General features: G+C 42.3%; 1 protein-coding gene across 2 annotated transcripts; it reads right to left on the bottom strand.

Annotated features, from left to right (window-relative positions):
• Window positions 1-27,808: 27,808 nt before the first annotated feature.
• Window positions 27,809-139,407, bottom strand: LOC148016295 (intraflagellar transport protein 57-like). 2 transcript variants are annotated; one of them, XM_087663763.1, is made up of 18 exons: window positions 139,191-139,407; window positions 139,041-139,107; window positions 138,871-138,956; window positions 138,713-138,800; window positions 138,512-138,596; window positions 125,704-125,765; window positions 125,501-125,601; window positions 125,367-125,403; window positions 124,865-124,944; window positions 124,648-124,732; window positions 101,838-101,894; window positions 77,791-77,834; window positions 77,513-77,591; window positions 67,874-67,921; window positions 67,604-67,684; window positions 67,382-67,462; window positions 67,033-67,089; window positions 65,248-65,925 (listed from the first exon to the last, which is right to left on the bottom strand). In XM_087663763.1, exons 2-18 carry the CDS (start codon window positions 139,053-139,055, stop codon window positions 65,836-65,838), a joined length of 1,176 nt encoding a protein of 391 aa, XP_087519889.1. In that variant the 5' UTR covers window positions 139,056-139,107; window positions 139,191-139,407; the 3' UTR covers window positions 65,248-65,835. The 2 variants fall into 2 exon arrangements, with proteins under 2 accessions (XP_087519890.1, XP_087519889.1); XM_087663764.1 differs by lacking the exon at window positions 65,248-65,925 and adding an exon at window positions 27,809-28,374 and having other exon boundaries at window positions 139,041-139,407.
• Between the last annotated feature and the right edge of the window lie 4,772 nt (window positions 139,408-144,179).

Here is a 144,179-nt window from a genome sequence, read left to right as displayed (position 1 = left end):
GCCCATGAGCACCTCTTTATTTAGGTTTAAATGAAGCTAGCCTAACTAGGGAGGGAGCCATGCAAACTAAGGTTAATGAAGCATGTGGGAATTTGGCTAGGCGAACCTTCAAATATTATATGAGGGATGTGAAGCAACAACCTATTCTATATGAGTTATTACTTTTTCACGGGTCTATTGGGTGAAGAAAGAAGATTTATTTACTACCTACTCAGAGGTCCCCTTATTATGGGGCGGTGGTGGAAGCATCCCTCTCAAGGAATCATAGAAGTCAATATCATGAGGGTTTGCTAACTTCCCAAGCATTGGCCTCACACGAACTTATTCTTCTTATGAGTCTAGTAAAAAAAACTCTTACTAGATAGCTTGGGGACTCCTCTTAGCCTAAAAAATAATGGCTAAACATACCATAAATTTGTAGACTGATTAATTTTTTGACGAGAATATATCTAAATTTTTTGTTTCAAGATTCGAAGTTAAATGGCCCATTAAAAATTTGCAATTTTTTTTCGTAATTTGATATTACATGTTGAATTTTATTAAGGTCACATGTGATTAACAATGTGGAAATGCAACAAGAATTAAAATTTTAATAATAGATTTAGTTGGTAAATATTTTTTTACATATTAAGTAATTTTTTTAAAGATTCGTGTTGTTTATTAAATCGAATTATGCATTGGAGACATTATATCCTCTCCCCCCTCCCCCCCAACCAAAGAAATCAAGATATCCTCATCTTGAGAGAAATTGAGGGTGCTCTTTTATAAGAATTACTTTGTTGATCCAAGTGGCATTCCCTTCATGGTAATCTTTCCATTATACAAGGTGTTCTCTTAGGAACTTCTTAAAGGTTTTTCCCTTGTCTCCAAGATTTGCTCGCATTTGCCAAATTCCTTGGGTTGATATAACTTTTTTCCTATCATCATGTACATGTTTCAGATTAGATACATAGATGTTGAGTAGGCTTACATGAAATATGCAATCGATTTTAAGGTGGGATGGAAATTTAAGCTTGTAATCTTACTTTCTCATTACCTTGGACAACTTCTTATATTTTCCCAAGCATAGTGAGCTCTTTTTCGATTTTACCATTAAGAAAACCATGTTACCTTCAAGCTTGAATATTTGTATGGATCTTTCAAGGTTGGCATACAATTTTTTTAATTTCGGGTAGCTTTAATGTCATATTGGATTGCTTGAATTTTTTGGTCCATTTCTTCAAGCATAGCATTGGATGCTTCTACCTTGTGGGGTCCAAAAAATTCAAGGGTGTATGCCATTATTGTCCATGTAAAGCTTGGCATGAGGACATCTTAATTGTGTATTGATAAGAAACATTGTAAGTAAATTCCACAAGATGTAGATGCTCAATTCTCTTTCATGATAAGATCTTAAGATAACCTCAATAGTTTGATTCACTCTCTCACTTTGACTATCATTTTGTGGATAATAGGTAGTACTAAAGCACAATTGAGTTCCAGTGGCCTAAAATAAGAAAGTCTAGAACTTTAAGGTGAACACAAAGTCTCTCATTAACTATTCTTCTTGCTAGTCCATGTAACCTAAATATCTCGTTGATGAAAATCCGGACAATATCAAATGATTTGTATGTAGTCTGGACCGAAACCAATGATGCAACTTTAGTCAATCTATACACCACTACCATGATAGAATCATGTCCATCAATAATAGTAGGTAATCTAACTACAAAGTCCTTATAGTTCTCCAAGAATTTTGATTCTTTTGATCTTAACCCTTTGACAAGTTGGGCATTGTGTTACATAACGTAGAACATCTTTTTAGTCTTGGCCAATGATAGCTTTTTCGAACTACATTAGGAGTCTTAGCATAAACTAGACATCTAGCAATTGGGCTATCATGAGCCTCCCATAAGAATTTGGCCTTTACATCTTACTCTTTTGAGACACAAAGGCAATCTTGATAATATAGACATCTGTTGCTTGCATCATAGTCCTTTATCTTGATTCATTCCTTGTTGGAACTTCCATCTTGGAATATTGTGGCCAAAATTATATCATATTCCTTGTCTTGAGATATACCTTGACATACAAGCCCTAGGATGGGATTATCAAGTATTGACATGATTATCATGCATTTAAATTCAACAATATTATTGAGGAATGCTTTTTAGCTTAATGCATTTGTAATAGCACTATCCTTGCCTAGATGATATTTGATCTCATATTCAAACTCTTGTAATGTTTTCATTCACATTCTCTATCTCATGTTTAGGTCAGATTGGGTGAAAATCCATTTAAGACTCTTATGATACGTCACTAGAGTAAACCTTCTTCCCAATAAGTAGTACCTCCATAGTTTTAAGGCATGGATTACTATGAGTAACTCAAGATCATGAGTAGAATAAGTTGACTCATAGGGTTTTAGCTTCCTTGAATTGTACCCTCCAATTACTAGTCTACTTGCATTAATGTCAACTCAACTGGTTGGGTGAAGTTGATGAGCTTTAGTACTAGGATACTAGATACAACTTCCTTAAGGTTATCAAAGCTCTTTTGATGTTCAATTACCCATATGATCACAAATTCTTCTTCAAAAGATTAGTCAACGATATTGCTATGGGAAATAATCTTTGGTGAAGATTTGATAACATCCTCTCAATCCCAAGAATCATCAGATTTCCTTTATTGACTTAGGTATTAGCCAATATAGGATTTCTTTCACATTTAGAAGGTGTGATTCCATCACATTAGAGAAAATATATCTTAATTTCTCAATTTTGTTGATTAAAAATATACATTTTGCTTTTTTTTTCATGGATTTGATTTTCACAAAGGGTTTGTAATATTCTTCTTAGATAATTTTCATGGTCCTTAAGTGCTTTGGATTAAACCAATACAGCATCAAAGAATACCAAAACAAAATCATCTAGGTATGGTTGAGATATATCTTGAATTAGTCAATTGAATATTACCAAAGTATTAATCAATCTAAATGGTGTGACCAAGGATTCCTTGATTTGGATTCGATAATGTCTAGATCTCAAATCTATCTTCAAAAAGACATTTGCTCTGCAGACAATATAGGAGTTCATCTACCTTGGGTATAGGATACTTGTTCTTAACCATTACTTGATTTAGCCTCTAAAGTCAATGCAGAGACTGAGCATCTTTCTTCTTTGGAAAAGAATAGGTATATCCCAAGATGAATTACTTGGGCGGATGAATCCTTACTCAATCAATTGCATTAGCTATTCTTGAAAGGTCAATGTCTTCATGTATGGACCTTTTGTACAATTGTTTGTATATGGATTCAAATCCTAGAATTAGTTTTATCTCATGGTCAACTTCTTAGTTTAAGGGTAGTTAAGTTAGCTCTTCTAGAAAGATATCATTAAATTCATTGATCCAAGAAGGTAATGCACCTTCTTTATTCTTTTTTACCTTATTTAACTAGACCACAAGATTGGTTACCTTTTTCTCGACCTTTCCAAAGTCAACTTGCCTTGCTAGTTAACTTTGCTCTAGTTCTCCTAGCTTTACATATGCCTTTGCAATGTCTTGTTCCAAGTCTTGAAAGATTACCTCATCTTTAGCACATAGAATTTAAGCTTTATTTTTTTAAGCTAGTCCATTATGAAAATATAGCCATAGCATACCAAATGTAGAATTTGGACCTTTACTTTAATTACTTAGCTAGCTCAATAAAGACACTTCCTTCCTACTAGCCAATTCTACTATCATTTTCTTAATTTCCCTACATTCTAGATGTAATTGTAACTATCTTTGTGCAAAAGCTCTAGCCACTCTTTCACATCATGGCCTTCGTTGTTGTTATCGTTTCCATGGCTTCCTTTGACCATTGGATTAGTATTCTGAGGATAATTTAGGTAATTAGCTTTTGGATGTCTAGTCTTTCAACACTAGTAGCACAACCTATTTTCTATCACATTCCATCCTTGAGTAGTGGAATTAACCTAACCATTTCCTTTTGCGTTGCCCATATTAGTTCCACAATTTGGATAGTTCCTTCCATAGTTGTTCGTAAGGTAGTTCCTCTAAGCATTCTAGATAATTTCTTTGGTTATGGGTTTTTCTCACATTAAGGAATCCTCAAGGATTACTAGTCTCATCAATTTGAGACAAGTGTCTAGAGGTGGATTTAACCCTTGGAAGAATCTATTTAGTTGTTGCTGTTGATGGTCCATAGTTGCAAAGACTCACAAACTTTGAGTAATATCTTTCCAACGTCATGTTAAGTTGACAAAGGATATAGAATTCATTCATTTGGCTATATTCAAAAGATGGGGGTAGATATCACCCTTTTACTACTTCTATTTTCTCCCCAAGTCTAGAAAGCTTTTATCACTTCCTTATCTCGACACCATTATTTTCACCAAAGTTTGGTATCATCATTGAGATGAAGATGTGTAGTCATAGATTGATTAGCAATTGTAGTTTATGAATTAGCCAAAATGTAATCATCCATGGCTTTGATCTAGCCTTATGCATCTTGTTCCTACCTTGTATCCTTCTCCATCATTAAACTTAGATAGTAGAGTTTGCTTTAGAAGAAATTTCTTCTTTTATAGCTCTTTGCAAATGCCATCAACCCTTAGGTGATTCTGATTAGCACACAAGCCAAATATTACGATTTGATTTCTCAAGGATTTAAGGCCTTGTAAAAAAATATTTTTTCAATATTTATTATCAAAAATATGTTGAACATATTAGATTCTTAATCATGGTCTTCATATAATGGTACACTTACAAAAACAAGGGGTTTTTCCACCACTTCTAAGACTATAAGATATGGACAAAGAAGGGTATCCTCTGATAGCATATTCATTTTGGGCAAGTATTCGATGTACCATTATATGATCAAAAGGTACAACTCGAGTGACAGAATCATATATCTAACAATGTAAGATCATCATTTCTTCATTGATCATAACCGTATCATAAGTCCTCTATCCTTTAAATAAGAAGCAATAAAGTAACTTCAGCTCTTCCATCCATTGAACTCTCCTAAGGTCAATTTGGAGCTTTCTAGTTTGATTAGAATTGATTGTGAATAAGTTACATGAAATTCTCCATGGCATCCCTTCTAACCATCCCATTGGATTCAAGTATAGCATGGATTTGACATATTCTCAAGGATCATCATCATGGTCATAGAACTCCATGTTCAGAGATTGATAAGTAGTTATGTACATTACTTTGAACACTATTAAACTATTATAAGCACAATCATCATTCTATAAGATCATAGCACATCTTTATTAACTTGGCCAAGTACAAGTATTTAAGAATGTATCTCATCAAGCTCTTTTCTTGCAAAGGAAGGTGGATTAGCCATAGTCTCTAGAAATCAATATAAGGTATCAAGCATGCTCAGGGAATGTATCTATAAGAAATCATCTATATAATGTGTGTTCAAAGGGTATTAAGAAATACCCTTTCTTTACATGCTATAAGACTATAAAATGACCCCTTTTACTTTAGTAAACTTACATTTTTTTTAAAAGGAAATTTTCTTCAACATTAAAGAATGTGGAGAAGAACCACATCCCAAATCAATGGAGTTAAGGTATTCACTTGTGCAAAGGAAGGAATTTGCATTACTCTAAGCTATAGTATCACCATTATGACATACATGAGAATCCCCAATCATTTTATGCAAGGGAGTGATGTTTAATGCATCAATATCTTTGTTTCTTAGGGCTAAAATAGAATGATCATTGAAGAATAATGCAAAATCATGCACAAAATGGATATTTATATAAACTTACGAGATGAGATCTTCCATAGTAGCATATTGCAAAACCATGTGAATTGGAATGGCAATGCATTCACTACTATCTAAATAATTACAACCATTTCCAAGATAGAGAAGTCATTTAAAAAATCAGAATTCTTAGTGTTCGCACCTTGCTTGGCCACTCACATTTTCTAAAACAATCAGAATTCTTAGTGCATTGTTTCTATGAAGTTGAATGACAAAGCATTGCATCAACTATCTCTTCAAGACTACCCTTTTCACGACCACTAGTAAAATTTGACAAAAATCACCACAAAAGAGAATCACATTTCCTCCAAATGGCATTTTACATCCTATTATATTCCTCAATGCTCTATCCAATGCCTTAAAAGCATAGTGATGCATTATTGGCACCTCTTCCCAAATAATAAGAGGCCACCATTAACAAGTGCACAAGCTGACCTAGCATAAGAATGTTGTAAGATGAAGTGCTCTTAAGCTCACGGGGAATTGTAAACCTCCAATGTGCACTTTGCCCCTTCAACAAAAACAATGTAACAATACTTGAGGACACAATTACCAACACAAATTTTTCCTCCCCTCACAATCTTGCTAAGAAGCAATTGTACAAAGTGTTGTCTAAAGAGGTTACAATATCAAGCACATTCACATACACCGTCTTTGGTAACCATTCAAACAGGAATCCATTTAACATGATGTGTTTTGTTGACACACAATGTCAATTTTGAGCTCTTAACTAACCAAAGGATTGCCAAAACCCAACACCAACAATCAATCTATTTCAAGCATTCTCTCAAACTAGACCAAACTTTGGCCATCCTAGCATAAGATGTCTTCCAAGTGCATCAATCTCAAATTCTAGGCTAAATCTTGAGTAGTCAAATTATGACAATGGGAAGAAACTAAGCCTTACGATATGTGAGGTGTCCACCAGTCTCAATCCAAGGCACACCTTTTAGTAGTCCATAAGTAGGTTTTCCTTCATGTAATTTATCTCACAGGTTCCTTCATGTATTTTATCTCAAGGATACACATACAATTCAAACAACCCTTGAATAAAAACAAATTTCTTTCTTATATTGGAAGTTTATTACAATTTCAATCTTTTTAATCCTTCGAAAGGTATACAAAATTCCATGAGGGTATTCTACTCACCAAGATTCCTCCCTTGTAACTAGTATTAGGGTTCCAGGATTCCATCCTAGGTCGCGAAGGGGCTCGTCAGATTATTCTAGGAGTAATGCAGAATTTACGGGCAGAGCCCCCCTGGCATTCACATTTTCTACTGCTTGAGACTATCCCTATGGACAGACCTTTCTGCTATGGAGCCGATCTAAGCCTCTCAAAGCGATAATCATGACCCCCTTGGAGTAGGGTCTCCAAGCTAGCTTGGGGGTAGCCTAGCGTGATCTTTCCTTTTATCATGTTTGTCGATGTTTTTAATCAGAGATCTAGATTCTAGCAAACACAAACAATCATTTCAAATAATGACAATCATACCATCATGCAGTTCACAGCTTCACATAGCCAAAGTAGATCCTTGACCCACGGCAACCTTACATTCTCATGAGGATTGTTCTTCCCATAAGGAAGTGTTGAGTACAAATCTTTCAATGTTGTTAAGCAAGACACGAATTTCCCATTTAGGGCTAACTTACCTAACATAAGCGAATTTCCTTTAGTTGGTACTTAGAAAAATATTGTGACAATAATTTAACGAGATGATTTACAAGATTCTTTAAATATACTTTCACTTTTTAAGTGTTAATCAACTCCTAACCATTGTTGTGCTTGGCAATAAATATATCGAGTTATTTTACTAATCTCGATGCACATAACATCCTTTACTCATTTCGTGCAATAACCTCATGCAACTATTTCCATTATGATTTTGTGAATTATAATCTTGATTAATCTATCTACAAATCATAGGTAGCAATTAACCATTTGTGCATGTATTAATAGGCTCTCTAGATGAAGCTGACATCTCAATAGCTGTTCTTTGACTGATTGGGGTGGATTTCATGGTCTTTTCACCTCGTTGCTTTGGAGCCATCGTTCGCGAGTAGGTTCGAGAGATAGAGAAGGTGGAATGAATTCGCAATGGAAGAGCGTGAGAGCAGCTTGCCGAGTTGAAGATCGAGACAGGAGGAGGTTGAGTTAATTCGTTTCCTCTCTAACCCCCTCTCTAATTCCCTCTCTTACAACATCTCAGGATTTTCTTCTCTCTTTCTCTCTTTCTAATTCTCCCCCTCTCTAGCTCCCTCTCGTAGCCTCTCGAGATCTTCTTCCCTCTCTCTCTACTCCTGAGAAGGGCCTCTCCCCTTTTGCTTGGACCTCTCTCAACTGCTCCCCATGCCTCTTATTTATAACTAAATTAGAGGAGAAGGGTTGTGGCTAAGAAGAAGAGCTCTTTATGGAGGGGATCTTGGCAAAATCAACCATCTAAAGCTTCCAAGATGCAATCTGATGTTCAAATCGCAAATATGATGGTTCTGTTGGCTCCAAAAGGGGGGTAAAACCCTATGACACCTTCTCAAAAAACTTCGAGATCACTCCTTCTTATTCTCCCCGTTCAGAGTGTTATTTGTTGCCTGTAAACTGCGATTGTGATGAGCATGATTTCTCCGATCCTTATTTTTGCATTAAACCTCCAAGACTGGCTAAAAAAGCCACTTGCTTTTTTTTTACATGACACCCTATTCAAGAAGTTTCCATAGCTTTTTAGGATATTTACAATAAATAATATCCAAAATATTCTAGTTTTATCTAAAAATCTAGTATTTTTGGACCATCCATACTATAGACACTGATATTAATGACTAATATGGCTCATAACTCTTGTTCAAGTGGTAACTTCCGATGGGTGGCTACAGTCCTTATCAATCTGAAAAAAATATCGAGTTATGATTCTTGGGTTTTTTTGCTCGAGATCTTCTCTATTTAATGATTTTAGAGTTCTTCAAGTCCATTTTGGGAGAAGTCGAGAAGATTTTAAATCAAAGTCGGGATATCACATTGTCTCCCCCTTAGAGGAATCAAGATGTCCTTATCTCGAATGAAACTGGGAATATTGGTTACATAGTGACTCATGGTCAATCCAAGTGACATTCTCTTTAGGGTAGTCTTTCTATTGGAGGAGATATTCTCTAAGGGTTCTACTCCTCAATTTTCTCTCCCTTACATCAATTACTCTATCAAGTTGTAGCTCAAGGACTCCTTGATTAGGTATCACAACTTTTTGGTCATCAAGGATATGGTTAGGGTTAGCTACGTATGCTTTCAATACGCTAACAAGAAATACATTGTGGATTTTTATATTCTAAGGGAGTTGTAACTTATAAGCTCTTGGTCTAAGCACTTGAGAACCTTATAGGATCCACAATATCTTGGACTTAGCTTCTTAAATTCTCCTAAAGACAAAGAACTCTTCTTTTGATTGACACGGATGAAGACCATATCTCATTCTTTGAAGATTCGTTCTTGCATTTTTAGATCAGCATACTCCTTTTGTCACGGTCCTTGGCAGCTTGAATATCTTGTCTAATAATCTTGATTTGATCATCCATTTCTTCTAACATTTTTCTCGAAGATTCTACCCTTAGAGTAGGATCGAAAAAATTAAGTGGCATACGACAATCTTGACCATATAGTGCTGGAAAAATTAAGTGGCATACGGCAATCTTAACCATATAGTGCCTGAAAAATTAAGTGGCATACGGCAATCATGACCATATAATGCCTGAAATGGAGTCATCTGAATACTTCGATGATCAGAGGCATTATAAGAAAATTCCACTAAGGGTAGATACTAAATTCACCTTTTAGGTTCCTTGCTGCAATATGCACACAGAATGTCCTCAATCACTTGATTAACTCATTCTATCTGCCCATCTGTTTGTGGATGATAAGCAGTGTTGAAACAAAGTTGGTCCCAATGGTTTCAAATAAAATCTTCTAGCAATGTGATGTGAAAAGAGAATCACAATCACTGATGATCCTTTTAGGTAACCCATGTAACCTAAAAATTTATTTTATAAAAATTCTTGCAATATCTGAAACTTTGTAATTGGTTTTTGTTGGAATAAGATGAGCGGCCTTTGTTAGCATGTCTACTATTAGTATTATTGAGTTATATCCTCCTTGCATTGAAGGTAACCCAACTACAAAGTCCATACTAATAAACTCCCATTTCATCTGGGGAATGTCAAGTGGCTGGAGTTTTCCTAGTAACTTGACACGTTCAAATTTTACCCTTTGCCAATTTAGACATTTAGTGACATACTTAAGTACATCACCCTTGAGTCTTTGCCAATAATAGCTTTTCTTGACAGCATTAAGAGTTTTTGCATACCGTGGGTGTCTTGAAAAAGGAGAGTCATGTGCTTCCCAAAGTATCCTTCTCTTGAGAGTCTGACTTGAAGGAATGCATAGCCTCATTCTTAAATAAAAAAGTCATTTGTCTTCATCTGTAAATAATTCTTTATACTTAGTCTTGAATTTGGGATCTTGTTCCTTATTCTAAACTTCCCAAAAGAATTGTTAATAGTCTGGGTCCTTATTTGCTTCATCCTTAGTCAACTCGATAATAGGATTAGTTGGCATTGATACCATTGTAGCTAGAGGTTCCTTAGTCAACTCGATGATAGGATTAGTTGGCATTAATACCATTGTAGCTAGAGTTTCTGCCCTAGATGGTTCTTCAACGATAAGAGCATTAAGGAAGGCTTTACGACTAAGGGCATGTGCTACTATATTTTCTTTATTAGGTCTGAACTTAATGTCAAAGTCATACTCCTGTAGAATTTCGATCCACCGTCGTTGCCTCATATTAAGATCAAACTGAGTAAAAATCCACTTAAGCAAGTAGTGTCTCCATAATTTGAGAGCGTGAATCACGACTAACAACTCTAAGTCATGAATAGCATATCTCTTTTCATGGGCTTTCAATTTTCTCGAAGAGTAAGCTACAGGATGACCTTCTTGCATTAGTACGCATCCCAATGCAAGAGAGCTGGCATATATGACAACTTCAAATTCCTTGCTTAAGTCAAGTAGCCCTAATATAGGAGAGAAATTATCAAAATGTGCTTTAGTTGTTCAAAGCTAGATTGTTCAATTGGCATCCAGATAATGGCAACTTGCTTTTTGAGTAGGTCTATAAGAGGTGTTGCAATTTGGGCATAGTTTTTTATGAATATCCTATACCATCCTGTTAGACCTAGAAAATTTCTCACTTCCTTGATAGTGGTTGGGGATGGACAATCTTGAACATCTTTGACCTTGGTAGGATCTATTGATATACCTTCAGCAAACACTATGAATCCCAAGTACTCAATCTTTCTTTTGAAGAAGGCACACTTCTTCTTCTTGGCATACAATTTGTGTGTTCTCATCGTCTCCAAGACAATGTGAAGATGTGATTCATATTCTTCTTCCTCCTCAGAATAAGTTAGAAAATCATCAAAGAATGCAAGAACAAAATCATTGAGATGAGGCCTAAAAATGTATTGCATTAATCTATTGAAGGTAGCTAGGGCATTTGTCAATCCAAATGACATCACAATGAATTCAAAATGACTATATCTTGTGTTGAAGGCGGTTTTAGGAACATATTCATCCTTGACTGTGATATGATAATATCCTGACTAAAGATCAATCTTAGAAAAGATCCTTGTTCCTTGTAAACCATCAAGAAGCTCATCTATCCTCGGGATTGGGTACTTATTCTTCACTGTTACCTGGTTTAGCCCTTGGTACTTGACAGAGAGTCCCATCTTTCTTCTTTTGGAATAATATTGGGGCTCCCCATGGTGAATAACTTGGCCGAATATACCCTTGTTCTAATAGTTGTTTGAGTTGCTCTTTTAGTTTGATGGCTTCAAGAATAGACATTTTGTAAGGTCTTTTTGCCCACTGGAGCAGCTCCTGGAACAAGTTTGATCTCATGATCGACTTCTCTTTCCAAAGGAGGTAACTCAGTTAGCTCTTTACGGCGTATTCTTTTAACCAAGATGGTTCTTCTTCTATCTGACCATCTTGATTTACCTTGTTAAGCTTGATCAAGTAAACTGGTAATCCTTTCTTCAAGCCTTTCACAATTTGAGAAGCTTTTGCTAATTGAACTTTAGGTTTCCTTGTTTTTCCTTATGTAGTTGCTATTTCACCTTTCAAATCTTATATGAGCATCATTAGGAATCATCCAATCCATTCCTAGTAAACATTCATAAGCTCCTAAGCTCATTACTCTGAATCTCATACTTGAAAGGTTTCCTCCTAAGTTAAACTCTATCTTGGTGGTCTTCTGTGTAGAAAGAACTTCATTTCTATTTGCTAATTCCACAAGCAATTTTGATGCATTTACTGTATCTATTCCTAACTTCTTAACACACTTGGGAGAAATAAATGACTGTGTACTTCCACAGTCAATCAAAACTATAAATGATTTACCTCAGTGACTAGCTAGTGTCTGTATTATCGAATATTGATGATTTGGACCCTTCTTGTGGAGGAATGCAGCATAAACACTTGCTTGCTTTTTCGATATCTTCTTCCATAGTAGGGCCTTCCTCCTTATTAATCTCTTTAAGGGTAATATTTGACGTTCTTCCTCTTGCCATAGCTATTTGTCCACGTCCTTGGGCAACTTTGCCTTGACCTCAAAATTGGCCTAGGCAATGGTTTCCACCTAGCTTTGGACAATCTCCTCCTAAAATGTCATGGCTCATTACAGTGAAAGCACCTAAGACCATCCATGTTTCCCTAGGTAGGAATAAAATTTCCAACTGCATTGGATTTTACCTTTTTCTTTTAACCTTGGTGAAATTGGCCTTGGGTTCTTTTTGCTTGACCTTTGAATCCTCCTTTGTTTTAGTTATTGTAGCTCTAGAACTTATTATTTTTAGGCTTTGATTGTACTTCCGCACAGTGGAGCAGCTCGAATCAAAGCATCTTGGAGGTCTATTACGCATTGATTCCAAACGAGTGTTCAAAGGAGAATTTAGCCCATTGTAGAACTTGGACACTTGTTGAGTAGTATCCATGGAGGGTGCATATTTAAGAAGTGAAACTAACTTGGAATAATACACCTCCGGGGTCAGTCCCATTTGCTTCAAATTAAAGAACTGATTTATCTTCTGGGTGTGATAAGCTAGAGGTAAATATTTTCCTCTTACAACTTCTTTCGAAAAAATCCCAAGTAATGATATTTTCAGGGATACCTTGATCGCAACACCACTGCTTCCACCAGAGTCGAGCTTCGCCAATTAAATTTAGCTTAAATATCGTGGCTTGGTTGGCTAGGACAGTTCCAACATCAGTAAAATAATCTTCCATGGATTCGATCCAAATTTTTGCATCGGCTTCCACATTCTCACCTTTCTCGTCAAATTTTGGAGGTTTGACTTGCTTCAAAAGATTCCTTTTCTCTTGGGCTTTGTTGAAATTATTATGGGTGCAAAATTTTGGGAATTTTTGACAATTTTGAAGTTAAACTTTACAAATTTTATATACTGTTAATATTAGAGTTTGATACTCAAATTATTTTTTGCGTAATTTATTGAAATAATTTCAAATAAAACTATTTTTCCATTGCTAAAGTTAAACTACAATTTCAGAGATTCCAAGGGAGAATAAGGTTCCATTATTTCTCTGATTGATAAAGTATCAATCAATCTTTATTACAACAGATGTACAAGGTAAGAAAATGGGAAGAAATACATTATTTAGATAGCTCACAAGCTTGTAGTTGCGAGATATCTAGGAATCTATATTTTTGAGAGTAGATATCTAGGAATCTATATTTTTAAGGGAGTTCAAGAAATCCGCCCTTTTTGTAGTTACGGTGGCTAGAGCGACCTATGACTTTTATTCCATCAGCTAGAAGGATCTTTGTAACTTCCTCATAGATATACGAGTTTAGTTTGATCTTCTTGCCCATAGTGTACAAGGTTGAGTTTACATTGGCTTCATAGAATAGATAGATCTTGACAACTTTAAGGTCTTCCATCCATTTTACCCTTTTTAAATTATTCTAAAGATAAGCTAGACGACATGCATCGATATATCAGCATCCTCCACTAATCATCCACCATCTTACACGATATAGAGGCGAGGGATTGTACAACTGATCTAGTATCCGCATCATATGATTCCTCTAAGAAAGACTTAATGAATGCATAGCTGACATAAACATTACTCAGAAGATCAAGAATCGTTTCCAAGATTTGTTACTCTGCCATACTTCAAAAACATACATTTACAAACAGAAGAAAACATGTCATGGGCTATATTTACCATCCAATAAATTTTTTTCTTAATCTTATGTCGTATTCTATTCGAAGTCCATCAGTAGGTTTTTCAAAATGATGCCTCTCAGTGCTCCCTTGGAGTATCACAAGGTTTGTCACTTGGGCCCTACTACTGAGTCTACATCACAAGGGAAGAGTTCTAGGCGAACCCACTAGGATCGACCTAAATTTCCAGGTTCCTAAAATCAAACGGGTCTCCTAACAACCAGCTAGCATTAGTAATTTCGAGTTCCCATTTTCCACAGGATTACTCAAACTAAAGAGGACTTGCCATTGCACTTGGTTCAAAGAGAATGGGGGAGACGAAGTGGAGTGTGGTACATCAACCCTCCTATCCATAACGAAAAATCCCATTCCGGCCCCCTAAAACAATGCAAGTCGGTTCTACCTAGCAACTAGTTGGTCAATTTATTGTCTTCCTATTTCTGTCACTGATTTAGAAAAGCTCCTAGATAACCGGAACCATCCTACCATTGGATGGACCTGTTGAAGGTCACATCCATCCACTTTACTTTCAATTACCTACAGCACATTTATTGAAATATATACAACCAACTTCCTTAATTAGTCTGTTAAATCACGAGTTTCTTCAAGTAATTTATCTCACAGACACACATACAATTCAAGCAACCCTTGAATAAAAACAAATTTATTTATTATATTGAAAGTTTATTACAATTTTCATCTTTCCGACCCTACGCTATATAGAATTCCACGAGGGTATTCTGCCCACCAAGATTCCTCCCTTGTAACTAGTATTAGGGTTCTAGGATTCTATCCTAGGTCATGAAGGCCCCCCGGCATCCACATTTCCTACTACTCGAGACTATCCCTATGGACAGACCTTTCCGCTATTGAGCTAGTCTAAGCCTCTCAAAGTGATAATCATGACCCCCTTGGAGTAGGGTCTTGCAACTAGCTTAGGGGTAGCCTAGCGTGATCTTTCATTTTATCCTGTTTGTCAATATTTTTAATCAGAGATTTAGATTATAGCAAACACAAAAAATCCTTTCAAACAATGACAATCACACCATCGTGCAGTTCACAGCTTCATATACCCAAGGTAGATCCTTGACCCAAGGCAACCTTACATTCTAATGAAGAATTCCATAAAGAAGTGTTGAGTATAAATCCTTTAACGTTGTTAAGTAAGACACGAATTTTCTTTTTAGGGCTAACTTACCCAACATAAGCGAATTTCCTTTAATTGGTACTTAGAAAAATATTGCAACAATAATTTAATGAGATGATTTACTCTTCTTTAAATAGACTTTCACATTTTAAGCGTTAATCAACTCCTAACCATTGTCACATTTTGCAATAAATATATCAAGTTATTTTACTAATCTCAAGTGCAGATAATGTCCTTTACTCATTTCGTGCAATAACCTCCTGAAACTATTTCCATCATGATTCTACAAATTATGTAATGTAACCGCCCTTGATTATGTGACGGATAACGTTTTAGTAGTTGCCCAGAGTTTACCTTTTAGTCATCGCCATCCGTATTCTAACCACAATGATTGGGGATTTTGTTCCAGCTAGTTAACCCTAGGTCTACCCCGCAGGGGAAGCATTCTGTCATTACCCACAAAGGACCGACCTAAAGATTCCTAATTGACCTACCAGTCTCCTACCAACAACTAGCTCACATCCGGAGGTGTCCTTCGAGAGGCTTCTTATCTGGAAGGAGCGACTTCCATTATCCTTGGTTCATAGAGTACAATATTCTTTTCTAGTAGTAGACTAAGGATTTATGAAATCCCTCGCAATGCTCTAGCATAGCCATCATACCTTTCCCCTAAGATAATTTACAATTCAGGTGTTCTGAGACCAATCCCTAGAGTTTCTTCCTAGCATTTTTTTTGGGGGGAAACCTCTTGGCTAGCCAAGACCACCCTACCATAGGACAGGATTTATCGGGAATCCATCCACCCACTTCCCTCTATGGAAGTTCTTAGTTATCTAATTACCTACCACATTATGTGAAACATATAAAAATAGCTTCGTTAATTAAAAATAATCCTTTTATGCATAGTTATTCATTTGTGTAATTTACTCACGAATATACAATCACAATAAAATAAATTCATTAATTATGTTCCATAATGTGTGTTCTCCCACCCATACAAGAGAAAAATTACAATTTCACGTGCTGCCTCATCCGCCGGATCTACATGTCACCAAGATCAAATCCACCTAGCTAGCATTTTTAGGTGTCCCAAGTAGAACTTGGGCCATACATGGAACCAAGTAGTTCCTAGGTGCATAAAGGATTTACTATAGCCAGAGCCCCCCTGGCACCCTAACCACCTCCTACTTAATGTGATCCCTGCTGGGAGACCTCTTGCCATCGGAGTTGGCCTCGGTCCATGCTTCTACAATGGTAAAAGAAATCCTCTCTTGGTATGGGGATTTAGCACCTACCCTTGGGGGAGATATAGGGCTCCTCAATTTTTATATATTCCAAAACTTAATTTAATCAGGATCTAATCTAGAAAATCACAAACAAGATTGATATCTTCAAGCAATTATGACTTCAAACAATTGTGCAGCTTTCAAGTGATGATTAATCCCGTAGCAATCGACCTTTGAAATTCACACAATGAGCTCTTCCCCGAAAAGAAGAGGTGCACAATAAATGTGCCATAACCAAGGATGGACTACATGGGTGTAGTCCAGCTATAGAATCACTAGTGTACCCTCATGTCGATCACCTAACATGCTTGCGAATAATGCCATGCCATGTCACTAAGGTATGTAGCGGATGTCAGGTCATGTAGAGCTCAATATCTCAACACACCCCCTCAAGCTCAACATGAGCTCGTGAACTCCAAGCATAGTACTTGTCTTTTACTTTACCTTGTTAATTATAGTAGTAATTCACTTGTTTATTTGCCTAGGCTTATAACAATGGCTCATATCTCTATTTATAAGTGTTGAAGCTTCTTAGCTCTTCCCAAGGCCTTGGTGAAAATGTCAGTAGCTTGATCCTTTGTGCTAACATAAACCAAGCCAATTGAATGCTACTAAGATTATCACAAAAGATGATAGCCTTATCATCCATGTGCATCCCCAAATCACCAAGCAGTTTGCGTAACCAAGCTACCTCACATGCTCAATTGCAACATCTCTGTACTCTCTCTCTATAGTACTAAACAAGGCAACTGTTGATTGTTTCTTACTGCTCCAAGTAAGAGCAACACTCCTAAAGAAAAACATAAAAGAACTGGTAGATCTCTTGTTCGGCATACTATCAGCCCAATTTGCATCTGTGTAACCATGAAAATCTAATGGTACACCTGCACCTAGAATAAGGCATAGTCCAATGTGGATTAATATAGTGCAATGTGTGTTGTACTGCATCCAAATGTGGCTTCTGTGGAAGCTACATAAATCGACTCTCCGAACCAACTATGTACTTTAGGTCTAGCCTAGCAATCATCAAATAGATAAGGCTGACCACAATCTTTTGGTACATAGTGACACCCTCAATCAAGTCACCCTCATGTGCACTAAGCTTAGCATTAACATCCAAAAGTATAGAAATAGGCTTGCAATCAGCCATACCATACTTCTTCAACATATCTAATGCATAATGTCTCTGTAACAACCATATACCCTCTAGAGTCCTAATTATCTCTATGCTATGAAAATAGCGTAGGTCTCCCAAATCCTTCATCTCAAATTCAGCCTTGATAAGACCCTTCACATTGCCAATATCTGTCTTAATATCACTCACAATGATCAAATCATCCACATATATAGTAATGACCACAATACCTGCATCACTCTCACATACATGGAATGAGTGATTAGCTTGTGCTCTATGAAATTCAATGCTGATAAGATATTTTGCAATCCTGTCATGACATGCCCTAGGTGCTTGCTTCATCCCATACAAGGCCTTACAAAGCCGACATACATAATCTGGGCGATTTTCAATCACATAACTAGATGGTTGTTGAACATAAACTTCCTCTTATAACTCCCCCTGCCAGAAGACATTCTTAATATCCATTTGATGCATGATCCAAACTTTTGATGTAGCCACTACTATGACATCCCTTATAGCGGTTATTCTAGCCACTGGAGCAAAGGTCTCCTCATAATCAATACCATGAGTCTCTACATACCCTTTGGCTCAGCCATTTAAAATGCTCAATAGATCCATTTCCTTGACCTTGTAAATCCATTTATAGCCAATAGCTTTCTTGCCTTCAGTTAAGGGCACTAACTCCCATGTGTCATTATCCATAAGTGCTGACATCTTTTCATCCATAGCATAATCTCAATACTCATTATCCAATGCATCCTCAAAACAAGTGGGTTCCACATCTTGCAAAACCTTAGCCATGTATGCATAGTGATGAGCTACATAGCTGTCACATGTCTATCACATATCAATCGCTGCATTGGCTTTTTCACTCTACTTAACCTATGTCGACCTGGATCACTAGCATCTGCTTTAGCATCCTCTTGTGCCTTCCGCACACCATGTGTTTTAATAGATGGAATCCCAAACTCCTCATCCAAGCTTTGCTCAGAGCCATCTAAATTAGCATCGACATGAGAGAAACTTGATTATACATTTGTCACAATAGGTGAGTCTCCAACTTTCTCTTTACCTTTTCTCGATATCTATGATTTACTTGGTGAAGTAACATTTGACCTCAACCTGCAAAATATCAAAAAACTCATTGCAGAGATATTCTCTCCCACCATCAAATCATAGGCATTTTAAAGTGAGTGAACATCTCACTTTTATCATGCATAAAGTGAACCCATACTTTGTGAGTATGATCATCAATGAAAGAAACATAATACCTGCAACTGCTTAAAGTTGCAGTCTTTGTAGGATCCCATACATAGAAATGTATCAATTCAAGTGGCTTCTTGCATACATGCTTTTCATGTGGAAACTCATGCGTTGCTTGCTTTACAAATTGACATGCTTCACATACTGTATGCATCATCCCATCAACCTTAAACTTGGGCAAGACATCCACAATCTGTTTTGACTACATATCTTTCAATTGTAGCGCATTCACACGACCAATTCTCGTATGCCAAATTTCAATATTAGCCACAATACTTGAACCTTTTGCAAACATGGCAACATCCATTTTAGGTAGATTTACATCAAGAGTAAACAATATGCCATTATATTTTCCTTTAGCAATCAATGTGCAATCATTTTTGAGATCTTCTACATAACAACCTTTAGATGTGAACCGAGCATGCAATCCCTATTCTACCATCTGACTAATAGAACCCAAGTTTATTATAATATTTGGTACATGAAGCACATCAACCAAGTACTTAGTTTTTCCATCATTCTACATACTGGAATGAACATTTCCAACATGAGTAATGGGGCGAGCTATATCATCCCCTGTCTCCACATAGGCTGGAGACTCTGAACTGTGCATCTCTCTAAACCATTATCCATGAGAAGCCATGTGGTTAGAGGCAACTAAATCTACATACCATACATCATTCTTTGATGAACCATCAATAGTCATAATGTTTATAAAGTGCTACATAATAAACAACTGTTCACTTCTGTCATCATTATTTCTGCTACTAGATGCATAATAACCTTGTTGCTTTTTCCCGTTTCTAATTTCAGCTTTCTTTTTTAAGCAATTTTTAGAAATGTGACCTTTTTTACTACAATGCCAGCACTATCTACTATCACCAGAATTCTATTTCCTATTAGAATTTTCACCTTGCTCTCTTTGGCTTCCCCTATCTCGAGACTGTCCTTCTCTATTTTGATGTGTATCATAACCTTGGCCACAACCACCACCTTGGTCTTTGCCACGACCTCTACCTCTACTAGTAGAGTAAAACACCTATTCAAACTTGTTTTTGCTTTGAGAAGAAGAGGAATCTAAGTCAAGATTCTTCTCCTCAAGTATCATCATAGAAATCAAGTATGCAAAATTAGGAATATCATCCCTTATATTCATAGATGACCTAAAGCTCTTGTATTCATCTCCAAGTCCATCTAAGCATGCTCATATAACGACATCATCATCAACTACCACACTGATAGATCCAAGAGCTTCCACAATACTCTTGATGCATAATCATTAATGGTCCCTCTTTCACTTGATTTAGCTCTCACTTGAGATGTAGCTTTCTAACCTTTGATTTACTGTGAACAGCCTTGCCAAATTCTTCCATGCAATAGCGGGGGTTTCAGATTCCTACAAATAGCCCATCATGCTATCTTTTATACTGACAGATAGCCAATACATGACTTTACTCTGTGTCTACTCCTAATCTTTCTTAACCTTTAATTGTTATGCAATAGCATTTCATACAAGATCTTCAAGTGCTACTGTCATGTCTCCTTTAATGTAATTCCAAATACCTTTAGCCTTCAAGAAATTTGTCATCCTAAACCGAGTCCTAAACTTCCATGCATGATAATTATTATTATCAATCTTCTCACTAATAATCCAATTGAAGTTGTCAAAAATGTCAATAAAACAGAAAACCTTGTAAAAACTTGCAGTATGCAAGCAAGCTGATACCACGTGCACCACAACTAAGCATGTAGCCTTTTTCACTAATTGCACAATAGTAGCTGCAATTTGCAATCTGTGTACAAATGCCTTTTGTGTCATCAACCCAAGAAATCCATGAAATCTTACATATTTGAAATCTGTAACTTGTGCATCTTTAAACTGCGGACATAGCCAAAATTACAATATACCCAAAAAAGGTTGTCGGGACCACTTGCATGTCCAGAATGGAGGCTAAAATGACCTAAGAGGCCAAAAGAGCGAGCAAGGCCTAAATGACTTATGTACAGTATATATACCATTCTTCCTGCTCAACAAGTTCCACTACAATTGCATCGGCTACCAGCCTCGGGAGCCTCATTCAACTATAATCTAGCACAAATCAAGCAAGGTGGAGGAGCTTCTTACCTGTTGCTTGCTTTCTTGCTTTTGTGCTCCAACCCTTTACCTCAACCTTCAATCAAGCTCCGTGCAGCCATGGGACAGCTCTGATACCATGAAAACCGACAAGAATGGAGAGAGGTGAACCACTCAAAAGTACACACACATACACAAAAACAATGGAGACTTGAGGACATAGAGAGATAGGGTTGAAATCTTTTTCTTCTTCCACACAAAAGAACTTAGTCTACAACATGATAAAATACTAATGTGAAAGTATCACAACATAATGTGCACACGGTCACTAAGTGTGAACTCACTAGGAAAGAAGAGGTGGCACAATAAATGTGCCATAACCAAGGATGGACTACATGGGTGAAGTCCAACTATAGAATCACTAGTGTATCCTCATATCGGTCACCTAACACACATGTGAATAATATTGTGCCACATCATCAAGGCACGTAGTGGATGCCAACTCATGTAGAGCTTGGAAGTTTTTATCACCATGCTTGGAGGGAAGGCACAACCATGAGTCCTAAGTGCATCACCATGATTGCACATAGAGGTTACTTAGAGCCTGGCCCACTATCTTGATGACCACCACCTTGATTTTGTGACTTTACCTTGATGGAAGGTGGAAGACCAACACCAAAATTGATGCAAATCACCACCTCCACTAGGAGGAACCCCCTCCACCATGACTGTGTCCATCTCCACGCTGATGGTATGCTACCACAACCACCATGACATATAAACTACCCTAATCCTTGTGAGCATGACATTGAGTCACACAATTCCCTCTTGATTCTAAATCTTGATTTTTCTTGATAAAGTATCTTGCTTGATCACTTCCACATATGTTAACCCCCTCAAAATCAAAAAGATAAAGGCATAAGTGCTAAAAGTTGCTCTTTAAAGGATTTATTAATTTTTTGAGCCTTGCCAATATTATTTTGGGCACTTGTAATTTTTCAAGGTTGTCATGTTTATAGTTATATTTTTAGAGGGAGAGCTCGAATTTGTTGGGATGTACAATGCTAATAAGGAGACATTTGATCTAGAAAACTAGAGCTTTAGCTAGAATCTGCTAGCAATAGCTTAATTACCCCATAACTCACTTGAATTGAAATATTATCCTTCTTGTAGACTTCATTGATCATCAAAGTAAGATCTTTTCCATAGATATCTTAATGTTGTTAAAATAATTCCACAAGGAGGCCATACTTCTTGGAGATTTAGTCTTCTTCATTATCCCAACAACTTGATGGAGTTCACTCTTAGTAAGAGCCATATCTAGCACTGGTGTAGTATGAGATCGGATGATATTTGGCATTGCCTCGATCATGGATAATCACAAATCAATGCATAATAGAAAATACAAGAAGTGCTTAATCAAGTAGGTCGTTGTCTGGATGGCACAAACTTGACTATTGTTGTTCCACTCATGGGATTGAGTCCTATTATAGTTGATCATCCTTAATAAACATGGTCCCAATGGAGTGCCTCACATATGTCAATATCCAAATGAACTCGATGATTTGCTTCACCTTGCACTCCTCTTTGGTGGACACAACCCAAGGAGCACAAGATAGGTGTGAGAAACAACTCCCTCCAGGCATTAATGAATCACTCATAACATGATAAAGTTAAATCTATCTTGGGACCGCATTTCTCTTGAAGACAAAGGATATCATGCCCATATAATTTCCCAAAGACTTAGCACTTTCATTCTTGTCGATGGAACACAAACTCCAAACATTCTAGGACCAATCTCAAACTTATGCATGAGTAGTAAATTCATAGCCACTCCCAAACCCTCTAATAGGCCATACAAATTATTGAGGCTGAAAGATCCTCTTGCAAGCTTTTTAAGAGAGATTTTACCTACCTTCATCTTCTCTTTATTTTGATTCCTATATTTTCTTCTCTTTGTTCATCCATTTTTATGTGGGAGAAATGTTTTCCTTATTTGCAATAGCAATCTATTTCTTATTAGAACTTCTTTGGTGCTAGATAATCTTATCCACATTTGAACCAACACCTACATTAGGCTCCTTTGGACAAAGTGGTTGCCTACTCATGTCAACAACTAGCACATCCTTCCCATTTTGACATGTAGGAGGAGCTTTGGGATCTACAAACATATTAGTGGCCTCTACCTCCTTATTCTCTTTCTCGTTTGCCTTCTTAGGGCATCCTCATAGGAGGAGCTTTGGGATCTACAAACATAGTAGTGGCCTCTAACTCCTTATCCTCTTTCTCCTTTGTCTTCTTAGGGCATCCCCTTGCAAAGTGTCCCACCTTGCGACACACATAGCATGCATTCAGAAATAGGAAAAATAGCAATTCAAAGTCTCTAGGGTGATGAATGTATACGACTTTTGGTGGTTCCACACTATGGTCCGAAAGGATGTAGGCCTTGTGATCCATTAAGATTGACCAGCATAAGGGAAACATATAGCACCTTCCCAAGTGCACTTGCGATCTCCTTAATTTTAGCATTTGAAAAAACATGTAAGCATGAAAACGAAACTCAAAATACACCTTAGAAGAGGACAATCTTTAAGGGGAAAACTAGTAGACCATGGCATTGTGTGCATCGGAATACCCTAGAAGTCGTGGAATGCGAAAGAATCCAATCACATCCCATTTGGACACCCACCAAAACTTGGAAGAAGTCCCTCCCAAAAAGCTTGAAATGGATCAAAGCACACTTAGAGTGAAAATTAGCAACAAGTCACTTGGGGAATCACCTTCAAATGGTAAATATCCCATTCAAGCCATAAATCATCCAATTGTGGCAAAATCAAAGTAGCATCCACATAGAACTTCCATTGGTAAGGTGATAGCAACCTTTTGGATTTTTTGTGGAAACATAATAGGGAAACCCTCTTTTATACATTAAACTTTTGCATGATTGTTTCCAACAACTTGAGCACCGCTTGAGAATCAATTTGTTCATCTTTAAGTTGTTCAACATAGGTATCAACAGCCACCACATATAGGGCTTCACTTATTTCTATGCCGTACCTACTTGTTACATCCTCTTCCTCAATGCTTCTCTTATTTTGCATGCATGTCTACCTTTCTATGGGCCTTTATGCTCCCACCCACGACGTCTAGACTTATTTTGCATGCATGTTTACCATTCTATAGGCCTTTGTGCTCCCACCCATGACATCTAGACTTTGTCCATGACTTTGCCTCACACTAAGGAGATGTAATGTGTTGGATTTGCCATGTTATTCATTGCATGTAATAAATATTACTTTCATTACTTTAAAGTGGTTTTTCTCTATAGTCTGTATCACAGTGAATGGATGACTTCATCATCATCAAGTGACCCCTGAGGCCACTTTGTAATCATCGAATTGGAGTTGTCTTAAACATTATCTTCTCCTTTATCCAAATAGCATGTTGGAGCTTTAAGCTCTTAATCAAAGGTTTGAATACTTGACTATCAAGTAATATTTAAGCTTTTGGATATGTCTATGGATAGCCCAAGCCAAAGTTTCAAGTTGCCCTTATGAGTCTATTCATTAATACTAGAGTTGTTATCGGGTTAAATAAAAAATAGCATGTGCATATGACATCAAAATTTTATGTTACTTTAGCAATATTGTTAGCTAGTAGAATGAAAGTTCTAAAGCTTTCAAGTAGAAATACATTGTGGATAGGCATTGAATTTTCAAAAGTGTGTGAAAATTGATCAAAACAACATTATGCAATATTATTTGGGAGCTATTGAAGATGTTGACAATGTTTGTGAAGTTTTTATCATCTTGATGAGAATTGATCGAGGATATATTAGAGTATTTTGCATCAAAGTTTCAGCCAAATCAATTTATTCTTGACATATTTGATTAAGAATAATAAAAATATCCTAATCTTTACAAAAATATCTTAAAATTTCCCAAGAAGGTATATACTCTCTAGCCTATTTTGACCTCTTATATATTTTTTAGTTTGACTACTTTTTATTAAAACAACTTTTTCTTACTCTTTACATTGAGCTAGAGGGCCTTGATTGCCACAAAAGTGACTTTTCCCCTATGGGACTTATTAAAAATCAATCCATGAGCTTATTTAGGTCTTCATCTTCAAGTGAGATATATTTTTACTAAAGCACATTGGCATGTTGTAACTTGGACATCTTTTTAGTGTTGAAATTTGTATAACTTCTATTAGAGATATATTTTCATCATCCCTAATTTGTCATCCAAAGTAAGCTTCCAAGTCAAAATCTGCATTGTCGAACAAAAAACTTACAATTTGACCATATTCTATATAGATTTGTTGTGAGTGTAAAAGTTAGGCTCATGAGATGGACTATTAGACATTTGGCTAGACACTAAGTTTCTTCTTAGAGTAGATCTTGAACTTCACATACTAAATAGAATATTAACCAACTTGATCATAATTGAATCAATAAGTTGAAATAGACTTGTTTTGCATAACAACTAATTCTTTACTAAACTAGTTTTATATTTCTGTTAATAAAGAATTATCATAATCAATCATTTTGTCATTGATTTGTTTGTTATATACTTTGAATCATGAATTAGTAGAGTTTTAGTGTAACATGAGAGTTCTATTACTTCTCTTATCAATCTAGGCTCTTAAAATCCAAGTATAATAATCTGTTAAACAAAAGCAACACTTCCTTAAGAGGTTTTATTTATACTTGGTATTAATTGCAATATATTTTAATAAATTTCTTGAAATTTAGATCCATTGGATAAGAAAAAATACTAATCTCATGTTTGTTCTATTATTGTAAGATATTTTTCATAAACATTGTTTTCTTGTAAACTACATCAAATATACTCTTGCAAGTCAACTAGAAAAGTAACTTTTAAGTTTTCTATGCCATTAGATTGATAACATCCATGACTATGTTTATGAACAAGATGCTAGCTTTATTGATCAATTTGTTGAAGACAAATCAAAATGTACTTGACAAAATTAGACACATTATCAAAGATCACAAATGTTGCACAAATCAAGTTAACACACATAGATGTGGCCAACTATTTAGTAAAGGAGAATATCTTTGGTTTAGAATAGAAAAGAGAACAATTAAGAGCATTAGAAGAATCCTCTGTTAACTTGATGACTACATTGTATGGTTTGAAGACTCTACTTCACCTCTTGAGATTACTATTACTTTTCACATTGTTGGGATTGAGTGGAGGGAGTAGAGTTTATTCAAAGCTAGAGCATGAGTCAAGGCGAGTGGTAAATTGATCCATGAGGGAGTGGAAGCTCTTGAAAATTGCAACATCGAACACCCAAGAAAAATTGCAACCTCTCTCTTTAAGTTAGATATCGAATTCTTAAAATGTTCATGGTTAATGTTCTTGCAATTGAGCACCAACCAATTCAAATGCTTATACACATTGTGACAATGGTAATTTGAAGTTTGCCCAAAAAAAAAGAGATCTCGGCACTATATACATGCTATCATGCAAACCTAGATTCGATACTATATTATAATGTATAAAAGCATGTACTCTAAGAGTGTAACCATTTATAGCAAAAGACTAAAGATTATCAATATTAACCCCATGTGATACAAACACAAGAGCATCATTATACATACATATTGCTTTCAAGAACCATGTTGTAAATGGTTGTCGTGGACGTTAAAATTTTGGAGATATAACCTTTCTAGTTTTCTTGTTGAGGCCTTTAAGCTCAATAAAGTTGCAGGAAACTTATTACTTCTCCATAGCTTTACAAGATATAATCTTTCTAGTTTTCTACCCGGGAGTATAATCTTTCTAGTTTTCTACCCGGGAGTAGGCAAACCCACCTCTCCATAGCTTTACAAGGTATCCAACGCCCTCTCTCTCACCGATTCTCCCTAGGCTCTCAAGGTATCCAAAACTCTCTCTCTCTCTCTCTCGGATTTTCCTTAGGCGTACTCCAAGAACGCAAGAAAGCTCGTGAGAAGACTGGCCATTGCATTCGCCTCCATTATTGTAGTCTAGGCCGAAGAGGAGAGCCTCCCCTGATCCAAGCGAAGGTTGTAATGGTGTTCTGTTTGATCGATGATCTTCGCTCTTCTACCAAGCTCTTGCAAACAAGAAGAGAAGAGAAGGGACAAAGGGAGTGCTGAAGTATACAATCGAGATCTCTCTCTCTCTCTCTCTCTCTCTCTCTCTTTCTCTCTCGTTCAATGGAAGATTAGAGCTCTCAAAGTTGCACACACAAGTCCGAGACTGGCTTTTCCTTGAGGACTCCAACGCAGGCCTTTTACAACGTGCATGTAGGGTTTTCTAATGTGGTGTTCGATGCCTGGACGCAGGTTGCTCAACATGACTTGTTGCCAGCACCCACTAAAACGGCCACACAGTACTTTCATGCATGACAGTAACTCCTGCACTGCGTTCTCGAAACGTCCACAGACACAAAATAGAAAATTTGGCATACCAAATATTCCTGAATCCTCAGAGCACAAAAGCTCGTACCTACTACCATCTGCCAAATCTCTCAATCTTCCAGAGCGAGGGCGCCTCTACCCCTAAAAGGGCCTGCTTGTAGGTACTGCCATGCTTTAATTCAACTCTTTTAAACAACCGAGTCACGAAATCCATTTAGATCATCTGTTGTCTGGCTGCTTTCATGAACTATTTTTGCTACTGCAGCATTGCAAGCGCTGCCATATCCTCCAGAGATATGAGAAAATTTGTCCCTGCACCACATTTTTATCACTATCCTGGCACACTTCATTGCGGAGATCACAGTTTTTGGAAATTTCCTCACATTAACGGTGTACTAATTGAAGTGGTCGATATTTGCAAGTTCCAAAATGTACAAAAAGCAGCACAAGTTTCATAACAAACAGTGAAGCAAATGAATTTACTGGCACGCCCAAGATGTGGAGAAATGAAGACGATGTCTATAACAAGCAAAATTTTTGTAATACAAAACTGAAGTCCTTCACGTCCCTTTGATATGCCCTCAAGGCCTCTTCTTATGGTCAAAGCTCACAAAGAATAAAGATAGTCCAACATCTCATAAGATCTTATTGATCTCTGTATCATGTCAATTTTGACATGTGTACACTCCATCAGGTGGCTTGTAGCATGGCACCTGACTCAAAAGTATCTGTGAGGATTACATGGTTGGGTTGACACCCCTTTTTCCCTGTTAATAATTTTCAGTCACAACCTCAACTGATAATTTATCTGATCATGTTTCTGGTTAGATCCCACATTTGGACTGGTCTTTTTCTGACAATAGACAAGAGAGCCATAACGATCTTGCCAGTGTGCTATTTGACAAGATTCCTTTGGACAGCAGATGTTCACACTCGGCATCAGATTCCCCTTGCACTCAGGTTGGTATTTGTCATTGTGATGCTCTGGTTGACTTGGTTCTGGGGAAAACACAAAACAAATTAGGGCGTAATGCAGCATAAATTTCAAAGGAAACTCATGACTTTGCTACAAACATCAAATATAATTCATAGATAACGCTTGTTCAATAAAGGATTGCTTTCCCTCTTAAATCAGGCCTCTTCATTGGCCGCCCTAGGGCAGCATTGTTCTCTCAGTGACGAAGAAAATGCTTCATCTCTCTCCTTTCCTTTGTGTCTACCAGATGTTGAGCAGATGATAGGTACAGATTCCATGGAATACATGCATGGAAACTGACCCAACCACAATCTTCAATCTTCTCTTTACAGTGTATGCTGAGTATGCTGATCACAAGAAATGCACATCAGCCGGGGTATTCAGCTTGGTGAGGCTGGCCATCTCTCAGCTCAGGGACGACATACCACTGGACCAAGGGCCACTAGTGAGGTCCATATAATATATTTGAATTGTACAAGCTGAAACCCCTCTCTGTTGCTCCTGATATGCAGGCACTGGCTGTAAGATACTCCAAAGCCTCAGAATGGTATCAATATGTATATGTTAATAGAGGAGGCCCTGGAAGAAGAAGCATTCATTTGAGCATGTTATTGGTGCTACCCATTCTCCATTCCCTCCTGTCCCTCCATCAAATGATCAGATAGGTTCTCTTATTTATGCTTTTAGGAGCTTAGGATTTGATCCATTAGAATCCACACAAGTACCTTCTACCTTAGGTGTGATTACTTCTATGTCTAGCACATTAGGCTTAGGATTTTATGTTTCTTCTTAAGGCTCTTTTTTCATTCCCTCAGGTTAGCTTCAATTCTTCATGTCGTCAAGTCTTCGCTAGGTTTTCCATCTTACCCATAGGTGCATGCCACTTTGCACCCTAGTAGTCCCTGGCCAAGAATGCCACCCATGCACACTGCACCTCCCATCCATCTACAAGTGAGCACACCTACTTCATAGCGTGGCTTTGTTGGATAATCCCCCTCATGTCCCTTGGATCTCTACCCTTGGCCACTTAGATACAAGGATATCCATCCCCTACATATGGTGCATCGATCCACACTCAGGCGGCCACTCAGGCATAGAATATCCATCCCTTGCCTATGGTGCACCGCTCCACACTACTTGGGCCACTTGCTTTTAGTGAGCCTATCCACTCTCCCTAGACTACTCGTAAAACAATCATGCCTATGCCTAGTCCAACTTTAGTCATGCAACTCGTTACTCGATCCATTGTACCTACCTCATCGATATATGGTGGCACTTCAAGGCTAACCCCAAGTGTACTCCAATCCCGAACCCTACCCTTCCTATTCATCATTCAACACTAATAGTCCAATTGCTACAACCAAGAATGCTTTTAGTGACAAGACTTGTTTTAACTGGTCAGATTTTTTCACTTGGTTGAGCCAAGAATGCTTTTAGTGAGCCTATACACTCTACTACTCGTAAAACAATCATGCCTATGCCTAGTCCAACTTTAGTCACGCAGCGCAATCCATTGTGCCTACCTCATTGATATATGGTGGCACTTTGAGGCAAACCCCAAGTGTACTCCAATCCCCAACCCTACCCTTTCTATTCATCATTCAACACTAAACAGTCCAATTGCTATGGCCAAGTATGCTTTAAGTGACACAACTTCTTTTAATTGGTAAAATTTTCCAACTTCGTTGACCCTCGTGCAACAAGTGTTGGATTCTCGAGGTCTTTGGGACCTACTTGTTGGTCTAGATGCTATGGGGGACCCTCAACTTGCCCGACTTGATCATACCCGTCTATGGAAGACTCCCAATGCTACAACAAATGTCAAGTAAACGCAAGGATTACTATCCAAGTTTAGTCCCAATGACAATACTTCTCCCTTGCACCTGATTGTTGGAGTCATCTTATTGACTGCTATGCAATGGACATCAAGCCCAAGGAATCAATCTCAATCTCCATTAAGGAAGAAGATGATCGAAAAGTCAACATGGACGAAAATAGGCATTTACTCACCAAGTTCACCACCACTAGCTTCCTAAAGTCAAGTGACAACTACGTCACTTCACTTTAAAACAAGCTACCATCTAAATACTTTCACTTACCCTGACTACCAATCTTCATGAATTCGAATACCAACTATTGCATTGTCTCAACTACATGATCAAGTCCACTAAAAGATATCCTTATTGCCTACTTTTGAGGGGCCTTTGGTTTCCACTTCTCCAAAGAGGAAGTCTAGAGGTGGCAAGAACATGCTCCTCTAGCCATCCTCTTACTAGGGCTCGTGATGCATCCACGGTCCATGTGGCTTCTCACCCTTGCCACGATTTCCTTTGGTAAATATCTATTCAAGGGCATGTGTTACACTGGCCATGCCCATCAGCTAAATTCTTCTAGGTCCTCTAGGATAAGTTAGGCTAGTACATCATTAGACTAGTTAAACACTTTCATCTACTCTTAACTCTTTTAGACTAATAAAGTTAGGCTCATGGGCTAATTTGTCCTTAGGCTTAGCGCATGTAGGAGTAGGAAATTTCCTTCCCTTACCTTAGCTTTTGACTTCTTATCTAGAGCTTTATGATCTTCATTTGAGTGAGAATGAGTCCCTTTGGGCCTTGTGAAGAAAACTGTGGAGTAGCTGCTAGGGTTTGCACTGAGGAAACACAGAGTGTACGACCACGAGTAGGAAATTTTCTTCTCTTACCTCAATTTTCGTCTTCTTATTAGGAACTTTATGATATTCATTTGAGTGACAATGAGCCCTTGTGGGCCTTGTGAACAATAACTGAGGAGTAGCTACTAGGGTTTACACTAAGAAAACACGAGAGTGCACGACCACAATAGAAACACAACAATACACACATAGACATGCAAAACTCAAACCCTACAAGCAAAACTCAAAACTCAAACATAGACTGTGATCACCAATCAAAGTGTCATGTAGGGATGAGTACACAATGGAATGCAAGACACAAGTAGAAAATTGTTGAGAGTGAGAGTGAGAGTGAGAGAATCCCAAGATGAGTGTACCCAAAAAAAAAACACGGTACACAAAGAATAAAATGTATTTATATGTTAGGGTACAAAGAAGGGTGTTCACATCCATATATGTTTATACACACAGAGATTAAGGGACTTTACACCTGAAGGGACTTTACACCCAACAACCTCCCACTTAAATGCCCAAAGTGGTACCTTTAAGCTAGCCAACTCCCACTAATTGGATGCAATGCTCATGCTGAGCCTTTGCAAGACTCTTAGTGAGAACATCTACAGGGTTATCTTGGGTGCATGAAAATGGCATTTTTAGCCAGATATACTGCACTTTGGCTATCACAACCAAGCATTGGAGTACGTGAAGAGAGTCCAAAATCCTTGACCAAACAGTCAAGCCAAATAGCTTCCTTAGAAGCTTCTGTGGCTGAAATATATTCAGCCTCTGTAGTACTCAGTGCCACAATCTTCTGCAAAATTAAACACCAAGAAATAGTCCCACAAGCCAAAGTAAAGACAAACCCACCAGTAGATTTTCTAGTGTCAAGATCTCCTGCCATTGTTGAACCACAAAATCCCTACAACTCTAGTGTACCCTTTCCATAGCATATACACTTCTCTTGTGCGCCTTTTAAGTATCTAAAGGTACATTTCACTACTTCCCAATGTGGCTTGCCAAGGTTAGACATGAATCTACTGACAACTCCCACTACATGAGCAATGTCAGGGCGAGCTGCAACCATGGCATATATCAAAGAACCACAAGCTGATGCATAAGGTATGCCCTTCATAGCACTAGCAACTGCATCATCCTTTGGGCAATCAACTTTGTATGTGGCGGTAAAGGCACACCAAGAGGCTTAGTATTAACCATATTAAATCTGTCAAGTACATTGCTAATGTACTTGTCCTGTGAGAGAAACAACAAGTGTTTCCCTCTCTTATCTCTTTTAATCCACATGTCCAAATGTGTTTAGCTGCCCCCAAATCTTTCATTAAGAAGGCTAAACTCTGCTGCCTTTTAAGAGTATTCAAAGTACTCTTATGCTTTCGTGCAATCAACATGTCATCCACATATAAGACCATCCCAATAAGGCTTCCATCATTAGCCTTTTTAGTATGTAATTAGTGATCTGCATGATTGCATTTAAATCCACGGCTGAGCATGAAGATATCAAACTTTTTATACCACTGTCTAGGGGCTTGCTTCAGCCCATATAAGCTGTGTTTCAGCTTACAAACCAAATCCTCTTTCCCTAGAATAGCAAAACCTTTGGGCAGTTTCATGTACAGCTCTTCATCCAGGTCACCGTGAAGAAAAGCAATCTTCACATCCATCAGATCCAACTCTAAATCCAAGGATGCATTGAGAACAAACAAAACACGGGGCATAGTCATCTTCACCACTGGTGAAAAACCTCCTAGAAGTCTATGCCTTCCTTCTGTGTATAGAAATTTCACCTATTGGAAAACACAAGTATGGCAAGTACTTGTCCAAAACAAGCAAGTTAGGCCATTGAAAACCATGAGTGTAAAAGCCCGAAGGCATGGATTAAGATGGTTGGGATGAGTTAGGTGAGCTATGTAAAGCCACCCTTAAAACGTCATTGTCTAAACAAGTCTATTTCAATGTTGTTGCACCTTAGGATAATGCCTAGCAATTATGGGAAAAAATATGCAATCTTTATGACAAGCAAAACCCTTTATCACAATGTATTGGTTAAAATAGCTTATAGACCTTCACACGGAGAAGGGGATCAATGTGTTTGCACATTTGAATGAATTTCATTCGATTTTCAACTAGTTGACTTTGTAGGATATTAAGTTCAAGGATAACCTACCTCGCTTATTCTTGCTTGTGACACTTCCAGAGTTATGGGACACTTGTCATACAACCATGTGTGCTAAGATGCCTAAGGATGTCTTGAAACTCCAAGATATTGAGGGTATTTTACTCACAAAGGAGATAAAACAAAAAGAATATAGATAGATACAATCCGTATGTCTCATGCATTGACTAGAAGGGGTAGACATGATGGTAAGAGTAATAATGACCGTCATGGTAGAGACTCACAAAGGTCTCAATCTCACGAACAGTCTTGTAACAAGTCTTGTGGTCATAAGTCCCCTCTGATATGCCATTACTGTGGAAAGCAGAGTTATATTCAGCTGCAGTGCCATCAGATGCACAATAATAAGCGCAAAGAGAAAGGCAAAGGCAAAGTGCAAGAAAAGTTTGATGATCGCAACATTATCTCTCGTAAGTCCTAGTGTAAAGATTGAAGAGATGAATGTAGTGCAGCCTAAGTCAAACGATAAGTACATCTTGGCAACTTCCTCTCTTGATGCTTCTCATTTGATTGATGCTTTGTCTATATATTCTCAATGTTGTCTACTTGATTCAAGGGCTTCTCAATGTTGTCTACTTGATTCAAGGGCTTCTTTTCATGCTACCCCACATAGGGATTAGTTTTAGTCCTACCGCAACATGATAGGTTCTATGAGACTAGAAAATAACTTGGCATTGGGGATGTATGGCTGTGTCAGAGTGCAGCGGTGCGGAAGCGTAGGACTGAGAGAGAGAGAACGCAGAGAGAGAGAAGAGAGAGAAAGAGACAGTGGAAGATGAAGATCTGCTGTATAAAGTGTGTTGTATACAAAGACATGCAGATATATACACGGGTGCAGTGCGCTGGATTGCGCATCTCCACCTCGACAATGCAACCTGCTGTTCACCTCGAAGTCCGCTGCAATCTGAACTGTCTCCTGTCAGAAATCTACGAACAAAGACGGAATCTGCGCGAGCCACCAGCCTGTAATCTGCGAGCAGAAGTGTGTACAGAAGACTGAAAACTCGGCTATAAATAGCCAAGATCTGGGCGCCAGAAATAGCAGGTCAGCTGCATCTGTACTACAGTCAATCGGACTGCCACGTGGCAGTCCAACTGTACAGTCCCACTAGACTGTGCAGTCCGGACAGGCTATGATCTCTAACACCCCCTCTCAGAGCCTGGGCGGGGCAGAAGCCTGAGGGATCTGGAATGTCTCCGAAGGAGAGCCTGGGGAAGTGCCTTCGTAAACAAATCTGCAAGATTGTCCTCCGTCTTGTAGTACTCCACAGTGATGGTCTCATCCAGAAGCTTCTCTCTGATGAAGTGGTACTGGATCTCTATGTGCTTCGTCTGGGCATGAAAAACAGGATTCCATGCCAAAGCAATGCAACTCTCATTGTCGCATTGCAGCAAAGTAGGACGAGTCTGGGGGCAGCCAAGCTCCTCCAGTAATCTCCGAAGCCACACAGCCTCACATGTGGTGGAAGATGTGGCCCGATACTCCGCCTCAGTAGACGAAAGGGCTACCGTGGGCTGCTTCTTGCTACTCCATGAGATAACACCTGCACCCAAGGTAAAACAGTAACCTGTAGTAGACCGCCTGTGGTCCACATCACCGGCCCAATCCGAGTCGCTCCAACCTGCAAGTACAAGATCTGAACCATCTGTGCCAGCTGGATAATGAATCCCTAAATCAGACGTCCCCCTCAAATACCGAAGTATCCTTTGAGCAGCCTGCCAATGCACCGTCTGAGGTTCACTCATAAACCTTGCCAAGAGCCCAACAGCAAAACAAAGATCAACACGAGTGTTGAGGAGCCAAATCAATGATCCAATCAACTGACGATAGCGGGAAGCATCCGCCATGGGAGAAGCTGAATGGGAAGTGGCCTTCCAGTTCGGATCCATAGGAGTAGAAAGGGTCCGACAATCCTCCATCGCAAAAGAAACCAAGAGCTCCTGTACATATCTCTGCTGAAAGATGAAGATCCCCCCCTGAGACTGATAAATCTCATGGCCCAAAAAGAAATGGAGTAGACCCAAGTCCGTCATCTCGAACGTCCGATGTAAAGCTGCCTTCGTCTCTTGGACCTTCTGTGCATGATCACCTGTGACAATTAAATCATCAACATGCAACACAAAAAGCACACAACCATCCTTGGAAGTGTGTATATAAAGCTGCGGATCGGCCTTAGAACGCCGATATCCCAACTGTGACTGAAGGAACGAATCAATCTTCTCGTTCCATGCACGCAGAGCCTGCTTGAGGCCATACAAGGCCTTGTTCAACCTGTAGACTTTCCCATCTGAAGATCCAAAGCCAGGAGGCTGCTCGACATAGATCTCCTCCTTCAAATCACCATTGAGGAAGACTGACTTCAAATCCAACTGGTAGACAGGCCATCTCCTATGGCCAGCCAAGGCAAGAACAGCTCGAATAGTCGCCATACGAGCAGTGGGAGCAAAAGTATCATGACAATCAATCCCTGGGCGCTGTGCAAAACCTTTAGCAACAAGGCAAGCCTTGTGCTTGTCCAAAGAACCATCGCTAAGGTACTTGGTCTTGAAAACCCATTGGACGCCAATCACCTTCTTATTCGGGGGGCATGGCACGAGTGACCAAGTGCCATTCCTCTCAATAGCCTCCAACTCGGCTTCCATAGCTTTCTTCCATGGTGCGGACTGTAAAGCCTCCTTCACGGAGGTGGGCTCCCGATCCTGCATAACACGGGTCATCAAACAATAGTTAGAGCAAACAAGCTCCGTAGAATGTGCCTGGTGCCTCCATGACTGCTGCGGACCGTCCTGCGGTCTCCACTCCTCAGGAACCCCCTCGATCCCTGAATCACGGAGTGTGTCACGGGCCCAACGAGGAGGAGGCCGGACCTCTCCTCGTCTCTCTCCATCAGCTGAAGACTCTAGGATATCCACCGGTGGTAACTCCTTGGGGGTGACCAGTGGAACAGTAGACTCTGTATCAGAAACAGAATCAAATTCAAAAGGCGCGGAATCCAAAGGAACTGTAGCGGGAGCCCAACTCTTCCCTGGATCTCCAAGAACGGGATGCTCCTCACCTACTGGTATGGCCGGAACCTCCACAAACCGCACATCTCGACTGGTCTACACATCCCGCTTGACGAGATCATACAAACGATAGCCTTGGAACTGGGAGCTGTAAGCAACAAATACCTGTCTTCGGGAAGCTGTTTTAAATTTATCACGATGAGCCTTGGGAATGTGAACATAGGCATCACACCCAAAGACCCTAAAATAAGAAACATCGGGCTTAGTCCCCAAAGTAAGCCTCAAAAGGTGTCATCCCATCAACGGCCGAAGTGGGGGATCGGTTAAGGATGTGGACTGCAGTAGCCACAGCCTCGGCCCACAGAAACTGAGGTGTCTGTCGATGCTCCAACGTGGTGTGCGCCATCTCGATCACACTGCGGTTTTCCGTTCAAGAATGCCATTTTCTCGAGGAGTGTTGGTATTAGCAAACTCCTGGTGAATACCTTTATCTGCACAAAAACGAGCAAACTCATTAGAAACAAATTCACCACCCTTGTCGGATCGCAAGGTCTTCAATCTCCGGCCCGATTAGTTCTCCTCAAAGAGAAGCCAATCCTTGAAGTGGGAGAAAGCTTCTGACTTCAATGCCAAGAAATAGGCCCATGTCATCCTGCTGTAGTCATCTACGATCAACATGAAGTACGAGCTCCCTCACAAAGACTCGTTCCTCATAGGGCCACAAAGATCCGTAGATACAAGCTCCATCGGTGAAGCCGCGAAGCTTTGTGGGGAATGGCATCCCTATGCTGCTTCCCACGAATGCAGGAGACGCATGGCTACTGGCTCACCACTATATCCGGCAACCCTCGAACAAGCTGTCCACGTGACGCCCTCCGAAGATAATCATAGTTGAGGTGACCAAACCGAGCATGCCATAACTCTGACTGTATCTGAGAGGTAAGAAGAAGAGTAGAGAGGGCGGTGGAAGACTTCAATTTATAGATGCCGTTCTCCTCATATCCGGATGATAGAACCTTTATTGACCCACGATCAAGGACTCGCACCGAATCACTGTCAAACTCCACCAAAAGTCCAAGGAAGCAAATCTTATGAACTGACAGTAGATAATACCCTAAACCTAGTACATGCAAGACCTCTGAGGTATGGGTACCACCACATCCATCTGGAATAAGCTGCATCTCACCCCGTCCTGCAATAGACACTGAAGAGCTATCTCCAATGAGAATCTGCCCACGCGAGGGTCGCAACTGGGCAACACCATCTGATGAAGGAGTCATGTGCCGGGAGGCACCACTGTCAACGATCCACTCTCGAGCCTAGGGAGCCGTCATCGCAGCATCAGAAGCATGCGGTGTAGAGTCCTCAATGACAGCTAGATAAGGAAATGCAGCTAATGAGGGTGCAGCCACCGCTCCAGAATCCTTCCTGTCCTTGTTGGTGTCCTTCTTGTCTTTGTCAGGGCAATCCTTCTTCCAATGGCCAATCTTTCCACAAATATGGCATGTGGATTCTTTGTCCTTGTCCTTGTCCTTCTTTGACTTGTTATCCCCCTTCTTCGTCTTTTCGTCCTTCCCCTTCTTCTGAGAGGCTTGACCTGTCAGGGCCTTCGACTTGGAAGCATTCTGTCCCTTTAGTTATTCCTCTTGGTCCAAGACCATAGGAACCAACTCTTCCCACCGAAGAGTGGACTCCCGCCCCAACAATGAGGGCGGAGTAGAAAGCACCGAATCGTGGCGGCAACTGGGACAAGAGTGTGATCGCCATGTCTTCGGAGGAAATCAGCTTCCCCGCATTCTGAACCTGCATCTGAAGCTGTCTAAGCTTGTTGATGTGCTTCCGCAATGAAGAAGACTTGTTCACGGACAAGGTCCGCATCTGAACCTCCAAAGAAACCCGCTTCATAAGGGTCATCCGGTTATACATCTGATCAAGCTCCAGCCATATCTCCCAAGCCACCGTCAAGTGCTCGATGTGAGCTATCACAGCTGTAGTACAAGACAGAAAAAGAAAGGAACGAATCCTTGCGTTCAGTTTGTCCCAATGAGACTGTGCCTTGGCCAACTCCATACGAGCATCGGAAGAGAGTTTGGACTCATCTCTCACCGAGGGCCGGTCGATCTCCTGTACAAGCTCCGCCAAATCATAGGACTCTAGGATGGCCAACATCATTACGCGCCAGATGCGGTAGTTGTCGCCATCAAGCTTCTAATCTGCGGGAAGAGCCAGTAAGAGTCCATAATCGTCTGGAACTCCAAGTCAATCTCGGTAGACATCTTCAACTGTAATGCCTTCACAAACGCAAAAGCAGCCCCCTCTGACTGTGATAACTCAGCTTGCTAGGGCTCTTCCGCGTCCTGAAACTTCTTCACCCGCCGGAGGCGATGAAAAAGCAAAACCTGCACTTGAAAGCTGAAAACTCAAACTTCCTCCTCGTCAAACAGCAGTAAACAACAGCAAATCTACCACCTGGACTCCTTTCCTGCGCGCCCACGCTTGCTTCAGCCTTGTTCCGAGGCGCAAACCTCCTGCCTGCCCTCAAACGCTGAAAACGCAGCCTTGTGTCGCGATAGAAACTCCTCTTCAGGTTGGTTCTGCACTCAGTCAGCCCTTTTACACTGCTCTGATACCATGTCAGAGTGCAGCGGTGCGGAAGCGTAGGACTGAGAGAGAGAGAACGCACAGAGAGAGAAGAGAGAAAGAGACAGTGGAAGATGAAGATCTGTTGTATACAAAGATATGCAGATATGTACACGGGCGCAGTGCGCTGGACTGCGTGTCTCCACCTCAACGATGCAACCTGCTGTTCACCTCGAAGTCCGCTGCAGTCTGCACTGTCTCCTGTCAGAAATCTGCGAACAGAGACGGAATCTGCGAGAGCCACCAGCCTGTAATCTACGAGCAGAAGTGTGTACAGAAGACTGAAAACTCGGCTATAAATAGCCAAGATCTGGGCGCCAGAAATAGCTGGTCGGCTGCATTAAATGCAGCCAACTGTACTGCAGTCAGTCGGACTGCCCGTGGCACTCCAACTATACAGTCCGACTGGACTGTGCAGTCCGGACAGGCTATGATCTCTAACAGGCTGTAGTTTCCTTTAGACAACTCTTTTACTCTACATAATGTACATTATGTATCGGCTTTGACCAAAAGCCTTCTATCTATTGGAGAATTGGATGATGCAAGCTATCAAGTATCTTTTCGTGATTCCACATGGAAGATTACCCATGGTGCACAGAAGAGTCCACAATGGGAGTGCGAGTCAGAAGTGGAGCAACAGTATTGAGTGAGAGAAAGCGAATGCCAAGATGAGTGTACCAAATTGTGTCGGTGTACAAAGAATAAAAATGTATTTGTATATTAAGGTACACATTAGGGTGTGTTCACACCCCTATAACTTTACACAGAGACGAAGGGACTTTACACCCAACAGCCTCCCACTTAAAGACCCGCAGTGTTACATTTAAGCTAACCTAACCTCACTAATCGGATGCAATGCTCATGTTGAGCCTTTGCAAGACTCTTTGTGAGAACATCTGCAGAGTTAGCTTGGGTTTTGATCTTAGTCAGTGTGATAATACCATCATCCCAGAACTATTAAATAAAGTGGTATTGAACATCCATGTGTTTGGTACGTTCATGGAACATAGCATTCTTAGCCAGATATACTACACTCTGGCTCTCACAACCAAGCACTAGGTACGTGAAGAAAGACCAAAATCCTTGACCAAATGGCCAAGCCAAATAGCATCCTTAGAAGCTTATGTAGTTGAAATATATTCAGCCACTATGATACTTACTGCCACAATTTTCTGCAACCTTGAACACCAAGAGATAGCCCCACCAACCAAAATAAAGACATACCCACTGGTAGATTTCCTAGTGTCAAGATCTTTGACCATGTCCAAAGCACAGAATCCGTGTAACTCTAGTGTACTCCTTCCATAGCATATTCACTTCTCTTGTGTATCTTTTTAAGTATCGTGAAAATACATTTCATTGCTTCCCGATGTGGCTTACCAGGGTTAGAGGTGAATCTACTGACAACTCCCACTACATGAGCAATGTCAGGGCGAGTTGCAACCATAGTATATATCAAAGTTCCACAAGCTAATGCATAAGGCATGCCCTCTACAATACTAGCAATTGCATCATCCTTTGGGCAATCAGCTTTGCTAAGCTTTCTATGTGGCGGTAAAGGCACACCAAGAAGCTTAGCATCATCCATATTAAATTTGTCAAGTACTTTGCTAATGTACTTGTCTTGTGAGAGAAACAAATGCTGCCCTCTCTCTATTTTCATGCACATGCCCAAAATGTGTTCAGCTGCCCCCAAATCTTTCATTGAGAGGGCTGAACTCAGCTGCTTTTTAAGAGTATTCAAGGTACTCTTATGCTTTCCTGCAATTAGCATGTCATCCACATATAAGACCAGCCCAACAAGGCTTCCATCAGCAGCCTTTTTAGTGTACAAGCAATGATCTCCATGAATGCGTTTAAATGCATGGCTGAGCATGAAGGTATCAAACTTTTTATACCATTGTCTAAGGGCTTGCTTCAGCCCATATAAGCTATGTTTCAGCTTACAAGCCAAATACTCTTTCCCTGAAATAACAAAACCTTTGGGTTGTTTCTTGTACAACTCTTCATCTAGGTCACCATGAAGAAAAGCAGTTTTCAAATCCATCTGATCCAACTCTAAATTCGAGGATGCAGTGAGAGCAAACAAAACACGGAGCATAGTCATCTTCACCACTGGTGAAAAACCTCCTGGAAGTCTATGCCTTCCTTTTGTGTATAGCCCTTAGCAACCAACCATGCCTTGTACTTGGGCTTCCCATCAACATTTCACTTTGTAAACCCATTTATTAGGGATAAGCTTTCCTATCCTTGGGCAAAGGTACAAGCTCCCATGTGTTATTGCTTGCATAGCAAGCTCCCACTTTCTCTTGTTTTCACATGATTGTGCCTCTCTAAATGTTAGAGACTCACCTTCATCAGTCAATAAAATGCAATCCAAATATGGCTGAAACCTCTATGGCTACCTTCTGACACATGTAGACCTTACCCAATGATATGTATTGTTAGTAGGCCATGGGCCTACATCCTCATGTATGTGCGCACCATCACCTAGTGGCTGATTTTCACAATTTTCTTGCTGCTGCAATCTGTTTTCAACATGTTCTTCTTGTTGTCCTATTCCATTTTGTGCATCTATTTGCTGTCCATTATCTTCTGGCTGTAGCACAACAGGTTGCTACTCATTTTCAGCATCAAAAGGAATAGAATCTTCAGTTAATGGTTGCTGAATGACTGGCTGTTCATGCTGAAATTTGACCTTCTTTTTGTCAAGGTCACCCTATGTAACATTTTTCAACGTCTTTGCCTCATTAAATACTATGTCTTGGCTACATACTATCTTCATGTCTTGAGGAAGCCAGACTCTATAACCCATCTCTCCCTCATCTCCATATCCCATGAAGATGCCCTTGATGGATTTCATATCTAGTTTGGTCCTCTGTTCTACAAGTACATTCACAAAGGCATCACAACCAAAGACACGCAAATAGTCATATGAAGCAGGTTTGCCAGACCAAACCTCTTCAAGAATGCCATTTTCCAATACACAATTTGGAGAGTGATTGCATACATGAACTATAGTTTTAAGAGCCTCTCCCCAAAACTGCTGCAGAAGATCTGTGGACAGCATGCATCTAACTCACTCACAAATTGTGCGATCATATCTTTCAGCCACGCCATTTGATGCAAAATTATAAGTAGTTGTCAACTCCCTTTTAATGCCGTGCATCTCACAAAACTTTTTTAACTCATTAGAAACATACTCATCCCCATTATCTGTTCTTATAGCTTTTAACTTAAGTCATTTTTGTATGGTAACAAAAGCATTAAAACCTTTTAAAGGTATCCAATACTTCCTTTTTGCTCTTTAACACATACACCCATGACTTTCTATTGATATCATAATAAAAGTGACAAAATACCGTGCACCCCCATATGAAATAACAAGCATAGTGCACACATTAGAGTGTACTAAATCAAGACCATTGGACTTCTTAACGACACCAAAGTAATAAGTGTTGGGATGTAAAGGTCCTTTATTCACCTCCGTGTATCGTACACGTATATTATTATGTTGTACATGTGAATGTACCCTTACGTGCCCTCAGTATAAACACATTTTATTCTGTGTACCAACACACTATTGGTACACCCAAATCATATCATACTTTCTCTCTGTCACTCTCACTCACCTGTACTCTTCTGCTTGCTGAAGATCTTCATGATTCCTGATAGCCACTCACAACATCTAGTATTAGAGCACATGTTGTCCATGCTTCCCGAGATCAGACTATCTGACAGCATGGACTACTCGACAGGTCAAACGTGACCTGACAGGACCAGCAACACGTCTGCAAAGATTGACAAGCGATAGGCGTAGCTAACAGGCAATATGCAGGCAGCCAATGAATAGGTCGTGAAGAAGACCAGTGCGGGCAGCCAAGCAAAAGACTGCTCACAACAACCAGGCGTTGGGGACCAGCGTGCAGACGCGTGTGGCGGGCCATCGTGATTGGGCGACAGGGTCCTGTGGGGAGATGCACGCGGCAAACGGGCAGGCACGGTATCACGAGGTGCACGAACCGACGGTACGCGCAAGCGATGGGCCGTCAAACGTGACAGCGAGTCAACGACCCCCCACTGCGCCCCCCCCCCCCCCCCCCCCCCCCCCCCCCCCCCCTTTTTCTTTTAATCAAAAATTCTTTCAAACTCTCTTATCCCCTAGCTCTAACGGGGGTTCGCGCGTGGAAGTACAGTTTTCAAATATGTGCAAATCTGCTTCAGGAAATTTGGGGCTTGAAGTTGTTTATGCTTGACAGTGACATTTGTGTGAGAAATTGCAAACATTGTGAATGTTGACCTTAGTTAAATTGGGGATTTTGTCAAATTTGTTGAAATTTTGCTCATCCGATCCGAGTAAAATTTCTTGACATTGGACCCGGAAAAATTGGGGCTTTTCATGTGTTGATGAAATTTTGCTCAGCTTGGTCAGATTGGCTGACATTTATGCACTACTGGACCTGGAATTTTGGGATTTTGTGCAGATTTTGGTAAATTTCTGCAGTATTTGCCCGTGTGGTGGTTGGTTTATGTAAAAACAGCAGAGGTTTATTTCTGGTTGGGCAAGAACAACAGTGTATTTGCCGGTTCAGCTTGTGCTCTTGCACTTCAGTGCATTTACTCTTGTGTTTGTGATAAAAATGGCTGCAACTTCTTCCAGTTTTGACATTAAGAGTTTGATGGAAATCAAACGGTTTGATGGTCAGGGTTTTGACCTTTGGAAAGACCGCATACATGGCATATTGTTCTTAAAGGATTGTGAGGATGATTTGCAGGAAGATAAACCTGCACAAATGTCTAATGCAAATTGAGCCAAAGTCACAAAAAGGCTATGGCTTATATAAAGATGGGTGTCACTAATGACATTTTGATAGACATTAAGGGCTTAGATACTGGTCATGCAATATGGAAGAAGTTGAAAACTACCTATGAGATCAACACACCTATAAATCAGGTGCATCTAATACACAAGTTGGTGAATATGCGGCTGGATGAGGCCAAGCCTGTACCTGAGCACTTGAGTGCATTTACTGGTTTTAAATTAGCTCAAGGATGCTAATTTGGATTTTGATGATAAGTTGAGGGCAATCTTTCTAATCATGACACTGCTTGATTCCTGGGAGACCTTGGTAGTTTCCCTCAGTAATAACCCCAATCTCTCATATGATGGTGTGACGAGTTCAATCCTGAATTAAGAAATTAGACGTAAGTCTAGTGGAGAAGGCAGCAACTCAGCTTACAATGTTTAGAGGTAGGGCTGAAAAGAAAAATGTAAATGCCAAACAGAGAAGCAGAAGCAAGAGCAAAGGAAAGGAAAAGAATGATCTAACTTGCTATTAATGTGGTCAAAAGGGCCACAAGAAGCCTAATTGCAGGTACTACAAGAAGGAACAAGAGAGAAAGAAGAATGCAAGAGACAAAAAGAAGAAAGAGGATAAGACAAATGTATCTGAGGCAGCCACAGGTAAGGAAAAGGCCAAAGTGGCCTCCAATGTAGTCATAGAGGAGCTCTCGGATGCAAAGGTTGATGTACGTTTTTTGTAAATAAAGTGCGGCTAATTATATTACTTCAAAAAAAACCCGAATACAAGGAAGTGCTCATGCTCAACAGACTAGCTGGAGCTGATCAAAGTCACAGATATATCAAGAATACAAGCCTCTCAGGGCGGTCTAGGGGGGATGGGGGCAAGAAGTCATGGAGAGGGGTGTATCGCCATCTAGAATCATCACAAAAAACAACCGTTGGATCTGATGCAGACAGCAGTGAGGAGAGAGAAAGACTAAAAACGCAAGCAAGGCAGCCTGCAAGAGAGAGAAAGACTAAAAACGTAGGTAGGACAGCTTGCAGGAGAGAGAAAAACTGCAGCAACTGCAGCAGGAGAGAAAACTGTCAGGGCGGCAGCTAGGGCTTGCAAACGCAGCAGTTTGTTGACATGGCAGACTGTACGACAGCAGTGCAGATGATCAATAGTCAAACACCGGGCAAAAATAGCAGCAATCAACGTGTGGAGAGCTGGAAACAGGCGCCAAACTGTAGGGAACAGTGATGGACAGCAAGGGCTGAGATGTCCTCCGCGAACGGGGTGTGGGCAGTAAGCTGATAACACCTGAAACCTGCAAAAACGAGATTCAGGGAAGAGTGGAGGGTTGGCTGCCAATTTATAGAAAATTAGGATTCTAGATCCTCTCCCACTTTACTCTCTCGATCCACCCCCCGTTTTAGGGTTTTGACTAAAATAAGCCTAAAATAAGCACGTTTTGGGGCTGTTTAAGTGGCTAAGAGCAATTCTTAGCACAACAAAAACCACATTGGTTGCTAAGGATTTTAAGCAGAAGCATAATGTTGACTTTGATGAAGTCTTTTCTCCTATAGTCAAGATAAGTACCCTATAATTGGTTTTAGCTTTGGTTGCGCAGTTAGATCTTAATCTTTATCAGATGGATGTGAAAACGGCTTTTCTCTACATAGGGACTTGCATGAGGATATCTATATATAGCAGCCTAAGCAGTTTATTGAAAATGGTAGGGAACACCTAGTGTACAAGTTGAGAAAGAGCATTTATGGCCTTAAGCGGATACCTAGGAAATGATACCATAAGTTCAATGCTTTCATACATTCAAAGGCTATACTAGCAATGATATGGATCCATGTTAAAAAGGCCCATAATGGTAGTCTTATTATCTCGATACTTTATGTTGATGATATGTTGATTGCTAGGAGAGCTCTTGATGAGCTAGATGCTTTGAAGACTTAAACTCAAAAAGAGCTTTGAGATTAAGATATGGGGCAGGCCTCACATATTCTTGGCATGCACATCATGCGCAATCGCTCTAAGGCTATATCTCGATACTTTATGTTAATGTTATGTTGATTGCTAGGAGAGGTCTTGATGAGCTAGATGCTTTGAAGACTCAACTCAACAAATGCTTTGAGATCAAGGATATGGGGCAGGTCTCACATATTCTTGGTATGGGTATCATGCGCGATTGCTCTAAGGGGCTCCTTTGCCTGTCACAGCAAGCATATACAGAATGTACTTAAGTGATTCCATATGCATAATATTAAGCCTATTGGTTGTTCTTTATCTTCCCATGTGAAGGTTAGTCAAGCCAATTGTCCCCAATCAAATGAATAGAAGGCCAAGGTAGCTAAGATTCCTTATGTGTCCGCAATGGTTAGTTTGATATATGCCATGATAGCCACTCACCCTAACATAGTATTTGTAGTAGAAGTTGTGGCAGGCCATATGGTTACACTTGGTTGGCGACATTGGAAAGTCGTAAAGGGAGACCTGAAAGGCACTACAGATATGTGCAATTTGCTATGGTAGCAAGGACACTATAATCATGAGTTACACTAACTCCAACTATGCAAAACATGCAAATAACAAAAAGTCCACCTCTGGGTATGTCTTCACTTTTGCTTGAGCTGTTGTTTTTTAAATGTCCAGGGTGCAAAAATGCACGGCCTTATCTACTACTAAGGCAAAGTATATTGTAGCCATGAAGGCTTGCAAGGAGACCCAGGCTGTGGTAGAGAACAAGTCTATTGAGCCTGTCAATATCTCAACTAATGAGAATCCTCAAATCTACTAACTAGAAGTCTCTCAACGAAACGTTTTGCCTTTCCTTAGGAAAAAGATAGGCATAGGATGAGATGGAGTCCATTCCTCATCCTATTGTACTTTATGTATATTAATACTTTGTCACTTTTTTCTTATTCTCACCTCACTAGAGAAACATTCACCTTTAAGTGGGAGGTTGTTGGGAATAAAGGTGCCTATACCTACACGGTCTTATATTTACTACACACACTGTGACCGCACATATGTACACTGCACTTGGTGAGTGCCCATCACTGTCACTTTATCTTTTATTCTTTTAGTGACTACTGAATAAAGAAAGGCTGGTCACACATTGTGATTGTTGGAGTTTCCACACACATCTCTCTCTCTCTCTCTCTCTCTCTCTCTCTCTTTTCGTGGAGATAATTGAATTAAGTGGCAATATTTACATTAGACCATCCGGTCAGCTAAGAAAAAAACAGACACAAATGAAAGGCTACCAAGACTCTAACACACAAATATCACACAAAAAGAACAGCTGGTGTGGAGCAAACAATATCCAGCCAAGGAGCAACAATGTCACGAAGAACCAAATCAGTTGAAACCATAGAGGAGATCTGCCATAACACTAAACCATGAACACGGGCCACATGATCAAGAATGCCTGAGATTGAATCAAAAATAAAGCCATTCCGAGTACGCCAAATATGCCATAGAGCTATCCATCTAAGGAAATGGAAGAGGCAGGAATAATCTAAATGCAAAGCAAACATAGAGGTCATTCTTCCCATAATCCACGAACAAGCTGATATCCACTATTGAGTCGCTGGGGACCACACACAAGAAACGAAACACCAAATCTGTCTAGCAACAAGGCAAGAGACAAAGAGATGAAGCAATGTCTCATCACATACAGTCCAAAATACACAGAAGACCACCGGAGATCTTGCAAGCATGCAACATGTCCCCGATTGGAAGACCCCCAATAAGCAACCACCACAGGAACACTTTACCCCAATAAGGAATCTTCGACTTCCAAAGTTGGATGAATCTTTCTTGCCACTTTCTTTTGCTGTTCTGAATATGCCATAATTTATTAGCCTTTCCAATGACCCATCCCTTGGCCTCAACCATCTAATGATATATCTAATTAGCTTACCTTTTCTCAAAATCATGAAGAAGCACAAACATCCAATCTTGCCAAGGAGAGGATGGCTCAAGCATGCAAAGGAGAGAATCTCAAGAAGTATGTCCTGTGTGGACAACCAAATGTCATGATATCCTCGAGGCACTCGAAAGTGCTAACAAATGCGCCGAAAAGAATATAGTTGAGGCTACCCAAGAATGACACCATCATGGACTGTTTGCAACCCCAAATGAGCCATCCGATTAAACTTGTCTCACTGCATATCTTTATCAGGCCAATCCAATAACCTCAAGGTAGCCAGCACTTCTCCTTGCAACGATTTTTTCTCCTTATGAAAATCAGGAGGGCGCCAAACTGCAAAACGTAACATCTCCTGCCAGGATACAATCAAATGAGAGAGGAGAAAATACTGGGAGACCTTAACAGGCCTCTTAGAATTAAGCACATGCCACTAAAAAAGCTTGATTAACTATGCTACCATGAGAAATGCCAGTCTTTTCGATGAAAAATTTTACAATATCTGACCAAGGATGACTCTCTACACATAGTGGCTGCAAAAGTGCTAGTCTCAAAGTAGCCATATGCAAATTAACATCCAATAAAGCTGCTCCCCCCATCCTTTTAGGAGTAGTCACATGCTGCCACAAAATCCACACCTGGCCCAAACGATTCCCTTTCTATTTCCACAACATGGATCGAATAGGCTAAACCAGTTCCAAAAGAGACTTCTTAGTTCAAGGAAGCAATGGCAAAAAAAACGAGATCATACTGATCATGATGCATTGAACAACTTTAAGTCTCACATGAAGAGGCCAACCTTGAGATTTCCAGTACATGAACCAATCATGAATACGGAATGAAATCCAATCAAACAAGGCACGGGGAGCTACATCCATACCAATAGGATAACCCAAGTGTCAGATTATATCTCCTTTAGAAATCACAACTCCATGACAACTCAAAGCCTGCAAATCATTCTCCGTACAAGAAAGCAATGTAGATTTCTGAGCATTAATATGAAGTCCCGATACTAAAGCAAAAAGATTCCACGCAACCAATGCCCGATTAACATTAGTGCAATCAGCCTTAAGAAATATGAAGGAATCCTTAGTCAAAGATTGACCCAAAAGGGGGGCAACACTGGGAAGAGACAAACCAACAATCTCTCCTTGATCACCCAACTTATCCAACAATGAGAGCATCGGATGAGTAACCAAAGCAAATACCAAAGGGCTGAGAGGGCAGCCTTGCCTAAGAGACCGAGACAAAGCAATTTCATCTATGATCCCTCTATTAAGTGCAATTCGAGCCATAGCACCCTAACTAATGGTATCAACATGAGAAATCATGCGAGAACCAAAGCCCATTGTAGACATTAGCTGCCATAAGAATGACCACCTGACATGATCAAATACCTTTTCAAAATCAAGATGAAGCATAACAACCTACTGGCTTGAGGCTTTGGCATAGTCAATCCCCAGTTGAACATTCAAAATGTTATGCATTATATTCCAACCCTTGATGAAACCATACTGCCGTGGATGAACCAAGTGCGGGAATACTTTTTGCAATCTGTTGACAATGATTTTAGAGAAGATTTTATACAAAGAACCCATAACAGAAATGGGTCTCCATTGTTTTAAAGATGTCGGAGAGGGAACCTTAGGCAATAACTGAATGACAGCAATCTTCCAGTCAAAAGGCATGCTACCAGAATTCCACACTTGCTGACCTAGCCAAGTTAATAGGTCCTTAAGTTGCTCAACATGAGCTGAAAACAGCTCATTAGGAAGCCCATTCCAGCCAGGGCCTTTCCTTTGTGGTAAATGGGATAGCACATCCTCCACTTCATCCTCTAAGATATGAGCCTCCAGCAAATAAACCCAATCAGGCTTAACCTAATTACTAACCAAATCACAAATGTATCAACGAGCAAAGTGAACAGCATCAAAAATAGTCTCCTGTAGACACAACAAAGATTTGTAAAAGTCAACACACAAAAGAATTATGGAAGCAGGATCAATCACAATAATACCTTGCTCATCCAACACAGGTAATATTTTCCCGAGCGTATTCATAGCAGCTAAGAAACGTGTTTCTTTGAATTTGAAACTTACGAAACGTTTCTTAAAGTATGAAACGTTTCTGAGAGTTAAAAACGTGGGTGTTTTTAACTTTTTTTTTTTTTGTGAGTTGAAACCCAAAACATGGTTTTTTTGACAAAAACTAATGGGCAATGTTAAACATGATGATGATGATATGTAATGACTCATGAGGGCTCAAGATTTTGGATGAGAGACTCATTTTTTTGTGATTTTGTTTAGTTATTGGACTTTGTCAATCTAGTATCTATTCTTGTCCTGTGATTTGAATGTTATGCAACTTTAGTCTCATTTATGAGTTATTTATGATATATTGCAATTCATTCTTGATTTTGACATTTTGTCAATTTGTTTTGAAATGAGAATAATGATATTGCAACTTGACTCAGCCTATATTATAGATAGGCTATTTACATGTTAATTTCAATTTTCTTTGTATGATATGTATGAATCATCATGTTTAAGTTCTAAACCATAGTATAGCTTATCCAAAGACTAACTTTGACATAAGTGACAAGTCAATAATGGATCATGGATATGTAACGTATAATGTATTATTCTCAATTGACTCTATTATCATTGAAGCTCAATTAGCCATTCTTTGTTTAAGAGAGAGTTTCATAGAGGTTTAGAACCTCTTTCCCTAGTCAAAACTATTAAAAATCCCTATATAAAAAAACCCGTGTTTCTTATTTTACCCCCTCTTGAAAGAAACTTCTGAAACACCTTTCTGACGTTTCGTTCTAAACGTTTCTAGCTGCTATGAGTGTATTTCTAGCATAAACGAGCAAAAAACTGATGAGATTGACAGTTATTATCATACAAAGCTTCCGCTCGGGCCAGCAATTTGTATTTAGCATATTTCTCCTCTTGAAGAGATTAAACTCTACATTTCAACCATTCGATGCATGTGAGCAAGCCATCAGTAGTATCCCTTGACTGATACAGAGACGAGTGGGCCAACAAAGATTGTGCATGCTGCAATTCAGCTCATAAAGAGGAAGCATACTAAATACCATACTATCGAGACAATGCTCTTGCATTATCCCTAAAAACAGCCCATGCTTCCATCCCTCGAGATAGGACCCTTGAGCTAAAAGAAGAAATCAATTGCTGGATACATTCCAAAAACTAATTTCGCAACAGAAAAGGTTGGTTGAAACATAGAGACAAACGGGAAAGGAAGCACAGTGATCTGACAAGACATATTGCCGCTCCATCCACATATCAATAGCTGTAGGAAGAAAAGAATCACTCTAACAAATGTAGATCCTATCAAGTCTAGCCCAGGTGTTTAGATGCTTAAGTAAACGATAAGTATATCCTGATTGTGAAGGATGCATCCAAGACCACATGTCCTGTTTCAAAGAGACAACTGCCATAGCATCCCAAGCCTACCGCTCAGGACCATCCATGACCGAATGCGGAGAAGTCTCCTGATCTGCAAATACACATGCATTAAAAACACCCATAACAAACCCTTGACGAGCCATGGCAAGTCAGTGCAAGTCCTCCCAAAGCTGACAGCGTTCCCAAGTAGTAGAAGGAGCATACACACCCACCAACCACAAGCCCTCTCCCTCATAGAGGATTTCCAGAATCAGAAATCTCCTGTGAGGGTCCTAAGAAACCAAGGATGGTTGTAAAGAAGATCTAACAGCCAACATAACTACAAATTTATACGGTACCCGGCCACAAAAAAAACTGTATAATCCTTATATACATAAGAAGATCCGACCAAAGCATGCTGTTTGTGCTCCACATCACAAAAAACATCCAAATTTCCAGCTAACACAACTTTCCACAACCAATACTGCATACTGCTCGAAGAAATGCCTTTAGCATTCCATAAAGCAAGTCTCATGATAAACCACAAAAGAAAAAACTACCGAGTCACCACTTTCTCTTTCCCTTTTACATCAGTAGCTTTGGCTGCTTGAAATCTCTACACCGCACCATGGATCACATCTACAAGATCCACCCTCTACAAACTAGCAATCCAAGCATGAGAAGGGAACTATTGTTGCTGGGAACGGAAAACATCCCAAGGAGACACAACCCTCCCATGCGCATCAAAGTGCAAAGCAAAATCAAAAGCCCTTTTATCATCCACACCAGTTGTGCAGGAACACGAGAAGATTGAGGTTTCAAATAAAACCCCTTACTTTTGCATTGAAAAGTCTCAGTAATAGGTTGTAAAGATGGGTCAGCAGGAGTCGAACGAGATTCTTGTCTAGCATTATGTCTAACCACAGTGATCCAAGAATCATCCTGAGGAGGCAAATTCTGACCAACCAAAAGCAATGCACACTCAATGCCAATGAGGGAGACATCCTTCTTTCCATCATCATGTCCATGCCGGACGAGGCACAGGATCAACTTATTGCTACTGAGCCGCCATCTACTAAGGATGATGCTCTTGCAGATCCATGTCAAGATCCAAGGAATGCTGCAATATCCTCGAATTTCTATCACATTTTGAAGTAATATAGCCCAATTGGCCACATCTAAAACAACATCCAAGAAATGTGCCCCATTTAAGCTCAAAACCCAACGTTTTCAACCTAGAACCACAAAACGAATTTTGGTTGGGCGAGGTTTCCTTGTGTTCCAAAGCATACAAGCCCTATTCCTATTGTGGGAGGCCAACCGGGGCTCCACCAACACCTCACCAAGGGTTCTCAAAACTAAAGGAAGAAGTCGCCAAAGATGTGCAGGAAAATCAACCACCTCCACCCAAATTGGGCATGCCTGCTTAAGTACCTCCCAAAACTCAGCCATAGGCCTCCAAGGGACCATATGTACTAGCTGACCGTCCATGAACAAAGGAAAGAGAGAGGGACCTGCAGGCTGCACTTGCCCTGAAACATCAACTTGACTTGCCTCAACACTAACAAGCATGGACTGCAACCAAGCACAAATCCTAGTAATCAAAAGCAATCCATCCTGTAAAGTAAAAGATGGTTGCGCTCTCATGGAAAGTATCACTCTGCTATAAAACCAGGACAGTTCCCATGACAACAACCACTTGATCCCCTTCCGGTAAAGAGCTCGCTTTACCCTCATTAGCATGAACATAATCCAACATAAGATTGTTGGCAGTGGCAAGCATAAACTGAAAAGAGCCATCATTCTGTGAGCATGAAGCATGAACATCTTGTTGAGGCGAATTCGGAGCACATAATACCGGTTCATCAACTGACATCTTACGACATTTACCCATCTCATCCCCATCCATCAACTGCCCAGAATCCTCAGCCAACGAGTCACCATCCGATTCCACCAAGTCTTAATCATCCCCCTGCGCTATATGCTAGTCAAGAAAAGCCACATCAATACCATTTGACATCTGCATGTTTACCATAACAGAAATCTCTTTCTCTCTATCTCTCTTGCTGGACTCAATCTGTGTGCGCGTGTCTCTCTCACTGCTGAGGTCACACCTAAACTGAAGCACAGATTTCTGTCTGCTATATCAGAGCCCTTCACTTCTGAGAGCCCTAACTGAGAACAGCAGTACTGTGAAGGGCTGCACAGGTCTGCCCTTCAAGTTCTTTGCAGGCCTCTCTCTCTCTCTCTCTCTCTCTCTCTCTCTCTCTCTCTCTCTGTGCATGTTCTGTGTGACTGCAGATCCAGGCTATAGCAGATCTCCAACAACACAACTGCCTGTAGAGTCACACAGAATACATAGAGTGGAGGGGCAGGATCAGAATCTGAGTCGACGAGCTGCCTGCAGGGAGACGCAGGTCAACACAAGGTGCAACATGCAGATCAATGCACAATCTCTGTCTCAGAAGAGCTGAGCCTGCACACTGCAGTAAGCAGAGCATCAGGCAAGCTGGTGACCAGGGCAGCCAAATCCCCTGCCCTAGACGAGCAGGAGATGCAGGGAAAATCGCCGCAGCAGGAACCTCAACTCACGAGCAGATTCGCCATCTCTCTCTCTCTCTCTCTCTCTCTTTTTTTCGTAAAAGGTAATTGTATTAATTACGAAAAAAGTACAAGATTACATGATTACACGAGTACAAGAGACACGAGGGCCATAGGCCAACGTGTGGGAAATCCCCGGACTAGTATACTAAAAAGGCTACACCAATCACGGCAAGGACCCAGAGGCAATTGCCAAATGCCAGGAATGCAAATCCTCCCGGGGGAGCAAGTCAGAGTGCCTGATGAGATCTAGCTGCCAATGCAAGAGCCCTTTAAGCCTTGCAATATGTCGCGGTACATTAGAGGCCGAATCAAAGAGAAAAGCATTTCGGGTGGTCCAAATGTGCCAGCATCCCCAGTATCTGAAAAAGGGAAATAAGATCTTCATATGTAACGGTGGCGGCGTGGGATACTTTGGGCGCACAAAAACCCAATCGAAAGGAGTCAGTGAGGACCCCACCACTGTGCGCCAGATTTGGGACAAGAGAGACCAGATATTCTTGGCGAGCGGGCAAGAAAGAAAACGATGTCGGGCCGATTCCGCCGTAGTGGTGCAGAAGAAACAATTGCCATTCGAGATTCGACGCTTGGAAAGAGCCGAGGCAAGAGGAAGACCACCAATCATTACCCGCCACAGAAAGACCTTGCATTTGAAAGGTGCCCTATTCTGCCATCCCTCCATCAGCGTTGCCTGCCACCATGACAGTGATTTCCGCAGGCCCCAAACAGTATTAGCTTTCACACCCAGCCATTGGTGATCTTTAATAAGAAGATGATACACCTGATTAGTAGAGGCCTTTTCCAGAGTCAACCGGCGTGCAAGATCCCAGTCCTGCCAAGGGCGATCCATAGCCAGGGCAGGAAAGGGTTGCCTACCCTGAAGTTCCGACGAAAGCTTCCCCCATAAATCACGGTATCCGCGCGGGATCCTGAAAAGTCTCCTAGCAGTCCGAAACGATGCGAGGACATTACGAGTAGCAAGGGTAGCATCCGCAATCGAAGTCACACCCAAACGGGCCATGCAGTTAAATCTTGGTCTGAGCTGATGTTTATCTTCCCATGAAAGTAATCTAGATACTGCCAATAATTCTAGCTGGAAAGAATTAGTCTGCAAGCGGTCCCCTACAGGATGCCAACGGGTCTTTTGGAGCACCACTTTCCAAGAGCCGACCAAGTGCAGTAATAAAGAGGAAGAGGGACTGGAAAATCGAGAGTCAGCATTAAGGACATGCCACCATGAGGCCCGAAGCCGTGTGTTACCCTAGCGGAGGCCGCTGTCCTCAAGAAAGTAACGGGCTATGATGGTCCACGGGTGATTATCCACACACATGGCACGAAAAAGAGACCAACGAAGGGCCAGCATATGAGTTTCTGCATCCAAAATAGCTCCACCACCCATGCGCTTAGGGGTACATGCATGTGACCATGAAATCCAGGAAATGCCTGCCTTCAGTGAATCTTTCTTCCATAGCATGAAACGAATGGGATGGGTGAGGGCCTTCAAAGTAGTGGGCGTCCATGGCAGTAGTGGCAGGAAATACGTCAGCATTGGTAGCATAATTGTCTGAGCCACTTTGAGGCGGACATGGAACGGCCAGGCTTGCGACTTCCAATACATAAACTTCGCGGCCAATTTTTGTGAAATCCACTCCAGCAGGTCCTTTGGCCGTACATCCACCCCCAATGGGTATCCAAGATGCCTGACAATGGAGCCACGGGAAACCACCTGGCCCTGCCAGCCTAACGACTGTAACTCCGGCTCCGTGCAACTGAGAATGGCTGACTTAAAGGCATTGATGCGAAGACCAGAGGCTTGACCAAAGAGCGTCCAAACATCTAATGCCTTGCGAATGTTGTCCCTGTCCGCCTGCAAAATCATAGAGGAGTCATCAGCCAAAGATTGGCTAATGAAGTGCTGCCCCAAAGGAAGAGATAACCCTGCCAGCTGGGCAGAAGCCGCCATGGAGGATAACATTGAAAGGACCGGGTGAGTCGCCAGGGCAAAGAAGAGAGGGCTCAAAGGGCAACCCTGCCTGACCGAGCGTGCAAGGAGAAATGGCTCTGTAACCCCACCATTAAGCATGACTCTTGAAGAAGCCTCAGTACTAATGGTGTAGATCAACCGGGACATCCGGATACCAAAGCCCATGGCAGACATAAGATCTGCAAGGAAAGACCAGTCCACACAATCAAACGCCTTTTCCAGGTCCAATTGAATCAAGACCACTTGCTGATTGGAGTGCCGCGCATAGTCAATAGCCATTTGCACATTTAAGATATTATGCAAAATGTTGCGGCCCTTAATGAAACCATACTGGAGAGGGTGCACAATAGCTGGAAGGTGCTTGTGAAGCCTGTTTGCCAGCACTTTGGAAAAGATTTTATACATCGCGCCCATCAATGAAATTGGTCCAGTGTTACAGCTTTGACGGCGAAGGGACCTTGGGAATCAGTTTGATAAGGCCTTCTTTCCATGAAGAAGGCATGACCCCTGTTTCCCAAACCTGCTGAAACATGACCACCAATGGCTTTACCAACTGCGTGGCCGAGTGCTCAAAAAATTCATTAGTGAGACCATCCCAACCAAGACTTTTATCCTTAGGCAGGTGCAACAAGACATCCATAACCTCCTCTTCGCAAATATCCGCCTCCAAAGTGGCTTGCATATCAAATGGAACCTGCTGGTGGACCAGATGATAGAAGACCGAGCGGGCATGCGTAACCTGGCTAGACGGCAAGGAAGAAGAACCAAAAAGATCCATAAAATAATTTCTGCACATATTGATAATGGTCTGCGGATCAGTGACCATGCGACCTTCCGAATCCTGGAGTCGAGTCATGTTTTCGCGAGCCGGAGAAGCATACAAGGCACGAAAGAACTTATGAGACTGGCAGGCACTATCTTGCAAAGTGTTAGTCAAGTTTTGCAGCTTGGCCTGCTGATAAGATTTCAAGCTAAATACTTGAATAAGATGGGCCAAACGCCGCTCCAGGGACAGCAGAAAATCATCATCTGGGGAGTCCAAGAGCAAGGAACGGACCAAGGCCAATAAGTCCTCTGCTGCATGTAGACGACGGCGACAAAGAGAGGCATTATGAATCCCATATTGCCGAGCAACCCGCTGCACATTAGAGAGCAGGCGTGCGAACGAAGCCAAGCCCTCAGAGGCGAAGTCCAATAAGAACCTCTCAATCAATTGCTGCATATAACCCTGAAAAATTGGATGCTTCAAATAAGAGGAATTGAAGCGTAAAGGGAGCTTATTCAGCAACTGCATAAAAGGTGCAATGGATTGTGCCCGCATCTCAAGCTGGAGGGGGAAATGATCCGACAACGTATATTGCTGCAAGACCTTCATCTCCAGCATCTCGGGAAGAAAATCATCCCCCTGCATGATATACATTCTGTCCAATCGCGACCAAGTGGTTGCATATTGTGCGGAATGAAAAGTGAAACCTGAAACAGAAGGGTGAAGCCACGACCAAAGATCTTGCTTAAGTATGTGCAAAGCAAAGGAGTTCCACACCCGGCTTTCTGGCGTATCCATGACCGAATGCCCTGAGGTGGACTGAGAAGAGTCCACACACATATTGAAATCTCCCATCAAAAACCCCCTGCGGCCAAGTGCCATGGAGCCCTGCAAAGTCGACCATAGATCCCGTCGGGATGCGGGATCATTCGGAGCATAGAGTCCCAGCAACCATAAAATCTCTCCTTCAAATAAGACTTCAATTACCAGAAATCGGCCCTGCACATCATTTTTAACAAGAACAGGCTGGTATTTCTCATGGACAATCATCAGCACGCTCGAGTAGTGCTTAGCAGGTGTCCCTGCATAAAACAGACGGAATCCATGGCAATCCAGAACTTTTCCTGCCTCACCGTGGCTTTTGTGCTCCACTGCACACAATACATCCCACTGGTTCTCATGCAAGACAGACCACATGGTATGTTGCTTATGGCGAGAGCAAATGCCTCGCACATTCCACGTGGCAATCTTCATATATTTTCAAAAAAGGAAGTCAGGAACGAGGCGCCTGTTGCCTCGATTGCACCTTTTCCACGAGGGCATCCAGGACACCCTCATCCAGAAAATCAGCCAATACTGCAAACGAATTCGGGCGACCTGCTTTAGAGGTAGAAGGGAAATCCACTGCCTTGGGAGTAGGGCGGGGATAACACCTATCCCAAGGTGTAATCACATTACCTTTTGCATCAAATGCCAGCTTAGCAGGTGGGCCCTTGGGGCCCTCTGAATAGACTGTCCTTGAAGACGGATGACGGGGGGCGGACGGGGCCATAGTACGCGCATCCTGCTGTGAGGTGACCATGTCTTTCCTGCGCGTGTATGTGCGCACGGAATCCAGAGAAGCATGAGGCCCAGGATCTGCCAGGCCTGCGTCCAACTTTTTACCTTTTTTTTGTCGTGCCTCAATCCAGTCAGTGTTAGGAGAATCCAAACCCCGGACCTGTTGTTTGCCTTTATTCATGATAGTAGGTGGCTGAAGGGTCTCCTGTGCCGGGGCATCGAGCACCATGTCATCTTTGGGCTGCACAACCTGCGCCTCCTCAGAAGACGGTTGCCGTTCCGAGCATTCGGCCACAAAATGCCCTAATTTACCACATGAAAAGCAGTGTCCGGCAAAATTGCCCCATTTCAGGCGAAAATGCAAAGGATGCATGCCTGAACAATTGAGGCGAAGCCACGCAGGCCTTTTCCTGGCCGTATCCCATAGCATGCATAAACGGTTTTGGTTCATAGCCCTAAGGCTCAGGGGAACCAGCACTGTGCCCACAACCGCCATCGCGTCCTTCAACAATGGCCAGTATACCGCTGGACAGTTTTCCACTTCCACCCACACCGGGCATTCTCGTTGAAGCAGACGCTGGAAGTCAGCCATAGGGCGCCATGGTACCACATGGACTAAGCGGCGATCAAAGAATAGTGGCAACTTGGACAGGAGCTCAGCTCGATGCGATTCCGATTTCAACAGCACCTCATAAAAGCCGCGAGGTCCAAGGAAGATCTCCTCAACACACTCCCCTTGCAGTAAATGGTGCATCCATTGGCGAATATGTGAGAGCACTGGGATCCTGCCGGTGAAAAAAAGTATAACTGCACGGTCATAAAACACCAAGAAGGACCGCAAGACTGATTTTGGGTCCACCGTGGCTTCCAGCACATCATCCGCAGCCGCAACAGAGAAAGTTTCATTATTATGCTGGACATAATCGCCAAGCAGAGTATTGGCAAAGTCCAGCAGATGTTCCCAGTCAATTTCCTGCGAATCCACAGGTTCAGAGGCAACCTGCGCATAGGAATGGTCCTGCGGACCCATTGGCTCGTCTGAAGTATGCTTGGAGCGTTTGCCTGCAGGCGGCAGTTCAGAACCCGAAGGCGGCTCCTCCGTGCATGGCACCATATCCTCCAGCTCCTCTGTATCGGAATCAGGGCCAAGGGCTGCCACCGTCCGGTCGAGAAACTCCATATCCAGGCCAGCCATACTGCTGTCTTCTCGCTTTCGCTCGCTCCCTCACTCTCTCTCTTTCTCTCTCTGTGCAAGTCCCGGAGGGCGCTCTCGCTCTCTCTCTCTCTTCTCTCTCTCTCTTCCTCTCTCGCTCTCTCTCTCTGTACAAGAGCAGATCAGATCTCGGAGCTGAGCAGGGTTGCAGTCACGTGCTGCCAGGTTAGGGTTCCCTTTTCTCTGTCACGGCACCGCAAGATGCAGAGGGCAGGCACCCGCGGGCAGCGGACGAAGAGCAGAGGGCGGACAGGACAACTGACGAAGGGGCTGAACTCACTCGCTCGCTCGACTCCTCTCTGTCGAGCTCTGTCTCGCTCACGGGCACGCGCAGAGGTATCCAGGCGAAGAAGCGTACCTGCGGACGCAGACGAGCAGAGGCCGACGGCGACTGACGTAACGCGGGCAGACGACGGGGGCTGAGGCGACGGTGGCGCAGACGACGGGGGCTCTGACAGGCGACGGGGGCTCAGGGGCTCAGGCGACGGGGCACAGACGAACGGGGCCTGCAGGCGAGGGCGACGGGGCGCAGGCGAAGGCGATGGCGAACAGGTAAGAGGGTCGCGAACAGCGAACCGGGTCCCGCAAGCGATCTCTCTCTCTCTCTCTCTCTCTCTCTCTCTCTCTCTCTCTCTCTCTCTCTCTCTCTCTCTCTCTCTCTCTCTCTCTCTCTCTCTCTCTCTCTCTCTCTCTCTCTCTCTCTCTCTCTCTCTCTCTCTCTCTCTCTCTCTCTCTCTCTCTCTCTCTCTCTCTCTCTCTCTCTCTCTCTCTCTCTCTCTCTCTCTAATAGCTCACATCTCTCTTGCTTCCGCTTGCTCATGTTTCCACTCGGATTGGCAAATCACCAAGCAAGAATTCTACAATATGGGAAATGGTTACAAAATGCCCTATCAAGAATGTTGTGTTTTTTACACTAAAAAAATATTGTGGGATGCTACATGAAACATGAATCGAAATGTTGCATCTGGCAGGAATGCATTTCCAATCCTTCCATGTTCTAAAATGGTGTTCTCATGAACATCAACCACACCTTGGAGGAGAGTAGAGACCATCTCTGAGGTAAATCTGCACCATGACACCAACTACCCTCCCTAAATCATCTTTCCTTCCCAACTTGCTACAAGTTTAATAGAGCTTGGAAAAGATTCTAGAGCAAAGGCCTATAGGTTGTTAGGGGAAGAGTGATAAGACAGCCAATCATTTGGGATCTGTGGGTACAAGATCAAGACAAGTTGCAACTTCGGGAAGTTGTTAGGGCAAGAGTGATAAGACAGCCAATCGTTTGGAATCTGTAGGTCCAAGATCAAGACACGTTGCAAATTGGGGAAGGCTTGTACATTCAATCGGCTGGTTGAGATCCAGACCTTCTTGCTCCATCAAGGTTTCCCCTCACAAAGACACAACCTTCATTGTGTTGAAGTGTGACCGATTAGCATTGGACAAAGAGCAACATTGCTTAGCTTTCTCCAGCATCCCTTGAAGCAGGATCAGAATCCTAGGACTCCAAGGGAAGTTGTGGTAGCTTGATCATGCATTGCTTAATCACATATCAGAGAGTGCAGGTCTGGATTTGAGAGGGCACAACCTTGGACAAGGTGGACTGGGATCCAACAAAATGGAACAGGCTTCCCTTGTCAATTTCATAAAAGGCAATAAGTTTCCTTGCGTACACAGCCTGTGATGATATGGTCTGGCCTCCATAATGCAACAGACACTGAAAAAAGTGTAGCATCATGGACCTTCTCAAACATACTTTCTAGTGACACCTGTTGGATGGTTGGTGGCTGAGGACGGTCTCATCCTTCATACGGCTTATGGATTGGGGGTCTTGCAGTTTGCAACTCGGTGGTTCAAATGCAGCAAGATAGGGTCCGTTAGCACTGCCCACAGAAGTGCCTAGAGACTTTGAAGCAATATATGGTCATGTGATGCTGTAAAGTTAGTTTGGAGAGAAGTGTGTAGGATACTCTGTTGAGTGGAACCCAGAATCTAGTGTGTCATCCAGGATGCTTTTTGTTGGCAGTCAGTCAGTCAAGGGTATCATCTACTCTACAAGACATAGATGCATGAGAGGATTCCCATTATCAAGGCTGACTCACGATGTATTGTGGGTGTGGCGACTTTGGCTAGCTGCCACATTAAAGAGTCTACTACATCACGATCTAAGATGTGGGAAACTATTGGCAACCTCACACAGTGGCATATCTAGAAGGTCCACTGCCAAAGTGGGTCTTAAGAATTGAAAGCCTCTGCTGTATGCAAGCTTGGCAGCAGAGCTTGCATCCTGCATTATTTGCTCCTCACAGACCACTAAGAGTGGCTTTAGGGGAACTCCCGCCCGCAATAGTCATGGTGTGTATTGTGAAGATATACTACGGTTCCAAAGATACCATTGAGAGTGTCCGGACACGACAACCACATAGTGACACTTAGACAAGAATGCAAGTCATGAAAATAGGCAGAGGAAACATCCGATGAATGAATGTAGTATGAAATGAATGAAGAAAGTATAGATGTCGCTGCTCGAGGAGCGGAGTTTTCTAACACCTATGGACTCTCGTGGGATTGGGCTGAGGGAGAGTGCTGGACACTGTTGTCTTCTGTGTATGGTCTGAGTGCAGCAGAACCACCAATGAAGATGTCAATGCATAGGACTAGATATTGATGAAACACAATAGCCGATGGCCAACCAATGCAGACAATGCTGAAGATGATGTGAAGGAGCAACTGGCACAAAAAATACAGCTACCTGGAGGGTGGCTGTAACCAGCCTTCCTTTCGTGGATGGGTGATAAATCCCTGATTACAACTTAATTACAGCAGCAAACAATTAATGCAAATCTGAAAATGCAAATTTACCTACTGATCTTGGACAATGCACACCCGATTGGCCCCAAAATTGGTGCCCCTTTCGGTATTTCTTTAGCTTTATTGAAGAATAAGTTAATTTACGATGGGATTCTCCCGATCCCCTTGCTATCCAAAGTGACCAGCAAGTCTTCAATCTATTTTGCCCCTTGATTCGGGCACTTAATTGGCCTTCACCCGCTTTGATGGAGATGAAAATGCCCCAAATTCAATGGCTGGCTAGTCCTCCACCTAAATTTAGCTGAAATTCACCTTCAGCCTTGAAAAATCCAAGTCTTGGAGCTTCCAAGTTCCAGCACGCTTCCTGAGATTGCTACTAAACCCTAATTTCTTTACAACAAAGAATTTTGCAATTTCTCAACTTCCAAGGGTCCAAATGCTGAGATCTTCAAAGCAAGGCTATGAAATGGCTAGGAGAGAGAGAGAAAGCTGTAGAGAGAGAAAATTCAGAGTTTCTTCGTGAACTGAAGAAAAACTGTCATTTACTACTACTACCCTATCTCAACAGCTTGTAGATGTTGTCACCTGCTGTTCATTGGTCTTCTCCTGCTCTTGGCTACCTCAGAAGGTCCTCCAATGGCTACAAATCAAACCAGCAGCATCTCCTCCCTCTCTCTTACAGGCTGAATACACTAAAAATGCCTCTCTCCAACCTTTAAAGACGTTTTTCAGTCTTACATAGGCATTTTTGACAAGTGACAAACTTTCCAAATGGTTTTTCGAGCATTAGCCATAATTCAATATTAATTGTCAGTCTATAAATATTGAAAATTAATCTAATAATTCAATATTAATGGTTTTTAGAGCATTAGCCATAATTCAATATTAATTGTCAGTCTTTAAATATTGAAAATTAATCTAATAATTATTTCAGTGCCCTGAAAAATATTTTGACCAGCCAATAATTAAATTGACTATGCAACTTTTATTCCCGAGTATCTCTCCGCCATCTTTGACCATCAGATTGGCATTAGGTACCATTAAACACTACTTCTCTAGTGTCACCAACTGACACTTATGGCCAAATGAATGACCTGGGCCAACAACTGGCACTAGATACCACCAAGTACCTGTGCGGCATAGCTTGGAGCATGGTAGTTGCTTTAGATCTTTGGTGAGCGATCTGCTTTTGAATGCTCTACTTGATGAGGTAAAAAGGAATCATACTACATAATGCATCAGTTTCCATTTTGAAAGAATGCCTACAATCATAGGTTTTCATTTGCATCAAATGCCTAACATGTACACACAATTCAAACCCAAAACACAAAGGGGTAATGCAATAGGGGCATGGTCATGCAACAAGGAGCCACTTGGGCAGTACCCTCATGGGGGAGATTGTTCACTTGCCTAAGCGCCCTTTGCAGTGATGAAATGAGTAATCCAAAGAGTACATACATCAGTGAAGGATATTGATGTTGAAGACAAGAAAACAATACTAGAAACTGAATTGCCATATAATTACCATATCAACTCATGATGCCAAGAACCTTATGAAGAAATAGCAGCACCTCAGTTGAAAGAGCTGTGTTGAGGAAGCAGTTGCTGTGGTAGCATTAAGAAATGTCTCAGGCTTAGACTTGAGAAGGAAAGTCTTCATGCAAGTTCAAGAAACATGACTCAACCAAGGGAGGATATGGAGTCACCATGGAACAACCAACAAACCATGTCTCCAATCCAATCATGATTAGTGCATACCTGGAATCTTAGTTCTTAATTAAAATACAAGCCCATAAAACAAAGTTTTTTTCCCTAGAAAAGGTTGTGGATAATTATACTATGTAGAAGAAAATACGACGAAGTACAAATGCTCAATAGACTTCGATGTAAATCAGATCACATATATACAAGGCCTCTCAAGGGAGTCTAGGGGGGATGCAGGAAAGAAGCCATGGTGGAGTGTAATACTATCAGGGTTTATTGTTTTGTGGGGTAGAAAATAGGCTATCGAAACCCCAGGTGTGAAGAAAGTGCTACCAAATCTTTTGCTGCTGATTTTGGCACATAGCTAAGGCAATTCAAATGACTCTTGGGGAAACCTGTTAGAAGAGCAATACATCATAACAAAATAACAAAAGAAACAACGCACAATCTGCAAATACAAAAGACAAAGGCAGAAGTAAATGGTAACAAGAATCCACTATATGAATCACCGTGGTTGAGTGCTGGGCACACATTCCACAAACTCCCTATTCCACACTAAGAATTTGCAAGTTCAAGTGTCTAAATATGGTCAATGCCCTCCTTATAGATAAAAAGTTGTGACAATGGACAAGATTAAAGCACCAAAAAATGAATTAGGGGTTGGTGGCCTATGAACGTGTGAAATGACCACTCCCAAGTTCCAATAAACTCTCTCAAAGTGCGGCTGAGCAGGCCATGAACAAGAATACCCAGGATGCGCCATGGTACTCCAGTAGGATGCATCCCGTTTGATGTGCCTCCAAAACAAAGCACCCTCTCTGAAGCTCCATGGACAGCTTTTCATGACACCTAGATTCCTTTGTTGGACTTTGAGAAATCCCTCTCAGTCCCCTCATGCAAGACCACAACAACACAAACTGTGGTACATCCAATCATGAACTTGGCATTGCAGACACCGATCCAAGGTTTGGAAATGCCAAAACATGTAAACTCGATAGCATACATCCACCAAAACATGAAAGAGTACTAGAATGCCCTCTCTCCACCCTTAGACAAAGTTACAGAGATGATCTACATTTCTTGCAACTCTATTTGAATCTGTTAGCCGTCACCAGTGGAGAGACAGCCCTGCTTTCCACAAGAGTAGCAAGTAACCCACCTCCTTCTTCCACCAATTTCTTGACATAATCACCGTATGTTGGAGCTTTCCCTTCGCCCAATAGCAAAGACTCCTCATCAAGAAACATACACATTAAGCCATCAAACTCAGGATCAGGAGAGGAAACCCAAACCCTCATTTCTTTGGCCACCAAAGGAAACTTGGTAAGAACCAAAAGCAAATACCTCAAAGTAAGAGCTGAGTAGTTGATCATGGATAACCTTGAACCTCAACACAAATGCTTGCATGGAGCCATCCAAATTAAACTTGAGATGGTATGGTTGACCTTGAAGGTTTCCCCTCTTAAATTTCGGCTTGGCCTTGAATCCAGCAACAGCCTTCAAAGGTCTTTCTGCACAGCCATGCTAGTTTCAAGCATAATTAGGAACTTTAGATTTGTTATCACAATTACAGGATGGAGGTGGCATAACAATGACGTGAGAAAATAATTGATGGTATACACATACTTACGCTCAGAAAAATGCACAAATGCAAAGGACAAAGTCAATGACTCAAGGATGGCATTAGGACCTACCTTCAAACCAACTCCACATGAGAAAAATGTTCTGACACATAGTAAAAGCTTATAGAAAGATCATAACCAAACAGGAAGAGCCAAGTTAAAGAGCTAAACACAGCACCACATGGCAAGCAACTGTTTGCACACAGGCAAGCAGAGGAACACATTGGCGAGTCAGCTTTTACAGTACTAAAATCAGTGCACAATAGTAGCATCAAGTTGGCACAAGGGATAAGTTGAGAAGTCGGATTTTACAGCATCAATATTAATGCACAACAGTATCACCAAGTGCAAAACGCAGTAACTAGGAAGACAACCAACGGTGAAATGCAAATGCAGGGCTGTGTCACTAGGCAAAATGATTAGCCACACTCCAAGGTTGACAACATACACAACAGCTTCATTGTCATGCAAAACTCAGTAATGTAACACCTGTTCATCTGTCATAGCAAGTATTTAGACAAAAAGAATGCCACAACATCACTTGATCATGAAAATGTTGGCTAACGCAACACAATGGAATAGGGAAGAGGGATCCACTATAAGAGTGAAAGAGCAAAATAGTTGAGCACTGCCTCACACATTCCACAAGCTCCACACCAAGAGTCTGCAAGAACAAGTGCCTGAAGCTGCAAGTATGAGACAAAAGACGGGACAAGTTACGAGAAGTAGGTCAGCCAAGACTCAAAAGCAGCAGCAGCCACCCATGAATTAAGGCTTGAGCGCCTACTACGAACTTGTGAATTGAACAAGAAACTCCCCTTGCAGTACATGATCTCTTGCTGGACATTTAGGAAATGAGATTTTTAAAATCAGGCTGACTACACCAAGCACACTCTATATACAGATAGCTTACTGAGCACTAAAAACTATTTCAGCCATCTGGTTCAACATTGCACACCCCTGTAGAGACCAATGTTGCTAGCCACTAGAGCAATAAGACACAAAGCAATAGTTTCCTTTTACATATTTTGGACATTTCATTTCACTGATAGTCTATAGAAGGATCGTACAATTTTTGTAACCTTTGAGCAATTCATTTCACTAACAAAAGGACCTCTCATATTTTGTAACCTTTCATTAATTCACTTCCACCCTTTGTAACCTCAATATCATGTACTTCTAAGAAATCTTATTCGCTCAAAGAAGGATCTTATATTTAGAAGAATCTTACTTTTGGAGGCAAGAAAGGGTGGACCTTTGTCAGCCTCAATATCATGTGAAGTCAATCACTCATAGGAACAAAGGACAGCTAAGATGGACTTGCAGGATGCCATCAGATTCGAGGATGTCCCTATATGCGCCCCCAACAGGGGATGACTGTCCCAGCATACCCAAGACAAGGCATGCTAGTTAATTAAAACACATTTTTTTAATGCACTGTGCCACCCACAGTTCCCATTCCCTGGTTTCCGGCATCCCCATCCCTGTCCACAGCACCCATCCCATATTTTTTATGCAATCACCCAGTCATAATTTCACTCAAACCTAAAGACGTTTTGCAAAATATAGCTGGGAACATTGCAGTACAATTTGAGGGGAATTTGTTTTTCTCAATGGCCTTGACTGAGTTGAAATTTCTCTCCCTTGGAAAGATTTCACAGTTAAAAGGACATAATGAGTCATGTTTGGCAATCTCCAATATCCTATGTACATACTATTTTGTGCAACTATTCATCTCTCATATGGGAAAGAGCAACGAAATTATAAATTATAATTTTCACAATTCAACATACCTGTAGGAGAGTATGCTCTAGAACGCCTATCCGAACCTCCATCTCTTGAAGGTCCACCTAGAGATTATGGAAATAGCATGTTAACTACAAAATTGAAAAGAAATGAAATCCTCTGCCACCATGAGACACTTCAAACTTTCTTGTGTCTTCTTGCTTTGAAAGTCAAAAAATATGGCTGCCATCATGATTGAGAAGAAAACACAGCTACTTTATTATGTTTAGCCATGGTTATGCATGATATTTCTATGTCCATATGGGAATTACAAAGAGTGAACTCTCATTTTCTAGCAAACTTGTCTTAATATTAGACTCAAAAATTTGCACTCCTACCCACATTTATGTTACATACCTTTAGGTTGTATATAGCATTCTTCATATGCACAAGTGGAGATACATCTGAAATTTTGTTTCCTTTCTCCACCAGTTTGTGCTACAGATGGAAACTCACGAGATCATGAATTCTTGATAGCAGTGTTTAGTGCTTGAAGAAAAAATTCAAAACTACATCTGCGTTGAAACTAGAGCTGTTTGCAAACAAGACAACATTCAAAAATAGAAACATATAACTTACTTTGACCCTATCAAGTTGTTCTGATATGTTGGCTAGCTGATAGTTGTATACTTTCACATCATTCAAACTTTGCTTATGCCTCTGAGCACAGGGAGAAAAGTGTTTGACAAAACAAAACGGACAAAACGGAAAAAAGAAGACTGCAACATCCATACATAAATCAAATTTTCATCTAGCTGGTGATAAGGAAAAATATAAAATTGTGAGCAAATAAGATGAAATTACGATGGTAAGGAACTCACATAAGTAAAGTGTGAAAATAAACCAGACCTGTTGCACTCCCATCAAACGAGCTTTCACAGTATTGTAATCTGTTAGCTGCACATAAATCCAAAAGGAAAATTTGTAAGACCCTTGTTAAGCTACCTGGACTCCCTCAAAAACATAAATTTCCTCATACAACACATCTCTAAGGTCCAGTCTATCAGGTCTTCAATCCAAGTTTGAGAGGTTAAAATGAGCCCCTTAAGTTACATACTCTTTCATGACTAAATGCCCTCTTTTGAAATAATTCCCTTGTACTTTTAGTTCCCCCTTTCTGTGTTTAATTCCATTGGTAATCAAATCTCATGTTCTTTCATAACCTAGCGAAAACCAGGAAAGTAAGGTCTCCATATCATGGAATGCATTTTAGCGTTGCTTGAACAAAAATGTAAGTCAGGTTGTAGTGCTTGGCATGTCAAATAATACCTTGTAGCCTTCTAACCGAGTGTGCCTACTAAAGCTTTGGATGGTGAAGACATCTGACCACAAAAGCTCATAACAGATTTTGATATAATCGACTTGAGACTTTTAAAGCAGCCAGCTGACAATTTCCTAGGCATCTATCCTTCCACCTAGCTGCACTTTCTTAGCATATGTAGATGCACTTTCTTAGTATATGTGTAACAGCTGCAGGGATCATTCTGAAAGTCCTCCCATCATCTATTTGCTTTTTCTCACCATGCAGAAAGGTGCACTCCAGTAGCTAACAGTAGTAATGCTACTGTAAGATTCCCTGCATTCACATTTGTTTTTGGTTGCAATTCTGCAGCCAACAACCCCCCTTTCACATTTGCATTTGACTTCAGGAAATTGGAATGCTAGTGCTTCCAGACTTCAGATGGGGAAGTCATTATCAAACAGAAGCCACATGCATGGAGGCAGAGAACACTGGTGTGCTCTCCAGTTCAGACTGCCTTGCAGGGTATCTTCCAAGCTTAAAAAGCTCCCGCTCCACCATGACTACGGGGATTTTTCCACACACATCTTGAGGCAGTGTGAAATCAATCAATGTGCTATCAAATCAACTGGTATATTATGAAGATATGCTAGGTTTTGCACTGAGGAAACATAGCATGTACGACTAAGACTGAAACACAAATACTCAAACAGAGACAAGTAAAACTCAAACCCTAAATGTAAAACACAAAATGCAAAAACTCAGAACTCAAACACAGAGAGAAGGAACTCTGAAGTGAATGAATGCTGTAAATGAATGTAAGAGTGTACAGAGTGCCCAAGGGTAGAGCAATGCAGTGCCGGAGAGTAATGTCCACCGGAGACGGATCCCAAGTGCAGTGACCACTAGTCGGAGTGCGGGAAACACCAAATGCTGATAACCAAAGTGTCACGGAATTGACGCGACAACAAGAGAGGTATTTGCTGATGTAGACAGCCTGCTAGATAGCAAAAACGTAGGTACTGCAGCAATCGCGTGGTGGGAGAGATGGCAATGGCCTGTCACTTGGCACCAGATGCTGAAAACATGGTTGATCAAGTGCTATGATGACACAGCAAATGGAGACCTCCAAATAGCATGGCAATGGTTGAAAATAGGCCGCCTAGGGCTAGATAGTGATAGGCTACAATCCGTGATGACTGGACAGTAGATGGTAGGTAGCTGATGGTTGAAATCTGCACAATAGAGTGAGAAACATGCACAAAAGGATAGGGCTAAATGGTGGTCTATTTATAGATGTTAAAGGGTGCCCCAAAAAATTAGGATTTTGAGGGACCACTAAAAATCTCTCGAATTACGCACCAAATTGGTGTTTTTCATTAATTAAGCATGTTTTGGGACTGTTTAAAAATGCTAATCAACTGTAAAGCATGTTTTAGCTCAACATGTATGACTAGTGAGGCACACTGAGCTATCAGGGGACTCTAACCATGGAAACTTTCACTCAATAATTTATAAGTCTTCAACTGTGCATAATGGACAGTGTGCCGCCCTAATATGAGTGGGCAATTGGCTGCTCAAGTGGGTCCCCCACACATCAACTGACCCATGTTGAGCTAAAAATGCATTACATGCTGATTAGCCACTTAAAACAGCCCCAAACCAAGCTGAATTAATCAATTTACTGAAACTTTCATTTTTAAAAATGTGTTCCTAGAGAGTGTCTATGTCCATAAGCCAAACCCTAATTTGGGAGAACCCAAGGATCTATAAATAGAAAAGCTGCCCATCACTCAGTGTTAATCTTGTTTTTGCAGCTTGCAAGTGCCATGTCTTTGTTGTCCACACCATGTTCACAAAGGATATCTCAATTCGAGCTACTACCCACTGCTTCCTATCATCACGCGCCTACTGTTCAACCTATCCACTGTTGTTCATAACTGTTTCTAACCTTCCAGCTTGCTGTCCAGCTAGGGACTGCAGGCTACACCTTCTCCAGCTGCCGCCTACTACCACATGGCCTGATTTCCTGCATTTCCAGCCTATACAACCAGCCTGATTTGCGTTTTGTTGTTCCTAATCCAGCCATCATAGAGCTGTGTTTGCTGCTGCGAGACATATTCAGAGGTTGTCTGCTATGTTTCAAGATCCGTCAAAGTACAACACGCTCTTCCGCTCATACTCCCTACCCCGGTCTTGAAGGCATGGGAGTTTGGGGTTCAATTTTCACCTTGCATAGTGTGTTTGTTGCATTGAGTATTTATTTATTCATTCATTATTCAAATCTCATTATCTTTTGTGTTCATTGTCTCTGTGTTAACCCTACCCCTAATTGTGTTTCCTTATCATTATGTGCATTTGTCAATAAATTTATGTTTGTATTCTGTAGATGAGCTTTTCTTTACATGGTATCAGAGCTAGGTATTCACTGAAGAAACCTAAGCCCTTGATTGAAAAGCTGCAGCTTCAAAAACAAGAACTACAAAGGGAAGATGACATCAAACATTTCCACACCTAGTCAATCCCCAAAGGAGCCTATGCGGAGAACTCAGCTTATCCTTCTAGCTACATTGGAGAGACATGTTCTTATCCTATCACAGACGAGGAGTTGTGGAGCTAATCATGGCTCATAGAGCCAAGAGGTTGAAGACTTGACAAAAAGATAGCAATTTGAAAAAAGCTATTCAATGAAGGTATGTATGGTTCTTTCCCCTCAAATGTTACACATAAATCTAATGATGTTGCAAGGCCATTAAGACCTCCATCAAGGATGGGCCCCCTTTTTGAATAAAGAGATTCACAATATGTTCCTTACTTTCAATCTCTTCCATCTACTCTAGTGTAACGTACACAAGTTTCAACTTCCCTTCTTCCTCTTTTACATCTACTTCTTTGCAATATTTTGAAAACGATCATGATGAACTTAAGAGTGCCACATATTGATCATGATAAAAATCCTCTTGAAGATCCATTTTTGTATGTAATACTCAAAGAGGTGATTATTTTAAAAAAATATTGGCAACTCTTTTTCTACTTTCCCTTCTTTGAATTTTACTTCTCAAATCACAATGAGTGTGGTAGGTTTTTGCATAGATACTACTTTTTGCATGGCTATTCGATCAATTTGATAGTGCCTTCTCCGTAGAGGGGGCTCTTGTTGTTTCTTTCGAAAGGGACAGCAAGAACAAGCCAAGAAAACTCAAAATCAAAACCAAAGACAAAACCTAAGTCAAAAAAAAAAATCAATAACCATGCCTTCCTTGAAACCTCGGTGGCAAAATGCACCAAAGAAAAATATGTATTACCAACATTGTCAAAAGGTTGGTCATTTTGACGCCAAGTGTCGATCAACAACAAGAAACATGCAACCAAAATAGAATACTCAGAACCCGCCCCCTAAGTTGAGTAACTCCTAGCATGTAGTGACGAGTTAGACACGAGAATCGAGACAGCAAGTGTTCCTTAGTCGCAGAGAGACACACACAGAGAGAGAGAGAGAGAGAGGGCCATAGCAGAAACGCTGCAAAACCTTGGACATATACTCTTCCTAAGATAGATAGAGTAAGCCTTTTGATCTATCTCTGAGTATTCACATGCCAAGAATGTGATTGGTATCACCAAGATCCTTCATGTCAAAGCTGCCATAAAGACTTTGCTTCAGTGAGTCCAAGGCATGAGTATCCCTGCTAGCAATCAGCATGTCATCTACATACAAAACCAAGATAATCAAGCTGCCATGTGCTGCCTTCTTGGTATACAAGCAGTGATCCACTTGACTTCTATGAAAGCCTTAAGAATCAAGCTACCATGTCCTGCCTTCTTGGTATACAAGCAGTGATCCACTTGACTTCTATGAAAGCCTTAAGACTACATAAATGTATCAAACTTATGATACCATTCTCTTGGTGCTTGTTTCAACCCATACAAAATCCCTTTCAATTTACATACCATCTTTTCTTTCCCTTTTTCAACAAACCCTTCAGGCTGCTGCATATATATGTCTTCATGCAAATCACCATGTAAAAATTCAATCTTTATATCCATCTGTATGAGTTCCATATCCTCAACTACAACCAAGCCCAAAATGGTTCTCAATGTAGTCATCTTGACTACAGGAGAGAGAATCTCATCAAAGTCAATTCCTTGCTCCTGCTTGTACCCCTTTGCAACCAATCTTGCTTTATACTTCGATGAGGAACCAAAAGTGACCTTCATCTTGTAAACCCATTTGCATGGAAGTGTTTTCTGCCCTTTAGGCAACTGCACCGAGTCCCAAGTGCCATTTTTCTCAAGAGATTCCATCTCTGACAACATGGTTTTATACAATTTCTTGATGTCTACAAATCTGTCAGGTTGTCTAGTAGCCCTAGACGATCTCCTAACCCAATGGTCATTGTTTACTGGCTATTCCTGCAAATTTCCATTTTCAGCATGTTGTCTTGGCATTTCAGCCTGCAAATCAGCATTAACAGCTTGTTGTCCTGGCTGTTACTGCACATGTAGTAGCTCATTATCATGGGCAATAGCTGGCTGATCATTTCCAGCATCATTTTCTGCATTTACATGTTCATTTACAGCAGGTATTTGCTACTGTACAACAAGCACATTTTGTTGTCCAAAACGTATTTCTTCCCGGAATACAACCCTACAAACCTCCTAAGTCTTTTCGGGCTGTTTGTGCATGCGATCTCCCCAAAAGATACCACTACTTTCCTTTTCTCAGAATCCCACAATTTATACCCCATTTCACCCTCGTCACCATATCCTAGGAAAATGCATTTACAGGACTTTGGCTCAAGTTTGCAAAGTTTTTCTTTACAAATGTGCACAAAATCCTCACAGCCAAACACTTTCAAGTGAGCATATGAAGGTGGCTTGCCCGACCACGCTTCTTGGGGAATTCCCCCCTCCCCAAAGACCTGTTTAGTAACCGATTAATCAAGTAAACGGTTGTCATAACAGCCTCTACCCAAAAACCATGGGGTAATGCAGCATGAGACAGCATCATACGGTCCTTATCCTGTATGGTCCGATTCATATGCTCTGCAACTCCATTTTGGGGTGGATTATGATGGGCAGTGAGCTCTCTCTTTATCCCTTTGCTGTCACAAAATGCCTAAAAGGCCTTGGACACATATTCCCCACCATTATCAGAGCAAAGACACTTAAGTGTCTTATCTATCTGATTTTCAGCCAATACCAAGAATTCTTTAAACTTGTCTAGCACTTCATCCTTGCTACGAATAGGATAAACCCATAACTTTCGTGTAGCGTCGTCGAAAAAAGGTAACAAAATATTTCTTTCTCCCTAAGATAATCTTGGCGTTTGACATACATCTGAATGTATTACCTCTAGAGAAGAAGATTTCAAAGAAAAAGACTTTTTATGAGTCGTCTATGCATGTTTACCATAAATATAATGATCACAATGCTCAAAATCAGCATAACGAAGACAAGGCAAGTAACCCAATCGAGAAAGAACTTTCATTCATGTTTGACTCATGTGTCCCAACCGGCCATGCCACAAAGAAACGCTTGGCTGCTCAGTCACGGCAACAACATGGTCACGCACACTAGATAGATGAAGTGGATACAAAGTATCACTTTTGCAACCTCTAGCAATGACCCTAGATCCCTTACAGATCTTCCATTTTCCATCACCAAAGGTGGTATGAAAACCATCATCATCTAGCTGCCCTGTGCTAATCAAGCTTTTCTTGAGCTGAGGTACACGCCGTACATGCTGAAGTGTGAAGACATAGCCATGCTAAAACTGCAACTGCACACTGCCAATACCTACAATGTTCCATGTCCGCAGGCTTTGCCCCTTTGGTTTTAATCGGCTTTGCCTGCTTCTTTTGCAACAGGATATTGTAGCCCTGTTTTTGCCAAACTGCAAAGTTATGTGCTCCTTCAAGCTTCTTTATGTGAATCAGATTACTGCTGTCATTGCTGCCAGCCATGATTTTCAGCCCAAACGTGACCAAAAAACCAGCAAATGCAGGCCCAAAACTGTCAGCCAAGTGACCAAGGTACAAACAACTACCAACCAGCAATAAAAAACCACGTAGAAGCACAGATTTCAGATCTGTAATTAAATTTTCAGAAGCGCCAAACCATATGCTACAGCATTATCCAACTGATTATAGCTGTTCCAAGGGCATATGCATCACATTACATGAGAAATCCCAAATTTTAGCTGCAATTTCTGTTGTACATGTACCCACGGGCATAAAATTTGACACACACGGTCAAAAGCCCCAAAATTTTTGTGCTCAAAGCATCAAACACACATCTGCATTTTATCTATCATGCATTGAACAAGCCAATTTTGCCAAAATAAAGCAATTTCAGCAAAACACCCAAATTTTACCAAGTGTTGATGTCCAAATTTTTGGAATTCAACCTGCATGTACATAAACTGACCTAAAGCTACACAGATTTTGCCCAAACTGCAAAAGCCCCAAATTGCGCGGGGTTCAATGTGCATCGATATCAAGAAATTGGGTGAATTTCAGCCCAATTTGTGCATATACATGAAAAGCCCCAAATGTTGGGGACAAAATGTCACAAATTCCTGCAATTTCTGAGATAAATTTTCTTGTCCTGCATCACATTCCCCAAATCTGGGAAAAGCCCCAAATTTCTGGGCCTAAATCTGCCCAAAATTTTGACTGTGCCTACACGCACGAACACCCGTTAATGGGCAAAGGGAGTTTCAAGAAGAAATTGATTTTGTAAGAAAATTATGACGGGTCCATTGACCCACCAGGTGGGTCGCGTGACTGACAGCTCGCTAGCGGCCGTCCCAAGCGCGCCTTGTCTCACGCCCGCCGTCCGCTGGTCCTCGTTGCAGGCTGCGCGCTACCCATTGCCCATTGCACGCTATTCACTGCCCGCCGCTGATCCTCATTGCCTGCTATCCGCTAGTCATTGCACCTACTGCACACCCACTGGACCACGCTGGTCCCGTTGGTCAACAGTTTGTTGAACCCAACTCCAGTTTGGTCAGGAACTCTAGCTGACTCCCTACTCGACACGAACTCCAGCTGTCTGCATGCCTGACGTCTACACGCCTGACGATCGTCTGCACCATATGCTCTGATACCAGTTTGTAGCGATGGGTTAGGAACGAGGATCGAGACAGTAGGTGTTCCTTAGTCACGGAGAGACAAAGAGAGTGAGAGAGAGCAATAGCAGAGAGCGAGCACGTTTGTAAGTACAATGATGAGTGTGTACCTTTAGGTTTTTAGATAGATATATATGTGTAAGTACAAGTGCTAAGGGTGTGTTCACACTCGAGCACATTTAAAGGAACGAGGCCTTTGTTCCCAGCATAGCAAAGGAGGCAAAATTGTAGCAATCAAAATCACGAGCAACAGTGAGGCCAGATTCACATTGCCACCCATAAACGAGCACAGCCAGTATCATTCTCAACTCCTAAGGGCATGTCTGACTAGTCTATAGGACATGAGGCCCACCTCGTCTCCATGAAGACATCCAAGACTATGAGCTTATTCCACATTCACGAGTTACCTCCTAATGAGACAACCCAAGAGACCCACTCTACCCAACCAAGCACATCTTCTCATGCTTGGATAGCAAATAGTGGAGCCACTCATCATATGACCCCCATCCATGACATTTTTATCTTTGAAGCCCTTGTACTTGGGAATGTCTAGTATGGAAATAGCTTCTCGATCACGATCCATGGTCTAGGTCGCATCAAGTTTGATACTGACAAGGGCCATGATCTCACTTCATTGGACGATGTCTACTATGTCCCTAGCTTGGGGTGAACCTTTTTTCTGTTTAGCAACTTCACTGATTGGGACAAACGCTTTTCTTTACAACGACCACTAGTGAGGTCATAGACTCTCAGACTAGTTTACTAAATTGCTTGCAACAAGGCATACCCTAGCGGCCTCTACATGATGACCTAGTTTCTTTCCCAACCACAACAACCAAGGACTCAAGAGTTCCACCACTTCCAAGCTTTAGCCACCACACAAGATCCTACAAACAATGAGCCCCTTCGGCATTATTGCTTCAAGCACCGTGGATATGACTCATTGTATGAGCTATCATGCTATCAAATGGTTAAGGGCCTTCCATACCTAAAATTGTCCAAGGATGTCTATCCAACTTGTCAGCTTAGAGAAACACGATGTTATTTAGAAAAGTTTGTGTACAATATAAGTATTGGTTTGCCTTGGTGTGCTAACAGTCGAATTAGAGTATCTAAGTTTTCTTGATTATTCAAGTTTATGTGTCTATGTGTTCCCTTGATTAAATGGGAAATCCAAGTATTCTTCAGCAATATTGTAACATGACTCATAGCCTCAATACAATTACATGTCTAGATCACTCAATCTCTCAGCCAAAACCCTAACTACTATTTGCTTCACACGCACTCAAATATCATCTGTGCAAGTGAAAAACTTGCCCATTCCTAGGCATTCACTTTTCATTTTGCATTACTTGATGAGGGCAATTTGAGTTTTTGAAGATACAAATCTCTCTCTCCCCCTCCCTCTCCCTCTCCCTCCCCCTCCCCCTCTTCTACTCCATGTCCCACACCTCTCCTCCCTCTCCTACCCTTCTTCCTCTCTACCTCCCTCCCTCCCAATGTGTCTCTAGTAGATAACAACATATACTTGTTAAGAGAAACCTCTTGTGTCTATTGCACTTTTTCTTTGCAGTAGGAACACCAAGAAAAATGCTTAGTCCAAAATTACAAACTGATCAAAAGTGATCTTTTCATTTACAGTTCATCAATTCCTTAAACTGATATCTTGCAAAACCATTTCAAAGGGCAGCAATTGTGTTGTAATGAACTGCCATTTTGCCATTTTGGTCTAGTGACATGCCCCACCATCTTCTTGTTGCTTGAGAAAAGTATAAAGTTACTCCATATAGATTCCATCCACATGAAATTAGCTTTTTCCAAAGACAAGCAAGCTTTATGGTCTCTATGAGTGTAAAGGAGTATTCCAAAGCTCTACTCCAAAGTGTGCTCTCTATCCGGATTTCCACTATGTGCCTTTTGTAACATCCATTCAAGCCAATCATGCCATGTATCAACATAAACATCTATTTTTCCAATGCTATGCAAAAACATTGCTAAGGCAAAGAATTTGCACATTAGAGCTAATTGAGCCTGGTGTAAGCAAAACATTATAATATAATTATCAAGTTTGAATTTCATTGTTTGCATATAATATAAGAGAAAGAAAGAAGCTGATGACCAATAGCTCAAACTGTTTATTTATGTATCTCTCCCGTGTCTCCAGCTTATCCAAGAAAAATGAAATATCATTTTCGATTCTGCAACATTAACAATACGTCCTGATAAACTTTCACAAAATACGCCCTGTAATTATGTTTTAACATAAAAAACTGAGAAATCAAGCGTTACACATTAGTCATATGTGTATATGAGAGGTGAGGTGGCACTGCTTATTTACCATGCATAATCTCTACAGTATTAAGCAGTAGTATCATATCAAGTTAATGTAAAGTTTACCTCTGTAGCTGCGCACAGCAACTTGATGAGGTTTCTGACATTTCCTAAAAGGCACAAGTACTATCATCGGATACTATTTAAAGAAATTCAAAAGAGAGCTTAGATATGTGGAAAGTTTGGAAATTTAAGAACCGCAGGTTATTTACCTTACCAAACTATTTCAGATTAGCAAATGAAAGTTGAAGTTGATACCAAGGCATTTATACAGCATCAACTAAGATGTTCTTAAATGCATCTGAAATTAAATTACACTTGAAAAGAAGCAACAAAATGTCAAAAACCAACCTAGGGGAATTGCAGGTTATTTGCCTTACCAAACTATTTCAGATTAGCAACTGAAAGTTCAACTTTATATCAAGGCAGTTATATGGCATCAACTAATATGGTTTTAACTGCAGCTTAAATTAACTGACACTTGGAAAGAAGCAACAAAATGTCAAAGCCAAGGGTAGATGGTGCTCTTGTTAGAATAATGCAGAGCAATAGAACCAAGAAGATAAAAGCTGCTGCAAATACAAAGAACTGAACCGAAAAAACAAGAACATATGAACTCAGAAATAATGAACTCATGAAATGGAATCCATATACCAAATCACAAGAGTATGTACAAGGCATGGGCTGCAGGCAACCAAGAGAATGCTCCAAATCTCTCTCTCCAGTAAGATGGTGTATCAAATCGACTATGACATGGAGGGGAGGTGGCCTATAAATAGGCTGAAATAATACAAAACAATAAACACATGGGGCAGCATTTCATGAGGCCATTAATGCAAGTCCACCATGTAAAGAAATGCTTGTCTACAAAATACAAACACGATCATATGACAAACACACACCCTAATAAAGAAACACACTTGGGCTCAGGGTTAACACAAAGACAATGAACACAAAAGATGAATGAAATCTAAATAATGAATAAACACAATGCTTAATGCAGAGAACACATATGCAAGGTGAAAACTAACCCTTGGACTCCCGTGTCTCAAGGATCAAGGAAAACAGTATGAGCAAAAGAGTGTGTCGTACTCCGATGGATCCGGAAACACAATTGGCAACCTTTGAATGTGTTTAGCGGCAGCAAATGCAGCTATGTGAAGCCGGCAGATCAGTGTCAAACGAACAATTGGATGCAAGAAATCTGCAAAGGCAGGTAGTACTAATGACATAGCAGCTGTACGGATCTTGTAGACTGCAAAACGTAGCAATGCTGCTGACGTGGTAGGGAGGGCGATGCAAAAAACACTTAAATGCAGCAGTGTTGCTGGCGTGGACAGCTGAGCGGCAAGTTGACAAGCTGCATGGCAGGTCTAGGAGAGTCAAATGAACAATTGGGTGCAAGAAATCTGCAAAGGCAGGTAGTACTAATGACATAGCAGCTGGACAGATCTTGTAGACTGCAAAATGCAGCAATGCTGCTGATGTGGTAGGGAGGGCGATGCAAAAAACAGTTAAATGCAGCAGTGCTGCTGATGTGGACAGCTGGGCAGCAAGTTGACCAGCTGCATGGCAGGTCGAGAAGGTGTAAATGCAGTAAACGCAAGCTGTTACAGCCTCAAACAGCAGTTGTCAGCTGGTAAGGATGAAGGACAGGCTGATCAACTAGTGCCAAAAGGTAGACAACAATATGCAACAACTCCGGCTGAGATTTTTTCCACGAACGGGTTGTGGACAGTAGAAAGAAGGCACATGCAAGCTACAAAAACGAGATTAAGGCTGAGTGGTGAGTAGCATGTCTATTTATTAATGGCTAGGCCCTCCCAAATTAGGGTTTGCCTTATGGGACACAAATACTCTCTAGGAACACATTTCTTTTAATGAAAGCTTTGGTAATTTAATTAATTAAGCTTGTTTTGGGGTTGTTTAATGTGGCTAATCAACATGTAATGCATTTTTAGCTTAACACCCCCGTCCCACGCCCAAAACTGGAACCAGAAAGGGATTGTACTAGCCCAAGCCCATATGTTTTTCTTTTCTTTTACCCCAAGGCATCCCACCCCAAAGCAACTAGGGCATCGAGTGCACATCGGCTGCCCAGTGATCTACCAAGACTACAGAGGTGATGGTTATCTTACCAAGGAAGCCTAAGTAATCACCCCAAAGAGGCCAAAGCATTAGACAAAGTGTGCTCGTCGATTGCCCAATGGCCTACCATGACCTGCAAAGGCGGATGGAACCACAGTGGGGCTACGTGTTCTCAATCTAACACGTCAAGAACCTCATGAGAATGTTCGAGTATATACCAAGAAACTAAAAGAAGTATGGGTTTTCAATAAGTTTTCGTCCTATTGATAAATCTATGCCCCTAGGAGAAATAAAGGGATGGTAAAACCCAATACGTCACAAAACGGACAAGCTATCCAACCACTATTGGTTATCAGTAAACGAAGAAATATGTAGGGGATGGTATGTGGTGAATCAAAAAAGATACATAGAAGCAAGGGAGACTGCCATGCGAGCTACCATGAATATGGTGAATCCAAGGTTGACCACACTTTAACCGAAAAGGGATAAATGTACACAAATGCAGATTCACAAAAATAGAATGCCACTGCATGGGGTAATGCAAAGGGCAATGCAAATCATCACCTCAAGCAAATGCTAAGCAATGGTGCTACTTGAACAATGCCCTCACAAGGGAATTGTTCACTTGTCCAAATACCATTTTACAATCATAGTCATCCAAAGGATATGGATAATGATACAACGTACAAATAATAAATGTCTCTAAAGCAATAATGAACCAAATCCTATCGCTCTCAAGACAATAAGGCTGCCCCTTCTCAATGTAAAAGGGAAAGCCGGAATCACCCTCTCCCTCATCAATCTGCAATAGTAGGGGAGGATGCACCCATGCCGATCCTAGGTACCAAACAATTGAAGAATCAACAATCACGTGACCACCTTGGTCAATATGTCTAAAAAATTGTTTGATACAAGTATAAACACTAGGCAAGTGCAATGTCGATCTTGGGTACCAAACAATTGAAGAATCAATCAGGTAACCACCTTGGTCAATATGTCTAAAAAATTATTTGATATAGGCATAAACACTAGGCAAGTGCAATGTCACTCTGGTTGTTGCAGTAGAGAACAATCGGTGAAGCACATGAGAAGTGAAGCACAGCTAGTAATTCCCTCAACTAGATAGCCTCTCCGATGCCCTCAAAGAGAGATTGATACTCTGCCTCGGTTGTGGAAGCAACCATTGTCTCTTGCTTACGGCTTGAAGATGTAACCACCATACGAACACTGTGTCGAGATCTCCAACCCAATCTGAATTAGTGCATCTCTACAAAAGCAAACCATGATCATATGTCAAACCAGAAGAATATATACATCGAACATATCTCAATATACACATGCAAGAGATCCAATGTGACATCTTAGGTGCATTGAAATACTGACTGAGTAATGAGACAAAATATGCAAGGTTTGGACTAGTATGAATCAACCAAAGAAATTTCCCTATAACTAAGCTATAGGTATTTTCATCGGGGGGATGACCTAGGGAACCCTTAGAACGCTTAGCAATATGATTAAGAGGCGTAGCCACAAGCTATGTATAAACAATACAACACTACTCAACTAACTAAAGGGCGTATTTTTGCTATGAGAGAAAAATACTATCCCCAGATCGAACTATCTCCATCCCCAAGAAATAGGATAACCGATCAAGGTCACTTATCTTGAATGTAAAACAACATTAGGCCTTTATATCTCCTATGGTAGCAAAATCTAAGCCTCTAATAAATAGATCATCAACGTATAGAAGGATATAGTTGACCCCCTCTAGAGTGGTTTTTACATATAGGTTCAGGTCATAAGGGATAGAATGATAGTGATGAGTTTGAAGGAACTCATGCATCCCATGAAACCAATAATGTGGTGCTTGCTTCAGCCCATAAAGAGGTTTCCGCAAATAAAAAACTGTCTTTAGGGTCCATTGAAGGAAATTCGAGAGGCTGCTCCACATAGACTTCCTCCTCCAAGTAACAATTTAGAAAGGCACTTTTGACATCCCTCTAATAGAGCGGCCAACCTTGGTGAGTGGCTAGTGCACCCAATAGATGAAATATTGTCAACTGTGCAATGGATACGAAGGTCTCCTGATAATTTTTATCGTGTTTCTGTTGAAAACCTTGCACTACAAGGCAAGCCTTGTATTTATCCAAAGTTTCATCAACTTTCAATTCAATCCTAAAGATCTACTTGGTCCCGATGACTTTCTTTTGTCTTGATGAACCATCAACAAAGGTCAGAGTCTCATTTCGGTCAATGCTCTCAAGCTCCTTTTCCATGGCCTCTTGCCATTGGGGATGCTTTAGAGCCTCTTGCTAACTCTCCAACCCACAATGCCCTATATAATCTCTCATAAAGACAAACGCAAATTAGACACCAAGTGCAAGCCTAGCAGAGATCTTCTAGGGCCCTTTGGAGCCGAATCTCATAAAAGGATCCCTAAATCGTGCATGGCCTGCTGGTATCAATGAGATAACGGGTCTCATGGATGGAGCAGTAGTTTTTTCATACGGCAATCATATGTCATACGCAAAGCGGTATGAAAGTATGATTGGAGTATGATTCAAGCCCCAGGGCTGAATCATACGTTGCCCTAATTTCAATTTTAAAAATAGTAAAAATGTATCTAAAGTAACTACGATAATGAGCTCAATGAAAAATTAGAATTTCAACATTCTAGTAACTTTAGATTCTATAAAATAGTCACTAGCAATAAGGCATTCAATGATCAAGGCACAAGATTGATTTGCCAAAGAAAATTTAGACTTCAAATTCCGATCATTTGAGTCGAGATATAATCAAATGGGTATGAAAGTATGATTGGAGTATGATTCAGTCTTCAAGCCCTAGGCTGAATCAAAAGTTGCCCTAATTCCAACTAAAAATGTATCTAGTGTAACTACAATAATGAGCTCAATGAAAAATTAGAATTTCAACATTCTAGTCTTTTTAGATTCTATAAAATAGTTACTACCACTAAGGCATTCAATGATCAAGGCATAAGAATGATTCGCCAAAGAAAATTTAGACTTTGAATTCTGATCATTTGAGTCAAGACATAATCCAAGTACTAATGGTCCACTAGTGCCACACAATGCTATCATAGGTAGGCAATATTTTTATTGATAAAATGATCAAGTCTTATTTTTTTTAAAATCATCCACCCCCCCCCCCCCCAAACAAGAAAAAAAAGGTCAAGTTTGAAATAGGATACCATACTCCAGATTTCATAAGTTTTTCATATGTTTGCATCAGCAATCATACGCATATGATAAAAACTATGAATGGGACCTAGGTGCTAAAGACTCTACAACTAGGTCAAGGGGGCTACACTTATTATATTCCTCTGTAGTTCTCGTGTGAACACTCCCTTATCCACATGTACTTTTTAATTTCTAGCTAGAGAAGGGTTTTTTCCTCATGTGAATACCTGTCAGTGGGTATGATACTTTACACTGTAACTAGGTCAAGAGTGCTACACTTATTGTATTCCTCCGTAGTTCTGGTGTGAGCATTACCTTATGCACATGCACTTTTTAATTTCTAGCTGGAGAAGGGTTTTTTCCTCGAATGAATACTCATCAGTGGGTATAATACTTCAGTATCTTAGGGATTTGACTTTCATTATCATTCTCACATAGTGGATATGACCTTCTACACTCTCTCCTCTCTTAATGTTCACTTGTTCACTATGAGTGTGTGTATGTGTGCATGTGCATGTGCTATTGAATCCTAACCTAACAGTCATATCAAAGCCATACCTCTTTCCAAATGTCACCACCACCACCATTGACCCTCAAGGCTGCTCTCCTCCTCACCAATTGCTGCTGCAACATCGCCTATTCTAGCCTCGTCTCCCTTCTACCCATCGCCTAACCCGCATGCATAGCACCAAATCTGCAATATCGCTTGCATCTAGACCATCACGTCTAGCCTGCATATTGCTACTTGATGGTTCCTGCCCTTGCGTTGGTGCCCGACAATGTTCTTCAATCGCTTGTTCAAATCTACCTGTCCATGCTTGTCTATCCTGATAGTTTGCCTGTTGCCTCCAACATGTCGCTTGTCACCTATCACATTGACCATCGCCGTCCATCTCAACAATCTGCTTCATAGTCGCTTCTCACGTTGACCATTGCCGCCTTCGCCAACAATCTCGTCCAGCACAACAGTTTGCATTTTTAAATCATGTTGTCCCAATCATAATGAATTCAGTCCAACAATCAATAACATTAAAATATTCATGCCCCTAGCCTTAATCTACATTATTTCCACAAATAAGCCCCTATTCATGCAGAAATACACACATTAAAAAATCTGCTTAGAAATCTTCAATTTCTCTCCTGAATTGACCCAAAATCTGGGGGTATCTAACACAATCATCAAATTTTCTTAGAAATCTTCAGCTTCTCTCCCAAATTGGACCAAAATTTGGGGGTATATCTCACACAATCATCAAATTCTGCCAAGAATTTGGAGATTTTTGCTCAATTTTTCATTTGGAGCTGAAAATTGTCCAATTTCCATCAAAATTTTGGGGTTTTTCACATTTTGGCCTAAATTTCACCGAATATTATCAAAATAATTTCAGACTTTGGTGAAATTTGCCTGAGTCATCAAAATCGAGGTGAGTTTAATATTCATCGATGTTGGAAACATTGGAGCCTTTTCACCTACAAATTTTTCTTTGACATCATCAATTGTGTACAAAATAAAGTTTTTTTTGCCTTTGCTTTTTCATACTACTGCACCAACAGGTACACATTTGGCAACAACTATTGTAAAAAATCAATTGTACACAACAAGCAATGACAGGTCCAATTGATTTGCTAAGCATGTTTGGGGATTCTAATAAATTGGATAGCACACATTATCCTATGTGAGCATACATGATCAAACATGTTTTGGTTGCCAAACAACTTTGAGGATATGTAGCTCCTTCCGATGTTAGGCCTACATGCCCCACTACATGAAATGCTACAAGTTCACCTAGTTTATCCATTGTCACCAATGGATCTTATGCTCCAGCCCCTACTGCACCTCCCACTCTAATTAGTTGAGAAAGAATGGGCAAGATACCCAAGCACATGCTTTGATTGCACTCTCCTCCAAAAGATAGGTAATTCTACATATTCCATCGTGCACAATGGCCAATGATGCTTGGGACAAGCTTGCTTCATTGTATCAAGTGCACAATGAGGCTCATGTAGCCTTTTTGTGCAAACAACTAGAGACAGGGCACATGACAGAGGGTGCTCCACTGGATGCCTACATTACACCTATCGATGACATAACAGAGCAGCTTGCAAAAATAGATAAGATAATTCCCAATGCCTCTCTTGTTTCTATAATCTTGGTTGGCCTACCTGACACTTATCAAAGTTTCGCCACTACACTTTGCTTACTTGCAAAAGGAGATATTGATGCATATACATTTGATGCGTTGGTGTCATTGTTATTGCAAAAATAGTAACCACAAGTGAATCTCTCTAAGATAAGTATGGAAAATCAAGCATTTGCAGTCAACCATAGGAACAAAGTGAAGTCATGGCAACCATCAAACTCAAAGGGTAAAGGCAAATCAACTTCTTCCATGGACTCTTCAAGCACCAAGGATGAGGGTGCTAAGAAAAAGAGATGCAATTATTGCAAGAAAAAGGGCCTTCAACAGATTTGACATGCATGCATCCACAAACATCACTATGCACAACCTATAATCTCTAATCACACATATAGATCCACCTTTGGGAAACGAAGCATGATACATTTTGCCAAACACACAACTCTCACATACATTATGAGTAGGTGCTTTCAACGGAGGGAGATCAAGCATCATATTTTTGCTTCTTAAGCAAAGCAAATTGCCATAATTAAGATGACTGAATCAAGCATGCCATGACTCAATGTCATCCATAATGGTGGCATCAACCTGTAATGCATCCTCTGATGCTCTTCTCTCATATAAATCAAGCCACTCCAATGGAAGGATTTCCATCCTTTGCCTACAATGTGCCCATCTCCCTTTGTGAACTACTCATGTGGTTATCATGCCCATACCTAGCCAATCCATTCCAACTTATGGATCCAATGTGCACACATCCCACATGCATGATGGGCACTCCAAGATTACTTCCCAAGTGTACTCCTTTCCCCCACCCTACCCATCCTACCCCTCACTCAACACTAACACTCCAATTGCTATGGCCAAGAAAGCCCTTATCACCAAGTCTAGTTTCACAAAATGCAACAAGTGCTTAACTCTCGCGGCCTTTGGGACTTAATAGATGGTCTAGCACCTATGTCGGGGCTGGCTCACCCTGACCATATCCATCAATGGAGAGCTCGCAATACTACAACAAATATCAAGTTAATGCAAAGGCTACTTCCTAAGTTTCACTCACATTTACAACATTTTTCCCTAAACTCACACTTACAATATTTTTGTCCGGAATAAAGGCCTCGTGCCTTTAAATGTGCTCGGGTGTGAACACACCCTTCGCACTTGTACTTACACATATATATCTATCTAAAAACCTAAAGGTACTCTCTCATCATTGTACCTAAAAACGTGCTCACTCTCTACTTTGCTCTATCTCACTCTCTCTGTCTCTCACTGCACGTAACAACTGTTTTTCTCGATCTCCGTGCCTAACCCATCACTACAAACTGGTATCAGAGCACACAAGAGACAGCTCAACAGTTGTAGGATTCTTAGGTGGACTCGATGAGCAAGAGTTGTCAGAGTCGAGTAGTCGGCTGCAGCAAGCAGGCTCGTGAGCAAAAGAGACAGTCAATTGGTTCAGAATACGAAGAGCAGTAGCAATCGACTATAAGCAGGCAACTGCATTTGACGAGGACTAGCGGGCAACGGACAGCGCGTAACAAGGCAGCAGTCGGCGACTAGTCCAACGGTCCAGCAAGCGTCACGGACCAACAAGGCTCACGGGCTCAAGGACAGCGACCAGCAGGCGACTTCAACGGGGCGCCCGACAGACAAGACCAACGGGGGTAAGAACAGTCCTGACAGGTCAACGGACCCGACATCCAAAATTCTTCTCTTCAAATTTTTTCTTAACTCCTCCCTCTAAATGGCATTTGTGCGCATAAGCACAAAACTCAGATTTGTGCCAAAAAATTTTAGCTTTTCCTGAATTTGAGGATCTCAACACAGAATTGGACAATCTAACTCAGAAATTGCAAAGTCGGTGCACATTTTCCCGGGACTTTTGGGGCCTTTCACATTTTAGTGAAATTCTTTCAATTTCACAGAAATTAGTACGCGCTTTGGGGGGATTTCTCATGTAATGTGATGTATATGCCCTTGGAACAGCTGTAATCAGTTGTGGAATGCTGTAGCACATGGTTTGGTGCTTCTGAAAATTTATTTACAGATCTGAAATCTGTGCTTCTACGTGGTCATTTATTGTTGGCTGGTACTTGTTTGTACCTTGGTCACATGCCTGACAGTTTGGGCCTGCATTTGCTGGTTTTTTTTGTCACATTTGGGCTGAAAATCATAGCTGGCAGCAATGACAGCAGTAATCTGATTCACATAAAGAAGCTTGAAGGAGCACATAACTTTGCAGTTTGGCAAAAACAGGGCTACAATATCCTGTTGCAAAAGAAGCACGCAAAGCCGATTAAAACCAAAGGGGCACAGCCCGCAGACATGGAACATGAAGATTGGGATGAATTAAATGAGCTTGCACGCTCAACCATCGAGCTATCGATTTCTGATGCCTTGCTGTTTAACATTGAAGGTTTGGATTCTGCATATGCTATATGGACTCGATTGGAAGAAGTGTATGCAGAGAAGAGTGCTGCAAGCAAAGAGTATTGACTTTAAAAACTTATGGATTTGCGTATGAAAGAGGGTACAGCAATGTCTACTCACTTCAATGAGTTTAACTCCATTTTCAGCCAACTAGTTGCCTTGAAGTTCATGATTGATGAGGAATTTAAGACTGCTTTCTTGCTTTGCACTCTACCAGAGAGTTGGGATACATTCAGGACTGCTATGAGCAATTCTAATGTGATCCTTTTGTATGCTGATGTAGAGAGTGCTCTACTCATGGAAGAAATGAATCGGCAGAACAATGCATCCAATAAGTCTTCCAGTGCTTTGCATACTAGGGGCAAATCACAGTAGAAAGGCAAATCTGATAGCAAGGGACGCAGTAAATTGTGAGAGTGCGCAGCGGAAGAGGAAATACGAACACGGAGGGAGAGAGAGAGAGAAAGCAGAAAATAAGGAAGAGAAATCTGCACTGACTGAAATGAATGCTGAATACACTGAAATGGACTGATCAGTCCCTGCACGCAGCCCACAGCGTCAGTGAGGGCACCAGATCAGGCTGATGATGATGGCAGCACCACCACGGGGGAGAAGGAGTGTCGGAATCTGCAAGAAGACAACTGACCAAGTGGGGAGGGGGGCTGCCAATAAATAGGCAACGGACAAACCCTAACCCTAACCCTAAAATGGGCGCAAACCCTAAAATGGGCGCAAACCCTAAAATGGGCGCAAACCCTAAAAGTGCCCTAAAATGGGCGCCCCACAACAGTGACCAAAAAGGTGGCCGGGCAGCCAGTGGCTGCCCACTAAAAGAGGCCAAAAAGAAATACACAACCTAAGATAGCCAGTCGAGAGTGACTAGCCTCCCCCATCAAAACACATGACAGACATGTCAGAGCTCCTAATGTCCTCGTCTGACTCAAACTGAGGCTCACAGGCAGGAGATGACAAGGCATGACAAACATGACTGCTAACACCCCCTCTCAGATCATGGATGTGGCTGAAGGCCGAAGAAGAAATGGATCCGGGGATGGCAAGAGGAATGCCAATGTCGATGAAGTCCGTCGAAGTAGACTGCCGTTGAAGGAGCTCCTCACGATCCTGGGAATCCCCCTCTAAAACACTAGGGGCTAGGGAATCCACAGCCGCATCACCGAGATCGTCCCCCTCTGAAAGGGATGGGGGGTACGAGGAAACCACCGGAGGAGAAGGTGAGGGATGGAAAGGAACCTGTGGAATAGAAGGTGCACAAGCGGGAACGGGTGTAGCAATAGACTGCCGCAGAGGACCCTGCATCAAAGAAGGGGAATGGAGCCTGTAAAGCCCGCTCTCCTGCCAACCTGTAGATAAGACAGCTCCTGTAGAAGAATCCTCAATAACAACGGCATGCTCGGTGAAGATCACTCGTGTGCCAAGCCTCGTAAGGCCATAAACTGAGAGGAGGGGAAGGCCCAAATCCGGAACATATAGGGCCTGTGAAAAGGAGCTCAAAGGTCGGTCGGTAAACAAAGGCAATGTGCCAACACCACTAATAGGCACCGATAAAAGGTCACCAACAGTGACTGAACCCTCTAATGGACGGAGATCCTGTAACAAATCACCTCGGGGAGTCATATGACTCGAAGCACCACTGTCCACTAACCAAGGCTGCGCAGAAGACACTGCAGCCACGGAAGAAGGATCCTCCTCCAAAGCATGGATATGAAGGAACACTGACTCATGGGTAACAGCTGGTGTAGAGGTAGAAGAAGGCTCCGATGTAGATCCACCCTTCGCTCCTGGACGAAGGTGAGGGTACTTCTTCCAGCATTTCTCCTCGGGATGTGTCCCTTTCCCACAGTGTGGGCACTTCGGTCTCTCTGAATCTGAGTCAGAGCCTGAAGAACTGTCCTTCTTCTTAGCCTTTGACTTCGTCTTCTTCTTCGTCTGTCCTCCCGAACCTGCAACAAAGGCTCTAGTGGAGTCGGATCCACTAGCACTGACCTCTCTGAGTCGCTCATCATGCTCCAAGACAAGCGGGGATAGCTCCTCCCATAGAAGCTTCTCACGGGTCCTCGATGTAAGAAGGCTGGTATAGAAGACATCAAACCGAGGCGATGGCAGCTGAGTCAAAAGAATCATAGCCATGTCGTCAGAAGATATCGTCCGACCGAGGGATGCAAGCTCATCCCTCATATCCTGTAATCTGTTGATGTGGTCCTTCATGGAAGGACTATCATCAATAGCGAGCATCCGCAACTTCTTTTCAAGAGATATCCGGTGGGCAAACGTCTTCTGCTGATAGAGAGACGCTAGCTTCTGCCACACGTCCGCTGCAGTCTTCAATCTGTGAACATGAACAAGGACAGAATCCTGCAAACTCAGAAAGAGGAAAGATCGGGCTCTAGAATTGAGCCGATCCCATAAGGCTGCGCGATCCATAGATGTCCCATCTGCGGGATCCACCATAGGCCGGGGAATAGGAACAGAAACAAGCTCCCAAAGATCGAAGGAGTCCAAGATACACTCCACCTTGCAGGACCATAGAGAAAAGTTGGAGCCATCCAACCGGTCCTCTCTGGGCAGCTGAGGAAGTACGGGTACCTGTACAGGGGGTACCAAAGGCTGCATCGTCGGCCCACTGGAAGGGGATCGCCGAGATACATGAATAGAAGGGGGACGGGAACGAGGAGTAGACTCCGTAGGATGATCCTTGCGATAGAAATCACGCCTCCGTTCAGATGAGTGTTGAGACAAAAGCTCGTCATCTGAATCATCAAAACCTGTAGACTGATGATAAGACATCTTCCAATCTGCAAAATACCAAACACCAAAGAAAACTGTGCCGATGCCGAAGAATGACCACCAGATGGGTCACCAACCACCAGAAGAACCACCAAACTCCAGGAAATCAGGTCGCCTATCACCAGGAGGTGAAAACGCAGCTGTGTAGGGCACAAAATCCGGAGGGAAAGTTGCCAGGCACCAAAACGCAGCCCAGAAAAGAAGCGCCAGCTGGAGATGAGCCGCCAGGAGGGAAAACGACCACCTTGGATGCAAAACGCAGCCTGTAGGGGAGTCGCCCAGCTGAAGAGAAGGCCACCCAGCTGAAAACGCAGGGAGCAGGAGCTGGTTGATGACGTGGCAGCCTCTGGAAGGGGCTGATGCAGCAAACGCAAATATTCAGACCACCTATGCAGCAAACGCAAATATTCAGACCACCTGGAGGGGCCGCCTGGCTGTTGGAGAGAAGGGGGGCAGCAACAGATGATAGGTGTGGTCTCTCTCCAGTCGATGAAGACCTCCGTGCTCTCAGTTTGGCGATGATACCATGTGAGAGTGCGCAGCGGAAGAGGAAATACGAACACGGAGGGAGAGAGAGAGAGAGAAAGCAAAAAATAAGGAAGAGAAATCTGCACTGACTGAAATGAATGCTGAATACACTGAAATGGACTGATCAGTCCCTGCACGCAGCCCACAGCGTCAGTGAGGGCACCAGATCAGGCTGATGATGATGGCAGCACCACCACGGGGGAGAAGGAGTGCCGGAATCTGCAAGAAGACAACTGACCAAGTGGGGAGGGGCTGCCAATAAATAGGCAACGGACAAACCCTAACCCTAACCCTAAAATGGGCGCAAACCCTAAAATGGGCGCAAACCCTAAAAGTGCCCTAAAATGGGCGCCCCACAACAGTGACCAAAAAGGTGGCCGGGCAGCCAGTGGCTGCCCACTAAAAGAGGCCAAAAAGAAATACACAACCTAAGATAGCCAGTCGAGAGTGACTAGCCTCCCCCATCAAAACACATGACAGACATGTCAGAGCTCCTAATGTCCTCGTCTGACTTAGACTGAGGCTCACAGGCAGGAGATGACAAGGCATGACAAACATGACTGCTAACATAAATCACGTGGCAAAGATGTTGAATGCCACCATTGTGGTAAGAAGGATCACTTTAAACGCGATTGCTACAAATGGAAGAAAGAGAAAAGAAAGGGCGAGAAGACATATGATAGCAAGGAAGAGAAGAAAGATAGTCAAGCTAAGAAGAGTAGTGTCAAAATTGAAGAGGTGAATATAGTCACTCATGACAGTGATAGTGGGAGTGACGTACTCTTTGTCTCTTTACACTTTGGTGCACATGCTTTACTTGCAAATACAAAGGATGACATGCATACCTGGATTCTCGATTCAGGTGTTTCCTTTCATGGCACCCCTCATCGTGAGTGGTTCTTTGGTTATACAAGGGGTCGACATGGTGTTATCCATCTTGGGGACAACTATGCATGTGACATTACAAGTATTGGCAGTGTACAGTTGCAGTTTCAGCATAGCAGGAATCTAGGGTTATTGCCAAAGGTTGCAAGAGTGATACTTTGTATCCACTTCATGTATCTTGTGTGTGTGACCATGTTGTTGCGTGGCTGAGCAGCCAAGCGTTTCTTTGTGGCATGACCGGTTGGACACATGAGTCAAACAAGAATGAAAGTGCTTTCTCGATTGGGTTACTTGCCTTGTCTTCATTATGCTAATTTTGAGCACTGTGATCATTGTATTTATGGCAAGCATGCACAAACATCTCATAAAAAGTATGTTTCTTTGAAATCTTCTCCTCTACAGTTAGTACATTCGGATGTATGTCAAATGCTAGGATTATCTTTAGAGGGGAAGAAATATTTTCACCTTTGTCGATGATGCTACACGGAAAGTATGGGTTTACCCTATTCATAGCAAGGATGAAGTGCTTGACAAGTTTAAAAATTTATTGGCATTGACTGAAAACCAGACAGATAAGACACTTAAGTGTCTTCGCTCTGATAATGGTGGAGAATATGTATCCAAGGCCTTTCAAGCATTTTGTGACAACAAAGGGATAAAGAGGGAGCTAACTGCCCCTCATAATCCACCCCAAAATGGAGTTGCAGAGCGTATGAATCGGACCATACAGGATAAGGTCTGTACAATGCTGTCTCATGCTGCATTACCCCATGGTTTTGGGGCAGAGGCTGTTATGACAGTCGTTCACTTAATTAATCGGTCACCAAACAGGTCTTTGGGAGGGGGGGAGTTTCCTAAGAAGCGTGGTCGGGCAAGCCACCTTCATATGCTCACCTGAAAGTGTTTGGCTGCGAGGATTTTGTGCATATTTGTAAAAAAAAACTTTGCAAACTTGAGCCAAAGTCCTGTAAATGCACTTTCCTAGGATATGGTGACGAGGGTGAAATGGGGATCCCGAGAAAAGGAAAGTAGTGTTATCTTTTGGGAAGATCGCAAGCACAAACAGCCCGAAAAGACTTAGGAGGTCTGTAGGAATGTATTCCGGGAAGAAATACCTTTTGGAGAGCAAAATGTGTCCGTTGTACAGCAGCAAATACCTACTATAAATGAATCTATAAATGCAGAAAATGATGCTGGAAATGATCAGCCAGCTATTGCCCGTGATAATGAGCCACTACATGTGCAGGAACAGCCAGGACAGCAAGTTTTTAATGCTGATTTTCAAGCTGAAATGCCAAGATAGCATGCTGAAAATGGAAATTTGCAGGAACAGTCAACAAACAATGACCATTGGGTAAGGAGATCGTCTAGGGCTACTGCCTTTATACATGGTGATCTGCATGAGGATATATATATGCAGCAGCCTGAAGGGTTTGTTGAACAAGGGAAAGAAAAGATGGTATGTAAACTCAAAAGGAGTTTGTATAGGCTGAAACAAGCACCAAGAGAATGGTATCATAAGTTTGATACATTCATGCACTCCCAAGGCTTTCATAGAAGTCAAGTGGATCACTGCTTGTATACCAAGAAGGCAGCAGATGGCAGCCTAATTATCTTGGCTTTGTATGTTGATGACATGCTGATTGTTGGCAGGGATACTCATGCCTTGGACTCATTGGAGCAAAGTCTTCATGGCAGTTTTGGCATGAAGGATCTTGGTGATGCAAATCACATTGTTGGCATGCAAATACTCAAAGATAAATCGAAAGGCTTACTCTATCTATCTCAGCAGGAGTATATCTCCAAAGTTTTGCAGCATTTCAATATGGAGGGGGGAAAAACAATTGGGGTTGCATTGCCTCCATATGTGAAACTCAGTACAGAGGACAGCCCAACATCTGATGATGAGAAGGCTGAAATGGCCAAGATACCATATGCTTCAACTTTTGGCAGTTTAATGTATGCTATGGTTGCTACACATCCTGACATTGCCTTTGCAGTGAGAGTGGTTAGCAGATACATAGCAACCCCTAGCAAGAAGCATTGGGATGCCGTGAAAGGTATTATGAGATACCTCAAAGACACAAAGGAGTTGTGCATTTGCTTTGGAAAGCAGAAGGCATCTGTTGTTGGCTTTACGAATGCAAACTATGTTGGTCATGCGGACTGCAAGAAGTCCACTTCTGGGTATGTGTTTACTTTCACAGGAGCAGTCTCTTGGATCTCCAAGCTACAAAAGTGTGTTGCATTGTCTACTACAGAGGCAGAGTATGTGGCTACCACTGAGGCATGCAAGGAGGCTTTATGGCTTTCACGTCTGGTGGGAGAGCTTGGCATCTCAGAGTTACCTGTTCTCCATTGTGATAGTCAGAGTGCTATCATGCTAGCATAGAATCCTGTCTCTCATGCAAAGAAAAAGCACATACAGGTGAAGTATCACTTCATTAGAGATGTACTTGACAGCAAGAGCATTGAGCTTGTCAAAGTGCAAACAGATGATAATCCTACAAACCTTCTCACGAAAGGTCTTCCAACAGAGCGGTTTGCTCATTGCCGACAAATGATGGGAGTTGGATAGATATATGTATTTCAGCTTTGTACATACCTAGACTTGGCTCATTTTATTCTCCTCTTCAAGCGCATTGCCTTTAGGTGGGAGGTTATTGGGAATAAAGGCCTCGTGCCTTTAAATGTGCTCAGGTGCGAACACACCCTTGGTACTTACACATATATATCTATCTAAAAACTTGAAGGTACTCTCTCGTCATTGTACCTAAAAACGTGCTCACTCTCTACTCTGCTCTATCTCACTCTCTCTATCTCTCACTGCGCGTAACGACTATCTGTCTCGTTCTCCGTGCCTAACCCGTCACTACTATTTTTCCCTAGCTTACCGAAGTGAAATGATAATCAAGTTACATTCTTCTTAAACAAGTTGCCTCCTAAATACTTCCATTTTATGCAGCACACCATCTCATTACCCCATTTTGCTAACATTCTATGAGTTTGAATGTCTATTCTTAGTGATTTAACATCACCTTTGCATGTCCTAATAGAACACTCAATAGTTGACCAGAACGTTGGCCTCTCTGGGTGGCCCTTTGGGGGGTAAAACATGGGGTGTACTATGCTTGTTGTCCCTTTCCAGTTCCAATTTGGGCCCAAGAGAGGGTGTTAAGCTAAACAAAGTTGCCTCCTAAATACTTCAATTTTATGCAGCACATCATCTCATTACCCCATTTTCCTAACATTCTATGAGTTTGAATGTCTATTCTTAGTGATTTAACATCACCTTTGCATGTCCTAATAGGACACTCGATAGTTGACCAGAACCTTGGCCTCTCTAGGTGGCCCTCTGGGGGGTAAAACATGGGGTGTACTATGCTTGTAGTCCCTTTCCAGTTCCAATTTGGCCCCAAGAGAGGGTGTTAAGCTAAACAAAGTGGACTACACATTTAAACCTTCATTAGCTCATTAAAACTCAAAAACTAACAAAGTTTTTGTGCCCCATAAGCAAACACACAAACTTTGGGGGGATCCACAATTATAAATAGGAGGTTGCCCAGCCCACTTGTTTCATCCTAGTTTGTAGGTTCCAGCCATCAGCCCTGTACATCTTGCACCTGTCATCACTCCTCCAACTGCTGCCCCATCTTCATCAGCCACCCACCAGGCGGGGCCCACTTTCTGCTGCATTTTCAGCCCTCAAATGGCATCATTAGCAACCACCTGTCTACTGCCTCTGCTGGCACGGGACAGGCTGCAGTCACCTCTCCTCGCACTGAATAGACTCCACAACAATCTGCAGCTTCAGATCTGCCCATCCCTGCTGCTGTCCAGATCAGATAGGTGTTGGTAGACCTACATTTTGGCTGCAGGTTGTTAGCAGATATGTCAGCTCATGTGTGCATCTATGCATGCTTTAGGGCTGGGCATTCTTTAGACTATTTTAGGCATTTTTTATGGTCATCATTTTGGTCACATTTAGCATTTATTGCTGGCCGACCAGCACTAAAAGTTGGTCGACTTGATCATATTGAGGACATATTTTTGTCCTGTTTATTCAGGTTTTCCCTCCTCAGTCAGTCACTCACTCACTCACTCACCATCACACTTGTGGATCTTCTATTGGGGAGAGGAGCCAATGCCGGTGCCCACAGCCAGTGACTAATTGTTGTATGGGACTGTCTCATGTTGGATATATGGATTCCATTTCCCAAGCATACATTTGAGTTCTCATCTGTATAGTGTTCTTCAGTGTTCCTTCTTTCCTTTCTCTTTTGTCTTGTGTTCAGCAATTTATTACAGCACATGTTTATGCTTCCATTGCTGCATTTTGGCTTTCTCATCTGTATAGTGTTCTTCAGTGTTCCTTCTTTCCTTTCTCTTTTGTCTTGTGTTCAGCAATTTATTACAGCACATGTTTATGCTTCCATTGCTGCATTTTGGCTGCAGGTCTGCTCATATTGCTGCTTCCTTGCTCCTAGATGTCTCCATCAGCCATTACACACTCCGATTGGTGGTCACAACCCTCTGGATACATCTCCGGTGGATATCACTCTCCAACTACTCCCTCAGTTAACTCCCATGAGAGTCAATGACTATTGGACAGCTCTACATTTGAGCATCTTGTACACTCTTTCATTCATTTACAACATTCATTCAGTTACTTCTCAGAGTTATTTTTCTTCTTTGTTTGTGTTTTTGCCCAAGTAGTCACATTCATATATTTTGTGTTTTCTCCACGCAAACCCTAGTATATCTTCACAATTGTGACATGTATGACTCAGCAACTACACATGGTAGATGTAGAGGGGGTACGTGTCAAAAGTGGTGCAACAATGGAAGCATAAACATAAGCTGTAATAAGTTGCCAAAACACAAGACAAAAGAGAAAGGGAAAGAAAGAACACAATACAAATGAGAACTCAGATGTATGCTCGGGAAATGGAATCTATATATCAAACATGAGACTATTGCATACAACAGTGAGTCACTGGCTGCGTGGGCACTGACACCGGCTCCTCTTTCCAAGGGAACTCCAAGTGGTGAACTAACCAATTGAGAAGGAGGAGCCCAGAATAAATAGGCACAAATAATGCCATAAAATATGTCAGGTCGGCCAGCATTTAATGCTGGTCAGCCAGCGATAAATGCCCAATATGACCATAAAATGAAACAATAAAAAATGCCTAAATAACCTAAATAATGTGCCCAAGCCTTTGCAACTCAAACTCACACATGAGCTGGCATATCTACGAACACCCTCTCTTAGATCATGGGTGATCTGACACAATACAATGGTACAATGAGAATGAATCATAAACCATACAACATTGAACCACCAAGTAGAACCATGGATAGCCAAGCGATGGGTGATCAAGGCACCACCAAGGTGCCTCAAAGAGAACCTGATGTCGATGTCGATCGTACCAGCTCCGAAAAATAGAGAAGATCATAGTAGCTCTCAATATCTGTCAACAATGCCGCTGATATAGCACGCGTAACCATCCTATCACCAATGCCACAGCACAGAAATGACCATGGATCCCCTCCTTTGGCCAAAACGCCAAAGTGTTCCCTCATGTGAGCTCCAAACGAAAGCCACCCACTCTCTATCAAAGAACCAGTCCATCATGAACCTCGATGTCAATCCTAGCTCCAGGATTTATACCTACCAGACTTCGATTGATGTGTCAAGGACGTCCCTCTCTGGATCCTGTGCATCATCTGTATAGAAATATAGATGAGGCGCGGCTGCCCCATCTCACCACTCTCTCACACTCCCTCTCTGGCACTGGAGAGTCGTGAGGGATGACCTCATCACCACCACTAGAAAGCAGCTGAGGAAGGGGCCACCAAGCCCTTTCCATGATCCGAAGAGGAGGATCCCTTCTGCGCCTTGAACTTCACCTTGGTCAGAGGATCTGAGTTGGAATCTAAGATAGATGATGACTCATTGGAGAAGTCCGCATCCTGCATCATCTTCCACTTCTTTTTCTTCTCGGAAGCCGCTAACTCTTTGCAGTCCTTCCACAAGAGGCCCTTCTTGCCACAGTGATAACACTCGGCATTCGGCTTCTTCATCTTCAAACCCCTCTCTGAAGCTACAAGAGCCTCACCTAAACCTCCATAATGTGACGGAAGCCGCCCTTGTAGTCGCAAAGTCAACTCATGCTCAAATAGTATCGAGGTCATATGAAGAAAACTGACAGGAGTCATAGATGTCTGCGCCTGTAAAGCATTTGCCGCTCCATCAAACTCCCAAGGAAGCTTGTAGAGTACGGTACCAACAAGATGTGCCTCTAATAGGGTAGACTGCATAGTGCTAAGCTGGTCTTGGATTTGAGTAACTCAAAGTAGGGATGATTGGATCGTATCTTTGGTTTCAAACTTCAATTTGATGGAGCTAGCCATAGAGAGTAATAGCCCTCATGGTGGAAGGAGCCTCGTACATCAACTGTAACTTTGACCATATGTCTGAAGCTGTCTTGCAAGAGGTGACCGCTGGTAGGAATTCTTTGAAAATACACCAAAGTAAGGCCGAATAAGCACGGGTATCATTCGAATCCCATGTAAGCACTGCTTCCTCATGGTTGTCTTTATCAAAATCAGTTGGAACAAAAGAAGACTGTTGAGGGCGTGCAAGAGCTCTGCCAGCCACCTACCATAACTGCTTCTGGATAAACCAAGCCTTCATCACCGCATTCCACGTGTAATAATTAGGTCCATGGAGCTTGTCATCAATGGATGTGCATGAAGGAGCCATCTGTAGAGGATTTAGAAGAGAAGTAGAGAAGAGAAGGTATTTGGAGAGGGAACACAGCCAAAAAACGAGTACAAATTGCAAAAAAACAAGAGTTCACATATAATGTGACCCAAGATCTAACCAAAAGAAGACAAAATATGCTGCAAAAGTCAAAGACTGCCAAAAAACAGCAAAAACGGCCTAAAGGTACAATCGCCTAGCCAGGAAGGAGGCAAGAACATCAAAACGCAGGCTGAGTACTGCCACAAATAGGCTGAAAAACTGTCGTAGCAGCCTGAAAACTGAAACGCATGCAGTAGAGAGGCTGCACACAGTAGGCGATGGCAAATCTGCAAAAAACGTAGGTAAAACAGGTCGCTTGTATGGAGCAGCAGTCACCTGATTAGCAAGGGTGAAAATAGTCCTGAAATCCGCAAGAAAACACAGCAGGAGCACAAATCCTCAAATCTGATACCATGTCAGAAGTGGTGCAGCAATGGAAGCGTAAACATAAGCTATAATAAACTGTTGAAACACAAGACAAAAGAGAAAGGGAAAGAAAGAACACAATACAGATGAGAACTCAGATGTATGCTCGGGAAACGGAATCCATATATTAGACACGAGACTGTCGCATACAACAGTGAGTCACTAGCTGCGTGGACACTAGTACCGGCTCCTCTCTCCACAAGAACTCTAGATGGTGAATTGACCAACTGAGGAGGAGGAGCCCAAAATAAATAGGTACAAATGAGGCCATAAAATATGTCAAGTCGCCAGCATTTAATGCTGGTCGGCCAGCAATAAATGCCCAATATGACCATAAAATGACACAATAAAAAATGCTTAAATAACCTAAATAATGTGCCCAAGCCTTTGCAGCTCAGACTCACACATGAGCTAACATATCTGCTAGCAATATATACATGCAAGGTATCAAGTAACACTAGAGGAGATAGCACACGCTATGGTCACCACTTGTTAGAGCTAAGGTCATGACATCATCTCATTATCTAGAAAGGATGAGAAAGTAGCCCCGATCTATAGGATTGAGCTACTTCGAACCCACTAGCTCCAACACAATGGACTACCTCTTAGGCTCCATTAAGATGATGGAGCTACTCAAATCCTTGACTATCCCCCCTGCTTGATTGGAGTGAACCATACTAATCATACATCCACCTCCCCATACAAACAACTGCCCATACCCAGCCAATTAAGCAAGCACCCAATACAAAGAGGGGATTAAAAAATCATAGCTCACCAATTTTTTCAAGACACTGACCACACGTACTCTACCAACTCAAAGGGGTGACAATTGAGAGAGCTGAGGAGATTAGAGCAGCACATCGACAGATGGTGCAAGGGTATTAGACATAGAGGCTACACAAAAGAGAGATAAGGGAGATCCACTGACGACATGAGCAACACCTGACAAAGCTGAGGGACAAGTCCATATGCTACTTATAAACTATCCCATCAAGGATGTACAATATACCATACCCACCAATCCTAACTAGATGGAGCTAGTGATCAATGTCGCATCATTTAGTCACATAGTTGGCCATGTATTGCTCCATACACCCACCCTACCATTTGATTGCATCCCTATATGGATATTATATTGTACACCACTTCATATTCCTTTACTATGTACTATGTATCACTGATTATCATTTGACACGTCACACTTTGATCTCTAGTGACGATTATCATTGTACATGATTGTCTATATCATTGATCATCATTCCATACATCACACTTTGATGTCTAGTAGCAATTATCATCATATATGGCTCTCATCGGCCAATTTCAGCCTCATCACACATGCATGCACACACACACGTGTGCACACGCACACATATTCATGAAGAAGTTTGAATTAATTAAGGGTGAACTATTTAAAACCGGCATTTTCGCTAGACAAGTAGTAAATATTGACAAAGTCAAAAAGTGACAAGATACAATGCTACAAGGACAAGAGAAGGGGATCATAAAGTGGGCACAACAAGGGTGGTGTGACTAATATCCAGCCATGGAGCCTTAAGAGCTGGATATTGGTGGACGTCCATCTTCCAAGATGCGTTTGCATATGTAAAGAGATACGATATATGCTAAAAACATGATAGTAGAGAGAATTGAAAGTTTAATCTGCCATAACAGCAATCCTCGCACACAACCTACATGATTGTGGATGCCCAAGGTGGAGTCAAAAATGAAAGCATTGCAAGTTTGCTAGATATGCCAAAAAGTAGTCCATTGCATAAAATAAAAGAGACAAGGATGATGGGCCTGTAACGTGGGCGTCAACAGCATCTTGCCCAAAACCCAAGAATGGGTGGCCATCCATTGACATATCACTGAGGTCCACACTTGGGAAATGAAGTCCCAATTCTGTCTTGCAACCGGGCAAGAGATAAAAAGATGAGCAGGGGTTTCATCACATGTACGACAGGAGATATATCTACCACAGGAGATGTTGCGGCTAGATAGCACATCCCTATCAGAAAACCCCCTATAAGAAGCCTCCATATGAAAACGTCCTGTTGACAGGGAATTTGGACTTCCACAATTGAACCAGCCAATCGTGCCACTTAGCTCTACTGTCACAAATAGACCAATCTTTGTTTGCTTTCTCAGCAACACATCTCTTATCCTCAACCATTTTATAGTATCTCTGATTGGCTAACCATTTCAGAAAATCCTCCGATTTCACAAAAGCCCAATCCAACAAGAGGGATAAAGGCTGAAAAGCAAGCAAATGGGAATGCTGATGAAGCTAGTCCTCCAAGGTTGACCAAATCAGCCTGTAACTAAGATAAGCTTCAATGTAAAACCATCTCATCTAAACTCTAGAATACAACCCCTTATGATATTTGATATAGATGGTCCATGGTATACGTTTTATCCAAAAGAGGGGACAACCCACATTGTGCAGTCATATCTGTCTACTCCTTCATTGATGAATGATCTTTCTTTTGCTCACACACCCCCCATTTAGAATCAGATACACATAGGAATCTGGCAGTCAAGTATTATAGCAGAAGCAAATGGAAACTGTGGACATTTACTGACCAGGTTCGTGGCACAGATCTGTTTTAACATGCCATATAATCCTTCATAAAAATCATTATCAAAACTGATATATTTGACCATCTTTTCATGTGGCGAATTCTCATATGTTTTAAATGTTAAGGGCTCCTAATCTGACTTAAACAAAATCCAGCAGTTTTCACAAAACAAACCAAAGGGATTTATTAAGTTCAATGCTTGCATTCAAAATCTTACTGCTTGTAATTGCTGAGCTTCACATAAATGAGATCTCCAATCTTTTCCATCACTGCCCTGTAAAAGGAAACAGATGCCTTATCACACGCCTTCATGATACCAAAACACAGAAACCTCTCCCTCCCTCGCTCCCTTCTCTTTTTTTTTGGTCAAGGATTTTTAATTTATGAGTAGAAGTACTTAACAAAGGGTTGTCTGGCCAACCAAGCTGACTCAAAGTCAGGTAGAAAGATACATAAAACACAAGAAGCCACAAGGCTACAATGATGAGAAGGAAATCAGGAAGTGGGTGAGGCAGATAATCTCCGTCCATGGAGCATCCACCATTGAGGATGACACCAGCAGAAAGCATGGAACTAGCCACAATAATAGTCCTCAAACATGGCCCACATAAGCATGGATACATAAGGCTGAATTAAAAAATAATGCATTATTATGCGTCAAAGACCAATCCAACACAAAAAATGAAAGAGATGGGTATGCTCTAGATGTAAAGCAACCATAGATGGCATCTTTCCCAAAACCTAGGAATGGATGAATGTACATTGACATGTGACTAAAGGCCATACTTGGGAATGAACCTCACACCTATCTAGCAACTAGGCAAGAGATGAAGAGATGAAGAGTCTCATCATCACATGCAACACAGAAGACACATCTACTACACAAGATCTTGCAATGTCATAGCATATCCCATGTTGAACCCCTAGTGGAATTTAGGACATGCCACCATGAGGCTTGTATTCTAGTATGACCATGTGAGATGCCAACCTGCTCAATGAAAGGCATTGCAATGTCTGCCCAAGGGTGTTGCTACTCACACAAGGACTATAGCATGGCCCACCCAAAACTGTCATATGAACCTTGATGTCCAACAAAGTAACTCTGCCCATACGCCTTAGCATGGTGACATGTTGTCAAGAGTCAAGACAACCATACCTGGCCTAACATTTTCCCTAGTTTTCCATAGCATAAAACTGATGGGCTGCACCAATACATGCAATGACTTCAGTGTCCAAGGAAGCAAAGGTAGGAGGCAGGAGATCATATTGATCAACACTGCCCCTACAATTTTGAGGTCCACATGAAGAGGTGGTCGTGAATGCATGGAGACATCGCATCAAGTACTACTCAAGAGGCCACATCAATTGTGATGGTATATCTGAAGTGTCTAGTGATCACACCCAAAGGAACAATGCCACCTTGCAAAGCCAAAGCATGTAGGTCTCCCTCTATAGAACTAATGGCATGGACCTCTGTGCATTAATGTTGAGGTCTGAGACCACCTAAAACAACCTCCAAATAGCCATTTCTCTTTCCAAATTAAACTTTTCAACCTTGACAAACATATTTGAATCACCTAAAATAGATTGTCTAAGGAAATTAGCCCCATTGGGACAAGCTAGACTACAATATCACCGCCCATCATTAGCTTATCCAATAGGGAGAGCATCAAATGAGTTACCAACACAAAGGGCGAAGGGGGCATCCTTGACAACAGGATTTTGTGAGAGCAATTTTGGGGGGCCAAAACCCATGGAAGACATTAATTGACAAAGAAAAGACCAGCTGACATGATCAAAATCTTTTTCAATATCCAATTGAATCATAATGACTCTCCCTCTTTTTTTTTCATAATAATGACTCTCTTTTTTTTCCTAATGCATAATCTATATTATATCAGATCACAGAAGGTGTACAAAAGTCTAATGATGTAAAAGATACAAAAAGTCACGGGTGGCAAAGAAGTAAAAGATTCTGTTGAATGTCAAGGAGCTAAGTCCCCCTAGATCAGCATGCTGAACAAGATCTAACTACCAGCGTAGAAAGCCCTTAAGTTTGGCTATGTGTCCCTAGACACCTGCGGCAAAGTCAAAGACAAAATAATTCCGGGTGATTCAATTATGCCAACAGCCCCAAAATCTGAAAAAATGGAACAAGACCTTCATATGTGGCTGCACCGGGGTGGGATACTTGGCCTTGGCAAAAGCCCAATCAAAAGGGCACAGCAATAGACCAACAACCACTTGCCAAATATCTATCATAAGAGCCTAAATTTTCCAAGCTAAAAAGCAAGGAATAAATCTATGATGCAAAGATTCCACGCTAGTTGTACAAAAAAAGCAACTGCCATTTGAGATTCAGCGCTTAGAAAGGGCTGAAACAAGGGGAAGCCCACCAACAATTGCTCTCCAAAGAAAGGCCTTGCATCTGAACAAGGTCTTATTCAGCCATCATTCTATCACTGTCATTTTCCACCAAGCCTTGGATTTATGCATGCCCCAAATCACATTGGCTTTAGTAACCAGCCAGTGCCTATCCTTAAACAAGAGATGATACACCTAGTTAACTGAAGCCTTTTGAAGGCAAAGATGGGTAGCAAGATCCCAATCTTGCCAAGGGCAATTCAAGTCAAGTTCTAGAAAAGGCTGCATAGGCTGCAGCAACCTTTCAATCCAGCCCCATGAATCGCAATATCCATGAGGAATCCAGAAAAGTTTCCTAGCCATACAAAAAGGCATCAGCCCTCCGCAGCTCATCAAAGTGGCATCTACAATAGAAGACAAACCCAAACGTGCCATGCGATTGGACTTGGGCCTATCCTACTGTTTCCGGAATAGTAAACCTCTCTTTTTTTGTAATTGGATCAAGTATGAAAGAAGTACAAGATTACAAGATTACAAAATGCAGGATGGCTCTAGGCCATCATGTAGAAAGAGATAGAGGAGATTGTCATATGACTGTGAGAGTGCAGCGGTGCGGAAGCGTAGGACTAAGAAAGAGAGAACGCAAAGAGAGAAGAGAGAGAAAGAGACAGTAGAAGATGAAGATCTGCTGTATAAAGTGTGCTGAATACAAAGATATGCAGATATATACACGGGCGCAGTGCGCTGGACTGCGTGTCTCCACCTCGACGATGCAACCTGCTGTTCACCTCGAAGTCCGCTGCAGTCTGCACTGTCTCCTGTCTGAAATCTGCGAACAGAGACGGAATCTGCGCGTGCCACCGGTCTGTAATCTGCGAGCAGAGAAGTGTTGGAGACTGCTGGAGAACTCGGCTATTTATAGCCAGAATCTGGGCGAAAACCAGGGCGCCAGAAATAGCCTGTCGGCTGCATTAAATGCAGCCGACTGTCTGAACAGGTCGGCAGTCCGACTGCACACGGACAGAAACTGTCCGACTGCACCTGCTGCTCCTGATCAGGCTGTGATCTCTAACACCCCCTCTCAGAGCCTGGGCGGGGAAGAAGCCTGAGGGATCTGGAATGTCTCCGAAGTAGAGCCTGGGGAAGTGCCTTCGTAAACAAATCTGCAAGATTGTCCTCCGTCTTGCAGTACTCCACAATGATGGTCTCATCCAGAAGCTTTTCTCTGATGAAGGGGTACTGGATCTCTATGTGCTTCGTCCGGGCATGAAAAACAGGGTTCCGTGCCAAGGCAATGCAACTCTCATTGTCACATTGCAGCAAAGTAGGACGAGTCTGGGGGCACCCAAGCTCCTCCAATAATCTCCGAAGCCACACAGCCTCACATGTGGTGGAAGACGCGGCCCGATACTCCGCCTCAGTAGACGAAAGGGCTACCGTGGGCTGCTTCTTGCTACTCCATGAGATAACACCTGCACCCAAGGTAAAACAGTAACCTGTAGTAGACCGCCTGTGGTCCACATCACCAGCCCAATCCGAGTCGCTCAAACCTGCAAGTACAAGATCTGAACCATCTGGCCCTGCGGGATAATGAATCCCAAAATCAGGCGTCCCCCTCAAATACCAAAGTATCCTCTGAGCAGCCTGCCAATGCACCGTCTGAGGTTCACTCATGAACCCTGCCAAGAGCCCAACAGCAAAACAAAGATCAACCCGAGTGTTGAGAAGCCAAATCAAGGATCCAATCAACTGACGATAGCGGGAAGCATCCGCCATAGGAGCAGCTGAATGGGAAGTGGCCTTCCAGTTCGGATCCATAGGAGTAGAAAGGGTCCGACAATCCTCCATCGCAAAAGACACCAAGAGCTCCTGTACATATCTCTGCTGAGAGATGAAGATCCCCCTCTGAGATTGATAAATCTCATGGCCCAAAAAGAAATGAAGTAGACCCAAGTCCGTCATCTCGAACGTCCGATGTAAAGCTGACTTCGTCTCTTGGACCTGCTGTGCATGATCACCTGTGACAATCAAATCATCAACATACAACACAAAAAGCACACAACCATCCTCGGAAGTGTGAACATAAAGCTGCGGATCGGCCTTAGAACGCCGATATCCCAACTGAGACTGAAGGAACGAATCAATCTTCTCGTTCCATGCACACGGAGCCTACTTGAGGCCATACAAGGCCTTCTTCAACCTGTAGACTTTCCCATCTGAAGATCCAAAGCCAGGAGGCTGCTCAACATAGATCTCCTCCTTCAAATCACCATTGAGGAAGGCCGACTTCACATCCAACTGGTAAACAGGCCATCTCCTATGGCCAGCCAAGGCAAGAACAGCTCTAATGGTTGCCATACGAGCAGTGGGGGCAAAAGTATCATGACAATCAATCCCTGGGCGCTGTGCAAAACATTTAGCAACAAGGCAAGCCTTGTGCTTATCCAAAGAACCATCGCTAAGCTATTTAGTCTTGAAGACCCATTTGACGCCAATCAATTTCTTATTCGGGGGGCGGGGCACGAGTGACCAAGTGCCATTCCGCTCAACAGCCTCCAACTCAGCTGCCATAGCTTTCTTCTATGGTGCGGACTGTAAAGCCTCCTTCACGGAGGTGGGCTCTCGATCCTGCATAACACGGGTCATCAAACAATAGTTAGAGCAAACAAGCTCCGTAGAATGTGCCTGGTGCCGCCGTGACCGCCGCGGACCATCCTGCGATCCCCACTCCTCAGGAACCCCCTCGATCCCTGAATCATGGAGTGTGTCACGGGCCCATCGAGAAGGAGGCCGAACCTCCCCTCGTCTCTCTCCATCAGCTGAAGACTCTGGAATATCCACCGGTGGTAACTCCTCAGGGGTGACCGGTGGAACAGTAGACTCTGTGTCAGAAACAAAATCATAATCAAAAGACACCGGCTCCAATGGTACTGTAGCAGGAGCCCAACTCTCCCCTGGATCTCCAAGAACGGGATGCTCTTCACCCGTTGATATGGCCGAAACCTCCACAAACCGCACATCTCGACTAGTGTACACATCCCGCTTGACAGGATCATACAATCGATAGCCTTGGGACTGGGAGCTGTAGCCAACAAATACCTGTCTTCGGGTAGCTGCTTCAAATTTATCACAGTGAGCCTTGGAAATGTGAACATAGGCATCACACCCAAAGACCCTAAAGTAAGAAACATCGGGCTTAGTCGCAAAGTAAGCCTCAAAAGGGGTCATCCCATCAACGGCCGAAGTGGGGGATGGATTAAGGATGTGGACTGCAATAGCCACAGCCTCGGCCCACAGAACCAGAGGGGTCTGTCGGTGCTCCATCATGGTGCGCGCCATCTCGATCACACTGCGGTTTTTCCGTTCAAGAATGTCATTTTCTTGAGGAGTGTTGGTATTGGCAAACTCCTGGTGAATACCTTTATCTGCACAAAACCGAGCAAACTCATTAGAAACAAATTCACCACCCTTGTCGGATCGCAAGGTCTTCAACTTCCGGTTCTCCTCAAAGAGAAGCCAATCCTTGAAGTGGGAGAGAGTTTCTGACTTTAATGCCAAGAAATAGGCCCATGTCATCCTGCTATAGTCATCTACGATCAACATGAAGTACGAGCTCCCACGCAAGGACTCATTCCTCATAGGGCCACATAGATCCGTAGATACAAGCTCCATCGGTGAAGTAGACCACCACGAAGCTGTGTGGGGAATGGCATCCCTATGCTGCTTTCCCCGAATGCAGGAGACACATGGCTACTGGCTCACCACTATATCCGGCAACCCTCGAACAAGCTGTCCACGTGACGCCCTTCGAAGATAATCATAGTTGAGGTGACCAAACCGAGCATGCCATAACTCTGACTGTGACTGAGAGGTAAGAAGAAGAGTAGAAAGGGCGGTGGAAGACTTCAATTTATAGATGCCGTTCTCCTCATATCCGGATGATAGAACCTTCCTCGACCCACGATCAAGGACTCGCACCGAGTTACTGTCAAACTCCACCAAAAGTCCAAGGGAGCAAATCTTATGAACTGACAGGAGATGATACCCCAAACCTGGTACATGCAAGACCTCTAAGGTATGGGTACCACCACGTCCATCTGGAATAAGCTGCATCTTACCCCGTCCTGCAATAGATACTGAAGAGCTATCTCCAATGAGAATCTGCCCACGCGAGGGTCGCAACTGGGCAACACCGTCTGATGAAGGAGTCATGTGTCGGGAGGCACCACTATCAACGATCCACTCTCGAGCCTGGGGAGCCTTCATCGCAGCATCAGAAGCATTCGGTGAAGAGTCCTCTATGACAGCTAGATGAAGAAATGCAACTGATGAGGGTGCAGCCACCACTCCAGAATCCTTTGTGTCCTTCTTGTTGGTGTCCTTCTTGTCTTTGTCAGGGCAATCCTTCTTCCAATGGCCAGTCTTTCCACAAATATGACATGTGGATTCTTTGTCCTTGTCCTTCTTTGACTTGTTATCCCCCTTCTTCTTCTTTGGGTCCTTCCCCTTCTTCTGAGAGACTTGACCTGTCAACGCCTCCGACTTGGAAGCATTCTGTCCCTTTAATTGTTCCTCTTGGTCCAAGACCATAGGAACCAACTCTTCCCACCGAAGAGTAGACTCCCGCCCCGAAGCAATAAGGGCGGAGTAGAATGTACCGAATCGTGGCGGCAACTGGGACAATAGTGTGATCGCCATGTCTTTGGAGGAAATCGGCTTCCCCGCATTCTGAACCTGCATCTGCAGCTGCCTTAGCTTGTTGATGTGCTCCCGCAGCAAAGAAGACTTGTTTACGGACAAGGTCCGCATCTGTACATCCAAAGAAACCCGCTTCATAAGGGTCATCCGATTGTACATCTGATCAAGCTCCAGCCATATCTCCCGAGCCACTGTCAAGTGCTCGATGTGAGCTATCACGGTTGTAGTACAAGACAGAAAAAGAAAGGAACGAATCCTTGCATTCAGTTTGTCCCAATGAGACTGTGCCTTGGCCAACTCCGCACGAGCATCGGAAGAGAGTTTGGACTCATCTCTTACCGAGGGCCGGTCGATCTCCTCCTGTACAAGCTCCGCCAAATCATAGGACTCAAGGATGGCCAACATCATGACACGCCAAATGCGGTAGTTGTCGCCATCGAGCTTCTGATCTGCGGGAAGAGCCGGTAAGACAGGCACCTTCCGGTCCATAATCGACTGGAACTCCAAGTCAATCTCTGTAGACATCTTCACCTGTAATGCCTTCACAAACGCAAAAGCAGCCCCCTCTGACTGTGAAAACTCAGCCTGCTAAGGCTCTTCCGCGTCCTGAAACTTCTTCACCCGCCGAAGGCGATGAAAAAGCAAAACCTACACTTGAATGCTGAAAACTCAAACTTCCTCCGCATCAAACAGCAGCAAATCCACCACCTGGACTCCTTTCCTATGCGCCCACGCTCACTTCAGCCTTGTTCTAAGGCGCAACCCTCCTGTCTGCCCTCAAACGCTGAAAACGCAAATTTGTGTCGCGATAGAAACTCCTCTTCAGGTTGGTTCTGTGCTCAGTCAGCCCTCTAACACTGCTCTGATACCATGTCAGAGTGCAGCGGTGCGGAAGCGCAGGACTGAGAGAGAGAGAACGCAGAGAGAAAAGAGAGAGAAAGAGACAGTAGAAGATGAAGATCTGCTGTATAAAGTGTGCTGAATACAAAGATATGCAGATATATACACGGGCGCAGTGCGCTGGACTGCGTGTCTCCACCTCGACGATGTAAGCTGCTGTTCACCTCGAAGTCCGCTGCAGTCTGCACTCTCTCCTGTCTGAAATCTGCGAACAAAGACGGAATCTGCGCGTGCCACCGGTCTGTAATCTGCGAGCAGAGAAGTATTGGAGACTGCTGGAGAACTCGGCTATTTATAGCCAGAATCTGGGCGAAAACCAGGGCGCCAGAAACAGCCTGTCGGCTGCATTAAATGCAGCCGACTGTCTGAACAGGTCGGACTGCCACGTGGCAGTCCGACTGCACACGGACAGAAACTGTCCGACTGCACCTGCTGCTCCTGATCAGGCTGTGATCTCTAACAATGACAAGGTACCAAAATCCTCCCAAGGGAGAAGATCAGCATACTGAATAAGATCTAACCGCCAATGCGAGAGACCCTTGATTCTAACAATATGTCCTTGAACACGTGCAACTAAGTTGAAGACAAAAGTGTTCCAGGTAACCCAATTATGCCAACAACCCCAAAATTTGAGGAGATGAAACATAAGCTTCATATGTTGTTGTAGCGGGGTGGGGTGCTTTGGCCAAGAAAAATCCCAGTCAAAGGGGTGCAGCAACGGACCAACCACGTTCTCCAAATATCTGACATGAAAGTCCAAATTTTCTTGGCTAAAGGGTAGGAGATAAATCGATGGCGTGAGGACTCCACAATGGTCGTGCAAAAGAAGTAGTTGCCATTAAATATTCGGCGCTTCAAAAAGCTGAGGCAAGAAGCAACCCACCAACGTTCACTCGCCAAAGAAAGACCCTGCATTTAAAGGGTGTCTTATTTAGCAGTCCTCTATCACAATCTTCTTCCACTAGACCTTAGATTTATGTATACCCCACATCACATTGGCTTTATTGACCGGCCAATGATGATCCTTAATCATGAGATGATAAACCTGGTTAGCTAAAGCCTTTTGAAGGTTAAGACTGCCAAGAAGATCCCAGCCGTGCCAAGGACGATCAAGAATAGGTACAAGAAAGGTTTACACAAGTTGCACCATCTTGTCTAATTGACCCCACAACTCACAATATCCACGAGGAGACTTTATTGGATTCCTTTTGAGCGATCCTCTACATGATTCCAATGCACCTTTCGAAGAACCATGCACCAAGAACAAACCAAATGATTCACCAAAGAGGAGGAAGGTGTCGAAAAGTGGGCATCAGAATTAAAAATGTGCAAAAATGTGCCACCATGAAGCCTATATGCTAGTATTACCATGGATGAGGCCCCAATCTTCCAAGAAAAACTTGACAGTAAAGACCCACCGGTGATAATCAATGCACATAGCTCGAAAAAGTGACCGGGCCCGACCACCATGTGAACCTTTGCATCAAGAATATCTCCACCACCCACACTTTTAGGGGTACAACCGTACAAGCATGACTCCAAGAAATCCAGGATATTCCTGCATGCAAAGAATCCTTCTTCCACAACATGAAGCGTACATGCTTTATAAGGGCATTTAGAGTGGCAATAGTCCAAGGCAAGAGTGGGAGAAAGTAAGTGAGGTCCCACTCTGTACATTAAGAATGAAGGGGGAGACTTGTTGATTATCATTCTTTATGTGATGACATGCTACTCACTGGACCTATAGAGGGAAAAATTGCAGATTTTAAGGCCGAATTAAAACATGCATTTGCTATGTGAGATATGGGCTGTCTACACTATAATTTGGGGATTCCATTCACCCAAAATCAGCATGGCATCATTATGTGATAGTCACAGTATGTGGACAAGCTATTATATAGGTTCAACATGTAAGATTGCAAACCTATGTGTGCTCCTATGGAGCAAGCCTTAAAGTTTTCTATGCATGATGGTGAAAAGATGTTTGATGTTGCAATTTACAGCCAATTTATCTTTGCAACACACACCTTGACATTCAGTATGCAGTATCTCAAGTGAGCACATATATGCACATCCCATGGACCATACATTGGCAAGCTATTAAGTAGATCTTCCGATATTTGCAAGGTACTCAATCACATGCATTATTATTTCCCGAGGGGGAGACTTGCATCTACTGGCTTACAATGATTCTAACCGGGCTAGTGATGCAAACACTAGGCAATCTACTAGTGGACACACTCTCTTTTTAGGACGCTCATGCATTTCATGGCTAAGTAAGAAACAACCTACAGTAGCTACCTCATCTTGTGAGGCTGAGTAGTCTTCACTACAACAATGGAATGTGTATGGCTGTGTAGATTGTTGGCTAATCTACGGATTTCTTTGGAGGTTCCTACACCATAGTTACCAGGAACGGGGAACGGAAACAGGACAAAGAGAGAGAGACAGAGACAGAGACAAAGACAAAGAGACAAAGAGGCCAGGCAGGCAGGAGAGTCACACCAAGCAGGCAGGAGAGGTGGGCCACAGGCCAGGAAGGCAGGAGAGGCGGGAGCAAGCAGGGCCCAAGCCAGGCAAGCAAGCAAGGAAGGCGACAGAGGCAGGAGAGTCAAGCTGCTGACACGGGATGTCAGGCTAGCGAATCACGACCTAAACGGACGTCAATCGACCATTTTCTTTTATAAAAAAATTTCAGCTGTTGGAACTGTACTTCCAAACAGGGAACGGGGGGGGGGGGGGGGGGGAAACGGGACAAGGAACGAGCTGAAACGTTCCGCCAACGTTTCTTGAGCTCGAACCTCCCGGAACGCATTAATCCGTTCTTACGTGCCGAAACGAGCGTTCCCTGTTTCTATGTCCACTCATACTTTCTGACAGTCGAAGTGCTATTGCAATGGCAAGGAATCCTGTGTTTCTTGCTCGCACGAAACACATTGAGATACATTACCATTATGTCAGAGAGATCAATTTGATGTATGTCCCTACACAAGAGAATATTGCAAATATTTTCACCAAAGCACTTCCTCGTGAGAAGTTTGAGGCTTTTCGAAAGTCCTTAAACTTGCTACCCTTTGGTGAATGATCTTCTTGTACTTCTACCACATTGGCACTCCAAGGGGGTACTAGAATTTGCCAATTCTATGGGCAATGCCCGATGTTTTAGTTAGTTGGTTTGTGGTGTGAACACAACTACATTAATAAGTTGCGTCACCACTTCTAGAGTTATTTCTAGAGTTAAATTAGCTCTAGTTGAGTTAGGGATAGATCTAACTTACTTAAGACCTACTGTACTTTCATTCTAGCACTTGCATCTTTTAAGTATTGAACTACTGCCCACTCTTGCTCATTCTCTCTCTCTCTCTCTCTCTCTCTCTCTCTCTCTCTCTCTCTCTCTCTCTCTCTCTCCATTTCCAACAGAAGGGCAGAAGGGCTACAAGCTCTATGACCCGAAGACACGAGAGATTGATGGGAGTAGGGACATGATCTTTGATGAGGCTGCAGCCTCCTATGATCCCATCGATGGTGTTTCTTCTACAAGTGGATCTTCATCATCCACCGATTCCCCCCACCATCAACTCCACCCCTTCCTTCCATGTTACCTATTAGCATCCCTCCTTCATCTTCAACCCCTTTCCCTCCGTCTTCAACTCCTTCCCCTCCTCCCCCTTTTGCTCCACTTCCACCCTTGATGATGACTCCTATTTCTGTTGGGTATTTCACTCACGCCTCACTTACGCCTACGCTCACATAGGAGTGTCTGTGATCAGTAGGACATTGGGACACTTTTTACTCTTGGTAGGAGAGGTTTTTTCACCCAGACTTATGGTATTATTTCGTATGCGCTTATGACACACACTTACAAGCACTTACCGTGTTCGGGTGTGTACACCCCCTACAACCCTAAGGTTTAAGGGTTGTACCTTGTACTTTAAGTTTACACTCTTTCAATCTATTGCATTGGGTGTCGTGCTTCACTCTCTACTGTCTACTAGTTTTGTGTGTTGAGATTTGATCCTTTCCTCTCTCACATTTGGTATCAGAGCATTGGCTCTGCTCAGCTTGACATGCCAGCCTGCTGTACGGACCACCGTGGCCACGTCCTGACAGCACAGCCCATCAATCTCGCAACACCCTGCTCGCCACTCGCCAATGCTGCCCACCTTAGCAACTCGTCTATGGCAAACGTCTCCAATGCCACCCGTCAGACACAACCTCTGCACCACCCGCCAGACGTCACACCCACCTGGACTAGCACCCGCCCCTGCGTGCTCACCATTCTTGTTTGAAGACGTCCAGCTAGCCCGGCTGAAACACCTGTGCCACACTCGCCAGCTGTCTCGAGCGTCACCTGCGTCTGACCAACCATCAGTCGCCTCGCTCGTCGACTATGCCCCTGCTCTGTCCCTGTCCTGCGACATCAGTCACTTCGCCCGCCAACTTGCTTGCGACATCCTGCCCGATAGTTCTCCCGTCCACAATTGGTCCACCCGCCGCCAATCAACCTGTCAAACACCTGCCTAACGGCTCTGCGCCAATAAACCGTAATTTTACTAGTTTTTTTTTTTACTTTTTAATTTCCTGCAATTTCTGGAAGCCGGGGTTCCACGCCACAAACACAGAATTCAAGAAACGTGTCTAGGACACATTGAATGCAATTTCTGGACACATTCATCAAAAAATTTTAGGGCTTTTTTGTTTTCTAGGAACATTGGCATACGCACTGCAGTTACAGTCACTGACAGATTGTTTTGACAAACCTGAGGCAAGAAATTTTGGAGATTTTGCTGGTCAGTGTTGCTGAACACTGATAGCACGTTGGCTGCATGCATAACAAACAGTTTTGACAGAGTGTACCTCTGTACACTAAGTGCAGAAAGTTATTTCCTACAATTTCTGGAAATTTTCAGATTTCCAGTGTAGTCCTACTTCGACATTGCTCTTTTGCATCTTTATTTGATAATTGAAAATCATGGCAAATCAAGGAGGAGATGTTTTTACCTATGTATCCAAAGAGGACAGATTGGATGGAAATAACTATTCACTTTGGTCCTTCATGATGAAGAATGTACTTGTGGCCAAAAATCTTTGGGATTATGTCAGTGGAGAAGAAGCTCGACCTTCAGTTGTGGCTCTACTACTCCTCCTCCAGGAGGATGTGCACCACGGGCACCTCAGCCTGCTCCACTTCAACCACTTCCCCAAAGAACAACAGCTCAAAAAGTATGGAATACACGGGATGCACAGGCTTTGTCATTGATTGCATTGGCAGTTCAACGGTCAATCATCCCCCACATTCGTTCAGCAGCTTCGTCACAAGAAGCTTGGCTAACTTTGGAGCAAATGTTTGCAGGCAAGAATAAGACTCGCATCTCTTTCTTGAAGAAAGAGCTAGAGACATTGAAAATGGATGAAGGTGATTCTATTCAAGATCACTTGAACAAAATTCAGGACCTACAAGAGCAACTCATGAATGTTAGTGAGTACTATTCGGATGCACAGATGATATCTACCACTTTGAACCCATTACCTCCTTCGTACTTCACTTTTCATACGGCCTTAAACCTCACCATGAGGATTTCCGCACAGCCAATCACTTTTCTTCAGTTAGTCAGTTTGCTTCTAGAGGAGGAGCAAACAGGAGCAATAGTGGTATGAATGCTATAGCCTCTGAGTAGGCTTTTATGGCTAGACAGAAGGGCAAAGGCAGCCAAGTGAAGAACGCTCCGCAAAGTTCTGGGACTTCTGGCACATCACAGGCAAACAAAAAACAAGGAGACATGCAAGCCAAAAAGAGCAAATGTCATTATTGCAAGAAGCCAGGCCACTACATTACTGAGTGTAGAAAGCGCATTGCCAAAGAGAAGAAAAAGGAGTCAAGAATGTCTATTTCTAATGCTCCTTCCACTGCTACTGAGTCCGCGTCCTTTGTTGCAAACAGGGACTATTGTTTTTATACATGCAGTTATGACACCTCTTGGGCAGATCGAGCATTCAGCTCTACTGAGGATGCAGACACTTGGTTTTTTGACAATGATGCTTCTAGTCATATCACATCTCGCAGAGATTTATTTGCATCTGTTCATGCAACTCTAGTTGGCAAGTCTATACAGTGTGCCAACAATGCATCATACCCTATTAATGTGAGAGTGCGCAACGGAAGAGGAAATACGAACACGGAGGGAGAGAGAGAGAGAAAGCAGAAAATAAGGAAGAGAAATCTGCACTGACTGAAATGAATGCTGAATACACTGAAATGGACTGATCAGTCCCTGCACGCAGCCCACAGCGTCAGTGAGGGCACCAGATCAGGCTGATGACGATGGCAGCACCACCACGGGGGAGAAGGAGTGTCGGAATCTGCAAGAAGACAACTAATGAAATGGGGAGGGGGGCTGCCAATAAATAGGCAACGGACAAACCCTAACCCTAACCCTAAAATGGGCGCAAACCCTAAAATGGGCGCAAACCCTAAAAGTGCCCTAAAATGGGCGCCCCATATCAGTGACCAAAAAAGTGGCCGGGCAGCCAGTGGCTGCCCACTAAAAGAGGCCAAAAAGAAATACACATCCTAAGATAGCCAGTCGAGAGTGACTAGCCTCCCCCATCATAACACATGACAGACATGTCAGAGCTCCTAATGTCCTCGTCTGACTCAGACTGAGGCTCACAGGCAGGAGATGACAAGGCATGACAAACATGACTGCTAACACCCCCTCTCAGATCCTGGATGTGGCTGAAGGCCAAAGAAGAAATAGATCCTGGGGTGGCAAGAGGAATGCCAATGTCGATGAAGTCCGTCGAAGTAGACTGCTGTTGAAGGAGCTCCTCACGATCCTGGAAAGCCCCCTCTAAAACACTAGGGGCCAGGGAATCCACAGCCGCATCACCGAGATCGTCCCCCTCTGAAAGGGATGGGGGGTACGAGGGAACCACCGGAGGAGAAGGTGGGGGATGGGAAGAAACCTGTGGAATAAAAGGTGCACAAGCGGGAACGGGTGTAGCAATAGACTGCCTCGGAGGACCCTGCATCAAAGAAGGGGAATGGAGCCTGTAAAGCCCGCTCTCCTGCCAACCTGTAGATAAGACAGCTCCTGTAAGAGAATCCTCAATAACAACGGCATGCTCGGTGAAGATCACTCGTGTGCCAAGCCTCGTAAGGCCATAAACTGAGAGGAGGGGAAGGCCCAAGTCCGGAACATGTAGGGCCTGTGAAAGGAAGCTCGTAGGTCGGTCTGTAAACAAAGGCAATGTGCCAACACCACTAATAGGCACCGATAAAATGTCACCAACAGTGACTGAACCCTCTGATGGACGGAGATCCTGTAACAAATCACCTCGGGGAGTCATATGACTCGAAGCACCACTGTCCACTAACCAAGGCTGCGCAGAAGACACTGCAACCACGAAAGAAGGATCCTCCTCCAAAGCATGGATATGAAGGAACACTGACTCATGGGTAACAGCTGGTGTAGAGGTAGAAGAAGGCTCCGATGTAGATCCACCCTTCGCTCCCGAACGAAGGTGAGGGTACTTCTTCCAACATTTCTCCTCTGGATGTGTCCCTTTCCCACAGTGTGGGCACTTCGGTCTCTCTGAATCTGAGTCAGAGTCTGAAGAACTGTCCTTCTTCTTAGCCTTTGACTTCTTCTTCTTCTTCTGTCCTCCCGAACCTGCAACAAAGGCTCTAGTGGAGTCGGATCCACTAGCACTGACCTCTCTGAGTCGCTCGTCGTGCTCCAAGACAAGCGGGGATAACTCCTCCCATAGAAGCTTCTCACGGGTCCTCGATGTAAGTAGGCTGGTGTAGAAGACATCAAACCGAGGCGATGGCAACTGAGTCAAGAGAATCATGGCCATATCTTCAGAAGATATCGTCCGACCGAGGGATGCAAGCTCATCCCTCATATCCTGTAATCTGTTGATGTGGTCCTTCATGGAAGGACTATCATCAATAGCGAGCATCCGCAACTTCTTTTCGAGAGATATCCGGTGGGCAAACGTCTTCTGCTGATAGAGAGACGCTAGCTTCTGCCACACGTCCGCTGCAGTCTTCAACCTGTGAACATGAACAAGGACAGAATCCTGCAAACTCAGAAAGAGGAAAGATCTGGCTCTAGAATTAAGCCGATCCCATAAGGCTGCACGATCCATAGATGTCCCATCTGCAGGATCCACCTGAGGCCGGGGAATAGGAACAAAAACAAGCTCCCAAAGATCGAAGGAGTCCAAGATACACTCCACCTTGCAGGACCATAGAGAAAAGTTGGAGCCATCCAACCGGTCCTCTTTGGGCAGCTGAGGAAGTACGGGTACCTGTACAGGGGGTACCAAAGGCTGCATCTTTGGCCCACTGGAAGGGGCTCGCCGAGATACATGAATAGAAGGAGGACGGGAAAGAGGAATAGACTCCGGACGACGGTCCTCATGATAGAAATCACACCTCCGTTCAAATGAATGTCGAGACAAAAGCTCATCATCTGAGTCATCAAAACCTGTAAACTGATGATAAGACATCTTCCAATCTGCAAAATACCAAACACCAAAGAAAACTGTGCCGATGCCGAAGAATGACCACCAGAAGGGTCACCAACCACCAGAAGAACCACCAAACTCCAGGAAATCAGGTCGCCTATCACCAGGAGGTGAAAACGCAGCTGTGTAGGGCACAAAAGCCGGAGGGAAAGTTGCCAGGCACCAAAACACAGCCCAGAAAAGAAGCGCCAGCTGGAGATGAGCCGCCAGGAGGGTAGACGACCAGCGTGGATGCAAAACGCAGCCTGTAGTGGAGTCGCCCAGTTGAAAAGAAGGCCGCCCAGCTGAAAACGCAAGGAGACAGGGCTGGTTGATGACATGGCAGCCTCTGGAAGGGGCTGATGCAGCAAACGCAAATATTCAGACCACCTATGCAGCAAACGCAAATATTCAGACCACCTGGAGGGGCCGCCTGGCTGTTGGAGAGAAGGGGGGCAGCAACAAATGATAGGTGTGGTCTCTCTCCAGTCGATGAAGACCTCCGTGCTCTCAGTTTGGCGATGATACCATGTGAGAGTGCGCAACGGAAGAGGAAATACGAACACGGAGGGAGAGAGAGAGAGAAAGCAGAAAATAAGGAAGAGAAATCTGCACTGACTGAAATGAATGCTGAATACACTGAAATGGACTGATCAGTCCCTGTACGCAGCCCACAGCGTCAGTGAGGGCACCAGATCAGGCTGATGACGATGGCAGCACCACCACGGGGGAGAAGGAGTGTCGGAATCTGCAAGAAGACAACTAATGAAATGGGGAGGGGGGCTGCCAATAAATAGGCAACGGACAAACCCTAACCCTAACCCTAAAATGGGCGCAAACCCTAAAAGTGCCCTAAAATGGGCGCCCCATATCAGTGACCAAAAAAGTGGCCGGGCAGCTAGTGGCTGCCCACTAAAAGAGGCCAAAAAGAAATACACATCCTAAGATAGCCAGTCGAGAGTGTCTAGCCTCCCCCATCATAACACATGACAGACATGTCAGAGCTCCTAATGTCCTCGTCTGACTCAGACTGAGACTCACAGGCAGGAGATGACAAGGCATGACAAACATGACTGCTAACAATTAAAGGTATTGGGGAGATTGTGCTCACAGCCATTGATGGCTCTATTCTCCACCTACAAGATGCTTTATTTGGGCCACGCATAAAGAAGAATTTGCTCTCTATCTCTTCTTTGACACGTTGTGGATTGCAGCTTACATTTGATAATGACATATGCATGGTGAGAAACAAACAACACATGACTTTGGTCTTGACATACACTTTATGTCATGGGTTATACGAGTTGGATGCTCTTTCAGTTAATCAATCAGCGTATTTGACATCCACTCTTACTCTTGCTATGATACAGGCAGAGTTATGGCATGCTAGGATGGGGCATGTGAACTTTGGCAGCTTGATGCTCTTACAGCGTACGCAAATGCTAGATGGATTCTATTGGAGAGACCTGAGCACTTGTGCGAAGGATGTATTTTGAAAAAAATGTGTCGTTTTTCATTTCCCCGTGATGTTACTTTTAGAGCAATAGCCAGGTTGCAATTAGTGCATTCAAATGTATGTGGACCTATGCAGACAAAGTCATTGGGAGCATGTTACTATTTTGTGGCTTTTATTAATGACTTACTCGATTTTGCTAGGTCTACTCTTTGGTCAAAGAGTTAGAAGTGTATGATGCATTCTTGGCTTTTATTGCACTTGTTGAAAACCAGTCAGGTTGTAAAATTAAGACTCTCCGTTCAGACCAAGGGGGGAGAACACATGTCCTCTATGCTGAATTCCTTTTTGAAGCAAAAGGACATTGTCCATCAGTACACTACTGCTTATACTCCCAGAATGGGGTTGCAGAGAGAAAGAATCGGTTACTCATGGAGATGGCTAGATGTATGCTGAAGGCAAAGAGCTTGTATCGCAGTTTTTGGATGAAAGCTGTCATGTGTGCTTGCCATGTTTTGAACAGATGCCCCACCAAAGCTTTGAGGAAAACTACACCTTTTGAGGCTTGGAACAGCCGGAAACCTTCTGTTGGACACTTTCTTACCTTTGGGTGCCTTGCATATGTACATATTCCAAAGGTACTCAAGAGAAAGTTGGATAACAAGGCCATTAAATGCATTTTTATGGGATATAGCAGTGAGAGCAAAGGCTACAAACTCTATAATCTTGTTTCTAAAAAGGTGTTTGTCAGTAGGAATGTACTATTTGATGAAAAATCAGAATTGTCCCTGACTAGTTTAGACACATATCAGGCTGCCATGATGTATTTGAAGGGCTGCTGCTCATTACATTTGGTGATTCAACTGGAGTTTCAGCAAGTGAACTCAATGTTCAGCCAGCTGCTCCTTTGGAAAATGCAGAAAATCAGCCATTGGCTGATCTGAATATTTAGCAAAGTGTTGAAACTGAAATTCAGTAAGAGCTTATGCACAGTCAAGGGGCAAGACAAATGCCTAGATGGTATTTACAGACTATGAAAGATAGTCATCTGGATGCACCCATGGCTGGTTGTACTAGAAGGCAAGCTCCTATGCATGATACTGCATATACCATGGAGTTCGTTATGGCGGCAAGCACCCTTGATGATGAGGAGCCTGAATGTTTTGAGGATGCACAACAGAGTGTGCATTGGATGGCAACAATGAAAGCTGAATTGGATTCTATCACTAAGAATCAAACATGGAATTTGGTGTCTTTGCCATTTGGGAAGAACGCCATTAGACCAAAATGGGTCTACAAGCTGAAACAGAATCCAGATGGATCCATTGACAAATACAAGGCAAGGCTTGTAGCTAAAGGCTATGCACAGAAAAAAGGCATTGACTATGATGAGACATTTGCTCCTACTTCCCGTATGACAACCGTCAGGTCTATGGTTGCTTTGGCTGCTCATTATGGATGGACTGTGCATCAGTTGGATATTAAAACTACATTTTTACATGGGGAACTTCATGAGGAAGTATATGTACAGCAACCCATTGGATTTGCAGTTGAGGGCTTGGAACACTTGGTCTACAAGCTGAAAAAAGCTTTGTATGGTTTGAAACAAGCTCCTAGAGCTTGGTATGCAAAGATAGATGCCTTGGATATCAAGGGCTCATGGAGGATATAGGTGTTACTCGCTTTCTTCTGATCCCTTCAGACCCACATAGATCAACCAAGATACCGGCCTAGTGGGATAGTTCACCCTATGTGAACTATGTCCTTATATCACGAATTCTTCAAGATCATGAGGCGACTATAGTTGATGAGGCTCTTGCATAGAATATTTAGCACCGTGCTATACAAAAGGAGCTCCATAAGATCGAGCATAATTATACTTGGGAGTTGGTTTCGCGTCCACAGAAGCGGAAGGTGATTGGTGTAAAGTGGATCTTTAAAACTAAATATCTAGCTAATGGCTCCTTAGATGAGCATAAAGCCAGGCTTGTTGCCAAGGGTTTTGCATAGCATGCAAGTTTAGATTATTCGGAGACTTTCATACCTACATCCCATATGTCCACTATTCGGGCCATTTTGGCTTTAGCAGCTCATGACCGCTAGCCTGTCTGTCAGATGGACGTGAAGTTTAACTTCTTGAGCAGCATGCTTGAGGATGAGATTTATGTTTCATAGTCTCTTGGTTATGTAAAAGGAGGATCATGTCTATATATTGTGAAAGGCCCTCTATAGCTTGAAGCAAGCTCCTAGGGCTTGGTACCAAAGGATTGATCAATTCTTCTTATAAAGTGGCTTCCATCATCTAGATCATGACCCCCATCTTTATTATAAAATTGTGGTTGACAAATGTGTTTTAGTTATCCTGTATGTGGATAACTTGATTATTTCAGGGAGTGGCTCATAGGAGGTTGATCGGACTCCAAATCTTGTAGCAAGAGTTCAACATGACGAACCTTGGGATCCTTCACTTCTTCCTTGGTCTAGAGATCTATTAGATGGAGTAGGGCAGTTTTATTTCCCACCACAAGTGTATCTTCGAGCTTTTTTCAGAATTTGGTATGGCCAAGTGTCAACCTATTTCTTGCCCCATGGACCTTGAGTCCAAGTTGATCACTACTAGAGATCCCCTTCTTAATGCTACAGGTACAGGTGTCTTGTTGAATCCTTCATCTCGCTCATCCATACTTGGCTAGACATCTCATTTGTGGTAGCATTGTTATATTTCTTTGTGAAGTCCTACTCAGATTCACTAGTGAGCTGCTTTGCATGTGTTGCACCACTTCTTGCAAGGGACTCAATCCTATGGGATCATATATGGAGAGTGAGCCATTCTTGCTAGTTGGAGTGACTCAAATTGGGTCGGTAATGTGAAGTCAAGATGCTCCACTACAGGTTTTGCTTTCTCCCTCAACTCAAGAAATATCTCATGGAACAGCAAGAATTAGCCTACTATGGCCTTTATGGAGGTTGTGTAACGTGCACATTGTTCTACAACTTACGAGGCAGTTTGGCTTCATCAATTGTTAATAGAGATTGGCTTTCCACAAACAAGACCCACACAGCTACGTGTGGATAACCAAAATACCTTAGCTCTAGCGAAGAACCCTATGTTTCATGCTCGCACAAAGCACATAGAGATTCAATACCACTTTCTTCGGTAGCAGATCATGGATTTTGAGTTAGCGGTGGCCTATTGTCCCACAAAGGACAATGTAGTGGATCTCTTCATGAACCCTCTTCCACAAGCTTCTATGCTTCATCATATGCAATTGTTGGGTCTGTAGATGCTCCCAAGATCTGAGAGGAAGTGTTAGCCTACCATCTTATTCTGTCAATCTATCATCTCCTGGCTATGAGCTCCATCAAATTCTAACAGAGACATAAGAGTCGTGGCTGTCATTTCCACTCAGTTTTGTATGCATTTCTTTCTCAATCAGTGTTAGTTGTGTTCACACTACATGGGCAGCCACTTTTCCTTGCCTTGGCAAAGATTATGCAGCCCCTGATGATTATGACTTGTCCATTAGTGCCATACTAGCATTTTCACTTTCAATTTGGACTGGTTGACTAGATTTGGAGATTTCTGGCTATTTATACGGGCCACTAGTTGCAGCATATGATCTTCCTCTTTGTTGCATGTTGCACACTCCGTCTCTGCCTTCGGTGCTGCCATCATCATTAGCCTGATCCAATGCCCTCACTAACGCTTTGGTTTGCATGCAGGGCTTGACCAGTCCATCAGTATATTCAACTTTCTTTCCAGATTCAGTGCAAACTTCTCTTCCATTCCTACAGTCTTTTCTCTTCTCCTTTTCTATCCATGTTCGTATTCCTCTTCCACTCCTACTGTCTTTCCTCTTCTCCTTTTCTCTCCGTGTTTGTGTTCCTCTTCCGTTGGGCACTCTCACAATTACAACTTTTGCCTTCGACACCTGCTGACTTCTCAGGGTCCTTGGCTCTTCATTGTGAAATAACTAAGGTGCACATCATATGTGCACCTCACAATTACACATTTGATCAATACTTAATCAAATGCTAAGCAAAGCATCAAAGTTTCATGTCCTCGTGACAAGTTGGATCATTGATTTGGTTGCTTAACATCCATATTGATCTTTTTTTTGTTTGTTAGTTCTACTTGCAACGTTTATCAGTGAGCCCAAGAAAACTCATTGGCAAATTGCTATGAAGATTCTATGATACCTAAAGAGTACACCCAAACCATGGCCTTCTCTATCTTGCTTGCAAGTTCAAGAGACACCATGTTAGTGTTCCTTGGATGGACTTATTCCACCTAGGCTGGAGATGATGATCATCAGTGATCAACTACCGGGTATCGCTTCTTACCTAGAACAAGTGCTATTTCTAAGAGTAGCAAGCAATTGAAGGTGGCCCTATCTTCTACAAAGGTAAAATACAGAGCATGATCGACTACCACATGTGAGGCTATGTAGCTTTTGACATTGTTAAGAGAGCCTGGTTGTCCTCAGAGTCATGCCACTCCTATCTATTGAGCTAAAAATGCATTAGCGAGACTTAAACAGCCCCAAAACATGCTTAATTAATGAATAAAACCTCTTATTTTAAAAAGAAACACAATCCTAGAGAGTTACTATGTCCCACATGCAAAACCCTAATTTGGGGCTTGTGTTTCTGTTAGTGAGAGTGAGGTTTGGCTGAGTGCATACTCCAACATTCACCTTTTTGTACACATTCTAGCTCAAGATGAGTCAAAGTTAGCCCTCCAAAGAAAGAAATTCAGGAACTCTCCTTGTCCTTGGTTGTCATGTAAACACTTTAATGGCACTATATCAAGAGAAGGCAAATAAAACTGGGCAAACATCTGGTTCATAAGGTGAACCATGACCTCCAAGAGCAGCATTTTCTGTTTAATCCTCATCAAGATAGATAGCTTTCAAGGAACTCATCAATCCAAGACATGCAAGCCTAGTTTCAGCAAGCTGAACAAAGCTTCATACACAGTAACTTGTGATTCAAAGTTTATATTCTCCAGGCATGTACTTGATACATCCTGGCATCAGACTTGACATACTCTACAAAATAAGGGTTAACCTTTCATCTGTGATAGACAGTGACAAACCAGTGAAATACGAAGCTGCAGCGCCATGCGTTCAGCTTCCAATTTCGTTTTCACAAAGCAATCTCTTGTTTCTAGGGGTGTGTCACTGCAGCAGCACCTTTGCTGATTAGAAGACAGTATGTGTTGTATAGCAATTTTTGACACCAAACTATCAGAAAGTTAAGCTATCCTTGTAACGATCAGAAGTCGATGAAAAGCAGGACAAACAATTTTTTACATGTTAACTTCCAAGACCCCTGAAGTGCTTTCATCTTTGTCTCTCGATTCCAAGTGTACTGCCCCTGTTTGAATGCAACCCTAAAACAAGAGCTTTAGCATTTTAATGCATTGAAAAGCTTGTTTGTACATAAGTCCTAATGCAAACAAGACTATCAATCTAAATTCTGCTATTCCATCACTGAGATTTAGCAAGAGAAGCAGATATCAATCTCATATAGCAGCTTGAGATAGCTCCTGGGAAAAGTACAAAATGAGAGTAGACTTTTGAAGATAAGAAACAACACAGGCAGCACATTACATAGGAATTGGACAATTGGACAAAGCACAGCTAAGAAGAACAAAGTTCTGAAGATAAGAAACAACACAGGACAGATGTCTTTGTCAAAAGTCAGATAGCTAAGCTAATCCCTTTGAAGAAAAACATAAAGGGTTGAGCACCACAAAGCAGAAAACCCATGATTGATCTATGAGAAACATATTTTGAACTATTGGTTCCTTACCTGTTCAACATCAACAGCCTCAGCTTCATCAAAAGACCTGGTGTAAGCACATAACAGAGAGACTGTTTGTATCACTTTCAAGTAAAAAATGGTGCATGAACAAAGTGAGGGAGCAAACAGCTTTAAAACCATACAAATCTGATTTATAAACTGGCTGCTCAAACTTGAATCTCTGAAAATCCAAGGCAATATCTGTCAAGCTATCCAAAACGCTACACACTGCATCACCAAACCCCTATATATTGACAAACGTGACAACCAAGCATGGTTACTAAAAGTATCAATATACTTTCATGTGCATCAATCTGTAACATACTCATTTATTAACAGCTGGTACCTGCTTTAACTTGGTGGCAGGCCAACTAGGCTGTGCAAAACCAAGCTCCTTCAATTGAAGCACTGGACAAGAAGCCACCAAGGAGATCTTTAGCTTTCCATCAGCTCAATAGACCAATAATCTAGCACTCTGGATATAATAAAAGAAAATGTATTTCCAAAAACTAAAGTATCTGGGTTTCATATCAGGCAAATTGGAAAGCCTTTTGAAAAGTGTAGTTTGTACATGTCTAGATACAATTTTTTAAAAAATTAATGACTATAATGTCACAATGGAAAGAGCATAGAGCTGATGAACAACATATCTATAGAGAAACGGTTAAACAGCTATCAACATATCTATAGAGAAATGGTTAAACAGCTATTAAATGATAAGATAACAAAAATTCCACTTACAGTTTACTCAAGTGTTGAACTGCATGCTATTAAAGAGTATCCAGATGCATGAGGAAGCGGAAAAGCTTATATTAACTTTGGATCAGCTTAAGAAAGCTGCCAGACCGTTTCAGATGATGATGAGTATTCATTGACTCTCTTCTAACATGTGCCATATTGAGAAGGGGCTATAGAAAGGGAGCCTTCACCAACTCTCTTCTCACGTGTCTCAGATGGGGAAGGAGGATCTGGTTTTCTAACACTTGCTGAATCTCATAGCAACACCACCTGATATGGGCTATAGCATCAAAGGTGTGGCCATATTTCATTTTCTTTGTTGAGCCCCTGGATTGGTACATATCTACCTCCACTGAAAGATTGCAAGGGGACCTGCAAGGCTTGCTTGGATGGCAAGCACACCTGGAGGAATTTCCCAAGGACTACCTTCTATGACTCTAAATATTCAGGATCTTATTCATTTAAGTTTGTGTGGACCCATGCATACTCCCTCTTTGCATGGCTCTCTATATTTCTTGTTGTTGGTAGATGATTACCCTGTGAGAGTGCACAACAGACGTAGATCACAAACATTGTTTGGGTGGGGGGGACACAGAGGGAAGGAACAATTGTGCACTAATCAAAATGAGAATGTTGAATACAAGGCTCAACAATCAGCCCCTGCACACTGCTGATCTGCGTCAGTGAGGTGCCATGGCATTTTATCGGCAGATCAGTTCACCTCCAATCTCTCAGGCATCGCCTGCTATTTTAGCATTCTCTTTCTTCTACCGCATTATTCTGGTCCAAGCAGCATATGCAAAATGCTGGAAACTGGCCACCCAAACTGCCACTTGGCAAAAACTGCTATGCACCTGTGGACAAGTGTGAATAGGCTGAGACAAACACAATCGGACTGGGACAAAATGCTGAGTGAATGCTAAATGCTAGCACCCCCTTTCAAATCCTCAAAGTACAAAGCCAAGGAGGTGCCTATGATGAAGCATTGAAAACTGTGGGAGACTTCATGAAGATGTCTGCTTCATTGTTCCATCAGGACCATCTCCAGCTCCAAATCCAAGATGCACTCTCAAACATAATGGTACTAAACCTCTATGTGATTCATGCGGGCATGAACCATGAGGCTTTTGCAAGAGCTAGAGCACTCTGATCGGTGACCTGAAGTAAAGATGGTATTGCTTGTGGGTATCCAAGCTCCAAAAGCATGCAGCAGCGCCATACTACCTCCTGAGTGGTAGAACACAAAGCTCAACATTCTACCTCCATCAAAGAAAGAGCTACATTAGGCTACTTCATATTGTTGCAAGAACTGCACCAAATCCAAGGGAGAAAGCATATCCAGTCATCAAATGTCAAGTGTTGGAGATGCAAGGCCCATTCTATAACAATGGCCCCCTCTCCATACAAGATCCTGTAGGAACAAGTTCCCTAAGGATACCGCAACACACAGAGAGCAGCTTGCCTAGTGAGCATGCAGGGGACTCTTCATAAACAAAGACAATAAAGCTGCCACGTAAAAAATGCCAGGACAATAAGTGATCGAACAAGGCTCTGATAACATGTAATATTTGCCAATGAATCACTTGCAATAGAAAGTTCGGACTCTAGATCCACAAGGCATGAAATGGGCTTACATGACACCATGCCGAACTCTACCAAGCTGACTATGTACTGATGCCGAACTCTACCAAAAGCTTGACTGTGTACTGATGCTGGGAAATGAAGATACATACCATGAGGTAGCTGGTAGACCTCAAGACCGGCAATAAAGTGGAGAAGGCCAAATAATTTATAGAAAACTCTTGGCTCAAGGAAGGAGTAGTCGATCTGCTCATAACAAGCCTAGGAGCTTGCTGCACACCATAGAGAGCCAAACTAAAGCGATATACATGACCCTCCTTGCTAGGAACATTGCAATCTAGAGGCCGATCAACATAAACCTCCTCTCGTAGAACGCTATTGAGGAATGTAGACTTCATGTTCATTTGATACACAAGCTAGTGATGATGGGTTACAACAACTAACATTTGGGCAGTTAGAGGAAAGGTCTCCAAGTAATTCAATCCTAGCTTTTGCGCAAAATCCTTGGTAACAAGCCTTGTCGTATACTTCTTCAAGGTGCCATCTACCAACATATTTTGGTCTTGTAGACCCACTTCACATCTTCAACCATGGGGGACGTAAACCGACTCTCATTGTTAACCCCAAATAGAGAAGGTTGCAAAAGGATGGTGAAGATTCAAATCGAATTCAAAGTTAAAGGGCTAGGCAAAACAATCAAAGCATGGCCAAAGGAGTCAACAGAGACTAGTCAATGGACCAAGAGAAAAAGCTAAAGTTCATTGAAGCATAAAAGGGTGCCAAAAACACAAACAATAGATTTATTGCAAAATATTGGATTACCTCAAGCATCGGGAATCTGCACACTGAATATTCAATTCAAATAGCTAGACTTCATTTTATCCTACTACATTGTATTTAATTGAAAAGTGAGAGTCGGGCTCACTCCCGTGCAAAGTGTAATCTCCCATATTCACAGTTTGCATATCTTAAATTTCTATTTTTGTATGTGCGAACGACCCCTAAAATATGTAGATCCACAGGAAAGTCTATCAATCATGTACAAACTAGAAAGCATAGTAACATAGGTTTTGGGAACGGGGATCGCCATCCCCTATCACCATGAGAGGGAGCTCTAACATGGGGGCAGGATTGAGGTGGTGCGGGGACAGGATTGGTGGACTAGGATGGAAAGCTAGAAAATGGGCATTCCATGTTACTATGCTAGAAAGCTAGTGATATAAAAGAGGTAACCTAACTTTGGAGAGAGGCCAAGGGTTAACGCTATTTGCCTAGGAAACCTAATGTGTATAATATGCAAAATCAACAAATGCCCTCATTCTTGTGTGTGCAACTATTGAGCTCTTGCTTCCTTCTCTACCTTACTGCTTCCAGTATAGCTTGTGTGTGTGTGTGTGTGTGTGTGTGTGTGTGTGTGTGTGTGAGATAATCCCCTCTTTACTTCTCTTCTTCTTTCCACCACTTGCATTCCACATAGTGCATTCTTGCCTCCATAGCTTGCTTGAGTGAGAAAAATAGAGTGAGAAAGAGACTAAGGGGCCAAGCAGGAGAGAGATCTCCTCCTCTATTCTTCTTCTTTTTCTTAGCTTGGAGTGAATTGGATCCGTTGCAAATTGATGGTTGAAGAGCACAAGAGGAACCAAATTCAAATCATGAGGCTATCAAGCTCACTTTCGACAGCAAGACTACAATAAGAGAGGTGAGTTTGGTGAGTCTATTATAAACCTTGAATCTTTTATGCTTTCTTACATCTATGGGATTGAGTGAAGAGGCATAGACAATTTGAAGTTAGATTGTGAACCAGCTATATGAGTGATAGCGTGAAACCATTTCGATAAGGAAAACTCTTGAAAGAATAAAAGTCCATCCAAAGTCCAATCCACTATGCGTAAGCTCGATATTTTTCATTTCATTGCTGGGACCAAGGATAGAATCCTCTGGAGTGGTTACTTGTACTCTCACAGTGTGTAGAAATAGGAGGCCATAAGTGCTCAAAAGGATTGAACCAATTGTGAAGATTGTGGGAGAGAAGGAAGGAGTCTCACTTGTAGCTTTCTTGCTTGCACAATGGGGGAATACACACACAGGTGGAGGCTGAAAACAGTTTTCCTCTTCTTAGTTGTGTAAGCCAAAAGAACTCACATACATAGAAATAGAAAAACCCTATATATGGGTCTTAAACCAAACTCAACTAACTAAGGTGGCAAACTAACTGAGCCACGAACTAGAGTAGATAAGGATAGCTGTCATGTAGCTATTATTCATAGGCGGTGTACCAACCGCATCTGCAACTGACAAGTCGGTGACATAAATGCACAACGGTCACCCTGGCATATCACGAGTGGAGCTCGATATCTCAACACTCCCCCTCGAGCTCAATCCCAATTCCTGCACACCAAGCAGGTCTCTGAACTTGCGCAGCTTCTCTGCGCCCAATGCCTTCGTGAATATATCAGCTACCTGATCCTCTGTGCTGACATAAACTAGATCAATAAGACCTAGTAAAACCCTCTCCTGCACATAGTGATAATGCACCTCAATGTGCTTTGTTCTAGCATGATAGACTGGGTTATTTGCCAAGTGTATACTACTCATGTTGTCACAATAAATGACAACTGGCCCATCTGTAGGCTGATGCATATCATAAAGTAGCTTATGCAACCAAGCTACCTCACATGCAGCCATTGCTGCACCCCTGTACTCAGCCTCTGTGCTGGACAAGGCAACTGTAGGCTGTTTCTTGCTGCTCCAAGTGACTGCAGCACTCCCAAAAGAGAACACATATCCACTGGTAGATCGTCTATCAGAAATGCTACCAGCCCAATCAGCATCAGTGTATCCATGCAACTGTATCTGAACCCCAGTCTCATAAAATAGTCCATACTGCAATGTGGACTTCACATACCTGAGTATGCGTCTAGCCGCATCCAAATGCGGTTTCCTTGGAGCCTGCATAAACTGACTTACCAATCCAACAACATAACTCAAATCTGGCCTGGTAATAGTCATATAAATCAAGCTTCCTACTATGCGTCTGTACATAGTAGGGTCTTCCAGAACTCACCTGCATCTGCGCTCAGCTTCACATTCTGCTCCAAAGGAACTGAAATAGACTTACAGCCTGTCATCCCATATTTGGACAGCATGTCCAATCCATACTGCCTCTGCAAGAGCTGTATCCCACTTGGTGATCTAATCACCTCAACGCCCAAGAAATAACGCAGCTCTCCCAAATCCTTCATTTCAAACTTCTGCTTCAATAGCATTTTCACATGAAGGATATCTTCATCACTGTCACCTGTCATAATCAAATCATCAACATAAATGACAAGTAGCATAATACATTTCTCTGTTTTTCTCACATAAAGTGAGAAATCTGCCTTGGAAATCTGAAAGCCAATAGTGACAAGATACTGTCCTATCTTGTCAGACCATGCTCTAGGTGCTTGCTTCAAGCCATACAAGGCTTTCTTCAACCTGCAAACAAACTCAGGATGAACAGCATGCACATAACCTGGTGGCTGCTCCATATAGACCTCTTCTTGCAAATCACCATGCAAGAAGGCATTCTTTACATCCATCTGATGTAAAGACCATCCCTTTGATGCAGCCATAGCAATGACTGCTCTTACGGTTGCCATCCTTGCAACCGGACTGAATGTTTCTTCATAGTCAATGCCATATGTTTGTGCATACCCCTTGACTACTAATCTTGCCTTGTATCTGTTCACAGGACCATCTGCATTGTGCTTCACCTTATAAACCCACTTACAGCCAATTGCATTCTTACCTTTAGACAAAGGTACCAATTCCCATGTAGCATTTGCTTCCAAGGCATCCATAGCTTTCTCCCATTTTTCTTTTCCCATGGCTTGCTCAAAAGAAGTGGGTTCTGATTTCTGTATCACTTTGACCATATATGCATAGTGAATGGTTGTAAATCCATCATATTTCAGCCTATCCACAGGATACCTAGCTCTCGTAGACCTGCGCAAAATAGGTTCACTCCCAGGTGCTCTCAAAACATCCCTGGTCTTCCTTACTCCAGGTATAACAATAGAAGGAATACCCAACTCATCATCAATGCTCTGTTCTGAGCCACTGGATTCACCATCCACATAAGAGTGACCTGCATTCACATCAAACATGGGCTGATCAACCTTCTTTTTTCCTTTTCGTGATACCTGCATACCACTATCTGCATTGCTTTGAGAAGATTCTCCTGATCTCAATCTGCCTATCCATGGCGAAGAATGTGAACCACTGCTAGAGAACGCTCCAGGTCCACTAATATTTTGTGACTGCTGCTGTGAATACTGCGCAGCATTACCATTTTGTGCATCTACATCATCAATCACATTTACTGGTTTATACCAGCTACTCATCTCATCAAAAACAACATCTCTGCTCACTGTAAACTTACGAGTAGAAGGGTTATAGCATCTATACCCTTTCTGCTGCAGAGAGTAACTAATAAAGATGCACTTCTCAGCTTTTGGATCCAACTTGGATCTCAACTCATCTGGCACATGTACATAGGCAATGCAACCAAAAATTTTCAAATGAGAAATATCTGGTTTCCTACCAGTATACCTCTCCTCTGGAGTCATCCCATGTATTGCTGCAGTGGGAGTCCTGTTCATTATATAGACTGCTGTAGCAATTGCTTCAGCCCAGTAAAAATCTGGCAAGTCTTTTTCGTTGAGCATGGCACGAGATACCTCTCCAATATGCATGTTTTTCCTTTCTGCAATTCCATTTTGTTGTGGGGTATGACTGCATGAATATTGCTGCTTTATGCCATGCTCCTGCAGGAACCTTGCAAACTCATTTGAGAGGTACTCTCCCCCTCCGTCTGACCTTAGGCATTTTATTTGCAAGCCTGTTTCTTTTTCAACCATAGCTTTAAGAGTTTTGAAATGCCCAAAAACTTCACTTTTCTTTTTCATAAAATATACCCAAACTTTTCTGCTATAGTCATCAATAAAAGTGACAAAATAATGACAGCCTCCAAGAGATGCAGCTTTAGTAGTCCACACATCAGAGTGGATTAATTCCAATGGCTTCTCACTCTCTTGAACATATCTAGGAAATGGTTTCCTTGCCTGTTTTCCAAATTGACAGGCTTCACATACCTTATGCATTTCTGCAACCTTGAATTTAGGCAATCCTGCAACAATATTTTGGGCCTGCATTGATTTAAGTCGCTGTACATTAACATGACCAATGCGTTTATGCCAGATATCAATATCTGCAACTACACCGGTCCCATGTGCAAACATTGCTGCACTCAATTCAGGCATGTCTGCATCCAACGTAAACATTCTGCCCTTCTTCTTTCCTTTTGCTATCAAGCGACCTTTATTTTTCATATCCTCAACAAAGCATCCATGAGGATTAAATCTGACCTGCAAGCCCTGCTCAACCATTTGACCAACAGAAACCAGATTCTTGGTGATATTCGGGACATGAAATACATCAGACAGGTATTTCTTTTTCCCATCCTGCATAGACAAATGAATTTTTCCAATCTGCACAATAGGATGTGCAGTATCATCACCAGTCTCCACAAATCCTGGTTTTTCCATTTTCCTTGCATTCTCCATCCATTCTGCATGACCTATCATGTGGTTTGATGCACCTGAGTCAACATACCACACATCGTTGCTTTCTTCTGCACTTGTCACAGAATTGTTCATGTGCTGCACCATAAACAAATGCTCATTTCTGTCATCACCCTGTCTACTAGAAGATGTATAATTCCCTTGTTGCAATTTCCCATTCATGATGTCATTCTGCTTTTTATAGCAGTCTTTAGCCATATGACCCATTTTACCACAGTAGTAGCATTCAACATTGCTGTTTGCATTTTGGTCTCTTTGCCATCCACCACGACCTCTTTGGCTCCCCCTGCCTCTAGAGTTACCACGTTCTCCTCCATAAGACTGGTTTTCTTGAGTTTGCTGCATATTCTGATTTCTACAACGGCCTCCAAATCGGCCTCCTCTACCTCTGCCTCTACCTCTTCCAGCATTTGAGTAGAAGACAGCTTCTTTTGAAGTTCCTCCTGAAGAAGATGCACCACCATTTCTCTGCTCCTCAGAAATTAGAAGAGCAATCAACTCCTCAAAATCAGGAAATCTTTCACGGACGGAAATGGATGTTCGGAACTGTGCATAATCCTTTCCTAGACCATTCAAGGTCACAGAAACTAAATCATCATCTTCTACTGGCGACCCAATGGAAGCAAGTGCATCTGCAATCTTCTTCACCTTCATCTGGTAGTCATTGATGCTCATATTTTCTCTTTGCACATTATGCAACTCTTGCTTGAGCTGCATTTTCCTGGCTTGCGTATTTGTGCTATACATTTTTGACAAAGTATCCCATGCCTCCTTTGGCGTACTTGCATCCTGAATATGCACAGTCATAGAGTCTGAAATACTGATAGACAGCCAGTACATAACTTTCTTGGCTCTCTCATGCCATGCTTTGAATGCCTGCATTTGCTGTTGATTGGGAACATCAGGAAGAACTGGTTCTTCTTCATTTCCTGCAACAAATTCCCAATATCCTTTTCCCATAAGGAAATTCGTCATTCTAAACTTCCATGCTTGGAAGTTGTTCTTATCAAGCTTTTCAGTTACAATCTGTGAAAGAGAATCAGACGCCATTACACAATACTGCAAAAAATTCTGTCACTGCAGAGAACACAACTTCAGCCTCACAAGGACAAATCTGCAAAACTGACGAAAGTGGTATTTAACCACACAGTCACTTCCTAGTGACGATTTTGCATCAACAAGCAACAAGGATGATTCTGTAACTCCCAATGTCTCTGCGCACAAGCATACGATGCAATTTCTACAGTAACTTTTCACCGACCTGTAGAACAGTGGTCACACAGCATAAAACTGGACAATGCACTCTTGTAATTTCCGGCTGTGCTACCTGCAGAGATCTGCTCCCAAAACAGAAAATGAAAGCAACACTGCTCCTCTTACCAGAACACCGCGAGCTTGGCTTGCTTTCTTGAGCTCCTTACCACGAACAAGGCTCTGATACCATGTCAAGATTGTGGGAGAGAAGGAAGGAGTCTCACTTGTAGCTTTCTTGCTTGCACAATGGGGGAATACACACACAGGTGGAGGCTGAAAACAGTTTTCCTCTTCTTAGTTGTGTAAGCCAAAAGAACTCACATACATAGAAATAGAAAAACCCTATATATGGGTCTGAAACCAAACTCAACTAACTAAGGTGGCATACTAACTGAGCCACGAACTAGAGTAGATAAGGATAGCTGTCATGTAGCTATTATTCATAGGCGGTGTACCAACCGCATCTGCAACTGACAAGTCGGTGACATAAATGCACAACGGTCACCCTGGCATATCACGAGTGGAGCTCGATATCTCAACACCAATTTGCTCTTATAGAAGGCATGGCCAATCTGAAACATGCACAAATCCATAAGAGCAAAATCGAAAGTATCAAGTCTTTCTCTTTGAATAGATGTAGTTTTTGAAACACACATGGATTAGTATAGCAAGGCCAAGTTGGGAGAAAACTAGCTTGTTGGAGGATGAGTAGAGAGTAGGATAGTGTTAGCAGATTAGTCAATTCATGGTTGAGTCTATACATGTGGTATAGCAGGCTTGGCACAAAGATATTTTAGGCATTTTATTTACCAGCATTTATTGTGTTTTGGCATTATTTGCAGCCATGCTGGTCGACCAGTCATATTTTTGGTATTTATTTGGCCTATATATTCTCAGGCTCCCTCCTCCACATTCATTCATCACCTGACAGTTCTTGGAGAGAGGGAGCATGTGCCAATGTCTCCACACCCGGTGACTCACATTGCTTCTATATTGTCTCATGTTTGATATATGGATTTCATTTCCTGAGCATACATCTGAGTTCTCATCTGTATTGTGTTCTTTCTTTCCCTTTCTCTTTTGTCTTGTGTTTTAGCAATTTATTACAGCTTGTTTACGCTTCCATTGCTACACCACTTCTGACATGGTATCAAATTTCAGGATTAGTGCTCCTGCTGTATTTTCTTGCTAATTTCAGGATTAGTGCTCCAACCAGGTGACCTATTTTACCTGCGTTTTTTTGCTGATGTCAGCATCCATACAGCCTGTGCATCTGTTTCAGCCTGTGTTTTGGTGCCTCTGCATCTCCTCCTGGCTGGGCACTTGCATTATCAAGCCGTTTTTGCTGTTTTTGGCAGTTTTTGACTGATTTCTTGACTTTTTACAGCAACTTTTGCCTTATTTTGATCAGATTTTGGGTTATACTGTATGTGAACTCTTGTTTTTTGTAGTCTGTGCTCATGTTTTGGCTGTGTTCCCTCTCCAAATACCTTCTTTTCTCTACTTCTCTTCTCCATCCTCTACAGATGGCTCCTCCATGCACATCCATTGATGATACACTACATGGAAATTCCCGTGAGGCTTTTGCAGCTTCAGAGAGGGGTTTGAAGATGAAGAAGTCGAAGGCCCAATGTTACCACTGTGGCAAGAAGGGTCATTTAAGGAAGGACTACAAAGAGTTAGCGGCTTCCAAGAAGAAAAAGGAGCAGAAGACGAAGCAAAATGCAAACTCCTCTGACGAGTCATCATCTGCCTTAGATTCCGACACAGCTCCTCCGACCAAGGCGAAGTCTAAGGCGCAGAAAGGATCCTCTTCTTTGGATCATGGGGAGGGCTTGGTGGTCCCTTCCTCAGCTGCATTCTAGTGGTGATGATGGGCTAGTTACGTGACAGAGCGGGTGGCTTTCGTTTGGAGCTCACATGAGGGGACACTTTGGCTGCCTGGTCAAAGAAGGAAAATTCATAGTCATTTCTACACTGCAACATTGGTGACAGGATGGTCACGTATATTGCACTGAATCTTCTGGTTGGAGTGCAGAATTGACCATTTCAACCTGCTGTATTTACTGGTTCAGACCTGTTCTGAAACCTGTTTACAACTCATATTGTTCCTTGTACTGTTCAGCCCACTGTAATTACTGGTTCAGACCTGTTCTCAGCTCATATTGTTCCCTGCACTGTCCTGCATCATCTGGGCCAAGTGCCCCTTGATTCTAACATCAATTGGGCTTTGAAATAACCTCTGAACAGTCCAGAATCAGAACTGATTTAATGTTGTTTCAGACACTTGCTTGGTGAGGTTACCACCCTCACCTGTTCCTGCTTGTGGGCAGCAAACAACTGCTCCTGTTCTTGGAGAAAAGAGGCTCTTGCCTCATGCAAAAACAGCATATTCCACACAGCTGTACCTGAATCAGAAGAAAGGCCCTTGATTCTGCAGCATAACCATACTATCAGGAAGAGAGAGAGAGAGTAGGAAGCAAGCTCAAGCCTCTGTGCATCATAAACAAGGTAGGCAAGCTCTCCAAAACCAATTCTGCATCAGCCACTGTTCCTCCTCTTCAAATGAGCCCTTCAAGACCCAAAAAACTGCACGCCAACCCTCTTTAAAGAGGTAAGTGTACCAATTTGTGCCAAATGGCAGCACTGTAAGATATTTCCCGTTCTAACCTTCCGGTTTAAAATTCTCCATCCTCGGTGCGAAATTTGACCTCGACATAGACCAGAGGATTAATCCTCGTGCAAAAATGAAGATAATGACGTGAACAGATTCTGAGGTCCAAAAATAGTAACTCCCTAAATTTTAGGAGTTGCTTCCATTGCATCCCCACTAGTCTTCTGACCATCTTTGCAAACTATGGCTACATCCAAATTTGTAATGTAGCTCAACTGAAAGTGAATTTCCACTGATGACCCCACATGGACTAATCTCTTGAAGATTTGTCCATCTTCACTTTGAACTAGTCTCTTCCAGGCTAGTTCTTCAACACACTTGTCCATATACACTTTCACAAGTCTCTTCCAGGCTTGTCAATCTACAGTGCCATCAGTCTCTTCCAACCTTATACTGGACCTTAACTGTCCAGTCTTGACTCACTAGACATTCCTGTCCGATTCACATACTGGCCATGCAACTCAAGCGTTTAGATTTCAAGAGGGATCCTTCCAAAAAGAAAAACCAAATAAAATATGTAATAAAGAAATCAACAAAAAGGTAATAGTTGTCACAGTCTTGTGACAGCTCCATTCTTAGGTTTTGGGCATTTTGATGGCAAGTGATTGCCACCATAATCGATGCATTTATTATTCAATAGATAAGAAGACCTAGGACTTAAACTCTGTATTAGCTTCACCTCCCCTCAAGGTGGTCTTAGAACATAGTATTCCTTTAATATTGATTGAGGTGATCAGTCTTACCCACACACAAGATCAGCTATTTTCTTGCTTCTTCACATTAAGTGGCCCCAAATTGAAACTGAAACAGCATGAATTTACTCTCTACTAATCTTTCCACATCCCACCTCATCATTGTATAGTCCTTGCAAGAGAAACCAAATATTTCAGTGCTAAGGTTTTCCCTGTCAAACCCCAACTGTAATGGACAAAATCCTACATAATCCACTTTGGCCATGCAGCCTATATCACAAGCAGGACTTCTATCAAACTCAAGATTTCACACTCCAGCTGATCAACAGTTAAGTGAAGCTATTGACATTAGAGCAGCTCAAGATGCTAGCTGAACTTCTAAGTAATGGAAGACAGCATAGCAGGACAAGCAGTCGAAAAGCACATATGGGTAGACAGTGTAACAGATAGCTAAAGAAAACCACGTTCTACCTCCGACCGAAGCAATAAGCTGAGAAACTTTTCACAGGGCATCAAATGTTTAAACATCAGCCTTAGAAACGACTAATCAGTACAACATCTCTGAGTTAATCATTAAACCAGACCACTTACTGATGTTTGTGCAGGTTGTGTGAGAATCTACAAGTTCTCCAGGAACTGCAAATTTTCGACCTGTCAAGCTCAAAAGCCACGAAACCTTGCCAAAATTCAAACAAAACGAGAAAGAGAGGTAAACTCCTGTCCGTAGATACATGAGAACAAAAGAAGACCATGAAAGAACCTGACAGTATAACTTGATTCAGAAACGCTCACCAGGCTTACAAAATACAAGAACTGGTCATTGCGACTGTTGTTTGGCATTGTGAAATAGAATTTGTGCAGCCGGGGCCAAGGTGGTTCCCTGAAGAACAGTTATTAGAAAATCTCCAGCACATGTAAAACAGAATAACCGAGCAGTTTTTGAGCTTTACCTCAGACTACAGAAACGATTTTCGTAGTCCAGCAATGTGAGCTTATCTACAATAATCTCCATCAACACGCTGGCTCTGACTTCTAGCTGCAAGGTAGCACACTCTGTTATGGTTTGAAGAGACATGGAAAGACTGAAATACATTTGCAGATGAGAATAGGAAAAATGTACCATTTGAAGCGACATGATGATGATTCTAACTGTGCAGCCAAGATAAGGAACAGGAATCCAGTTGTGACTGCATAAATCTCACACGATTTTCCTACGACCGCGAGAGTCTCATCTTCCCCCGTAAACACGACAGCAGCTATGGCGACTAACCTGTTCCGAAATGGCTGTTACAGACGGTTGGTGTGCTCACTGCTGCCTTCTTGCTCCATCACCTTTTCGGTCGGTTCAGGCAAGGCGGATGGGCGGCTCGCTTGGTGTGTCCGTAGTGTGAACAATCTGTACGTATAATTTGCTTCTATTAAGTTTCTAGTTGGTATTGCGTGGATGGCCGACCTAATCGACACAGGCTCGATTCTTGAGATGCAGCATCTCTCACGTGCATGAGTACCTTTGCGTATTGCATGGATGGTCGAGAGACTCTCTTAATGGACGCAGGTTCGATTCTTTGATATTCTAATGTTGCCATCTCTTGTCCCCCGCCCTAGGGCTTAGACGTTGAAAGCATTCAAGGGGGATGCTTTGTGTCCAATTTGCTCCCGGCACGTTAGCAAGACCGCCCTTCTATGCCCAATTTGCTCTCAACCCGCTAGCAAGACCACCCCTTTGAGTCCAATTTGCTCTCAACACATTAGCAAGACCGACCCTGTGTGCCATTGTCCTTTTTCAGTGGCTATCGCTTAATTCTAAATTCAACAACATCCTGGCAAGGATTTGTTGCCAATGTTTAAATAGTTATAAGTTTTGAAAATAAATAAGTACTAGCGTAGACTCGTTCAAGCACAAGTGTTCCATATCTAGGGCAAAGACCTACACAAGTGTAGGTCTTAAGGGAACATGTAGGACAATGATATTTTAACTCCCTCCCTCCCTCTTTGTCAAAGCATTAAAGCTTGATTTCTAAACATTAGGGTACTGCAAAGTAGGAAGATTGTACATATCTAGCAAATCATTGTAGTTTGATTTCTAAACTTTAGGTAACCGCAAAATAAGAGCAACATCATACATATCTAGCAAAGCATTGTAACTTGGTTTCCCATCACCCCTCTTCAATATCATATCATACATGTGACTCCATTAGTCTCTATCTCCTTAGTATCACGTAAGAATTAGGGACACTAAAGTTTTATACCCAATTTTTAAAAAGTATAATATCTTCTTTTATTTAAATATCTATGTTGTCAATGGAACAAAAGTTAACTTGTGACTTGTAACATGACATAGGAGTAGCATTCAACAACATTGATGGATCCAACCTATAAAGGCCTAGTACACCAATGTGGCATGACCATCCTTAACACATTTTAATCTTCATTCCATCGTTTGCACCAATATTTTGACACAACCATTTCAATATTCATGCACCTTTTCCTCTCTTTTGGACCGATACATTGCAATCTTCATTCCATCTTTGGCACCAATAATTCAGCACAACCATCTCCAATCTTTGTCCATCTTTCCTCTCTTTTGAACATAGATAGTAAGCTTGCCATCAAAGCATAACTAAGCTCTCCAACACCTTGCACACATGAATGAACACATGAGATGCACAACAATGAATTATGCACCAAGATCCTATATCTGTCCATAACATTGAATAGAAACTTAAGCCACCTTTCTCAAGTACAATAAAGACCCTAGAAATGTTGGATAAAAAAGAAGGATTACTATTGAATACACATTTCCAACACAAAAACAATATCACCACAAAGAAAAGAGATTTAAACTCGAGGGGACTCGAACCCTAGACACACTCATTATGTGCCTACCAAGGAATTTACTTATAGAACCCCTTAAAATGAAATAACTAATTTCCAATACATACATAATCAATTTCCTTGCAAGGGTCTCTCTCTCTCTCTCTCTCTCTCTCTCTCTCTCTCTCTCTCTCTCTCTCTCTCTCTCTCTCTCTCTCTCTCTCTCTCTCTCTCTCTCTCTCTCTCTCTCTCTCTCTCTCTTTGTGGACCACATCATCATTGGACCTCATCTTTTGTAGGTGTCCCTTTGGATAGAGCAGTGGCACTTAGCCGATCTAGGCGCCCACACCCACCCGAACAAAGGCCTAGACATCCACACCATAGACAAATTAAAGCCATCATCGAGCACTACAGGAGACAGATGCCAAGACGCCTCAGCCATGCAGAGATACACCTCCTTAGAGAACAGACATATAATTGATGGAGAGTTTTCCTTTCTCTACTCTCACTTTCAGATCACTGACATGTTTCCCTTTTATAGGACACTAGTTCATTTTTTTTTCAGTCTTATAGGCATGTTTTTCATATTTTTCTCGTTCCACGTGAGAAACACACCATCATTGTATGTATTGCTTTGGTCTCATAGGCCACATTGGCCTTTTAGAGACGTTAATATATTCTCTCTCTCTCTCTCTCTCTCTCTCTCTCTCTCTCTCTCTCTCTCTCTCTCTCTCTCTCTCTCTCTCTCTCATGGATTTAGCCATGCCTAATGGCTTTATGATATTAGATATTGGCACACTGGTAATTGGAGATCCTCGTCATGCGATGAAATTAAGACCATGCCAACAAATTATATGCACGTAAAGTAGTAAAGTATAGTTGAGGTGTCTCCTAGTATATCAAAAGCCTAGATCTTTTGATCTCATAATTATTCACATTGTTTTGCCACAATAAGTACTTTTTGGCACTACTTGCCGGTTATGATGGCTAGTGGAAGCATATGTGTTATAATATTGAAAGTGACAATAATGTCTTTGCGATAATCATAGTAGGGATGGAAGCCCTATTGCCATTAAGATTCAATGCATGTAGCTACAATCTTCAACAGAGAGAGAGAGAGAGAGAGAGAGAGAGAGAGAGAGAGAGAGAGAGAGAGAGAGAGAGAGAGAGAGAGAGAGAGAGAGAAGTTGTGATATGTAGTGTTGGCTCTCCTGCAATATCACTTGTTGCTTGTGCTTCCATCCCAAAATACTTATGTGAGAGGAATATGACTAAAGAAGAAAATGAGAGAGAGAGAGAGAGAGAGAGACTCTAGCTAAAAAAACTGAAGCTACCTTATTCCAAACCATTAAAATGTAAAGTAATAGAAGCCACAATCATAAGAGAAATTTTCAGTCAGCCTTTCATCAAAATATGAAATGTTTCAGGCAGCTAAGTGCTTACAATACAATGGATAGAACTTGTCTCACCCATACCTTGCACTACTGGATAAGTTTCCTCAGCCATACAGAAGCATCCCACCATGCTCACAAATATAGGCGGATTCTAAAGGTTTACTCCATGAGGCATTTGTCTTGGGCTGTGGCAAAAGCCATAGCCAAGCTCAGAAGCTAACCAGTACGGTGTGCCAGATCTTGGTACTACTCAAGCTGGGCACCCGCAAACGGATGCAGCTCCTGCAAGCGGCTGCATGGCTAGCCTACATAACGCGGATGCTGTCACGTCCTACTACCTCGACGCCATGTTCCACCTCTCGCAGGTGCTCTCCGTCCATTCAATGTGGGCCGCCGTGCTGCTCATGCACCTAGGTGGCATCGATAATATTAGCGCCCACTACAAGAAGGACATAGAGCTGTGGGGTTGCTCATGGCACAACAGGTCATCACGGCCTTCTACCTCCTTGGCCAAATTGGGCGAGGGGTCTTTTTGGGCGTCTGCTTCTCGCTCATGCTCTTTGGCTCTCTCAAATACATAGAGAAGACATGAGCACTCAGATGCATAGTGCCGATAGGGAACAAGTGATATGGCAAGCTGCCACCCATGAAGGCCTTCATCCGACAGTATCAGCTTTCGGAGTTGGACATGAAGTTCAACAAGAGCCTACGTAGGGGGGTTTCCATTCATGACGAAGAACTCAAGGCTATGTAGGGTGGCGATCGAGGAAGAGGGTTCCTATGAGGTATCCGTCCTTTTAGCTCTCTCGCCATTGGTGTTGGGCGATGAAGAGAGCATTCGCTGCTAACAGCTTCGTCTCTTGAACGCCCAGAGAGAGAGAGAGAGAGAGAGAGAGAGATCCGCTTCTTTGGAGTGCCGTATGGTTTGGTAGGGATGGAAGCTCGTCCACGGACGATATGAGAAAAATCAAGGAACAGTATAAGAGCTAGGTATGAGGAGTATGCTGATCCGAATGATATGAGAATGGCAATTGACGAACGATACGAGAGCTAGGTACAAGGAATACGGTGTGTTGCGTACTATAGGAAAGCAATGCTGTCATGCACAAACCAAACAAAGCAGCGGAAAACCAAGTCATCCATGCCATTAATAGGCGACTTATGAGAGAGAGAGAGAGAGAGAGAGAGAGAGAGAGAGAGAGAGAGAGAGCTCTCATCTATGCCATAATGGCAATGCACGACACGAACCTCTAGCTGCAACAGATATTTCCTAATGATTTTGTTCAGTTTCTTTTTTGTGTGGTTTGGGTTCATTCTCTATGTGCCTTGTAGGATAGGTATAGGAGTTAGTGTTGGTTTAGTATATTGTAAAGTAAGAGATAGTATAGATCCTAAGTCCTAAGATTTGGCAGCAAATAAGTGTGCTCATGCATTTATTTGCTTTATTACATTTGTATGTTTTCTATTTAAGAGTAAGTTAGTAAAAGCTATTTTTATCTTAATATAAATCTTCAAAATGTTCCATATACAAGGTAGCGAGGGCTTGATTTTATAGCAAGATCAGTTTCAAATCAACTCTTTTTGGTGACTATAGAGATCTCAACGGATCCATAGCAGAGTTGTGGGATGTTTTGAGGGCAATTGTAATCCGGAATATATGGAGATATAGAAACATGAAGCTTTTTGATAACCCTTCTAGTAGAAGCAGTAATGTAATGAGATGTAAGGAAGAAGTGCTTGTAGCCTTCAAGGGGCTTGGGAAAAAGGAGCCTATTTTTAGGGCCTACTTTAAGTTTTTGAAAAAGTACTACCTGTTCACAATAGTTGGTTCGTTGGCAATTTGGCTGATGTACATAATTTCACATATCAATATTATTCTCGCATTGTAAAAATTATAATAGGGGGGTAAAAGATATGGATTGGAAACCCCACTTATACAATACTCATAGCTAAAGGTTTACCATGATGAAGACAATTCAAACCATTAGGTCCCACTTGCATAGTGCTTGCCCATTGGTTCATCCTTTGCCTACATCAAGTCTAACCAATCG

Source organism: Lygodium microphyllum, chromosome 23, assembly GCF_053477565.2.
Source record: "Lygodium microphyllum isolate KBCC chromosome 23, Lygodium_microphyllum_v1.1.10, whole genome shotgun sequence".
NCBI lineage: Eukaryota > Viridiplantae > Streptophyta > Polypodiopsida > Schizaeales > Lygodiaceae > Lygodium > Lygodium microphyllum.
This window is presented reverse-complemented; position numbering and strand designations above follow the sequence as displayed.

Bases quoted from the DNA above. Each gene is read 5' to 3' on its own strand.
- LOC148016295 (XM_087663763.1), bottom strand. The intron at 124,733-124,864 runs GTAAAAAATTGT...GTGCTGCTGCAG, and splicing joins GGGGTCTTGGAAGTTAACAT to TGACACACCCCTAGAAACAA. The intron at 77,592-77,790 runs GTAAACTTTACA...TTAATGTTGCAG, and splicing joins TGCTGTGCGCAGCTACAGAG to AATCGAAAATGATATTTCAT.